This window comes from Parus major, chromosome 3, assembly GCF_001522545.3.
Source record: "Parus major isolate Abel chromosome 3, Parus_major1.1, whole genome shotgun sequence".
NCBI classification, from domain to species: domain Eukaryota; kingdom Metazoa; phylum Chordata; class Aves; order Passeriformes; family Paridae; genus Parus; species Parus major.
This window is the reverse complement of record NC_031770.1, coordinates 39392296-39536474: the sequence shown is the minus strand read 5'-3', so window position 1 is coordinate 39536474 and position 144179 is coordinate 39392296. Positions and strand designations below refer to the sequence as shown.

General features: G+C 39.1%; 3 protein-coding genes across 5 annotated transcripts; 2 read left to right on the top strand and 1 right to left on the bottom strand.

Moving 5' to 3' along the window:
* Window positions 1-3414: 3414 nt before the first annotated feature.
* CEP43 (centrosomal protein 43) lies at window positions 3415-27989 on the bottom strand. 2 transcript variants are annotated; one of them, XM_015621949.3, is made up of 12 exons: window positions 27682-27988; window positions 19128-19181; window positions 17224-17278; window positions 16510-16598; window positions 14389-14523; window positions 12748-12831; window positions 10917-11134; window positions 8434-8543; window positions 7778-7846; window positions 7003-7042; window positions 6212-6305; window positions 3415-5745 (listed from the first exon to the last, which is right to left on the bottom strand). In XM_015621949.3, exons 1-12 carry the CDS (start codon window positions 27769-27771, stop codon window positions 5671-5673), a joined length of 1113 nt encoding a protein of 370 aa, XP_015477435.1. In that variant the 5' UTR covers window positions 27772-27988; the 3' UTR covers window positions 3415-5670. The 2 variants fall into 2 exon arrangements, with proteins under 2 accessions (XP_015477435.1, XP_015477436.1); XM_015621950.3 differs by lacking the exon at window positions 16510-16598 and having other exon boundaries at window positions 17264-17278; window positions 27682-27989.
* A 3549-nt stretch (window positions 27990-31538) lies between these two features.
* On the top strand, window positions 31539-53854 carry RNASET2 (ribonuclease T2). Of its 2 annotated transcripts, none has more exons than XM_015621951.2 (10): window positions 31539-31608; window positions 35940-36044; window positions 38584-38650; window positions 44286-44341; window positions 45358-45415; window positions 46249-46319; window positions 48624-48737; window positions 50959-51004; window positions 51220-51294; window positions 53504-53854. In XM_015621951.2, exons 2-10 carry the CDS (start codon window positions 35956-35958, stop codon window positions 53681-53683), a joined length of 756 nt encoding a protein of 251 aa, XP_015477437.1. In that variant the 5' UTR covers window positions 31539-31608; window positions 35940-35955; the 3' UTR covers window positions 53684-53854. The 2 variants fall into 2 exon arrangements, with proteins under 2 accessions (XP_015477437.1, XP_015477438.1); XM_015621952.3 differs by lacking the exon at window positions 31539-31608 and adding an exon at window positions 31640-31881.
* A 19856-nt stretch (window positions 53855-73710) lies between these two features.
* Window positions 73711-143946, top strand: LOC117244070. Its single transcript, XM_033512916.1, has 5 exons — window positions 73711-73795; window positions 75269-75355; window positions 77567-78078; window positions 81225-81269; window positions 143808-143946. Exons 1-5 carry the CDS (start codon window positions 73711-73713, stop codon window positions 143823-143825), a joined length of 747 nt encoding a protein of 248 aa, XP_033368807.1. The 3' UTR covers window positions 143826-143946.
* The last annotated feature ends 233 nt before the right edge of the window (window positions 143947-144179 follow it).

The following is a 144179-nucleotide window of genomic DNA, read 5'->3' as shown; positions in this document are numbered from 1 at the left end:
GCAGTTCAAAGGAGATGAAGAAAACATCACTCAAGACGTCAGCCACTTAACACAATAAAGGTACTTTTCTTATAAAGGTTGCCAGAATTTTGTAAAACCCAATCTCTTTCAAACGTTTCTAAGTAGCCAAGTATCACATTGATTTCAAGGAAATGCATGCTTCTAGATTTTGCCTAAATTCTTCCCTAATTTATCCCCAAGCCAGTATTAGTTAGACAGTTTTAAGAATTTTAATTGTGTTTAGAATGAACTGGAAGGAATTTTCAGGGAGACCAGACAGCACCATGAGGGGTAGGCACAGCCAGACATGCTCCTGAGCAGCAGCCTCTTAGCCCAGAATTTCCCCCTTCCCTCTCTGCCCATGCTTGCTCCTCCAAACCACCATGATCCCTCCCTTTCTCCCCACTTGGTTCTGCCTCTAAATATCCCAGAACAGGATTTATACACACCCCAATCTTCTCCAACATCCCATCCCTCTGTAGGTTACTGATACTGTGAGATGAGCTCTCCTTGAGATGGCCCAGGAAAGACAGAGCGAGAGGTTTTTTGGCTTCAGGAGCTCCAGTTTAGTATTGGGCTTCCTCTTGCTCCTCTGTGCTTAAAAGAGCTGAGCTGTAATCCCAGACCCAACATTCACCAATGCAAAAAGCAGGTGGGCTGCACCATCACCTCTCCTCACACGGCCTTTCCCATCCATGTGTCGGTTCCTGGGTGGGCAGCGCTCTCTGCACAGCCAGCCCGTGGCCACTGCAGATTCTGAGGAAGTGCTGATGTGAGTGGCTCCAGTGTGCTGAGCCTCACAGCCCCACACCTCAGGACAGGAGCTGCTGGATCACAACAGTCCCCAGCAGTGGCACCTGCACAAGTTACCTCTTTCCTCTGGCCTGCTTTGCATTTGTGGAACTGAGCTTTTTATCACATAACCTAACACAGACCACCAGAACTACCTGTCTGAAACGTGATGGAGTTTAAAAGCAAATCTGCAACAACCACCTAAGCAAAAAATACATTTGGAAGCACTGCTCTGCCACGTGCCAGCCTTTTCCCAACAGCTCCCCTTGCAGCACAGCCTGAAGGACACCTGTCAGCCAAAACAGACCACGTTGTGAGTGCAATGTGGAAACTTTTCCAATTCTGAAAAAAAAAAAAGAGGTGAAGCAGTTTCTTGCTACAAAAGTGCATGCGATACTTTTACAGAGGGAGTGGCACAAAGGACCTGATTTTACTACTTTGTACCTATTGCGGTTTCCCCACAGCACAGAGCAATTGAAACAAAACACTTAAAGCTGTCAAGAAACTGAAAAACAACTTAGGCATTGTTTTTAAACTTAGATCCAAGTCTAGAGATCAGCTGCAGTTATTCAAGCAGCACACTGTTCAATTATGTTTCAAGTCCATGTTTCCTAAAAGATTTCTTCAAGGACATAAGATTTAAATCCTTACAGTAGAGTCAATGTTAAATTACTGTATTTGCAAATGTTGGTCTTTCTCTGTGGGACAGTTAGCATGGACATAAACACCTGCATTGATAAACTGTAGCAAAACTATTTCTACCTGCAAACAGGGTGGTTTGCATGCACAGAGGCAGCCAGAGGGTCTGTCTGTCCCCATAACTAGCTTTCCATACAGTGGTCTGTTTCCATAGAATCATGGAATAATGAACATTGAAAGGGCTTGGTGGAGATCCAGTCTGCTACTCAAAGCAGGCCTAACTTCAAAGCTAGATCAGGTGGCTCTGAGTCTGTCCATTAGAGTTCTGAAAATTTCCGGTGATGAAGACTTCACAATCTCTCTGGGTATCTGCTCAAAGTCCTGGACCACTTTCAAGGTGATTCTTTAGGTTTTATCTCATGTATGCAACTGGAATTTCTCTCACTGCAGATTACTGTCCTTCCCCTGGGCACCTGTAGGAAGAGTACAGGTCTTTCTTCCATGTGGTAAGCATGGATTAGTTTAGCCCCACATCTTTACCTTCTCTTCTACAGGCAGAACAGTCCAAGCGCTTCATAGACCACATATCCCAGCCCCACCACCATCCTATAAGCTGCTCTACCAGGCTCTATTTTGTTGGCAACTCTTGGGGGAGCCAAGCTGAGCACAACACTCCAAGTACTGCTCTCACAAGGAAGGGAAAATAACCACTTCCCTCAGCCTGCACACTGAGCCACACTTCTAGGCTTTCACAGCTGCTCCCAGGCCCTTTTCTGCAAAGCTGTTCTTTATCCAGCCTATCTGCTCACAATTTGGCAACAGATACTTTGGGAGATTTTGACATCTAGCCTGGAAAGGATTTAGCTTCAGCAAGAATGAGATTAATTACAAATCTACCAAAACTGTGCCTCTTATAATTCAGTTCAATTTGTCTCTGCCTTACAAGGACAAAACCAAAGGACATGGATCTGGCACCACAAAGTTCTACCCATGGATTAATTTTTTTTCCTGAAGGCTGGTCTTCGTTGATAGCATTTCATCAGTGAAAATGGCTGTACTAAAATGAAAACAAAGCAGTAAACACCATCTTTACCAGCATCACCTAATCAGGTGTTTCAGTTGTCTCAAGAGCTAGGTGTAGTTGTAACCATATGCGGTTAAAACAGTGTAGAGCTGATAGTGATTTTACTGTATTTGGGGAAAGCATCACTTAAAAGGAAATATTCTATGAGATGTCCTGTGGTTTCCCACTTAACTTAAAAAGAGATGGAATGTGGTAATTTCACAAAAAAAAAGATAGGTATCAGTTTTATAATCCATCCTTATTACAAGAGCCATGTTAATGCTATGAAACTGTCAGCCATAGTCTAGTTTTTACTTCTGAAAAAACACAGAATTTGTTAAAAACAGAGAGCATTTAAAAAAATAGAGTATTTCTAACCAGACCTAGCTGATACAGAACTGCACAGAGCAGTCATCAGTGTCCCCCTCCAGCACTTCTCTGCTCACACAAGTGTTCCCATCTTTTACTGACAGGGCTCTGGTTGTCAATTCTATCACCTGAGGTGGGGTACTCAACTACACTGGTCCTTCTGAGAGAAGCCTATGCAAAATACTTAACAATATGGTTTGAAATATACGGTGAAACAAACATTCAAGAGGGTTTAACTTGTCACTTATGTTTAAATACCTCAAACAATAGTAAACAAGATAAAATTTTGCCAGTCAAGATTGTTGTGTTTCTTTCCTTTGTTGAATCATAAACCATCTGACAACTTGGAGTGATATCACTAATGTAATTCTGTCAAGTCTTAACCAGATTCATAATTAGGAAATGCAAGATCCTTTGGGCTTGAAAGGATTCTCAGCTGCAGACTGGACTATATAAAAAGCATTTTTCATATAAAACTCCTCCAATCCCACAGAGCTTCCTTAATTTATCTAAATGTTAAGGTTTCTGGTTCAACAAGTCTCAAAACACGATTTAGCCAGCACAATAGCTTTATTTGACAATTTGAATTACACACAATTCAGTAAAAGCTCACAGAAGGAACAGCACGGAGACTTACCACTTTTTGGTATTTCCTTCAATTAGAGGCAAAGCCCAAGGTCTCCAGTTAACTCCCAAAGTAAGAGAACAATACTTGGTTGTTAACACAAGTCATGTTAACATGTAAAATATCTAATTAGTTAATGAAAAGGCCACATCTTCAACTGCAATTAGAAAATTTTTAATAAAATCTTGGTTTCTTTTGGTATGATAAATTGCCACATATCCTACAGCTAACAGGTAATGGAACATCATGTTTTCCCAAGGCATGTAAGAAAGCAAACAACACTGCCTCTGCATTCCACACACCTTAAAAATGAATGCCAGAAACTACTGTTCATGTGGAATTTTATTTCCTTCAGGCATGCTGATGCTCTTAGGGAAAAAAAAAAAAAGGAAAAAAGAAAGGAAAAAAGAAAGGAAAAAAGAAAGGAAAAAAAAGAAAGGAGAAAAAAAGTCCAATCCAAACTTTTCCATACACAGTATCTCGAGGCACAGGTTCCCCTACCCTTAAACAAATTTTTTACACAGGCTGTATCGCATATTACAACATTGTTCCTATTTGAAGTTATGGCACATTGACTTTTTGGGGTGAAAAATAGTCTCCTCTGTGTTCAGCTGCTACAATATGGCACAAAGTTAAAAGTTAACACCATGACTACTCTGATACTTTTTTGCTGGCTATTTTTGGGGTGCACATAAATAAAAGGCACACTTTTGCTGTCTCCTCTCAATTCGTTTATGTAATGTACAAGCCTAACTTCCCAGCACTGCTCCAGGCCTGCTGGCCCAGTGCAAAAAAAATATTTAAGTCAGCTCCAGTGCTAGTAGCAGCTTTATATGTTTAACCAATGGCTTTAGTTTAGCATGCTACTTCCACTGTGGTGATTACTGATGACAGGTCAACAGTGTTCCTGAAAAAGAAAATTACAAATCCTAAAAAAAGAAAAAAAGTTAAAATAAAATTATTTATATTCACTTACATGTCTATTTTCCAGATGTGTTCACAATGTTCAGAAAGTGCACATTTTGAAGTCCTTTCAGTACAAATGTCCATGACCTACACATTATAGCAGCGCCACTTGCAACAGTATCAGTGAAGAAGTGTCAACCCTGCCACCACTGATCCTGTTCTGCAAGAGCATCATGAAATTACAATAATTTGCTCTTAGCTAGAACTTAGTGTCCATAATGTCTTCAGTATGATATTTTAAATATTTGCATTAAACTTTGTACAGCAGTCAGAATCTGAAAAGCAGAAGTTTAGTAGTTTCACTTTTTGGCGCTCATTTTTACTTTAAATATTTTCAAGAATGAAAGTGATCTCACAGCACATGAAGAACCCTTAAAAATAAAAGCTCCACTAAACATTACACACTGTTAAAAACTTACCCCATAAGATTTAGTTACTGATTTGTGAATCCTTACAAAATTACTTTTCGTGATTTAACAACAGATAACATTGATGAAATTATCATATATAAAAACAGCTTGGGTCTTAACATCAATGGTCTGACAAACATATTTAAACAAGAATATTCTGAGTTAAGACTAGTGCTAAACTTAGCTCCTAAACATAGCTAAATTCAGGTTTAAGAGTTTAGATACTCTCAATTTAATATGCCTTTAAAAAAGGTAAAGTCCAACTTTCAGAAGAGTCTGTAAAAGAGCAGTTTCAAGTAAGTCTGAAGTAACTAGGTACTGTGGCTAGAGTTACCATAAATATGTACTACATGCTGACTTGACAAGATTGCGTTAAAAGAAGTGTGAGTTGAACCACCACCTTTGAAGGTTCTTGCTTTGGTTATCTTTAAAAAAATCTGACTGCTAAAATAACAGTGCAAGTTCACTATAAAGCCACATGCCTCCTTCTCGATGTTCTCTTACCAACTGGTTTTCATTATGTCCACTGCCAGCAATGGACATTCTGCTTGGAAAATCCACCTCCTGCTGTGAAAGGTCTGGCTGAACCAAAAGAAGAAAGTAATTCTGATACCAGACTCAAAAGGGAACACACTATTTCATTTAGTTCTTGTTAAGAATATTTAAAAACCTTCTTCACCTACAGTCTTTTTGAAACACAAGGCACAAATAGGGAGTGGACATTCCAGCAAAAGGTGATTGTCTGAAATTAACAGTCCACCGCAGTCTTCTAGTCCAGCACAATGAAGGATTTCTGCTGTCCAATTCTATGCCACATCTTCTAGATAATCTGCAACATCACTTAACTGAGAAATGGTAAGGTCTTGTGTGATGCTTTCGAGCTAGAAAATAAATGAAATTTATGAAATTTTATGAAACTCAGAAATCACAAAAACAGTATTACGTCATTTATTCCTTCATAAACCTTTCATATACCTTTTGACCTCAAGCTGTTTCAGTGAGATTACACAGTCGTTTAGGAGGTACTCAGATCTTGAGATACTGGGGTAGATCTTTGTATGTTGGGCACTGAACCAGCTTCAAATACATTTTACACAACTAGAAAGGCACAGTGAGTTGTGCTACTCAACAACTGTTGCAGGGTTTTTGTTTTGTTGGGATTTTGTTAATCAATATAGCATCTAACTTAGCAAGGATACTAGGTATAAAAACCAGAATGTAACAAATAAAAGAACCTTAACACACAACCTAAGAGCTAAGGATAACCGCATCTTACTTCACAGAAGGTTGGAAAGCCAAGACAAGATCAGAAGAATACAAAGAACAATAATTTAAAAATAATCATACTTTATCACTGGCATTTGACTCTTCTGTTCCCACAGAAATTTCATCTATTTCTTCACCAATACTGATGTCACTTTTTTCTGAGCGATGACTCGTACTAAAGAGAAAGAAAACCACAAGGACAGAAATAAGACTTCCTTATCAAACATCCAGGTATGACATTTACTTTATACCTGACATTTGATTGGAATTTCACTTCCTAGGAAGTTAGATGTGAAGTTACACAAAACTCCATAAGAACTAAAGGCTTTTCTACCTTAATGAAGCCATAATAAATACTGTGAATACTTAGGCCTTGATCATGCAATTAACAACACTGATACCTCCATATCATAAGCACAAGGTCGTTAAATATTTATGACTACTCATGATGTTTTATTTTCCAATTGAATACCTCAGCATTCAGCATGATTATTGATTATGATTAATGATAATTAATTGCATAAATTACTAAAACATTATTAAGTGCATGGTTCAGGAAAAAAAACAAACCTCAAACCCCTTCCACAAAAAGCTCAGCATAGTATCATGCTGAAGTTAGCAGTATGTTTTTAAGGAACTCATTATCTCTATACAAAAAGAGATATGGTTTGGTTGTTTTTTTTTAACTTGTAATTAAATCTATTAAAATAGCAAACTGAAGTTTTAAGGAGTTCAGAAGTACTGACAGATCCCAGTGATAGTGACTGTCTGCCATATTATGAAATAATTCAAATATGCTAGTGGATATGTTTATACTACATAAGCAGTTATAAAGCACTTTTACACCTATTGAGGTGTGATCCTTCTCTTACCTGTTGAAGTCATCAGCATATTCATCATCATCTCCATTTCCTAAATAATATTTAAAAGCTATTAATCAAACAAGTTTTCTCTTCAGGAAACACAAAAACCCCCAATCTATTCTTGTACCAAAATACATGGTTTGATGACCAGGCAAAGTGGGAGTAGATTAAATTATTTACACTGATTAGAAAGATGAGTTGTGTTTGTCATTATTTAATGTCAGTATTATTAAAATAAACTGTTTCAAAACTGAACATACATTTTCAGGAAGGTAGCTGCACTGCTGAATACAAACTTTAAATACTCGACAGCTCTGTTCTGATAGAATTCTTCCATTACACCTTCATATTGCAACAAAAGAAAGGCAACTTTCAAAGATGTGGAGGGCAACTAAATATGTCACTGAAAAGCAGTAATACTTACCAGGCTATCTTTTACCAAAAAACATAAACCTGCTCTTTTTGTAGAAACTTCAACAAAATTCATCACTTGGTATTAGTAAATGCTTGCACAGAATGAATCAAATTTTTGCTCCATGTGTAAAGTATTAACCCACAAGACACCAGTTTTCACTTTTCTGGATTTCTTTAGATCACATCTTGCTTTTAACTACATCAAGCTTCATAATCTATGTTAAATAGAATAATGTAAGTAAAAGCTGAAGATTTTTAGTTCAATATGTGTATTTGAGTTTCTCAGATTCCTTTAAGAAGCTGGGGGAGAATTTACCAGTTATGGGCAACCAGAAATGCCAGAGCTTCCTTATGTTTAGCAGTTACTTGCCTAATTCCAGGGATCCCAGCTTTGCATTCACCAGCCGCAGGTCTTTTAAAACCGAGTTTCTATCCAAATCTGCAAACAAAAGCACTTATATCAGAAATTGGACTTGTCACTCATCAGTAAGATCCCACTTACACAAACAAACCAACCATTTATAACAACTGTTCTTTTATATCAACCTTATGTACTTTTATAGTATACTACACCAATATCATATTTTATTTTCACAGTTGAATTCTGATAACATTTAAAACCTTGAGTAGTAAACACAAATAATTTCCCACTACTCAGGGATTTACAACATGAAAGCAAATACCTCTAAAGAACCAGTACAAATAATTTAAGATAATACAAAGGAATAAGCCAATTTCAGTTTAAAACTGAGCAGCAGAATTATATACTCCTTTATACAGACTGCTTCAGATGCACACAAAAAATGGGATGTGGTAAATATTTCATGCACCAAAGCATAAAATGCCCCAGTGGTAGCACAATATATCCAAACCAGCATGCCATCACTTGCTAAGAAAGCACAACTAAAAAACACATTACAACCAGCCACATACTCTATCATTCTTCCATCTGAATGTGTAGCTCATTCATTTCATTACAGAAATAACTTCTACAATCATCAAACACAAAAATATATGAAAACTTACTATCAGACTCCTTTAGCAAAGGTGCACCAGTCAGGGAGCTTAAACCACTTTTTAGAGCTGGTGCATCAGAAAGGGATGCTAGACCTCCTGTTTTATTAGTCTCTGTTTTCCTGTAAAAAAAAACAAACAAGTAAGTACTCCACAGAGCTGTAAAATATGCATCATTACCTTCTTTTCTGTTATTAAATTGTCAAAAAACTAGAACAGCAATACTACAGCAAAAAAAGAGCAAGAAAAAAGGACTATTCATTCTGCAACCCTAAAAGCAGTAGGCAGCTCATTAGCACATGTGTCAACCACAACACTGACCAAGAAAGCCACTTTCTCACCCATGCAAAGACTTCCACCTGCCTTCTCTCACAGACAGAGCACCTTCTTCAGCATCACTATTTATGTCTAAGGACCTTTCATCATCCCCATATGTAAATGCAGCCAAAAGAGAAGAGATTCAGATATAAATCAGTACTTCAGTTTGTTTTACATCTTAGAGAGATTACGTCTGATGAAGCTATTAATTCTAAGAGCGGTCAGTTCATAGAAAAAAAACCTCTTGGCTACACAAGATAGACCTCACATGTTAAAGTTCATTTGGCTACTACCTAGTTCAAATCCTACTTGCAAGTAAAGGATGAAGAAACAAAAATTAAAAGAGACCAAGATTTTCACATTTAGTATTTCCAGAACTGTTTGCTAGTTTGATTCCATTCCTATTAATAATGGGCATCATTCGAATCATTCATTATATTTAGCTCTAAGTACCACAAAGGGGATTACACCTGAAGAATATGGGGAGTTTTTTGCCCTCTGGAAGAGTTGCCAGGAAGGTAAAAATGGGCAATTCAGCACACACAGCTCAACTACAAATAGCTTCTTGCTCATTTGTCAGCAACACATTCAAGCAAACCTTATATGGGATGTTACAAGAATAGCTGCATCACAATAACATTATGTGCTACAAAATACTACTTGTGGACTGTGACTCTACTACAGACACACATAACCTGGAAGCAATTTCTTCTGCAGGGAGCTTCTCTACTAGGAAAAAAATCCTTACTTTACTAAATAATTAGTCTGTTTCTTGGATTGTCTTTTAGAAAAAATCTAGTTTATCCAGTTTCAAGGAAAATTTATCTTGCTGTCATATGAAAATGCTCAAAAAATAAGGACTTAGTAAATATTATTATGCAAAAGTTTTCACAGACTTCTAATTTACCCAATTTAACATTTAGACTATCTGCTAATATGGTTTCTTGGATCAAAGGCTAGTTGAATGAGCTCTCGAGTAAGGAGGAGTAAATGCACTCAGAATCAGTTTTAATCCTGACATTAACAATCATAAAAGGAGAAAAGAAATACTATAGTAGGGTAAGTTACAATATTTTCCAGAGTACAGCCAATGCTCTTTGAGGAAGAAAAAGTCTACTCCAACAAAAAACATCCAACAAAAGCTGTATTATAAAAAAATCTTTCACAAAGAGTCCATTCATTTACTAGCGAGAGACCTGGTTTACCTGTCATCATTACTTTGTGCTCTACCAGAAGATTCCTAATCTTAGACTAAGCATCTACTCTAACAGTAACACAAAAAAGCTTATGCTGCTCTGCCCACTATCAGCATAGCTGGGTAGAAAAGCCAACTGCCAAACCGACTTACAAATGATTCTGCAACTTCATCTTAATGTCTGCTAAGCTGGAGCAATTCTGATTACTTGAGCACAGCAAAAGAACATCATGACATAATCCTGAAGCATTGCTCAATATAGTGGTATCTAAGCCAAGCTTCAAGATAACTCAACATGATAACACAAATATATATTTTTCAGTTTTATAACAAAGCTAATGTATAGCTCAGTCACTAGTTCTTGTTTCAAATGGCATTTTTCAGTCATCAGACTCCACAGATAAACAACAAAAACGTGCTTCAGATCCATCTGCAAAACTGGCACATACAGAAGTAACAACACTTCATTGAAAACACAAAAGGTGTTGCAATGTTAAGAGAAAATCCTCAGCTGTAAGAAAACTTTCTTTGTTATTACAGTCTATGGAGTCAGTTTAGAATGTTTTTTGTATTCCTAACAAAGCCATACCAATATTCAATGCACTGTCACTGTCTACTTCCTTTAGTACCACTACAGCTCTTTTTCAAGAGGAAACACTGATGTCTGTGCCTCATACATGTTCATTCCACCAAAGAAACAGGCTGGGGACATTAGATACCCTAACTGATGCAGTTATGAAGTGATATAGGTTTTTCCACTCATAGTGCATCCAAGAGATCTCAGAGGACACTGCATAGAATAGAATAGAATCATGGAATAGAACAAAATCAGAGACATGAATATTTTGGATACAAAATGTTACAGATCTGAACACTTACAAAAGCAAATAATAATAGCTCTCAACTTATAGCTCTCAAAGGTGTGCAAGCATATAGAGGACTAAAGAAACTATGTATTAAGAAAAACATCCACGTTACCTACCAGCTGTAAGTTCTTTCTGGTTTGGGTACAGGGTCATCAAAGAAAGAATCTTCCTCTACATCATCTTCATCCACAACTGGATCACTTTTTTCTTTGGTATTCAAGTCTTTGTTTTCTAGTTGAGGATCTAGTTTTGATTCATTAGGCAGAAAATGAATACTTCTTTTGCTTGCTTCCCCTGATGAGACACTTGTATCACTCTGAGTGTTCTCAGTAGCCTTAAAAGATAAAGACTGGAATAAGTATTCATGTCACGTAATACTCTAAGTGTATATATAAAATGCACAACACATAACATACACCTAGCATCACTTTTTAAAGCATTACCTCAAATTCCTAAAAAGTACTAGTAAGTTCATTAGTATCATCAAGAATCACACCACAAAAAAAGTTGTTTTATCACTTTAGAAAGTGTTCTTTATTGTTGCTGCCATTAACATCTTTTGTTCCATCCTGTGCATTGCTATGCTATCTACATCACTTCTATTATAAAAGCAAACCATTTTAAAGTATCTTAGTTATCAAATAAAGAAATCTAGACAGATTCTTAAGCGTTTTTCATGTTATTTATATCTCTACAAACAAAGGTTCTTAGTTATAGCTGGTCTTCAAAATAAATCAATTTAAACCCATGAAAATGACTCTAAGTTCCATATTAAGTGGTAATCTCTGCAATACAGTATTAGGTTTTAAAATAATAAGCATAAGAAAACTGGAGTTACTGACACATTCTCTCAAGTACTAACCAAAAATGACAAAAGCGAGACTTTAAAAGTACATAACTTTCAGTCTTCTTCTCATGCTTATGGCTCAGACCTACAGTCTAGGATGTAAGGACAATTCCATGTGCAACCTTTAACATTAAGTCATACAACTCAGAGTGTGGTGAAGTGGGGACAGTCTCTCCTACCGTGCCTGCAGTGAGAGGTCTAGAGGAAATGGCCTTAAGATGAGATAGGGGGATTTAGATTACATACTAGAAAAAAATGTTTCACTGTTACGTTGGTCAGACATTGGAACAGGAACATTGGAACTCAAGCTGTAACTTAGCATGGCTTTGTGCACCAAAGAAATATATTCCAATTTACCTAGATAATCATGGTGCTGGGAAAGAAAAATGTTTTTATCCTATTATCTAGCAAGTAATACTGCTATTTTCACTTTCCCCTAGACTTATTAAAATTAAGCTAATAGAAGATTTATTACAGTAGCTTCCTTTCTACAAATTAACAGCAGCAGAGTTTTGAAACAAAACAAAAAGTATTATTTAATTCAGATAGCCAATATGTATGTAGGTTGTACTATCTGAAGTGGTTTTTTATCAGTCATTAACTTTCACTCAGATGGCTGAAGCCAAATTTTCAAACTAAAGGCCATGCAAGTGAAAATTACCTTGGTAGGTCTTTTTCATACCAAGGCTATTTTATCTCAGTCACAGAATCACATTCAATTGCTGTCAGTAGCTCAGTTTTTCTAGGGCAGGAAAAAGTACTTAAACCTACAAGTGGTAGTAATAAAAATTTTGATTTCCTATTCTAGATGAATAGAATTGTTTTTGAAAATTAAGAGCTTAACGATAGCCTGGCTACAATAAAACGGAAGCTACAGCTACTTTTCTGTTCTGGGCCCTGTACTATGCCATGACAGGAAAGTATAAGCACAACAGTTCATCTTTGATTGGAACCATATATGGAAGTTTTGCTGAGTGGAATAAATATTTTCAAGTTGCAGACCTTTTAAGTGAATACTGTCATATCTACAGTTTCATAGGAGTTCTCTCTTTTACTCATCTCACATATGTTATGAAGCTTTTCATTATATATCATCTTACCTTATTTGGTATAGAGTGTGCACTTGACCGTCCCTCAGATGATTTTGATGTGGGGCACTGGCTGTCACTTAGAACTGGAGGCACCTAGTAATCAAATAAGCACTTACTGAAACTCATATTTCATTTTGTAATAACTAGCACTGGGGAGGTTGCATCTCAACTATTGCATTCAGTTTTGGGCCCCTCACATTAGAAAAGATATTGAGGTGCTGGAGCACGTCCAGAGAAGGGCAATGAGACTTATGAAGGATGTAGAAAACATGTCCCAAGAGGAATGGTTGAGGCACCTGGTCTAGACAAGAAGAGGCTCAGGGAGGGGGTGTGGTGAAGTGGGGACAGTCTCTCCTACTGTGCCTGCAGTGAGAGGTCTAGAGGAAATGGCCTTAAGATCAGATAGGGGGATTTAGATTACATATTAGAAAAAAACGTTTCACTGTTACATAGGTCAGACATTGGAACAGGTTGCCCAGAGGGGTGGTGGAGTCACCATCCTTGGAGGTGCTCAAGAGGCTGGTTGGTGCTCTGGTGCTGGTTGGTGGGGGTGAGGGGTTACAGTGATGGTGCTTTGCTGATGCTTGAACTGGATGATCTTAAAGGTCTCTTTGAATTTCAGTGATTCTCTGATCCTATGATAATTGCATCCAAGAATAAACAAGACTACCCTTCTCACTTGGACAGTATGCAAACCTTGGCACCGGGAAGACAACTGAGGTTTGCACTAGAGAAAATTGGGAAGTTAAAGTCACACACAGTATGGAAATCACAGAGTGAGGAGAACCAGGAGGGCCTCTCCCTTTTAAATTGCACTACAGGATTTGACTCCAATGCACTGCCGGTATGTTTCGCTCAGCAAGTCAGTTAAACACCCTCCAATACAGTGGACTGCTCAGTGGAGTCCCCACAGGACAGGGACAGAATGGCCATGCACAAGGATCTTGGCTTTCCAGGGGCACTCCCAGAGTGATCAAATACAAGGAAATACAAGGGCTCAAGGAAACCCCCGTTTCATCTGACAGAAAATTGCTATGTTAAGTCTATTACAACTACTCCTCAATTTTAGCTTTATTTGGGACACTGCATCCTGGGTGTAGAGAACTTTCTTCCAAGTCATAGTCAAATGCTATTGGATTTAACTCAGTCAACATATTAATTATCTATTCCATTCAAATACTACTGTCATTGCCTTCAAGTAATTCAATCCTTTGATATATTTAATTTTAAGTACATATGTTTTCAGAAGAGCTTTAAAGCTTTTGACAAAACCCATTTGAGGCTTTTCAGGTCATATTAAAACTATAAATATGCCAGGGAAAACAGGTACAGATAGAAGTGATATCAAAACTACACCAGAAATTAGAAAACAAGTGGCACAGTGTTTTGTGTCAGTTATCTAGAATCATTCTGTGCTACTATGTTGCAGTAGAATATTAATAAAGACCTCTAGGGTGGTATTAAAAGTAATTGTCATAAAATTTATTTTTTTATCTCTCAAATAAGTTGAAGGCATAATATAATAAAGATCTGAAACAGTCTAATAGTACAACAATAGCCAAGTGTTCAAAATTTCAGTTTATTTTTCATCACTGAAAAAAAATGAATAAAGATTTATAAAGAAAGAAATTTCAAGTTAGTATTACTTACTTCCCTACTGCCTGAAGTCTTTTTCTGCTGACACTTCCTAACAACCTCCAACAACAGGGGACCACCCACAGTACCTTCTGCTTCCGTAATTCCCAAATCTCGAGCTAAGTTTTCTCGACCATCAAGGCCATTTAGCTGGGGGAGACAACAGAAAAAAAAAGATTCACAACATTGAAATAATTGCCAGAAAATTAAAGACAAATTTTGTAATATAAGAAAGTCTTATTTAACACAGCTCCACCTGGACTAAAGAGTGATTACTTATGATGTCTTGTTACTTGTGGACTGAAGTAATAAAACCATAGAATCATTCAGGTTGGAAAGGACCCTTAAGAGCATCAAGTCCACCACTACACCATGTCCCTAAGTGCCACATTGTCCTGGTTTAGGGCAAATTTAGGGAGAAAACCTCTGAAAATCAACACCTCTTTTAAATACCATCTATCGCATAATTTACTTCTGATCTGTACCTGAATTTATCACAGATCATGAAAAGTTATTTTAAATATGTACGAAGCACACGTTAGCATGCTTTGGGATTTAAGAATTTATATGGCCAAATTACTTTATCCTATCACATTTAAAAGTGGATCCAAGGACACCCAGAGAGTGGACCCAGCAAATTCATGGATGATGGGGAGCTGCCATTGCTGTGCATACTGAACTATGCTTGCATAGGTCTACACTTCCTTTCAGTCTCTGTTTCACATTAAAAAAAATGTATGGGTTTGGACAGGAAAGGTGATGAAAGCCATTCGGTATCATCCAAAAAACCCCACAAAAAAATCCCAACAACACTTTTTCAAACTCAACTTCACACTATAGGAGAAGCAGAATGCTACAGCAAACCCAGGTTGGCTAGCACAACCCCAGATTGCAATGCTACAAAGGGCACCAGTTCATCTTGATCTCTTATAAACATTTAGTTATACTTCCTATCAGAACACAGGTCAAGCAAATACTGAAGTAAGGCACCACTAGTCCAGCACACAGGATAGAGACAGTACAAGAAACTGCTCAGAGGCCAGTAGAGACAAAGTCAAATCTCTCAGCACCATACACAGCAGTCTTGGCCAGCTCATTTAACTTTGACCAAATTTCCTTTATGCTCTGCAATAGGTGAAATGGACACATTTACTGGAAACCAGAAGGGGTGTTTCAGAGAACATAAGATGCCTTTACAATGCAAAGGAAGCACTGCTCCCAAGAGTGAGTGGCAACACAACACAAAGTGTGGCTGTTTTCATTTGTTTGTATTTGGTAGCATGAACACGAATCTTTGTACAGATGTGTTTCAGTAATAAATTAGCAACTCATTTGGCTAAGGATATTTGGCAAAGAACAAAGTTGCATGGGATTTTCTTTGCATAAGCCCCTAAAAAGAAACATGAGGTTCTGAGAAACAGAAGTCAACTAATTGACTGATTTGAAAAAATTGGATTTTTCATATATTAACTATTTAAACTGACTTCAAGAAAAAAAAGTACTTGAGATATAATGAGAAATTCTGCAGTGAAATGAAGCTCCCTCAAACCGAAAATTATTATTAAAACCTTTATATCACAAAAAGAGACAAAGGCACAAAGATGATGAAAACCCTCTAATTTAGTACCTAAAGCCTTAAAGCAATCAGTTGGGCTACATAATCGCTGTAGATCCCTCCCAAATGAACTATTTTATTAAATCACTTCTTGTGCTATCTCCACAAAGTCCTTTTTGTCACTGAAATTTCTCTCAGAGTAGATGACTGACATTATTTTAATTTTCATGTAACAATGCTAACTTAATATTATGACATAGTAAAGTTAGTGGCAAAAAATGTTGTAAGGTTATGCAGGATTCATATACTATTATATGATTCCACAAAAATTATCAGCTTGTTAATTCAGAATCAAATTACTATCTAGCATTGATTTTGATATAGAGAAATATTCATATTAGCCCGCTATCCTGAAAAATGTATTTTCATGACACTAAGTACCTATTACAGGCAAAACATAAAAAAAATATTTTTAGTAAAAACAAGTAAGTGGTTTAAACAAATCAGCCATAGCTTCTGCATTCATTGCCATGCACTTCAAGCATTGAGCACTGCATACAAACTAAACCAGTATATCTTACGGTGCTTGATTCAGGCTGAAAAACAGCTAAAGTAAAATCAAGATTGAAAAACCGTAGAAATTCTGCGACAAGACCTGCTACCAAGCGACCTAGAAAGAAAATGAGAAGAGTTAAAATAGATCAGACAGAAACAGATCTTATTTCAAAGATTTAACATTAACACCAGCATGCATGGCTTCAGTATAGACATCGTTTAGACATTCAGCAAACTGCCATCTCATAGCAAGTTTGTACACCAACAGCCTAATTTTGAACTTGGCCATCATATCAAAATCATTAAAGCCAGCAATACTGCAAAAGCATTACAGACTGTGTAATAAATTCATGTGCAGCATTTTTTATAACTATTCACCTGTTTCAAAAACATCATTTTGAAATCTCTTGTCTATGGTGCATTCACTCCAGTACCTATGCCCTTAGTTTTCACTGGTTACTCTTTCTATTGGTCTAGAATGTCTCAGCACAACTGTAAGACATCGTGAAATATTAACTTCAATGCCTTAATCACCTTTATTAAAAACAGAACTTCAGCAATATTAACTTTAAAAATTATAGATTTCATTATATTCTGAATGAGTAGTAATTAGGACATCTGAAAGGAACAAAAGCATATTTAATGTAATAGAGACTGCACTGTTAATAAGATTCAAAGATTTAATCCTTTGTGACCTATTTTAATTATCTTGAGAAGTATATACTAAACAAAGAACTTACCATCCTTTGTACCTAAAAAACTTTTCAAGCTTTCATTTACCAGAGGTGCTTTGTTCTGTCAAAAAAGAAAAACCAAACGACAATTAATGTCATCTACATGCCAGCAAGAAATTGAAACCCACAGCAAGCTAGTGTGCAATACTCTGCTGCACAATGACGCCCTGCCCATGCAATTCACTTCTTAAAAATCTACCTTTGTATGAATTCTACAACTATAAGTAAAAGCTATGTAGCAATAAATTTATTAAGGCAAATTAAATTTGTCTCGGAGCTAAAGAAATTTCACCAAAATTCTTAATAGCATACTGATTTTTATTTATCTAATGACTGAAGAGGTAAACTAAGCAGGTAACTTCCCAAGTTGCTCCTCTAATAAAGTGGAAAGTTTAAGGTAATTCAGCCCAACATTTTAAAAAATGGAAATTTACAAATCTTCCAGACGAAGTGTGGACCATGCTAGCTATTAGAACACAAATCAATACTAATCTTATCAAAGATATTATAAAAAAGCCTTTTTCTCCCTTGTTAGATTTTCCCTCTTCAATTTTTAAACAGAAATAAATCAATGTGCTATGTATGGGGTTGTCAAAATCATTCTAAGATTTTTCAAAACCAATTCTAAATGCCATTCCTAAGAGGGAATGGATATCCTGGGTAAGAAAAGGATCAGTTATACATCTTTATCACTACAGTTGCAAATGTTAACACACAAGAAAGTGCTACCTGAAAAAAGGAACTCATGCTTAATTTTTAAGAATTCATAGTAGTGGTAAGTATTAATATGCCACCAGTATCAACAGTGTAAATTTAAAATATCATGATACATGTAACCTTTTTGAGAAATGGTGAGCTGAAATGTACTGTAGCAGATCTGTCTTCGCAATATTTGAACTACTGCTATTACTCTCCAGGTAGTGTGAAAGGCTGATCTCTGGGTGCTCTATAATATCCTGAAGCTTCCCATAAAGACATGGCACTGTTCTTTTCTATCAGTCTTCCACAACATCATCTTCAGCTATCTTATGTTAAAGTTCTGGAATAAAGAATTTCAGATCATAGAATAACTACTTCCCATCCTTACTAACATCCCAATATTGTCTGCTTCAGTTAAGCATTTTTCCAGAAAGAGCACAACCATCTAACCAGTAGAGGAATAGAAGTTTTCCATTCCTCTCCTTTTGAAGCAGAGAGGCTGGACATACATCACTCTCTACCCCCCCAATTCTAGAAAATGGAAAGACAGAGGAAATTAAGCAAAGCTAGCAGAAGAGGTCAAAAAACTGGTATCTCTATACCACAGCAGCACTGTTATGCAATCATGAATCAGTATCTCATTCCCCTTATATTAATATAATGCCAAAGTATCAGTACATAGTCCATCTCTTTATTAAGAATTCATCTCTAAGTGTTAAAGCAAATTATCCAGAAGCAAGCCTACAACAATCCTTATGGCAAATACCATAATCATTAGCATACTTGGCATCTTACTGGACTAAACTGCCTTTGAAATATACTTGTCAAAACACCTCAGTATAAAATTTTCAATTTCAAAAGACATTATTCCATTTTGATAAGATCTTGATCAGTCAAGTAGATATCTTTTTTTAAAATATGTATTTGTTGGAGAATATACTTAGCTATTTTGGTCAACTGGACAGAAGCCATATAAATCCAGCAGAGACAGACACTTAAAATTATAATTTCAAAAGACTATTTAACAATTCCCGTATTTTAACATCAGGAAACACCCTGATAGTCTTGTTTTGTGTTCTCTATGAATCTTATGCAGAAATACATCTTTTTATCTTGTTACATTTCACAAACAGAAAGTACTAAAGCTATGATATTTAATTCTACACAAAGGATGTTTTTCCTTTTTGATTTATTTTTTAAGGTTCTCTTACCTCTACTTTCTCTTGTTCTTCTAATGCCAAAAACACAGCTGCACGTAACTCTGCCTGTCAAATAAAAAACAAAACAAACAGCATTTCTAAAAGCACCTTTTTCCTAAGCAAATAGGATGCAAAGAGCTAGCAAGCAGCTTTACAGCTATTTGTTTCTCCTCAAGCAACTTGGCAGGGACTGTAATCTACATCAGTGCAATTAAAACACTTAAGATTTACAGGCAATGTTACTTGAGGCAGAGAAATAATAGTTTCCAGTCTGAGAACAAGACAGGGGGCAACATAATTTGATACAAGACTTCCTAAATTATTTCTTTGTACATAAAAAGATTCCAAAGTACCTAAATTATCTCCTATTAGTTTCTTCTGAGAGAAACATCCATCTCTTTCAGGCAGCTCCAAAACACCTACTCTTCATTTACAATTAACTCAGGAAATATGAACAAATAGGCCATAATAACGCATTAAAAACTAAACATTGCGATATACAAATTGCTGATTTCTTGTCAGAATACACTCAAACCCCCAGAATTTCTCAAGGAAAAGAGTATGATATCACAGTCATTCAAATACTCCTGGTAGTAATGGTTTACCTACTGATTTTAAATATATTATTATAAAGAATCAGAATTCTTCTAAGGACTACTTTGAATATTGAAGTTTAAGCCTTGCCTACTTTTAAAAAAATTTGTAAGCGTTACAGTTTTTCTGCTTTCAGTGAACATGTCAAATGGATAACATACATTTGATGAATTAGTTTGCCACTTTAATCAACTCTTAATCTGCATTTTGAAGTCAGTAGATAACACTGCAGTAATAAACTAGAAAAGACAGCACATTAAAGTTTTCTCAACAGCAAAAAAAGAGCAGAATTTAAAAGAAAAATCTATTTCCATAACTAAGACTAAGACCAATATGAAGAATGTCTGGACTTTCTCATATATATTCCCAAAGGTAACTATTTAGAGGTAACTAAACATGAAGTACCTGGTCACTCCCACTAAAAATATAAAACCAAAAGCAAATGCCCACCGATAAAAAAAACCCAACAAAGCAAAAAAACCCCAACAAACCAACAAAAAAACCCAAACATCAAAACCAAACCAACCAACCAAAAAACAACCTAACAAAAAAACTCAGATAACCCAAACCCATACCAAACCTTTCATGGGAAAAACAAGCACTTCCATTTTAAGGAAACTCCTCTTTGGACACATTATTGAAGAACAAAAAATATGCAAAAAAATTAAAAGGATTTCTCACCAAAAGAAGAGTGAAATGCTTACAACATTATAATTACATATAAACATATAATTATAATATTTAAACATACAATTACAATTATATGCAATGATCATACTGACACAGCAATCACATTTTTTCAGTTGCTGGGATACAGCACTCAATCAGAAAATCCTCTTATGAGCAATTAATTTATTTATTATTCTTACTTTTTCTTCATGTGTTGGGGTACAGTTGTCAATCGAGATCTTTTACACACCCCATTAACTTAAATATTATTCTTACAAAATCAGTTTTCATTTAACTTTGCAACCAACAACTAATAACTTGTTTATTTAGTTTTACCTCACTATGATAAACCTGAAACAGTTGCAAGGCTTTCTTTGTCACTTAGGCCACAGAAACCAAACATATTTACGTAAGAGGACAATAAAAATAACAAAGCATTCCTGACTGGCTGTTACAACTTTTCAAAATAAAACACACCCAGTCAATGCATGTGGGTAGGGGTAAACCCCCCTTAATGGTCTGGATCCTGGGACTGGAGAATAAAGTTGTCTGAAAGCAGTTGCCAGTACATCAGCTAATCCAGAGTCTGACCTGCTTTGAGATTCTGGTACAATATTAAACTGTCACTTTTTTTTTCACTTAAATGGGATTGTTTGCATGCTTCCCTCCTCTAGGTCCAATCCAATGGCTTTTAATTATTAACAGAGGTGCTTTTCTTCCTCTTCTTGTTTATTTAATGACACATGGTCAGTTTCTCTCAGATGTTGCCATTCCCCATGAATAGCTGGTTCACCTTTATTTACTTTAGTTCCCAATTAATAAATTTAAGGTCGGGAGCTGACCACCACAAGACAATGCCACTGGTACTTACACCTCCCTTTAGCTTACCTGCATCATCTAGATCTAGATCATCTAGACCACCCTAAAGCTCTTCCACATATAGACACCCCTGCAATCGACTCTCCAATCCTGTGAGCATCACAATGTTTGAAGTTACACATTCCTGTACTATCCCCACAAGAAAGGTTTACACTACTACAACACACCGAACTTCATCCTTTGACATGAGTACTGCTCAGATCATACACAATATTCTCAAAATATCACCTCAGTAAATTTGGACAAGGAACCATACACTAGAATTTGTGTGAGGTCAAAGCAGTAATTCTCATCTTCATGGAGAAGAAAGTAAAAAGCAACAATAACAAAGCTGATGCCAAAGGAATAATCACTCCACTACAAGATGAATCATACTACACCAGTAGGATGGACAATGTCATATAGGCTTTTCAAGACCTGAGGCCAGTTATAGAGAATTTGCACACCAGAGATAGAGATCACCATCATTGGGTAAGGCCACAGAAATTTACTCTCACCAGCAGATATGAAGGTTTAGATAACTACACAGATTAATTCACTTACAGTGCTCTTCTCACACTTCTTTTGTTTTTACTGGGTATGAACGGATTGCATTTCTCTTTGCCCTAGTACCCTTTGGCACCAGCCCAATGTGTGTTTCATACATAGTTACTTACAATCTGCTCTTGTCATTTTCCACATTTCCGTATTCCATACTGCCTTATTCTGCTAGCAGTATTCAGCACAATCCAAATACATTGTGAAGAATTTTATTCACTGTCTCGTAGTAAAGCAGATCAAAGCTTGATACTCTAATTCCCCACTCATATTCTTTCTAAGTCTTCATTAAAACACGGTTATATCAACAGATGTTGATGAGTAAGTGTCTATCACTTGTACTTCCATCAAGCCTACAGACTTCTTGCTCATACTGTGAAAGATACACATTCTCTTTTATCTCTAAGTAGTTGTATCAGGCAAGAGCTCATGCCAATGAAACAGTAATTTTGTTTTACTGAACTTGGCTAAAACAAGTAAGGCAATCATTGTATATGACAAATACTGTCTGTGTTACATAAATGTATGGGTCAGTGTTTTGAAATAAAATTAAATTTCTCCTTTTCCTCCCAGGCATTTACAGCTCATCAGACAACACTGGTTTTTACTGATTATTGTTGTACTAGAAATCCAAAATCTAAGTCCATGAAAAAAAGCATGTTTTCTGTATTGAACTACAGTATCCCTCTTTAGAACCTGGGCAAGTTTACCCTATTCCAAACAGAGACCCTTTTGCATATACCCTAAATACTGTCCACGAAAACAGCTCCCTCAATCTGCAGTTCCCTGGAAAAGAGGATAACATTTCTTACTATCTCAAGAGCTCCCCCAAACACACTTTTAGGTGGCATCTCAAAAAATACCTATCTAATTTGGAAATATGCTTTTAATAGGAAGACAACAAGTACCTACATTAACAGGTTATTGGTCTGATTTAGCAGTGTGTTTGCAAAGCCATCCACAGCACCTTACATAGCAGATACTGGATGAAAAGTGAAAGGATAAGACTTTATCTTATATAGAGACCTTCAGGACCCTCAGGACTGAAGGATGACCTGTAACCGGTATCTACCTCCCACTTGCAAACTCCAAAATGTATAATATTTAGCATATCCAAGGAATTTCTGGACAGTTTTTTGGTAGTATTTGTCTTTGATTGTGCTAGACTGGATTTGGCCAGGACTTAAACAAGAGATCTGATTTTCCTAAGACAAAACTTGAGACAGTGTTTTCCAACAGGAAAATACTTGTAAACTTCAAACACATTCCTACCCCTCAAAGCATCAAAGCAGGCACATCAGTGGCCAAGATTTCTTAGAATAAGTACAAACTCTGGATATGGCTTGCTTCTTGCATTCTGTCTCCTTTGTACAGCTACACAATTCACCTGCAATCCCAATATCCCAACACCTTCCAAAGAGATCTCATCAAAATAATTTTTTCCTATCGAATTTTATTCATACTTTTTACTCCTGGGGCAATATTTTATATAAATGAGCAATGGTTTTCCAACACTGATCTCCAAATACTGTGGAATACAAAGTAAAAAAGTAGGAACTTCAGCTTCATAAACAGCTTTGTACCTATAGCTGAGTATGACATTGTCTGCTAGTTAACAGAGCCTTGTTGTTGCTTCGTACATCTCTCAGTATTTCTACAAACCTTTTGAGTTCTGCAGGTTCTACAGAGGAAGTCCTGGGCTTCTTTTTTCATCCAAGACCCATTAGCAGAAACCATAATATAAATTTCAGCCTGCCAAGCACATATGCTACCACTCTTCGCAACCCACTTCAGCAGCTGAACACACAGTTTTTTGAAGCCATACAGGCAACATTGTGTATTCCTTAAGAAACAAGGGGGAGGCAAGTTCAGCAAGTGCCAATATGGGAGACACTTCAGAGATCTGCAATGGGCCAGCTGGAGGTGCAAAATCTCCTGCAAGCTAGCACACACAAGATGTTCATCAGATGATAGCATGGTTAAATGTGTGTGTTTAGGATTGTGGATTAAAGCAATGCATAAGATTTCACAGGGTAATGCTCAGAGACCTTCCAGCTAAAGCACAGGAATGTGTAGATGCCATCTGCTCCAGCATTGTGGAAGAGCCCTGTGCATGCCCAAGCATAAACACTCTCTTGCACCTGTAAAACTTAATGGCACACGGGCACCTTTCTGCACAACTCTCAGCATTTGTATTTCCTAACTCCTAAAGAACTGTCATACACCTCGGTAGATACAGAGCAGATGCATTGCTCTGGAAAGAGATGTGGCAGAACATTGAGCTGCTTAACTGCTGGTGATCAACCCAGGCTAAACTTCCGTGTGCACTGGGATAAAAACTTCTACCAGTCTATATGCATCACAAATCCAAGGCTGTTGCATCTCTACCAGCTTTACTCAGTAGTAGTCTCCCTGTCATCTCCATCTGCAAAACCTGTAAAGGTTGTCCTCCTTCAGCATGTGGTGGGTATGCTTTCCCCATTGCTTGCTAAACTTTAGAATCTTGGCTAAGTGACATAAAGGAGTGATTGTGCACACATAATCCTTTAGATATAAAACAAACAAAGGCCTGGACTAAGAGTGGAACCAGTCATACTTAGATTCCTCTCAGAAAATATGATGAGGACCATATTGACATTTAAATGTTGAATTTCAGTTAGATTATTAGAAAGAATTAAAAATTGTTATATTTTACTTGACTTATAAAACTAAAAAGAAACAGAAGCTATATAAAAAAAAAAATATTCCCCTTGAATCCAAGAGTTAAGTTGATTTTCTGGTATGAGCCACTTCAAAACAAACAAAGCATCACAACATGCAAAAAACAGTAGGTTACAGGGCAGTGCACAGCATGCTCATCATGACAGTAATTCTAAGACATTTAAAAGCACTGTTCATTATTGTACATGGATCAAAGATGAAAAAGCAAACAGGACAATTTTAACTGACTTGTGCACCTGCTCATATTAAAAAAATAGTACTTTTATCCTCTCCAACATCACACCCCTTGTCTGTACCTCAGCTGTCCAGGTTTTGAAGCAAATTAGTAAGAAATTAGCAGTACCACCTGGTCAAAAGCTTTACAAGGCATATGACATTAGTGATGCCAATCCCACCATGTAACTGTAACAACAGCAAGTTCCAGAGAAGATGCAAAATTCAGGTAATATAAACTTAAATTATTCCAAAGCAAGAGATTAAGATATAAACCAAAAGAAAATAACAAAGAAATACACAACAAGCATAATGGCTCCTCTTCCTCAGATGACGACAGCTTCCCTAAGAGAAAGGTCACATTCTCTTCAAGACAGAACACCCTTATTTGTACACTATCACACAGAAACAGTGATAATTTTCATTGAAATACAAATATCTGCATTTATACTGTGTGTTTACAGAATTCATTAGAAACTGTTTTATTCATCAGACTAATTCCAACGATTAACAAACTATATATAGTAAACATCTGTTCCATATACATATATTTAAGTGTGTGTATATATATACACACACATTGCAGTTTAGAGAATACAGATAATTCTCAACTACAGGCAGCAAATACATTTATGCAAATTCCAGTTTTCACAATATTAATTTATTAATTACTCCAATGCTCAAATTTTAAGACAAATACAAAATTCATGAACAAATTTTAAAATATCATATAAGTAACCCTTTTTTCAGTTAAATAATTTATATCAACACCAATACGCCCAAAAAATTAATCTCAAAATAAGAATAAATTAGCAAATTGCAAGCCATTATAAAATCATGTTTTAGTAGAGAACTAAGTTAGAAAAATAAATTTCTTTCTAAAAATTACTCATTATTACAAAACGTGTGACACTGATACATTCCATCCACTGAAATAATTCTAATCCTTCCAGTGCTTCATACCAATGCAGCTATACATTGACCACATACTTTTCTCCTGAATGTAGCTACTTCAATAAATCACAAATACTTTATTGTAGCTTTCTAGCCTCTAGCCTCATCCATCTTGAAAAATGGTTACTTCTCATTCTAAAGCAGGAAATAAACATCAGTTTTGATAACATGCAAATGCTCAGTTCTACCACATAATAAAAAAATATTGTCACATAATAGATAAACACTACTGAACAAAATTAAGTTTAATTCATTTTACTAAAAGGAAGACTGTAACATTTTTAATGGATGGTATAATCTAATTTCAATTAAAAGATGACAGCTTGTTAAAGCTTAATTCTTCCAGCAACAGGCTTTTTGTCAGGTAATAGAACAAAGTCTGTAAGTCAATCAGCACTCATCAAACTCACATGCCAATTAAGGTTTACAGCTAAGAAAAAATGCACCTTGAGTTCCTCCAGTCAAGAGCCTTAGCCATAAGCATACCAGTTATTAAACAGTAACACCTTGTGTTAAAGGAAGATAGTATCTGGCAAGGAGGCTGCATTTTGTATTTTCTAAGTCATTTGCTCATTTGCCATAATGGTACCTTACACAGTATTGGAAAACACACACTTTAAGCATTATAGAATAGTGAACTACAATAAACTTATTCACATAAAACTCAATGGGCGAGCAACCATAGTATGAAAATTTATATACTACACAAAGGTGGAAATTAAGAGACTACAGTTCATGATCTCAATGTGACCCAAATGCCTTGCCATGCTCTTTTTAATTACAATTTTACTATCACCATACTTGCATTATTTAACAGTATGTGAGTGGTTACCAGGTGGCCCAAAAGGCCTGTCTGACATCTATTAGAAAAGCCTCACTATTCAGAACACAGTTACTTGAGCTAGAATCTTCATTCACTTACAGAACTTAAATAAGGATCATCCATCTGAAAGGGATGAACAATATGGTTTTGAATATTATTTTGCTGAAAAGTATGACTACTTCAAAATACAGTAAGCTTGAAAATACATACACAAAGATGCTCTCACTTCCATAAACCACTTCAGTTGTTGAACTGTTCTTGAAATATCAGCAAAGACCATCCACCTCTGGAGACTTAAAACAGCACTGTGGATAAACTCCACCATCCCTGATGTGAAAGGTTCACTTCATTTCTCCTCCAGCCTTGAAGGAAACCCATTTATTTTGAGGTTTCCATGCCTGTGTTACTCTCTATTATACAAAATAATTATTGCTGGAAGCTTTTAATTTGAACAAGAATCCACGGAACCAATTTTCCTACCCTTTCTGACACAAGCTCAGGCTGCACCAGAGGCTCAGTAGTAGTGTACATGCCATTATCTTCCCTATGTTTTCTTTAAGTAGCGTTATTTGTTCCCTGCAAGTAGGCAGCATCCCCTGAGAGTTTCCAGACTCAGAAAGCCTTCAAGGCACAACTGAAGCAACCCACACTCAAGAAGATCAAGTGCTTATAACAGCGACCCACAACAACCCCCGCTTGAAATTTTCAGTAAGGGCTTTCCATATGGAAGCAGGGATTAATTCCACCCACCCCGTCCGGCACCACGCTGCTGCCCATTGCTTCCAGCCAGTTTGGCGGCAGCAAGGGAGCTCTTGCGGCCACACGGCACCGAGAGCGAAGGCACACAGCCGGGGCCGGGCTCCCTGCGCTCCCCTGGCTCTGCCCGCCCGGGGGATCCCGAATTCCCGCGGCCGCGGGGCAGCGCCGGGCGATGGTCAGGCCCCGGGCCCTCGCACCAGCTCCACCACGAGCGGCCGGGGAACACCACGGGGAAAGCAGGCGCCACCGCCAGGCCGCGACGCCGAGGGAGCGCTCCAGCCGGGAACACCGGCGGCAAGCGGGAGTGAGAGGGGACGAAGCCCGGGAAGCCTCGGTCCTCCCACACTCCGCAGGGCCGCGAAGCGCCGCCAGCGCCAGCCAACGCTCCCCGCCGGCGGGAGGCTCTCCTTCGCCCACCTTAATCTTATTGAGCACCCCGCTGCTCTCCAGCGTCTGCACCAGCAGGTCCCGCAGCTCCGTGTCCTCCTCCGTCGCCGCAGCCGCCATCTTGCTTCTCCCTGACAACCGCCCAAACCGCGCTAGCGGCGGGACCGGCCCGGCAGATTCGCCGCCGCCGGAGGCACCAGCCTAGGGCGGACCCGAGGAAACGGAGCGGACCGGGCCGGTGGCCACCCTCAGCACCGGCCCGAGAGGGGACGCAGAAAGGCCGCGGCCAGCCGGGGCTTTTGCCGCCCGCTGAGCCTGGAAAGTGCGGCGGCGAACGGGCAGCGCGGGCGGGAAGTTCAAAGCGGGGGCGGCGGTAACGGCTGAACTGCGCGCCCGCAAGCGGCCCCTCAGACCCGCCCCGGCTCCCTCCCTTTCTCCCGCCAAGCTCCAACCCAAGCAACCGTACCAGGAGCGGCTGAGCTCATTTGGTCTGTTCAGCCTGGAGAAGAGGAGACTGAGGGGAGACCTCATTGCACAACTTCCTCGTGAGGGGAAGCAGAGGGGCACGCAGCGATCTCTCTGTGGTGATCAGTGACAGAACCCAAAGGAATGGCATGAAGCTGAGTCGCGGGAGGTTTAGGTTAGTTATTAGGAAAATGTTTTCATCCAGGGAGTGGCTGGAGCTCCAGGGCTCCCCAGGGAAGTGGTCAGAGGACAGAGCCGGTGAAAGTTGAAGAAGCGCTTGGAGAACGCCAGCTCCCTCAGCTGCAGGTGCTCTGTGGTCGGCCTGAAGGGGTGAACATCGCAGGGCCGCGCTCGCTCCAGCAGCTTCTGAGGGCAAGGTCTCACCCGCCTGCTCTGCTGCCCATCTGGCAGTGCTGAACAGCACCAAGAGCGGCTTCTGCAGCCCCCGTTTTGTCACAAGCATATTCGCTGTTGCTCCTTAAAACAGAAAGTATAAAGCTTTGTAATCTGTAATGCTTTCTCTGCAGCACTACATGCGCCATTTTTTTTCCCCACGCTGAATTGCTTATGATTTTTCTTGAAGAGAAGTCCAATATATGATAAATAACTTCCTAAGTTAGGAATGATCCAAGGGAGCACGTACAGCTTCCCGGGCAAAGCAGGGCGCTGCAGGAGGCTGGTTTTAAAACACGTGCACCGACTCTTCAGGGATGCTCTATAGACTTGGCCAAGCCTGTGAGGACAGGTATCCATCACTCCACTTCTGCTGGAGCTCTAAGCCCATTCCCACAGCTGCCTAAAGAATATAGTGTTGCATTTTGAAACCCTCAAGTTCAGAAACATTAGCAGCCTTCCACTTCGGTACAAAATAGTGTTAAAGTAAACCCACAACACTGTACTTACGCATTTGAGACAACAATTCTTTCCACTTAATTTCAAAACCATGTCAGAAACAAATAGTAAATGGACAAACATAATGCCTGGTACTATAGTTATTGTATAGTTACTTGTTTACTAGATCTCTAAACTTAATGGAAGGACAAAATCCACTTGACAAAATAATTGATAAAGCAAAGAGAGCAGAGGAAGACAAATCAGTAGACTTAGAAGATAGTTTATAATTTGTAAGATTCATTTAGCATTTCATAAACAGTGCCAGCTTTCAAATACATGTAGAATATTTTTAATCCATTATACAGATAACGTTTTTTGAGCTCTGCAAAACATCAGACTATTTAATAGCTAAATATCCGTCAGCTTGAGGGCAGCAAAGCACAGTCCAGGGTCCTATTGCAATGCACCGCCTCAAACTGCCTCACGTTTGAAGGAAATGTTTCCATTTTGAATGTATCTAATTCCCAAGTCAGCTCTGTGGAAATCATAGAAACACATAGCTACAGGCTATTTACACAATTTAAATAAAATTTAAGGTTTCAAAATAATCCATGGACCAGCCTACTGACTTAAAATTAGGACATGAGAATATACATATATTCCAAAATGTGTACATCTGCTCAGAGTATTGTAAATGTTTCCTTACCCCACTTTTAGGAATAAAGTCTATCTGGATTTGTTTGTTCTATTTGTGCAATGGGAATAATCAAAGCAAAACAATACACTGTGTTGGGGAGAAAAAAAATTTGAAATCTTACCTTGGTTCTTAAATCCTAATGCAAATTGCTGAAAGCTAGAAAATGTATTCTTTTGAAGCATTTCAACTCATTTTGGGTTGGGTTTTTTTCAGACCACAAATTTCAGCATACAAACATAGAAATCTAGGGTACTACCACATTTGTTCTGAGTTTTTTTGAGGAGAATATAATTTTCATGAAATTTAAACGAAACTTCAAATATTCTGACATTTTCTCATTTATTCATAGCATCACAAGTCTTCATAGGCAACGATCAGGAGATAAAAGACAATAGATAAATCAACTATCACATTAGACAGATAAATATTAAATAGAAAGTCTTAAGGACATAGTTATCCAATGTAGCTTGTGTATTTCACAAAAAAATTCTTTTTAATAACAGCCTCCATTAACATGCAGCTTCTTTGTCCTAATATATTAAAGACCTGCACTATTTCTGAGTAGTTCTGGATCTCTCTTTGTAAACACCCTAATGGGAAACTTGTTGTTTGGCTTAGTTTTCACAAAGTGCAAAGCGCTAACTTGGCACCCTCAGAGAGCAAATCCCTGTTGCACCTCAAACAAGATTAGCACTGGAGCACATGACCCTGCAGGCTGGAGAGTATGTGCAGTACAGCCCAGTGTTTCCACCCGTAGTCTGCAAAGATAAAATCAGTCTGAGAGAACAACTCGCCGTGCTTATCTACTGATTTAATGGGCAGTGAAAAAAGACTTCAGTGCCACATGGAGCCCTGATGTCCTCAGCAGCAGGAGGAGCCACACTGCCTACAAGGATCTGGAGAGCTTCACTCTACTTTTAACTCTTAAGAGGAAATTTCTGAAACTTTTGAGACCTCTTAGACAACAACAGATGGATCATTCATTCCATCCAGCACATTTTCATGCTTCCACAGAAAGGTAGGCAAGGAGATTAGTTTTGCCTTATCCTCCTTCCTACCATGTAAATGCCTAAACATAATTAAAATTTTTTATACCAGTTAATAAAACTGAAACGTTGAACAAAGACCTTATTACAAAGACTGTAATTAATCTGTTTAAAACAAATGTTGTTTTGCTTGTAGAAGCAGATCTACCCACATATTTCTTAAATGCATTAATGTAGGATGGTTGTAACATACCCCCTGTAGTTCAAAACTATATAATAGTAATTAATAATCACACTTTGTATTTATGACTCATACATCGGCAGAGAAAGAGGGGTCAGAATATGTTTCATATGAATGTGTCCCAGATACCACTGAGAAAATACTGAACCAAGTCCTGACTCATCGCTTGGGGCTCCTTCCTCAGAAACTTCCTACTGCTTCCAAACAGGAGCTGTTACCATTTCAGACTTCTCTATTTGGAGAAGCACGCCACGGACGCCTATGTCAGCTCAGTAGTCTCCTACTTAGAGTCCCCATCGCACTCTGGAAGACCTCTATGCCGCGCAAATACTCAGTACGAAACCAACATAACTAAGTCCTTGAATATGCTAAAAAGAACTAAAACATCAGGACGAGCCAAACCATCCACATAAATTACTTCCTCCGCAGCGCGCCGCAACCAGGCGCTCCTTTCTTGCCCGCGCTCACAAGGGCCTGCTCCCGCGGTGCCCGGCTGGCCGCGGGGATACTCCAGGGATGCTCCAGGGATGCTCCGGGAGGCAGCGGGGCCGCAGCCCCCCGGGTCTGTGCGTCCCCAGCAGCCGGCAGTGGCCGGGCAGGCCTCCGACAGCCCCCGTGCTGAGCGGCGGTGCCGGCCCGGCCGCCCGCCCTCCGAGGCGGGGCCGCGCTGGGGCCCGGGAGCGGGGCGGGCACGGGGCAGCTCCTGCGGGCAGCGCCGGGGCGGCGGGAGGAAGGTAACGCGGGCCGGGGGGTACGTGCAGCGTGCCGAGGTGTGGTGAGGTCTGAACCCGAGGCCGCGGAGGTCGGATTTGAGAGTGTCCCTGCTCCGGCCTCCCTCGGCTCTCTCTTCCCGACCCCTGCCCGCCCCGGGGCTGCGCTCCCGCGGTGGCAGCCGGGCAGGAGGGAGCTGCGGTGCGGTCCGGCCCGCCCGAGGTGTTTCTGAGTAGGCTTTTCTGCCTGGGAGAGTGACTCTGTGCCAGAGATCCTCAGCTGCGCCAACTGCAAAGGTGGGACTTGCAGGCCTGGGACGGACTCTGTTAGCTTCCCTTCTTACGCTTTAAATTCCATACGTAGCAAATCGAAAGACAGCCGAGTAAATGGCAGCGTTTCCCAGAGGGGGAAACACTCTTAATAGTTTTTCGGGTTTTTTTACACTTTACATCAGCTTTGGCATCCTCCTTTCGCCTGGAGGCCTCCCGCTTCCGGATGCTTGGGTGAATCGCGTTCTCTAGTTCGTGCAGACGCCTCTGTAATGATTGTTTATCTGGAGAAAAGGCTTTCTGCTGCCGGAGTTCCGTCCGTGCTAGAGCAGAGCCGTGTGTTGGCTGCCGTGCGAGGAGAGCGAGCTGCCGCCGTGCTCGGCGCTTCCCAGGGGGCCGGCGGGGCTGAGCGCAGCCCCTGCTCCCGCCGGGCTCACCCCGGCACCGCTCAGCCTCGGCGGAGAGAGGGGTGCTGCTGAAATCCTGCCGTGGCGGTGGGAGTGAGTAGTGCCTCTAAAAAGGCTTCAGAGAGCTTTTTGCAGTTACTCGGGCCAGCACTATGCATGGCTTGCTGGGAATGGACAGTGGAGGTAAAAGCTGCCGGATCTAAGAGCGTTGTCATAATTTAAATTAATGCTTCTGGCATAGTGTTGTGACTTGGCTTGTCTAACTCGTTGTGACAGCTACAGTGCATGCTGACTTGTTTGGGATGCTACCAAAGCCTTGGGTGTTTATTTTTCTGCTTTAGATGCCAGGCTAACTGTCCTAAATCTTATCTTTGGACACTGTTGCAAACATTTAGCTGCGTGCATGCTATGTCATAACCATGGGTATCTCTTGCTGATCCTTGAGTGCTGTTCTGCAGCATCTTCTCTTCTGATTTTACATGCTGAACTAAAGCGTAGAACAGGAAATTTTATATTAATGAGGGGTTTGCTAGTCAAGCTAATTGTTAAAAGCAAAACAAAAAGAAAATAAAGGAGTAAAGTAAGAGGTGACTAACTGCTAGTGTCCAAAAGAAGCATGTGCTACATCAGCAGTCCCTTCCAGATGGTATATTAGAATTCAAACTATAATGAATGTATTAAGAGAAGATTTTCTCTTCCTCATTTATTACAGGTTTATTACAAGCTCTCCTTAGTCTTTGATAAGCCTGGGCAGATAATTTTGAAAGCAGCATGGAACAATGCTAACATAACTGAAAGTGACCTTGCCCTGACCAGGTTACTAACACACACACACACACAAATACACACGTGTTTAACATTCCTTTTCTCTATATAATAAACCAAGAGTCATTCCAAAGCTGTTTGTGCCCTTTGAAATTTTATCCATAATGAAAATGAGTGGATAGCCTAGTTTCAAGTAATAATTTTATGTATGTGTGCAGGTTTCATCATTTTGCAGTTTTAAGTTTTCTGTTATGAAATCTTTTGGAATATCATGACTTTTTTTTTTTTTTGTAACTAGCTTTCGTAGTGGGAAATCCTTGTTTCTTATTAGAGAAGAGTTGCTGTAATATTTACTAAACCTGTTCTTTCTTCTATTTGTGAAATTAGTAATCTAGTGTAAATTTAGTAAGCAGAAGCAATTGTTATTAAAAATTTATGTGCTTTATACATCTTAGTTGTTAACACTGTTTTCATTTGGATGCATGTATTTCCTCAAATGTGCATCAAAGGTGCCTTTAAGGTGAGATTGATGCACTTTTCACCCACCACCATCAATGTCACAGACAAATAAAAGGTCAGCTTGAATAAATCAGTCTGTCATGATAGTGGTGTGGTAGCTGCAAGGTTGTCTTCTGAGCTAAATCCTTAGAGTTTATGTATTGTTTGTCAGTGGGAAAAAGTGAAAGTTACAGATTGAGGGCTCTCAAACCTGTTCACTGTCTTTGTTGCCTTATGTTCTTGTTCCAGGGTTCAGAACAAAATGCAGAATAAATCAACACCTCTGCTGCTCTGATAGCAGCATTTTTTGAAGCCCTCTCTGTCCCTGGTCATTACTTGATCAAAGATAAGAGTCCAGTGAGAAAGGAGATAATTGCTTTTTTTTTCAACTTAGTCACTAGAAAAAAAAAATCTTCTTTCTGCCTACCAGCTTACATCAAAAGAAATTCTATAATGCTTGCTGAGTTATTTTCCTTTCATAATCGACTTCTTTAAGGTGTTTCTTCCACACCTTTGTAAAATGCAGCTTTTCTTTGGTGAGGTGTGATGTTACTATGTTTTAAATAGTACTTCCTGCTTTTTATAGGTAGGGCAGAATTTTCCATGAATCTTACACTCCTTACATCTCTCAGTGTTTTATCTTGGGTAGATAAGTTCTCATGCAGAAAAGTTGTCTTGCTTGGTTGGTTTTCAGTTGAAAAGAATAGAAGATGAAGTCATTAAGCAAGTCTGTAAGGCAGAATCTCACATCACTAATTCCTGTTGTTCAAATGATGAGACTAGAGATCACTTAAGGTGCAGAGCTCTTGGGGAAATTTGCTATCCAGCAGCTAATTACTTATTTGTGACTCTTAATACTCTGTATTACTATATAAATTTCTTTAATACAGCACATATGTCTTGCTTTAGCTAGCTTTTGCTAAAGATCCTGCATTAGTTTTAGTTCTACAGTTCTACATTATTGTTTGCTTTTTATACAAGTAGCACTCTCCAAATGATTTTTTAAAATGACTATTTTTTTCTTCTTTTACCTGGTGAGTGAAATTCCTTCTGATGTTTTTTGAAGAAACTAGATCAGGTAATCAACAGTTGGAAACTAATATTTATCTTTTTGTATCTTCTGTTAGGCCAAGTACCTTGGTAATGTGTGTGTTACAAATTAGAGAGGCATTAATGTGTGAAATAGAAGAATGTCTTAGAAGTGTTAGCTTCCTCACAATTTAGCAAGACCTTATGATAAATTTAGCTGGTTATTGTTGTTGCCTAAGCCCCTCCAAAGTTTGGAAATCCCCACACATTTTGCAAGCAGGGAGGCTCCCTAAATTGTACTTCAGCTCTGGCACAGCGTTTACAGAACTGTGGGGTCCAGAGCCATGTAACAACTGTGGGAAAATGGGTTCTTCTTTGTAATGAGCTGTGAATATGAATTACACTGAGTTTTCTCAGTGTAATGGCTGAATCAGTCTTCACTGGTGTCAAAACAGGCTTTACTTGACTGTTGTAAGGATGAATTATAAAAAACCTTCACAGAATTAAAGAATACGACTTGTATAGTGAGCGATCTTAGAAAGGTCACCTCGGTTACATGCAGTGTCTTGTGGTGTAGGGTTGTCATTTTAAGAAAGTTGGGAAGTAGGCTTGGTGAGGCTTTAATAACTTGAATGTAAATATGTTCACATACATCCCTTTCTAGAAGGTAGCATTTGAAATGCTGTGAAATGGCTGGTAGATTGGGGAGACAGTTGAGATTTTTGACCTGTGCCAAGTGAAAGTCCTGTTTGTGAAGGTTGATTTGTATATTTTTTCCCCTGACTTTTAAGGTCCATGAAGTATTAGGCAAATTGTGTGTGATTTCATAGAGGCTATCTCAGGTTTATCACAGGAACAGAAACTCATGTGGTTTTAGCAGCATTTTTTTAAAGTATTAGTTTAGTCGTCAACTGGCATTTAGACAGAATTTCATCTTTGGACATCATACTTGGCTTCCTGTGAGTTTCTAATATCAGCCTTGGCCAATCTAGCATGAATATTTAATATTAAGTTCAAAGTTTTTTTAATGAATCCCTTTTGCATTTGAGCTGACTACAAGTAGAGTCTTCAATTACATAAAATATAGTTGGGTAGAAGATTTATGGATTTCTGTTAATTGGAAGGTGGCTCTGTTGCAACCATGTACATGTAAAGAAAAAATAGGAAATGGTGATCTCATCCTTGATGGCATTAGTCTATGAAAATTACCATGCAAGCTGGGGAATTAGGCACAGCCCTAAAAGAGATCCTCATTTTACCCATGGTTGTAAAACTAATCTAGAGTTACCATTAGCCGTTATTTCTGACATAGTAGTGGGTTTTTTCATTTTAACTTTAAGTGTGTTGGATAGGTAACAGATTTCTTCTTTCAACACCTTTTTACAGCTATTTGGGTAACAAAATGAAACCTGCAGAGCTGCACTATTGGATTCTGGTTTGGTTTTCCATGGCACTATGTTGTTGGTGTACTTCAGATGCATTTACTCAAAGGTAAGATGTGCTTTAAAATGAAACATCTGACAACCCATTTGTAACTGCAGATGAGAATGGTTTAACTTCTAATGTAAATTTGTTATTATGTACGATTTTTGATGTGTTATTCTTCCCTTAGGTGATTTATAATAAGGCATCTATATTAACTACAGGAGCAAGGATCATGCCTGAGGAAACCTTTACATGTGTCAGCATGAAGAAAGAGAGGAAACTTAAATTCAATTTGTTACACTTAAATCTTTTCTAATTTTGCTGTAGATTAATCATTTAGAGTTGTAATATGGCAATGACAAAATCTGAAAATTATTTTGAAATTTATAGCAAAAAATCTGGAGTCATCTCTGTGGCATGAGATGCATTAACAGTTGCATTGTTTACTTTTTTATTTATCTTTTCTTCTTCCTTGCTATTTTCTCCGTTCTGACAATATAAAATTCTTTTTCATACGACATCTCAACTGAGGCTGTATCAGATTTCTTCACCACCTTTTGGTGGTTGTTGCACCTTGGCAATATCTGAGCTTCAGTACCAATGGGCAATGGGAGAAACCACACCCCAAATCACACCCTTCTGTGGTCAAAGCCGAAATTCCTCTTGCATTATATGAGCAAACTTTATTTATTTAAACTTTACTGCTTCCTTTCAGTGCTTTGGCAAGAGAATGGTTAGGAGTGCTCAGTTCAGTGCTGAACTTCTTTCAGTGTTTACCTTGCAGCTGGTGGGTAGCTTAGACCCTGTGCTGATGTTTCTTCAATCCCCAGGATTTAGGCTCTGCCTTGGCTATCTTGGCAAAGAGTCAGCTCTAGAGGCATTCCTGAGCTGCACAGAGCAGGATAACTCAGGTCCAGAGAAGGGGCAGTACCTCTGAAGCTGCATAGGTATTGAAAATGGCTTTCCTTGGATTCCAGTTCTGGGCTTAACTCACTCTGTGTTTTCTGACCTATCCTTAGCCAAAAAGTGTGTTCTAGGGGAACTTTATTTGGCATGACTGACATTGCAGAAGTTCAGCTGCTGTTTCAAATACAGATGAAAGATTTAACGGAAAGTCTAAAGAAAGATCATTTCTAAGCAAGGACTTTCTAAAACCAAGGAAATTAACTGCTTTGTAATATAGAGTAATTCCTCTATTCAGGTTTCTACAGCAACAGTAAAGATCCCTATAAAAGTGTTTATAGTTTTTATTGTGGCTATGCCTGGTCAGGTCCAGAGCTATTCTCCTAAATTATATAGAAAACCATGAATACATCTAAATGCTTAAGAGAAAATGCAGCCATTGCAAACTAGAAAACCTAGAGGAAATAACTGATGTGTGAGATAACACAGAAGCATCCCTAGGCTGTCTTGAGGTTGAGAAGAATTAGCTTTGTCTTTTATTCCTTTTTTCCCTCCCTTTTTCTTTTGGTAATATATTCTCTAGAAAGAACTAATGACTGACAAGTGGCTATTAGCTTCCAGAGAATCACAATTTATTTTGACAGTTCTGCAGGTAATGTTGTCAGTTTAAATAATTTACAATTCTACTTATTTTTCCCATTTGCTGTACTATTTAATTACTTTGTCTGGTTGCTTAATAACTAAATATATATGCAGTAGTGTCTGATGCAACAGGTTTTTTTATTTACTTCTACTTTAACCAGAGTAGATATGCTCCAAACTGTTGGAAAAGGCCTCTATAAAAATGATGTGACACAGGCTTCGAACACTTGTTGAACAAATTTTTGAGGGTTTTTTTTCCCCTCTGCATATGAGTAAGATAGTACTGATTGGTCTGTGAGTTATAAATCTCTTATTCTTAGAGGCTTAGAAACAGGCATGTTCTTGTAAAATATGGAATACCTCTTAAATTCTTCCATAGGTAACCTTAAGACTTTGTTATAGTTTGATCACTTTTTAAATGTTTAAAAGCTACTTCACTTTTAATAAGCATTTAAAAATGTACTGTTTGAATTAAATGCCTATAAACTTAGAAAGTCAGAATTTTTGAGATTTGTAATTTGTACTTTACTTTTTATTCTGAATTTTTTTTTTTAATCAAAAAGTTTGTGGAGACTTGCAAGATCCAGTTGCATGTCCTGCAGTGTAAACTACATAGTTTGTGAATAATTGTAGTCTTTCTTTTTTAGAAGAAAGTTTTTTACAGTTCCGAGAAGGTTGTATGCTTTTTTTTTTTTTTCTCAGATAATGTGCTTATCAAGAAGAATTAGAAAATTCTTAACATATTAAATAAAGACACCTATTTTAAAAAAAATAATTTTAAAAGCATGCCAATAAGTACTCTGTAAATATAAAACAGAACAATGTGTTTTTTCCATACTTAAGAAATGGAAAGCATATGGAGAGGGTGCCAAAAGGAGAATTTGTTTAACAATCAACATATTAGCAGGTTGCCAAAAGGAGAATTTGTTTAACAATCAAGATATTGGCAGGTTTCGTAATATGTTGTTTCTTTCCTAAGTGTTAGTTTGGAGTGTTTGCCTGAAGGTGTTCCTCTTTTTAAAATGCTTGAAGAAAAATAAATTTGTCTGTCTCTCTCCAGTGACATCCACTTTCATCCCTGGAAAAAGCTGTATTTTGCTCATCATTGGCCAGTGACTGTATGTAAGGTAAGAGTTTTGTGTTTCTCTTTTATCCTAAAAAAGGTAGCATTGGATATTTATTTGTGAAAACAGATTGAATAAAACCCATGAAATATTTAATCTTGGTTATGCCTTTATACAGGCTTTTCCTGATCCTGATGGAAGCTTTGCTACTTCCCCTGCAATGCAGAGCAGCAGGAAAGACTGTGGTGTGTTACAGATAGAGTCATCAGTATAGAATGTACTGTACCGTAAGCTTGTTACAGAATTTGTGACATCTTATTAGTGATAACTTAATCCTAGACTTTCATCAGACTCTGTAGGAAGACTTGCCTGCCTTGTTTGACTGATGACAGATCAGTATTTGAACTAATTGCTGCACAGTAAGTTTTTTAGCTTTGTAATATTTGCTCCAGTATTTCTGTGATTTCATCAAATAGTGATTCAGTCAGGCAAGAGAGCTATAAAGGTGTTGTGGCAGGTGTCTCTGAGTATTTCTGCATTTTTTGCTGTGTCTGAGGGGTAAGAACCCAAAACGAACCCAACCTTTCAACATAACATATGTCAAAGCACAGCTAAGAGGGGTACTATTGCTATTAAATATCTACTACCATCTGATAAGTAGAACACTTTTCCTATACTGGAAGTACTCAAAGGTCCCTTCCCATACAGTTAAGTTAAAAATATGATCAGATTTATTGATACAAGGTTGAAGAACCTTGTGGATAATAAAGTAGCTTCAGGTTCAGCCAAATATCTCTGCCATGAGAAAGATTTCTTAGGATTTTTTTACAACATTAGAATCTTATTTTTTGTGTTTTAGGTACTTTTTTATTTCTTATTCCTGTTTCTGGAAATAGATAGAAAAGCAGTAGCAACAAAAGTCATGTGCTGCCTAAATATCTGAGGAAAAGTAGATGTACTTTACTTAAAAGTGGAGGACTATATCAATAACAAAAGTCAGATATGTGTGACTAACTGAGACCAAGGACCAAAATCACTGTTCTATTTTTTGTTTGTTTGCCTGTTTTTGAGCAGAAATAAGGAAAGATTTGATGCAATATGTCTGATTTTCTGTTGATTAAACATCACTGTTAATGACTTGAAGCAGAGATGTTGGTGTTGAAGAGTTTGTAGTGCCTAGCATGAGTCAGTATTCAGAGTCAGTAGCAGTGCAAACCCTTGCTTACATGACTGAGATGAGAACAATTGGAAAAAAAATATAAAATGAAACAACGCAAAATTAATAAAACAAACCCCTTAGCAACCAGTTTTCCCACTTTGTATTTATGCCGGTTACTCCTCTGAATTCCAGGGTAGTGCAGTTTTTAAATTGACAGATAGTTTACATAACCTTCTAGTGAAGTTGTAGTGAATAATAGAAGGTATTGAAAATGTAAGCATTCTTGTACTTTGTTAATTTCTTGTGATATTCTGTAGTAAGAGGTGGACAGAAGCATTCAAAGAAGTACAGAAAAAGGGATATTAAAATCATATTAAGTGACTTTTTCTCCTAGTTTCCCATCATTGTGCCATATGAAGGAACAAGATATCAACTCTACTCCTAAAACATCCTTCTTGTTTTAGATAAGAGTAGTTCCTAAATTCAGGAATTAGTTTAAGTGTTTTTAAGTAGGTAGATTCTTCTGTATGTTTGGTGTATTTATATATAACTGGTGTTTTTCAGGGTGTAAATGTTTTTAATGTTACTATTCAGTTTAAAATTGTTGACATGATATTGAAAGGAAAAATCTGTGGAAGAAACAGCACAAGTCATTATATCAATTATGACAAAAAGCTGTGAGATGCTTTTTTTTCTGAAAGTACTTCTTAGTTTGTGCCTCCTATCTAAAGGAATCTGATAATAGACTCTTTCATACATAGTGTGTTCTTGAGGTGTGTGGATGAGCTGCATATTAACTCCTACCTGTTTTGCAAATCTGTACTTGAAACGTTTTTTAGGCTTTTGAAGGCCTGAAAGGCCTTCTTTAAACTTTAGAGGGCACAGATCAGCATGCCAGAAATTTGACAATACGTCTCTCCCAGCTCTTCCTGGGCTTTAAAAAGTAAGTATTCAGCTGGTGCCTTTTAATACTGAGTGTGATCAGCACAATTAAGTGTTTTGTAGTCATACCTTTCAAACTAGCCCATTAAAATACAGTGGTATCATAGAAGTAGTGATAACCTCAGGACCTAATTACTGAGTACTACAGTGAAAAGGGTGAAGGAGGAAGAGAGATTTTCTTCCTTGTAATGTGATTAGAAATTCCAGTACCATATAATTGACCTAAGGTGACTGTGTCTTATGCAAAGATATCTAAGCTAAATTCACAGACCTCAAGTGACTATGAATTTCATGTTCCCTTAAAAAATTGTGCCTGTGGCTAATTCACACCACGCTTTTCAGTAACAAATCAGTGACTTAAGAGCAGCTTAAGGCCAAGAAAAGGAACTTTCCAACTCCCCTTTTATGGAGTTGTGAAATAGCTTTTATTGCAGAACTTAAAAAGAGAACTATCATCTCAGCTTTTGCATCCTAGAGATTGCAAAAAGGTAAAATTTTCTGTGTGGTTGGTTTTGTGTTTGTATGTGTGAAATGTGGAAGATCCAGTGCAAGTTTGTAAGTTATTTAGTTCCTTCTCTGTTAGGAAGGGGAAGGACAACAAAGAAAGGGTACCCACTGTCATCTGCCTTTTATTGCACATATGTTCTGAGGAAGGAAAGAGTCAAAAAAAGGACAGTAGAATAGAGTAATGAACAGAACAGTCTGAATTCAAGTTTGAATGTTGGGTTAAGCAACAGATGATTTGTTTTTTAAAAAAAATATTTTTTCATATGAGCTAAAAAATTTTCTTAAGTTCAGGCTTTGACAATAATTTTATAGCAGAGGCTTAAATGAAGAATAGAAACACTGTTTTTCCTTCTTTTTTTTTTTTGTAAAAATAGAAGTAGTCACATAATAGAAAAAGAATTAAAGTGACTAAAGTGAGGGCAATACACTATTGTGATCTAGCATGAGATCAAAAGCTTCCTTAGATATATTTCTTTGCATTTTAAGCCAGGTGTGTCAAAGTCATTTCAGCTCTTGCCATACACTGTTCTGGAACAAAAGAAATGCTTTTCCCAATGTCCATGTAATTCATAAGATAACTCTTAATCTATGTCTACAACTTCTACAAGTTTTCTGAGAAAAAGGTTTGGTTTAGGTGGTTTTGTGGATCTTTATATGAAAGGTTTTAGACTAACAGCTCCTGTTAGAGAGGTGTTCAATAAGTATAAAATTTGTTTTATTTGCCACCCAATTTTTTTCAGCAACCCTATAAATTTGGTTCATTTATTCATTTGTTTTACCCCAGGGTGTGGGGAGAAGGAGGAAGGGGAGTAAATGCATGCTATATGAGGAGAAGTTGAAGAGGTGAATTCTCTCCACAGTTTGAAAAGCAAGAATTTTTCTTAGCAGTTGCCACATTTCATTACAAAGTAACTTATAATTTATCTTAATTAAAGAGATGGCCTACTTAAGCAAGGTGGTTGGAAAGGAGAACAGGATTAAATATTTCACTTCCCAGAAGCTGATTTTTCATTTCAGTTTGGTGTATCTGTATGTGATCCAGTAGCACAACTCTCACATTTACCTGCTGCTGTACCAAGGGATCTGTAACTTGGGCAGCTCAACAGGTAACACTTCTGTGACACGTTGATGGTATTTCACTTTTTGGCATTTCAGAGGTGATAAAAAGCTTCCATACTTCTGGCACATGCTGTTTATGCAATGACTTGCTGTTACAAATAGGCTAATCCCTCTGCTGTAGCGTTCCCTCCTAGCATGATGCGTGCTCTAGAGCCTCACCAGCACCTTGCTCAGTTTTACAGTGTATGGTTCCTTTGGATTGGTTTGATTATCAGATTGCTTTAAAACAGGAGAAAACAGTGCTTCTTTTTCAAATTTATCTAGGTATATAAGGCTTGAAAATAAATGTTTGTACCTCTGTTTCAAGTCTGTGCTTGCCTGAGGTTGAATTAATCCTCCAGCAATCAGTCTGTGATGAACAGGAAGGCTGACAAGAAGTGGGTTTGCCCAAGCAAACAGGGGTACCCAGCTTTGCAGACCAACATTTACATTTTTTATGATACTGCTTTAAAATGAACATTGTAAAGAAACTAAGGCAAGAATGAAAAAGGAGACTGAATGAAACTGGCCAAAGCATGCAGAGTGTGAGTTAATGTGTTGTAGGTTGCATTGACCTTGCAGTTCTGTCAGCACACGGGGTAACACCAAGAATCTGATGAAACAGGTAGAAGAAACTGCTAGGAAGGTTAGTACCATGGTTTCAGATCTAAAATGCTCTGGGTGTTCCATTAGCACATCTGAGACCTGCAGTTATATATTGAATAAGGAGCACAATTACACTTTTTCTGTTCCCACCTCAGTTGAGCAAGCTGTTGACCATTAATTTGCTGTACTTTGGGCTAGATAGCCAATCCCCTCCAGTTCCACAGAGCTTGTGTCATGACAGGAACAATATTGTTTAGGCATTTGCAGTGTGTGTTTGTTCAAAATACTCCTTTCAGGGAAAAAAGCTGTTTCTGGGTGTAATTGCTTGTATTGTTGGTGGTAAAAGAGGAGAGGAAGGAAATGGACAAAGGACAAGAAAGTCTCGCAGAGCTTGCAGGTTTGCTGCCACTGGCCTGTGGCATGTGGAAGGCAATTAGTGAGATTACAGGCTTGTGCCTGCTCTTCTCTACACTCTGCTCTTGCTCTGGCATCACATAAAAGACATTGTGGCATAATTAAGACAGAATGCAGAGCCAAAAAGGAAAGCTATTATTATGGGAAAGGAACGTCTGGGGAGGTTGTTAGTTAGTGGCAAAAAGTGTTTATTTGAAAGAGCTCTAATTGCTAAGAAGAATAACCAGGGAAAATACAGTAATGGTATTCTGTGATGTGTGACATGGATTTTTTTAGTTTGTTTTTTTTCAGGGATGTGTCTGCTCTAAACGGTAATTAAAGTGTAGGCTATTTCTCCTGTATTATCAACAGTTTTTATTGGAGGCTCTATTTTTCTGTTTTTGTAGAAAGGTATTTAGTCTTTCTTTTTTTCTCCATTCCCTTGTCCCTCAAGTCAAAATCCTTACAGCGTAAGTCCATTTTACTTAGAATAAGCAATATATTTAATCTCTTTTTTGTATTTTTCACTTTTAATACAGTGTAAAAAAAACAAGCCCTGAATGCTTAAAGAAGGTTTTGTGCTTGTCCAGTATTATAGTTTATTTTGCATGTTTTTATTTTAATGGCTCTGCACTCCTTGAAAAGATGTGGTAATGAGAAAATTAGAGAGCTGCCACCTGGAATATTATAAGTGCTGATAAAGCTCTGTTTGTGTGGATCAGGCTACTTCCTGTTACATCAGAACATGTCCTTTAATCTTCTCTTTATGCTCTGTTCAGATTTCACTGATCTGCTTCAAAATTTTAATGCCAGTGGGTCCCTAAGTGGTATAAATAATCCATGACAGCTTCAAGTAACTGGAGTTCACCAGTTCCTGATTTGGCAAGTTAGCATGTCACAGTAGAACTTTGGGCCATCCCTGAATTAATTTTGCCTTTAAACCTTTACTTCTGGATACATGCAGCAAATAATCTGTGTTTTTGTTCCCTACAGATGAATGCTAATGATTGTCATGACCCGCCAAAGTATTGGACAATCCATGGATTGTGGTATGATCACAGAGTGTTTTTATTTCAGCCTGGAAAGGAAAAATCAATTTTTAAAGTAAATCAGGATGTTTAGTGATTTGGTTTTATTGGATGGGAGTTTGTTTCTTTGGGGTGTTTTTTAGTTTGTTCTGTTGGGTATTTTTGTGGGGTTTTTTGTTGATTTTTTTTTAATTTTTTTGAGATCTTAATCTGTCCTTATGATTCCTTGAAAAAAAATTAAAACCCTATGGTTTGACATAAAACTGAAATACAGTTCTGTATCTCATGACTCGTTGAAATTCTCTGGCCTCACACAAATTTTATTTATACATCTCTTCATAAGATCAGAAATCATCTCAAGCACAAAGGGAACTTGTTTCCCTTCTTTTTTTTGTCTTTCTGAGTAAAAAGAATTTGTTAATATCTCATGACTGCTTGTGGCTTTGAGTATCTTATCTTCAGACAAATATTGCAAAAATATAGGAAAAACTAATTTGCTTCAAAGGAATCAACTCACTGGAATTGATGTCGGTGGCAGCAATTCAAAACTTTTCTGGACAAATACAGGTTAAAATCAGTACAGGAGTTTAAGCCATGCCTCCTGGAAAAGTGAGCAGCATTATGTATTGATTCTCTGAGAGTGTCTTGGTGATAATTGCAGAAACATCAGATGGGGCAGCAATTTAGGATGTCACTGCCATTAGTGACACCAGTGACATCATGTGCAAGACCCTCCCAAGTCATTGGCACACCCAAATGACTTTTACAAAGAATGAAAGGGACCAAAGGGCTAAACAAAGGAATCATGACAAAATCTTTTGGCCATCTTTTTGAATCTTCATGAGAAATCTTTTGGCCGTAATCAATGTCTTGAAGGTTTTACTTCTAAACCACTGGAGGTTCTGATGGCTTACTTGCATTTTAAAGTAAAATCTCCAGCTATAATCCTGCATATTTAAAATTCAGGCCAATGATATGTTAGTTCCCAGTAGTGAGTTAGGAGACATCTTTTTTTCAATTTTATTTTTCTTCCCTAGGCCTGACAGAGCTGAAGACTGTAATAGGACATGGCATTTCAATGTCACCGAGATCAAGGTATTTAAAACAAAAACAGACATATCAGGCAGAGCTAAGTGCAATTACTTTTGCACATCCTATATGAAAAATATGCAGTTTATAATATCACTCAGTGTTTACTGAGAGGTATGTTTTTTTAAGGACTCTAGGAATTCTTTGAGTGCTTCTGGTACTGTTTGAAGTTGCCATCCTTGTGATCATTAGCAGCTGCACCTATTTGATTATATGAACATGCCATGAACTGAAATGTGAACATGAGTTTTGCTCATTCAGCCACATCCTCCTTACTAAATCTAAAGGTCCAGCACCACGTTGGTGATGGATCTGCAGTGGCAAAAGGAAAAAGACTCAGTCACTTGGTGCTCTCTTCGCATTTTCTACTGCAAAATCAGAACAAAGAAATTATGAGTTCAGAGTACTGTTTCCTGTGTGTTTTCTCCTAGGCCATTAGTCCTTTTTTGTTCTTTTTCTACTTAAAAGAACTGTGATGTATTTAATTCAACAAAATTAATTTATGTGTTATAAACAGGGATAAAAGACTTGAGCCAACAAATGTGAAACCACTGCATGATTGAAAAACTTGTGCAGGGGCAGTTGAAGGAAAGTCTTAATTTTAGGCAGTATCAGTATTAGTATGTTCAGATATTTAGGTAGGTGTACCTGTTAATTCCAACAACAGCATTTTCAGAATATGGAGGAAAAAGACCTTTTATTTTTCTTCAACTAAATGTTTCAGTCATGGACATTGAAAGATGAGGCTTCAGTTGTAAAAAATGTATCAATATATGTAGATTGTATAATAAATATTGTTTCAGTGCTGTAGGTGCATTTATTAATTGTGATGTTTTTAGGATCTTATGTCAGACATGAGACACTACTGGCCTGATGTGCTTCATTCATCTCTGAATCGCACACAGTTCTGGTGAGTATTAAAAAGCCCTGAAAAGGATTTTGGATATTATTTTATAAAATTCCATCTGAGTAGCTCTTCAGGTGAGATGTTGTGCATGAGAAGAAGTGTCCAGGAGGCCACTGAAGCAGTGTGTCTTGCCAGTCTCATTTACAGTATAGATCTATTCTCTTGTAAAATACAGCTGTTGAAGAGAGGGCTGTAGCAGAAGTTTTAGAGAAATGAAACTTGGTGAGAGAATTTTGTTTGTCCCCAGGGAGGACAAACACCTGTTGTTGACACATTAAATCCGAGTAGCAGTAGCTGCCCTGGGGTGTCACAGCTAGCTGCAAGAGCAGCTTCCAGATCTCTTTCCCTAGCTAGTTTCACTGTGTTACTGGTCTTGAGAGTGCTTTCCTTTTGGGTTTCCTCATAGAAGAGGAAATAGAAAAATAGAATGCACTGTGTCATGGCAGCCACTTCTCTTTTCAGTAAAGTTACTGACAGCAGTTCTGTCCTACCACCAAGCTTGTGGGTGCACGAGGTGCAGAAGCTTCACAAGCACTGGCAGCTGTTTTTACTATCTTTTCTTTTGTTCTTTGGTGTGGCTGTGCTGCAAAATAAAGTAACACTGTGAAGAGTGTAATCTTAAAGTCTGGATAAATATTTTGTGGAGACTAAAGTCTCTGTCCATTCTGGAAGCTCACAGGACTGATTAAAACACTTGGGCCTGGTGCATTCTTGGCTTGCTGCAGATGATGGTGCACAGGTACTGTCAGTGCAGACTGCACCAAACCACTCCATGGGAACAGTAATCAGCTTCTTGAATGCCAACAGATCTTTGGCATTTCTATTTCTACCTTCTTTTTAGAAAGAGGAGGACACTTGAATACAAGTACTACTGAAATTCTTCAAAAGACAAGCACTTCACCATTGGTTTTACACACATGCATGTATACATTCTCTGAATTAAAATTGTTGTCCTACATGCAAAGCCTTGCCTCCAGCTTGCTGCTGTTTCAGTAGCCCTTTGGATCTGACTATTATCTGCTTCTGATCTAGCCTAACTATATCTCTTGCTAAGTTTACCCCTAAAAGAGCTTCTGGTTACTTTAAAACTGTGGTGTCTTTTCCCATTAGTAGTTTAAAATCCCTTGTGGAGAAATCTGCCCATGGAAACTCGTCTCTTCCAGACAATAAACAATTCATTTGACATGCAGTTGTGTTGAATGTTACAGATGAGAACTCTCTACAAGGCTAAATTTGGGAAGATACAGTGAAAATCTTACAGTAAAGCATCTTCTCCCCTGCCTCAAATCTCCTGACACCACAGTTGCTTTATTAATTATCTGTTGAGAAGTAGTGCACTATTTCTCTAGATCCAAACAGAATTTAAGATGTTTTAATTCTTTAAGAAAAATCTGAAGTTTTCAATATGAACAGACAACTCCAAGGTAGGCTTTCAAGTGAGTACTAGTTGTCCTTCTTCTCTCTTTTTGATGATGTACTTAAGGCATCATAAGGTCACAGGATGCTGTGGTGAGGGCAGAAGTTTGTGATTAGATAATCTTTTTGTATATCTACTGAACTGATACCAAATAGTACAAGTAGATCATGAAAATTTGAAAATAATTTTAAAAAAAGACAGGCAGTGTCGATAAAGACTATACTGCTTAATCTTCCAATGGACTTCAGAATTGATAAATTGATAATTGATTGATTTTTGTCTTTTTCCCAGTTTTTGTCCTGTTTGAGTTTGTGTGCTGTACATTGCAAGAATTTCTGTTGCTCTCTATTCCTTGCCCTTAGGAGAATGGATAGTGGACTAGAAGCAAGACTTGAGAGAAGGCCTGTGAAAATTCTGCCACAGGCCAGAATAAAAACTGATCCTAAAATCTTAGCAGCTTGTGCAATTATACTGTTTCAACCAAAAATAAGGCTTAATCCTTTGAGTTCAGAAAAAAAATTAGTGCTTTCAAAGTCTGTTCAACACAAAAGGTTCCACTAAAACTTATAAAAAGCTTAGGGATAGTAATTTTCTAGACAAATACTTTACATTCTGACCTCCAAACATCTTTGTATAAATACACTGAGAGGGCATTGTATCATAAGAGCATGATACATATTTACTTAATGAAAATATAGATGTTGCTGTTATTGAAATGGTGGGAGTGATCTTGCTTGGGTTTACTTTTTACATGTGTGATAAATTTGAATGCAGTGTTCTACTCCACATGTGTAGCCTTTTGGATACTTGATTAAAGTACAATGACTAGCTTGTACAGCACATGTGCAAATAATGTATTCTAAAATTTGCATTTTGCTTTTCTCCTGTAGGAAACACGAGTGGGACAAACATGGCACTTGTGCAGCCACACTTGAGATCCTTAATTCTCAGAAGAAGTACTTTGGTAAAGCCTTAGAACTCTACCAGCATGTTGATCTCAATGGGTACGTAAATGAACTTGATGAACTCTGGCTTTTATTTCAAACAGTTCCTAAAAGTTTCAATTCAAGCCTCAAATGAAAGTCTAAAAATCTGATGGTAGAGAGGAAATGAGAATTAGCAGAAATTATTTTTAGTACTGAAGTTCAGAGGAAGAGTTGTTACCCTGAGAAGCAGTCTCTGGTCACTTCAGTCAGATAAGCCAGCAGCATCCTTAGCAGCGTTGTTCTACACTGTGTGAGCCACTACATTTTTGAGAAGCTTTACAGGCTGTATCTTGATACCAAAAGCTATGGTACCTGTAAAGTTCTAAATCAAGTAACAAATCCCCCCTAAACTTCTGAGTCATGCTGAGCCCCAAACACTTGTTTTTAAGACAGTGCTTTGCTCAGGGGAAAGGACAAGCTGCAGGCAAAATCATGCAGGATGTCCTGGGAAAAGGCTGAGAGGCAGCAGCAAAAGAGGAGGTTATGAAGGCTTCAGTTGCTGCAGGCAGTCCTATGCTGGACTTTCTGTCAACCCCCATGTGGGACTTTTGCTTTGTCCTAGGGGCTGATTTCTCCTTACGGTCCCAAAGCTCTGGGCATTCCAGATTCAAAGTCTTGATGAGACTCTTGTGCCTTGTCCAAGTGCTGTATTCATGTGTTCTGGCTGCAAGTGAATGCCAGAAGGTTACAGTCCTTTCCTGATCAGTGCTTGGTATGAGTGAGAGGATGTTTGACTTCAATTTATTGACCATAAGAGGACAGTATCTGAGAGAGGAAATAGTTTCATACAAAGAAACATACCTTAAAAAAACTCAAAGCAACCCCCAAAAACTTAACCCCAAAGAAACCCCAAACCAGCTCATTCTGTTCATGCTCTGCCAGTATCCTGGCCAAGCAGTCTCCTAGACAAAGTCTCATTTATTTTGTATATGCACAAAGGAAATACATCTTCTCTCCCACCTCAGGTTTGTAGATGTCTTTTAAAACTGTAGCAGATTTTTCTATACACATTGTTTGAGCATGACATATGTAATGTTAAAATTAACGATGTCTAAGTCAATTGCCTAAGTGGCTGTGATGGTGTGACTAAAATGTTTACAGATGGCACAGTGACCGATGATGTGACTCTGTATCAGCATGTGCAGCACTGCAAAAGAATAGAGATTGAAGCATGTTGAAATTAATTGCTCAAAGCTTATTAGCTATTGTGAAAATTAGTATAATTAATTTTATCTTTACTGAAGAGTAAAAAGATTGAAAATGTTCTCATAGTATATAATTTCTCCTTGAATGAGAAAAAAATGTCAGTGATTAAAAAAATTGTTTCCAAAAAGTAAATTATTAAAAAGAGGACATCATGCAGCCTTCTGTAAGAATTAACAGAACATCATCTATTCTATTTGCCTCCTTATATGCAGTGTAAAATGACAAGTAAAAACAGCTTGTCCTTTAGTCAGCTGGGTAAAATCTTCCTTGTGCAAAAACTGACCTTGGAAGGGAATTAGCTTTTATGAATTATATCCTGCAAGGTACTGACCATTCCCACTTCTTACAGAAGAAGCTGGGACTCACAGACTCATTTTATGTTAGGTCCTGAGTCTTGCCAGCTTGGAAATGTGGACTCCTCTCAGGAGTGAGCCTAAAGGAGGAGGTACACAGGCTGCAGGTTCTTTAGCACTATCTCATTTCTCTTATGTGACCAACTTTTCCTCTGCAAAAACATATTTATTGGAACAGTGTCTGCCCTGACAGCAACACTGATCCTGATTGACACGATGTATCCCTCTCCCAGTGTGCTGTGTGTCTCCCAGTACAGGAAGCCCATCCTGTGGTTGTATTTGAGGGTGCCTGGAACACGCTCACAAGTCTTCCTCTGCAGTGGCAGGAGCACAGGGGGATGGCTCAAGGCAGGAGAAAGGAAGCAATTAAACTGCATGTCCTATCTGGCACTGAACAAAGCACTCTGAAGCTCTCTTTCCCCTAGCTGTGTATGAGGACTGAACTATCCTAGTTTCTCAGATTAAGGTGTGGGAAAGAGTTCTTCCTGACTGCCAAATTAGATGGGACATGTCCTTTCAGAAAATGGCCTTTCCTAGGCTGGCAAAGAATGAAAGACAAGTTGCCCTTGTTCCCATTACTGTAATGCTTGAAAGGTTCTTAAGATTTCTGTTTTACCTAATGATTATGAAGGCATGTTTTCATACAGGAAACCTGGAAAAATGTTTTATCTTTGTTTCAGTTGTCTCTTGAAAGCTGGGATAAAGCCGAGCAGTTCATATTACAAGGTAAGAGGCAATCTTTTATAAAACAAAATCATATGCATGGACTTCTTTTTCAGTAGGAGTCAGCTAATTTCTGGAGGACAAATGATCTTTTAAAAATTTTATAGTTCTTTAAGGTTGTGCTTTTTATATAGATTTTTGAGAGCTTCACCAGTGTAGTAGCTGTTGGAAAGTGTGCTTGTGACTTATTAATCTCTATAAGCTGTTTAATTTTTCAGATGACTGCTATAAAGGAAGCTCTTAGAAGATTTTATGGTGTAACACCAAAGATCCAATGCCTTCCTCCAGAAGAGGTAAAAACTCCCCTAATTTTCCAAAATGGAAAAAAAACCAAAAACCCAAACAAAAAATAACTTCCTTTTTTTAAGAAGAATTTTTTAATCAAAAGTACAGCAAAAATAGAGTGAAAAATCTTTGGTATGGTGAAACTTAGGTCTAAGTGTTCTTTGTGTATACAGCTGTTTGCATATAGGTGTTGTTTGATTCTTGGAATTGGGCTTTAGAGGTCTCTTTGTCTTAAAAGATTTACACCTGCATCTTTTGTATGAATCCTGTATCCATCCTACCAGAGGCGTTGCTGTAGCTGAGCACTTTACACCATGCCTGCTAAAGCTTAATTGCTGCATGGCAGATTACTAAAACCAGTAAGAGTGAGCTGAATGGAGCCAGTGACTGTCAGTCTTGGTGAGGGTGCTGCTGTCAGCAGCAGCAATCCCTCCACTGGGCATGGCTCTTGTGTTCTGCATGAAGTTACTCAGTGAACAGATTCCTTCTGAAATAAAGCAGCTCAGAAGCTTGTCTCTGAGATTGTTCCAGAAAGTCCATATCTAAAGAGGTACAGAAAGGCATTTTAAGCTTCACTGTAGTCTTTCCTTTTGAGCCAATCATGTCTCAAAATTCCATGTCTTTTTACTTTTCCTTGCCGTTGATTGTGCTGTGCATCATAATGCAGTAGAGAAGGTGGTACACAGAGACAGTGCTCTGTAAAGTACAGGTCACCATATCTGAACCAAAAGTGCCTCTGAAGGAACAAAATAAGTCTTCTGGACAACTACACGCTTAGGTTGTAGAGCTCTTCCCTTTTTTTCAACTAGGTTACTCTTTCAGAAAAATAATGAAAAAACAAAACCCACAAGGTTAGCTTTCACTCTTATAAGTGGTTCCTTCTTATCTCAGCTTGTGAAAGGTGATTTACTGCAGAACTCTTGGCGGAGTTACTGCCCATACACAGGCAACAATTTATGAAAACTTGCTGAGATACAGTTGCTGCTGGAGTGTGTTGTCAGCTCTTGCTTTAGTAATGCTCTGAGGTTTTTGTACTCATATGTTTTTTAACAAGAAAAAAATCTATAGGTTACAATATTTTTAATATGGGTTTATAAGTTACTTTAAGGAACTTAAAGGAATATTAGTTGAATGTGGGTTGTACACTCACCCACTTTTTGACATTAAAGTAGTACAGAGCTAACACAAGCCCCAGTTTCAAGCTCTGTGCGCTGTAGTTCTGCCATTGCTTTTAGGATACTTGGGATACTGCTTCAATTACATGAAAGTAGTGTACAGCTTGGGTCTCCTGTACTTAACAGCTGAAGGTATTGAGTAATAGAAATGAAAAAGTACATCTCAGTTATTTGAAGATAGGCCTTTTTCAGAGTTCTAGACTTGTCAATGCCTGCTGTGCATGATGGAGGTACTTTGATGTTTGGAATGGATTAGACACACTCTCTGTTCTGACGTTTCTTGAAAAAAAACCCAACAAAATAAGCAAACCCCCTAACAACACAAATTCCAAATAAACAAAAAAATCCTCACCACAGTTACTTTTGTCTTGTATGTATCTTTTTGTACTGCTTAATTGTTCCAAAACCATTTTTTCCCACATTTTGTTAGACCTGAGTATTTGGGGAGATTTTTCTGTAATCTTTTTGCCACATGAAAGGCCTCCATGCCTGCCTGCTTTATTCATGGTCGGTGGTTTTCCTCCTAGCCTGTCCTGTAGTCCAAAAATGATGCTTCTGCTCCTTCTGATAGCTTGGTTCTGTATTTTTTTCTGTAAAAGCTGTTACAAAATTTAGTTTGTGTTTTAATGGATGAAGAATTTTTTTTGCCTCAGTTCCTGTCCTACTATGAAGAGTTGGTGAAAAGTATCTTTCTGGTCACATGTACCCTTCAATATTCACAGAGTTCAGCCAGAGCTCATCATTGGGGTTGAACAGCTTCTGTGGCCTCTGCGGATGAGTGAAGGCCAGGACGATGTGTCACAGCATTTTATAACGAGGCTTACTAGTTAGACAAGTCTCAGATTGGTTCTGAGTAACAGTATTTACTATAAGCTGTTCAGAGTGGATGCCTCTTGTACTTCACATTTTTCATCTGGTAAATACGCAAATAATCACTACTGTGTTCTACAGAACAGTGTAGCTGTTCTACAGGGCAATGTAGCTGAATCACTGATTTATGTTCTCCTTCTCATGAGGCTGATCTTACCCTTCATCTTTCTAGGGTGAAAAAGCACAAACAATTGGCCAGATTGAATTCTGCTTCACCAAAGAACTGCAACTGGTAAACTGCACAGTGCCAGAGGATGAATCCACTCACTTGAAGCTTGGAACTTCAGAGTTGTCGGTCTGCCATGATGATCTCCCAACCTATTACCCTTCAGAGGTCCAAGATCACAAATGAAGCCATAAGAGTTTGAAAAACTGTTCAAACAGCAACAAAACCCAAATTCATGTAATATTACAAGCCCCTGTCCATATCATGGGCCTACAGTGAAGATTTCTGCTGGAAAACACAATTCTTTTGCTATTAAAGGAGAATGGTCCACATGATGGGATCAGCATTTGATCTAAAGTTTGGTCTGGATTTTTTGGCTTGCTTATGGTTTGAATCAATGTTCAGAAGTGAATGGTGACTTCTCAGTGTGACATGCAGCTAAGTCTGCCACTTCAGCTGCTTTTTGGTTTTTACCAGTGAGTCAGGGAAATTAAATAATTCTTTGTATTGAAAGGCTGATCATCTCTCTAAGATAAGGTGACAAGTTCTTGAGAGGGAAATGCTGTAAACAGAAGGAGCTCTTGAGACCTGTCTGGAGGTTCATTCCCAGATGCAATAGCCACTGCCTTGCATAATTGCTCTCCAGAAGTGCAGAACAGAGATCATGTCCTTTGAGGTGTTGAACGTTATCTCACTCAGGGATCACAATGGACCAAACAAAACTTTTGCATAACTTCTTAGTGACGTAAAAACATTCTCCAAGTTTGGGTTCTTATACCTAGAACATCTCAGGGAGACTGTATTTGTAGCCTTACCTATTTGATTATTTTTGTGGCAGTAGCTCCATACAGTCTTGAGGAACAATCAATGCTAGAACTTACACGTTAGTATAGAAGAATATTAGGCTCTAGAAATAGGTTGTTAATAATTTTTAGTTGTATTTGAACATTCAGCATTACTACTTGTGAGTGTCTGCACTTTTATATAAAAACAAGATTGTAATGTAATCACTGTGTTCCAAGAAACAGCTTTTTATAGATGAAGCAATAAATACTGCAGGATTTTTGGTAAAAAGTACAGATGTTGGCAATAGTGCATCTCTACCCCATAGTGATGAGTAACATGCCACGAAGGTGGATGCTTCCAGAGGGAACCAGATTTTGATGACATCTTCCCCACAGTGCTGTGTTGATTTAGGTGTCTCAAACTGTGTTTCAAAGAAAGACAATTATGGCTCAAGGAACCATCTGTTTGTTAGAGTAACGTTACTGTGAAAACATGAAATGCAGTATTAGAAACAAATTTGTTATTTTGAGTTAGAAACCATTTACCCTCATTTTTGACTGTCCCTATTTCTCTACCACCTACCTTCTCTACCTATTCTCTTTCATTTAATGTTCTGTTACCTTTGTATTCCAGAATGTGTGAGTTTTTAGGCCTTTCTTGAAACTCAGATATTTATTCATTTTAACAGCCAAGGAACTATTATGGTCTGACAAACGAGTGATTGTTGGGTTTGCCTGTTTTTCTGCAATTGCTTTAATTCCTCAGTCCTGTTTCTCAGTCAAAGGTAAAGCTGACTCTTGCCAAAAGGAGTCAGCAGATACACATATGAGTTGCAAATGACCAAACTCTGCAGCAGAGTAGATAGTATGGATTCCATGCATTTTTCAGCCTCATTTTCAAATGCAAGAAATGCGAAGGAGCTGATAAGTCTTAAAAGTCTTTGAGGAAAGAATAACATAATCCAAAATGAGTGAGGCAGACAAACATGCTGAGTAAAAATTTACATGAGTAAAAATTGATTGAGAAAAAGCTTGGTTAAAACAACCTCACATACTCTTAAGTCCCATTTAAAGGGACATACCTGAAGTACTGTGTTTGCTTTAAAAAACCCATACCCATGTACTTTTTATTACAGATTAAATATTTAGCTTCTCTATGGTGAACTTTTCAGTAGTAGCAATAGAACACTATGACAGCTGTTGCTTGGGTTTTGGCAAACCCACCTGCCCAACTTCTGGGAAGAGTACAAATGTCTTCTAAAAGCTACCTACTGATTTTTATACAGAGATGTCCCATGACATTATGAAGTTTGAAGTGATATATTTAAGGGATGCTTTAAGGTCTGTATCTGGGCAGCCAGGAGAGTAGATGGATGAATGCTATCACCACTTCAGACCAAGGATCATGTCCAGCCCTTTGTGTTCTCTCTAGCAATGGCTCACAGCCAGTCGTGAGCTTTCTCAGTTGCTTTCTGTCAGAATGTATATAATTCCAAGAGCTGGATTAAGGCAGTTTAACTAAAAGAAGTAAACAAAGGTATATTGGGAGCCATAAAATCCAGTTTTGAAAAGCATCGCTCACTTCCTTGTGCAATATAAATTCTGTCAGCCTTGAAAACTCAGCACAGCCTGGGGATGATGAGTCCTATATTCTTTTCTGCATCATTGAATAAATTAACTAAATTTCAGCAGAGATGTTTTGTGTGTAGTCTCGGTGGTTTAAAACACCACTCAACTCCACAAAGGGACTCAGCTTGTTTATACCCTTAGTCCATGCTATTCATGCAAAATGGTTAAGCATCCCTTGACATGTAGGTTACAGCGTGGGTGTGTGTCCCTTTTCCAAGGACAGCTCCTCTTCCTGGAGTATGGGCAGGTTCTTTTCTCTCTTGTTTTTTTCTCTCTCTTCATAGCCTGTGCTGAGCCTTTCTCAGCTGCGCAGGAGCCCAGCTTGAGCCAAGTTTGTGGTGGGGTGGAATGGGAGATTGGGAAATGCAGCTTCTGCTCAGTTTCATGAGGTGCAGATAATTTTGTGCTTAAGGGCACATCTGTCCCTCCCTACCAGCAGACAACTGATCTGCCACTGCCAACCTCAACAGGAGATGGGAGAAACAGAGAGAACCTGTCCCCATCACTCTTGTTCTTAGTGGGGGCAGTAGCTGGTTGCAGTTGCCCAAGGGATTTGGCAAAGCTGCCTCTGCAGGCTGGAATGGAGGTGGCACAGAGCTCTGGATGTGTCCCTGCTCTGCACTCTTCAGTGGCTGGAGAGTGCTGGGCTGTGCTACTGCCCTAACTGCTGCTGCCTGGATGGAGAAGAGTGGGGTCAGGACTGCAGTGTCCACACAGCATGTCAATGGTCTTCAAATACATCACACCAAGGGGGACAGGCTAGGTATGTACAGCTGCAAAGCTGCAGGTTGGGAAGGGGGATTTTGACCACAATGGATTCTGGAATTCGGGCACCTCAGTTCTGGTGTGGTTCTGCTTCAGTCTGCTGTGCTCTGGATCTGGCACTGACCACTGTTAAGCCAAGGCCACAGAAGGTTAATGGTGCTGCTAAGAGTGTTATTGATGCCTGATGATGCAAAGAGAAATTGTCAGGACTTTGCAAGTTGCTTTCCCAGGAATGGAGCAATCAATGATGAGGAATGTTGTATTTATTGTACATTCAGACTCATGCTGATATGGCAGCTTCCTTCAAAAGGGTCACTCTATGTCTCCTTTTCCTGTAAATATTCCCTGTTCCATGAAGTTGCCATAGATCACCCAGAGTTGGTACAAATAATTAATTTTAGAAAGGATTTGAATTTCTCATGCTTTGAAGAATAAGAGGCTTTGTATACAGGCTGAGTGAGACCTGATGTGGGAGATAGGCAGATTATTTTGTGCTTGTACTGTGATTTTCATTATTCCTTACCTCAAAGTACACTGGAACATCACAGACTGGATGAGGATTAAATAGACCTCAGGGGCAGCCAAACCCAACCATGCCTGCATATTGGTGGTGTAAATCAATACATCAATTCATTCAGCATGAAAATCAGAGTGCTTGCATTTGTTTGCAATACTCACTTCAAAGGACTGATGTTTCAGTAATCCTTTATAAAACAAAAGAAGTAAAAATGACCATATTTGATAAGAATTTTAAGGTGTTATAAAATTCTTAAGCAAGCTGGAGAATACCATAGTGCTCTTTTGCAAGAATTACTTTTCAAGAATTACAGCTCATTTACCAGAAAAGAGGCTGTTTGCTTAGTTTTTTTCCTATAACTCACACAATTGTTCATGTTGGAGACCTGTGCTCTGCATGCAAATTAGGAGAGATGAGCCAAAACAAAATTAGCAAGAATTAAAAGCACAGCAGTTACCTTGTAGCAATTACAATCTGTATAAACAAGCATGATGCATCCCAGCAGGTACCTGCCTTTACATCATTTACTTCTTGTAAGCTTAATATTGAATAGAACTTGCTGCTGTCAGCCTTGGAGGGACTTCTCTCTATCCAAAGTGCTCAGCTGAGGATGGAGAAGCTGTGTGTACTTCTAGCAGAGGTTGGAAGAGCTGTCATGTCACCTGACTGCTGTGATTTTAGCCCATCAGCCTTCCACAAATCCATGTCCCTCACCAAGATTTCACAGGTTGGGTTACGAAGGCTGCACGTACCCAGATGATTTGTGCTAACAATTCCCAGTGCCAGCTGTTGTGGGCTTGTGTTCCAAAGCACATTGTGAAGAGACTGCCCCTCCTCATAAACCCTAATTTGCAGATATTTGCTAAATGCCTGGAGTATGCATTTGTCAAGGATTTATTAGCCAGGAGGCTGGATGACTGATGTGTGAAGTGGGAACCACTTCATTGTCTCCCAGACCCTCAGATGTTTGAGGCTTAGAAGTCTCGTATCCTACTGAGGCAGTTGTTTTATACATAACAGCTGGCCCTGACTTATTTTTTATCCTTCAGCCCCTGGATACCTTCAGAGATTTCAGTCTCACACTTTCTGTGGGATTTAGTGAGCAGCTTGTCATTTCTGAAGCCTACTGCAGGATAATCACTGTAATAAAATAGCTCTGGGACACAAACTACCCTCTCATTTCTAATGCCTGGTGTTGATTTCTCTTTGATTCCCTTCATTATCCTCAGTGACCTGGGGGATGAATGGACCATGCTTTTGATCTCACAGAGTAACTGAAGCACAGATATTGTAGGAGAGAAAAATTTCTTAAGTCTCACAGACAAAATATTCTCAAACACCTATTTTCTCTCTCCATTTTTTCTCCCTCTGTGACTTTGAAGGATTCTGACTGCAAGGAGCCCTGCAGGTCTGAAATAAGGTAAGTGTATTGATGGAAAGCTTTTAGTCCTTTACTTGTTATGTGTTTGGCACCTGGATTTTGGCCAGCCTGGCTGATGAGCAGACTTGCTGTCACACTTACAGCTGACCAAGAACAGTATCTCAAAAATGGAATTTAAAAAGGTGGGGAAAATGGACATTTATTAAATCAGTTAACAGTCTGGGGCCTCCACGATTATTTAAACAGAAACATGGCATGACTAGCCTGGTCTGTCTGGGCAGGTGGGAGAACAGGGAAATCGGGGTACATTTTCTTACTTGGTTCTGCCACTATCTGCCCTGTAAGTGAAATTCAGCTTGAAATCTGATGACAGTTCTAAGTCTCGCAAATTAAGTAAGACTTCCTTGTACTTGCTGTTTGCAGAGGACCATTTCATCCTCCCCAGCTCTGGATAAGTAATTGAAGTCTAAATGCTTAAAAATGTAATGGCTTTTGGAGGTAATAGAACATGTGGTCCCTACAGTGGTCAAAACCTTGGTTTAAGCAGCTGAGCTCCTTTTGCTTATGTGGTGTGAAATAAGCAGCACTGCAGAGAGATGCTTCATGCAATAGTTGGGCTGAGTATTAAATCAAGCTTCTTCCCAGGGTGGCAAGGAGGAACATCCTGCTGCTCTGGTCCAGCCCTTCCTAAGCCTTTTGAGATAAAAGAGGTATGGCATTCCTGGCAGAAATGCAGACAGCACTGGTTAGTGTAAATAAGCACTGCTGAGTCATGTGGCACAGTCACACTCTTCCAGTCGCCCCAAAGAGGTTTCTGCTGCTACAAAAGGCCTCTGGAGAAATTGCTGAAGCAGGTTTTGTAGCAGAGATGAGAACCAAGGGCTTCTTCCCACTTCAGGCAATCCAGCCAGCTTTCTTCACAGCTTCACATGGAGAGACTTGGAGGAGGCCTGTGCAGAAAAAAGCCCTCAGTCTGGTGCTTCGGATGCTCAGAGGGGAGAAATAAGTCCTTGTCCCTGTTTGGGGGAGAGTGCAATGGGAGAGGGCAAGGGACCTCTCCTGTGACTGGGACCACTGCTTCACTTGCTGACTCCTGCAAACAGCTCCAGCACTTTCAGCTGCATGTTAAACACAATGGGTGTTGTCTTTTGCTATGACTTAATTTGGGATAAGTGACGCGGACTCTTAGGAAGCTGCCCCGAAAGCTGATAGGTGAAGGAATAACCTTCCTACCTGGTGAGGAAGGAGTGCATTGGGTGCTGAAACTCCTCCTCCTCTGATGAGGGATGATGGATGAGCCTCAGCAATACATATCCAAGTGTCTGGGGGATGTCAGAATGAAATGGTGAAAGGGAGGACCTTGGAGAACGAGGTGCCAGGTGAAGCAGAGTTTCATAAAAGGAGATTTTATGCTTTTCATGTCTAAATTCCCCCAAATTTCACAAGAAACACACCTGCTTTTTCTCATCCTTCTCTTGAAATTTGCTTAACTGTGTTCTGTGCATTTCCCCTTCTCCAGCTGAATTCTGCTGGAAGCTGCTAGTGGTCAGTGGTGAAAATTTTAATTACTGGCAGCTTATTTTATAAGCCACAGGGAGCCAGACAGAGTTGATTCTATAACCCTAAATTATAAATAATGTATCATCTAATAGAGATGCTGAAGTCCCTTTAGGCTTGCAAATCAGCCAGTTAATAACTTTTTGGTTTAGATGTACAGAACACTGTAATAACCTGATGCCATTTTGAACACAGCAATTAAGTATTCGGTTTGCAAGACAAATTGAGACTCATTACAGTCAATCAGGAAGAATTACACAAACTTAAATTGCAGATATTTATCACAGTTTCTCAGAAGAAAATTTTATTAGCTATTTTGAAAGAAAAAGCTGCTGCTTTGTTATTCTGTAAAAGTACTGCCTTCTTTATAAAGAGCTTCTAATGAGCTCCTGTTCCAATCATAATGTTTTTTGGTAATCTGACTGCACCATGTCATCATAGGTCATTGTGAAATCAGAAAGTGAGCGTGACAAGTATATCACACTCACTGGCAATTTCTTAGCAATGTATTTTAAGATTTTGCAGTTGTGATGGCTAGAAGGAGACAAAACTTTACTTTAGATAATGCAATAGCAACTGATTCAGAAGCCAGTAGCTTCCAGGACACCGGGCAGAACAAAGCCAAACAACCAAATAAACAAACCAAGAGCAACTCAGAAAAAGAAATAGTGAGGTTTCATATGCTTTGTTCATCATGTTTGCTTAACTTAGAAAATGTTGGGAATTTTTCAGTACTTTAGAGCTCAGTAGAATAAGTAATTCAAAGACCGCTTAGTAAAATACACAACACAGATACTCAATTATTTATGATTGCAATTTTTAATGATTTTAATACCACCCATCTTTGTAAACTTTGTACTATATTTATCTTTGTTACGAGATTGACTAATAAAGCTGCCAAAAGCCAATTACCAATATTAGGGTAATACTAATACTTTGTAGCAGAGGAATTGGAATAAAACTATTTCCATTTAGCCAAGGATTTCAGATGAAATATTAAGTAGCATCATGGCTAGATTTAGAGTGGAAACCAAACTGAGGCTGCTTTTCAGAAACGTGCTCAACATCTTTTTCCCCTTCAATTTCTTTACAACACAGAAGCCCAATGCTATTGCCTCTGCCTATAGCCCTTGGGGGTCCTATTGCATTGAGGCAAATTTTTATTGTCAGTTGGACAAATCACAGAAAGACTCCGTTAATCCCTAACCTCTGCATCATTACAAATGACTGACAATAAAGCTCGTGTTTTATCACCCTGCTTTCAGCAGCAGCGTGTTCCTCTTCTAGGTTATTTGGCATCATTCAAGTTTAGTCTGAGAGTTTGTGTTTTGTGGTCACTCCTTGTGAAGACATAATTTGCATGAACATTTCTTGAAATGTCACAGTCAACTTTGGTTTCATTGAAGGACAATGGTATTACAAGACAACTGGAATTTGCATTCAAGTAATAGAGCAGAAAGGTTTGTAGAGAAAACTGTCTTAATGAAGTAGTTTTGCCCTAGAAAAGTAGTTATGTTTCCAGAGGAAGTTTGTCTTCATTGTTTTTATTCCACACAGAGAATTAAATGTAAAGACTCTGAGATAGGGAGCATGCTATGATGCAGCCTGACTGCACCAGACAGTTCATTGCCAAATTTTATTTCAGACTTTGTATATTTTATGGAATTTGCTACCATGTGACTTACCCTCAGAAGCATTTCAGGGTAGTTTATAAAATAGAGAAAATTGTACAGTTGATATATATTATTTATATGTGACAAAAAGCAATTCCAGATTCTAGTAGTTGTGACTTTTTAGGAAACATTTTATTTTTGAGAAATCCTTTCCAATCTGTCAAGTGAAAAGTGGGATTTGATTAGAAGACAAGACTTATCAATCCAGCTGACATATTGGATGTGTCCAAGTTGGCCAAATAGCTGATTTGTTCCAGGATCTGTCCAGAACATTTCAGAATCTCAGTTGTCCACACTGTGGTCATTGGCTGCATTCCTGTCCTGGGAGAACCACTTTTCAAGCCAACCATTTTTACAGGTCTGAATTTTATTTCCCAGTGAGCCTTTTGTTGACTTCAGAAAAGAACTTTCAACCACCAGAAAATATCCCTAATGCAGCCAAGATATTTGTCGTTCCAAGAATATGACAGTGCAGAGCTGTGCATTATTCTGTTGTTGGATCAAAACATTAGCATTTCAGACAATTCAGTTCTGAAAGTCTGAGGCTACTTGTACTTCTAATCTGAACTTCTGCCTTGTTTACTTGAGCCTTCCTATTCTAGATTTTACAGAGGAAGGAAAGAAACCAAAGGACCAAGTGATTTGTTGCAGATTACAGAGAAGTAAAATCAGCCATGACCCGAAACTCATTTAGTGATGCCTCTATTAGCTTAGATGAGATTTGAAGCATTATTTGCTCTGTTTTGTTGCACAGTATTGTTAGGGATTTGGCAGAGGATTTGTTTATGTGACAGAGAGCAGAATTATAAATAACAGTGTTTTGATCCTACAGGTGCTGTTTCACAAGTGAAATGACTGCAGGAGAAACAGAGTCTGAAAATAATGTACCACATATCTGCTTTCAAAATATATTAATTTATAATAAGGCAAGTCAGCATGCATTTTGAAACACTTCTTATAAGACTTCCAATTCCCCCAGACAACTTGCCTTGCCCACGTGAAGATGAGTCATTGCTGTCCTTGAAAACCGTGCATGCTGGAGCTGGTGGAAAGCTGTATTGTCAGTGGTCCCAAAGGGCTTCTTGCTGTGAAGTATGCACCAACTAAGAACACTGACCCCTTAGAAAGTAGAAAGCTTTCCTACTTCACAAGTTTTCCTACTTAGCAAGCAAAATAAGCTCTTTTATCAAGTTCTCTCAAAGACAGAGATCCTCTCTGCAGCCTCTGTGCACGAAGCCTGATGCACGTGTGGGGCTTTTTCTCTAAAGCTTTGTTAGAGGTGTGAGATTTTCTTTGAAATAAATTCTGCAATTTGAGAGCTACAGTGAGGCAGTGCTTGGAGACTTGGAGGGACCGGTCTTCTTGGTGGATGTTTTACTCCTGATTCCAGGTCTCTCTCTTTCAAGTTAGAGACTTAAAAACAGGTGGCAGACTCACAGGGATTTATCCAGTCAATTACATCTGGAGAGAAAGAAAGAAGTAGATTATAGAGATTTTTAATAGCTATTTGCTTATTTTGTGAAATAGGCATGACTGCAATGAATAGGCTGGGCCAAACATAAAGTAGTTAATTGACTCCACTGGTGATCTATGGTGGAATTTGTATCTATTGATCAGGAGCAGAATTCTCTGGATGAAACCAAGCAGAACAGGAGACAAAGGAGGAAAATTGTCTCTGTTAAAACTGTGTGGAGAATGCTGTCTGAGAGAGGCCTATTAATTAGATAAACATCTAAGTCAGGGCAGCTGTTTTCCTGGGATTGTTGTTAGCCATGTGACTTAGCTACTTGGTCACATTATATGGCAAGATAATACACTCACAGAAATGGTTTAAATTGTTTTATGTAGGAAACTTCCAGTCAACCCTGTCACAGTAATGTCTCAAGGCAAAGTGCAGCAAAGCTTGGAAGAATGTTTTGCAAATTACTTAGGATGTCATAAATAACATTTTTCTAGTTTTAATTATACTGAGAAATCATAATTATTCAAGTAAGCCTTTGCCTCTCTGGTGGTAACAGACAGGTGATTAAGACATTGAAAATAATACTGTCTCATATACTACTCAACATGGATTATATATACATATATATATATTTTTTTTTCTTTCAGCAGTCTATTGTGGAGCTGTATTATTTTTCACAATGGAGTTTGTGATATTAGAGTGGAAATTGTACCAGTAATTACTCAGGTCAGAATATCCTGACATGAGAAAATGACATTTCTCAAACCCCAATTAACTGAACTGAATGATGATTCAGAGCTGTGTACAAGATATTATTGGTGACCTATAGAAATGATAAATGTATAATTACTTCTAGAACATTTAAGCTATCAAGTACTTAAGCAGTATGAACATATTTATGATTACTTCCAGTAGAAGCAGTAAAAGGCAGTATTTAAAACAACAGGTTTTAAATATGAGGTAGAACTTAGGGATTTCGAAAACAGCAAAATTCTTAGATAAAACTACTTTTTTGAACAATTTAAAAGCAGAGGTAATGCAAATTCACTATTGCAGTAGCTACAGCAAATTTTTCCACATTACACAACCCACAGCTCAGCAATTGTTACGATATTGAGATCAAAGAGTAAATTAGAGATATTTAATAACTCCATGTGTGTCTACTTCATTGAACAAGATGCCTAAGAATATGTGTTCTAATGCTGAGCATTGCAGAATTGTTGTAGAAACCATTGCAAAATGACATGCACAAATAGCTAACTGTCATAAAAAAACCCAAGCAAAACCCCTCAACAAAACCATTAAGTGGAATACTTTTTAATGAGCTCTGGGGAAATGACACAAACTCAATTTATGAAAATCTGGTTGTGCCCTTATTTGGAAAAGGGCTGGATTTAATTCTTCAGTGTATCGATGCAATTAACTAAACAAGGCAGAACAAAATATGTCCAGGAATTTTATAATTGGGTCTATGCCATCTGCAAAGTAATTCTGGTCCCTGTGAAACTGTCTTCTCCTACAGGTTTATGGGCTAGAAGTGGTATATGTAGCAGATACTGGTTGCTAGCAAGAAGTTTTTATCAGTGTAATTCCAAATCAGGTTTCATAGATGTGCACAAACTGCCAAAACATTTGTTTGACCGGCGTCTTCAGCTGCAAACTTATAAATCTTTACACAGAGGACTGGTGTACTAGTGAGCTTTGACTTCCATGTTTCCACTCCTGAGTGTGAGAACTGGAACCAGTTCAGGTTGTACAGCTGACTCCCGAGGTCGCCTCTTGACTACATTACATGCAGGAGGTTACCACAAGGGCTAGTGATTATCTTTGCAAAAGTATAATTCTTGAAGCATCTCACCAAGAACAAAGGTTTCCTGTTTTTATAATGGTTGGCACAGGATATCAGGTACGATAGGAAGGGAGTAGAACACGAGCTTCTCATTGCATTAGTAGAGCTTCTTTTTCAAGAAAGATCATTAAGACATTATGAACCTGTACCTAAATGGATTTCTAGAAGCAGTGATTCATACATCAGAACAGTCCCTCCAGCACATACATGAGTCTCTATTCCTATTCTGAAAACTTCAGAAGTGTAAAAAGATTTTTTTTAACAAATCTGATTTATGCTAATATATTGCAGCATTTGAGGAAATCTGTGCAAGATGTAGACTCATCTACATAGGAAAAAAAATAAAGTATTTCTGATTGCAGTGTGTTAGGGTCTGTATGAAGTTAAGAAAATCATGAAAACAAAATGCATTTTCCTTGCTGTATTTCTGTCTGACACTGAAAATGTAGATCATGTGATAAAGGTACTTCTGACCCTCAGTTTCAAGTCCTATTTGTAGAATCCTCAGGCAAGTAATTAAATTTAAAAACTTTTGAGGATCCCTAAGCATAATTTTTCTTTTTTCTATCTTTGTGATACTAGGAAATGTCTAGGAAAGCTTGAGCATGTGTAAAACCAGTCACAATCCTAATTTGACACCGAATTCAGACTGGATTAAGATGATTTACACAGCAGTTTCACTTGATTGGGATTGAACAGTGGATTGAAGAGTCCTTCTTTCCTTGACAGAAATTCCTGCTCTGATCCTAATGATCTTACTTGGACTTAAATCTTATTTTCAAAGCCGAGATATATGAGATCTAAACCAGCTTTTACTGTTATGTAATACTGTGTGATACTGTTCTGTGTGATTACTTAGGGATGTTAAACAGACACTTAAATTGTGACTTTGGTAGGAAGCCTGAAGATATGAGACAGAGCAACACCTTTGATGCAGAGAGGTGGAAAAATATTCCAGCTGATGCTGAGTAAAAGCATAGGATCCCAATGGCTTCCAAAAGTCCAATTACCCTTACAAAGTTGGATATAAGAAAATTTTGCAAAAAAAGTAACACAAATACTAAAGAAACCCCATGAGGTGAGACTTTGTTTCAGTCAAGAGGTTAAACACTCGCTTGGAATATAGGGATCCTTTATTTTGCTCCATTTTTTGCACAAGAGGGTTCACATTTCCCACCACTCATCAAAGTCCCTCACCTGGCAGAACAGCCTGGTTTGGATTGCATCAATTGTTTGTATTGCTTTCTCTTTGCACAAATCAGCACTCTGCTGACAGGACTAGGTCTTGAGGCTCCTATCCATCTGCTGAGCTTTTGAGACACTACACACAGTCATTAATTGCCTCTTCTCTTACTCCTGGTAAAATTTCAGATGTCTTATGAAAGACTAGGATGCTTTTCAGCAAGCCTGAGGTGATTCTCCATCCAGAAAATAACAATTAAGGACATGTGGTGTGGACAGTGGGAAGTATGGATTAAAGTGTCTCCAGGCCAAAAAGGTGTCAGTGAATCTTCAGCACTGAATAGGAAATGCAAATCCTGCAGTGCACTTCTGCCCTTTTGTTTGCTTCCTAGCAACCATTTTAATATAAAAGAATACAGTATGGGGTAGAAAAGTACTGGGGGTAAGCTCTGTAGATACAGTAAGAAATACATGTCAATTAATCTGGATGCTCATTGTTTTGTAATTATTTTTTATAGGTGAACACTATTTTTCTGCTTTCCTGTGTCCTTGTCTGTTTATTTGTTTGTTTTTTTAATCTTAAAAGGGATGTTCTGCAATGCAAATTATTTAGAATCCAGTTCCTCTTCACTGACCTTGATAATTGCCTCCAGAAAAAACTTTAAAATGCTTTCTAGTTGAGAGGATGGAAAGAATTTCAATGCATTTATTGAAAATTTCCACAGCAATGGCCTGGGCAGGGTGCACTTGTCACACGAGGTATCAGACAGCGCACACCTGGCAGCCAGCTGGGAAACACGAGGGTGACAGCAGGCTGATGTGGTGCTCTTTGAGGTGCCAGCTTGATATGCACAGCTCACAGAGGTGGGAAGTTGGAGCTCACTCCAGTCAAAGGCTGTATTCCAAAGAGATCAGCTCAGTCTGCTGTTGGAGAAGGCAAGGGGATATTCCCTGTGGAGAAGAGTTGATTGAATATGGAGTTCCTGCGAGGAGGTGCACTTTTGTCAGCATTATATATATCATTATAAAGGCCCTGAAGGTCCTTGCCAGTGGCACTCATGGGATGGTCCAGGTTAGCTGAAGAGATGAACATTCAGGGTTAATTCCCAACTTCAACCTCTGAAAATCAAATGAAGGCAATCATTCTGTGCAGGATTTAATTGAACCCTGAAGAGCTAGATAGGCATAACAAAGCTAGAGAGTGGGGAAATACTAGACCTCTGAGAGAACAAACTTGAGTATGAATATGTTAAGTGAAGTTGGGAAATGAGGGATTAATTATCCCTTCCATTTTGTTTTATTGCTTATTGAGTACAGATGAAAATGCAGTGAGGGACTTTTACCACCCTGTTCCAGATTTGAATTGACTTGAGAGACTGTGCAATCCAGCTAAACCTGAACGTGTTGCTGTGATTCTTTCTGCCGTTACCTCAGTTTTATACAAATCTGCTAAAGTTTGAAAAACAAATTGCAGGTCTGGTGGGTAACAGCAGCCAAGAGCCCCATATGTCTGTTTGAAAGGCTCTAATGAGGCCAAGGGAACGTTGTTTTGAAATCTAGCAGCATGACTGCTCTTGCAGAATTCTCTTTCCAAGGAGAATTGTGTCTCATTTGCACAATCTGAGACCGGTTTGCCTCTGGTCACCATTGCCCTGCACTCTCTGGTTGACTACTGCTGTGGAACAGCTGCAACCCTGGTCTGATTTTTGTCTCTTTTTAAGTCTTTGGCCAGCTGGTGGTCAGGCTCATTTGGCCACCTGTGTGCAAGGCCTCAAAACTTCTTTGGAAGCTGCTTTGAAAGTAACTCATGATAATAAATTCTGCTTTTCTTGCAGAACAACTGTTTCTTTTCTAATACAAATAAGCTGTTATTGATCAGTACTCACACACCAAGTTTGGCAAGCTTTTGCTTTTCATGCCTTGCTTCACAAATTGGACATTAAATTTTTTTGAGAAATACAAAAGCAAATTAGGGATATGTGATGGTTCTTGAAGCAGAACACAGAAATCATAATATATAAAGGATCATCAAATATAAGTGAAATGTAAAATTTTACTGCAGGCTTAATTTTATTTACAGACAAGAAAAACATGAATTTTGGAACAAATAACATAGTATACTTTTTCCAGAGCTTTTCAAACTCTCTTGATGGAAAGGTAGCAAGTGGATGATAAAAGAAGACCCAGGAAATCCATATCTTAAAAACATCAGGTTTTTTAACTAGCTGGGATCTATTCTGTTGTACCCTGTTCCTGTCAATCATTCTTGCTAGCAACAAAAAACCCACTCAAAGTAAGTTACTACACTTTGATACACATCTGAATCAAAGTATCAGTCAGCCAGTGCTCATCTGACTGACAGCCCAGAGGATGAGGTGTGAGACTACACAGCACTCTGCATTTCCTCCACTACAAACACTCCCTGCTCAGGGCAGGATGTGTGTCCAACCTGCAACAAGAGGTCAAAAGCAGCAACTGTTCCCTTCTTGCCAGAAAGGCATTCCTGGAAAGTGCTCCCAGCACTAACACCAGGAGTGCTGTTCTTTCCCTCTGGCACCTAGGAGCTGGTGGCTCTCTTCCAGATGATCCTGGTTACACGAAGGAGGGACTGTAAATTAGTGCAGGCAGTGCCATTGCCTTATTGCTTCTCAGGAGGGGGAAGAAGGGCACCTAGAGACAGACTGCTAGCACATACCTTCCTGATTTAGAAATCTTGAACAGCAGTAAATGGTAAGGAAAGTGTGTAGGCAGGCTTGCTTTCTGTCTGGTCCTTCCTGCTGCACCTCGTGTGGTGGGAGCCTGGCTGTGTGGCATAACAGGCTCACCTGTGGACACCCCATCCCAGCCTTGTGTGTTTCTACCCCACCAGTAGGTGCAAATTCTGGTTTGTGCATGTAATTCATCTCCATGATATTGCTGTGGAAAGCACTTGCTTGACCTCTAATTTTTTTTTGGAAAGAGTTGCTATGTTACAGCTGGTGTCTCTCTCTGCTAGCGGGCACTGGAAGAGTTAAATGGTTCGGTCCCTTCTGCAGCATGATTCTGATTTGCCCATCAAGCTGAGTTTTTTTGGCCTTTTAAAACTCTTTCTAAAAGGGATATGGGATGTGAGTTATGTGGGGGTGGTATACAGCTGTGCTGTGTAGCCTGGCTCTCTGTGCAGTCTCACAGCAGTAGAGGATTTTAGCTTTGGTCTGTCACCTTCTGTCCCCAGCTCTCCCCTCTGGCCCTGCCTTTGCAAATGGTGACTTCCACACTGAGGGGGAGTTTTTTTTAATTTTTCTGGAGTTGCACAATTGATAGGTGTTGGCTGGGCTACAAACCAAAAAAGCTTTAATCATCACTCATAATACACTTCATTTCTTGAACTCAGATGTTGAAGTCTGAATTTCAGTTATCTCATACTTGTCTATAAAAATAAGTAGTTACTGTGGTATTCATTTGGAAAAAGTAATGAAAAATACAGCATGTCACATGCTTAAAATAGCAAACCTAAGAAACTGTTACTTCTGTCTGCTTGAAATTCAAAACACTGGAGAAATTAACTCAGTTTGGGGTATGATTTGTTTTTTTACCAGAATTGGATATAAAGCACCTCCACAGTTAAGTAGCTCTGTTTTTCTTTCTCATCTTCAAGCTAAAATCATCCTTAAAAAGACAAATGTGAGATGGTTGAAGGGGTGGAAATACTGACTATTTGGTTTTGGGTTAGAAATTTTTGATTTCTGATTTCTGTATGCTTTCTGAGTTCTTTATTGATTTGAATGTTCAGTTTGAGAGGTAATAATTCCCTTTGATACTAAAGACACTTGATGTTGCATAGCTCCTGTAATAATGGAGGCTTGGTCCTGTTTATGCTGAATAGACTTTATTATTTTCCAGACTGTAGGTTGGATCCCTTAAAGCAGAATTTATGAAGCTGAAGTACGTCAGCTGCTCTCACTCCTGTTCTCAGTGTGTGAGATGACGGTTTACTGAGTGAAAACCTAGCAGCATGTATGAGCTTTCAAAATTAATTGTAAATATTCTGATGCTTTCCTCTGTTCAAGGTTGTAGCTTCCTCAGGCTCTGTGTGAATCTTATTAATGGAAACGTTTTGTTTCTCCATTGTTTCTTCAAGTATCTTTGCAGTTGCTGAAAATCTTATGTCTGTGTACAGGTTTGATGAGTCTTTTGTCTGAGTAGACATGCTGAAAGTAACAAAGTCCATTTTCTTGACACTTAGCTTTTTTTCTCTAACACTGAATAATAAATGAATCTTTTAGGAGGGCTATAACTCAGTTATTCCATGTGTTTAAGCAGATCTTTAGCAGGATCTAAACTGAAAGTCTGCCCCCAAAGGAATTAGTATCTTTGTCCTCAGTCACCTAAAGTATCTGTGTCACAGCTATTGGGTAGCTAACTGTGTATGACACGTAATCTTACATCACGTTAATGTTACTGAATTATGCTTGAAATATTGCTTTCTGTCCTCTCTCTGTATTTTTAAGCACCCTTAATGTCTTTGCTATCACAACGTTTCCTCATCTGTTACAGAAAGAAAATTAAGGTAGTAAGCTTTTGAATTCTAAATTATTTTAATTTAGAAAGTTTATACAAAAAAAATTAGTTCCTGAGCATTCTGTCACCAGAATGTTGTTCTAGATCTAAAATAATCATTTCATTATGTGCTTAAGTTGACAGTTTGCTTGGACTTCTAAATGTAGCTACTGACAGAAACAGTGACCTGTACAAAAGTAATCTGTTTTGTCAATGAAAGTTGAAGAAGACTTAAATTTATTTATTAAGGACAATTCCCCCTGTGTCGTCTGGAGTAGGACAGGTGCTCTTACCCTGTTTAGTGGAGCCACATCCACCCTAATGAGACTGTAGTAGCTGTGCAGCCCTGCTGCCTTTTCCTGTTAGTGCTTCTGTTACTTCTGTGTGCTCCAATTCTGGTACCAAAGCTGTTCTTGCTCCTTTTAGTGAGGAAGTGTTTAAGGAGCTGGAGAGACTAGGTTAAAGCTACCATCTCCTATGGCATTGAGGTGACAGGAAAGAGTTTTTCCTTGTTTTTTGGGGAGAGAAGAAGGGTACATTGGGGTGGTATTTTCTCTGGATGCAGTGAGGCAGATTGAGTATGTGAAGTGTCAAACATTCTCCCAGATCATCCTGAATTGGTTTATTGGCTCCAAATCAGTTTTCCTGGCCCTGAGTTGAGGGCAGTGTGACTGTCCTTTTCCCTTCCCATCCCCTTGTTTTGGCTGCAGTAAGTATTCAAGCTGTGCTGCAGCTGCAGAGAAGCCTTGATCCAGCCTGACTGGAGCTGTTTGTGTTCATCTCGCCAGCCTCTGGCAGAAGTGGCTGTGTGTAGCAGGAAAGTGGAAGCCTCTTTGTTCAGCCAAGGTACTGCTGCTGCAGTAGGAACTGGCAGAGATGGGAATGCGTCCTTGGAAATCTCTGCTCTAGGGCTGTGTCAGCTGCTCCTTGAAGAGCTATATACAGTGCATTTTGGGGAAAACAGTCTCTTCTGTGCCTGTAAGATGAAAACATGAAGTCACAGAATTTAGTCTAATCTTGTGTAGCAGGAAAGCTTTTTCTACAGCTTATCTTTGTTGAACATCTTTAACGGCTGCTTACCAGTGTATAATGGGGAATTACAGCTTTAATGAAGAATATCCCAGAATTTTGCACAGGGAATTGCTGCGTAGGACATTACCTCAGTAAATGTTTCTGAGGGTCAGCATGTTTGCCACAGGAGTCCTTTCAATTTATTTTTTAATTAGGTACAGGATGTAGCAGGTAAGGCTACCCTGTGTTTGGCAGCTAAGCTCTGAGAGTGGCTAATGCCTTGCGCGGCATTAAGGAGACTAACAGGCTTTGGCTTTTGGGTAAAGTGTCAGCAGATCAGCTCAGGCTTTCTAGCTGTGCAGGCTTCCAGTGCAAGCATGATGTAGTACCCAAATGGCTTGTGGAAAAATCAGTCACCACCTGGTTTAGTGGAGGTGGCACTCAAGTGGATTGTGGAGCTTGGCTGATGCCACTTGGTGCTGCCTGCAGTGTTCTGCACTGGCTCACCACGGTCCCAAGGCACTCAGACCCAGTAGTGTACCTCAACTAAACTGATGGGTCAGTGCAGGAGCAGAGTGGGGTCTCTGCTGTTCTAGCCAGTTATCCCAGCTGGGGACATCAGCTAAGCCATGTCTGTACTGAAGGAAGCTGGTCTACTGCAGATATCTGAACTAGGTTTTCTGTTTCCCAAGTTAATTCTTCCAGTATCTAACTATTCAATGATATTAAGAACTGATTAATGTAGGATGTGCTAAGTAGCTGCATCTTTAATGCAGATAACTAACAAATGTGAAAAGTGTTTGTTTTTATACAATTCCTAATAGCTCTCATCCCTGTTTTGCAGAGGTACCAGGCTGGCTTGTAATAGCTGTCTGTTGCCCCCTTTAAACTGAAGGAGTCTAATTACTCTTGTTGCTCTCTAAGCTTATTGATTTTAATGTTCAGTTCTCATTAAATACAAATGCTGAAGCCAGACCATTGCAAAGCTTAGGAATTAAGCTGACTTCCTCTCCAGTTGTGAGCACTTCCTATTTCAGGGGATTCAGCAGACATGATTTTAATTTGAAAATGTTAAATTATGAGCTTTGCAGGGGGCAGATGCACACTGCTTTGATACTGAATGCCTTGTCTGCCACTGTTTCCTCTTGTGTTTCTCAGGCATGTACTTCACAACTAAACTGTAAATTGTTTTAGTAGCACTAGAGATGCCTCTCCTTTTGTAGTAAACAGTATTTCCCCATGTCTGGCACAATTAGCAGTGTATAAATATTGTTTTGTTCTTCTCTCAAGTTTTGCACAAATGATGATAGGATATCCAAGTGCCGAGCTGGAACTGCTTAATGCTGAGACAATGAACAAACGAGCTGAGGATAAATGTATTCATCTTGTTTAGGAATGAGCTTAAAGCATTTCAACACCTGCTCTCATGGAGAAAAAGTAGTGTTAAGGATTTTGTTTATTTGCTTTCAACCAGGAAAAGTAGCTTTTGGTAATTTTGGTATAAAATCAAAAAAAGTATAGGTAACTTGGACTTCCCTCCATCAAAGAATGATGTATAGATCCTGTTTAAAACCTGCCCTACTTTTGCTAGTTACTTCTAGCATTTGACACATTTTTGCCACAGATTTCATCCATCTAACACAAGCTTGGCTGTACAGACTAGAGGAAACTAGTCATGCACAGCATGTTCCTTTCACATTTGGGATGGTGTAATGAAAGTCCCATATGAGCCCCAAAGCCCATGATTTCTACTTCCCTGCCATAAGGCTGCATTTCACTGTAAACTAGAGCAGCAGCTGATGGATGGATCATTGTGATGGATGGATCATTGTGATGGATGAATCATTGTGATGGAGACACATGATGACAGTGGTCTATGTGGATCTAACACCATCAATGGGATGTGCTCAGGCCTCTCCTCTTGCTGTTGAGATTCTACTTGTGCATGGTGTGTCTATGTCACCTTCTGCCACTGTGTGTGGCAAGCAGCATGTTCCTCATCATGGGGTGCCAAATCCTGTAGCTGAAGGGTATCTATCAGCAGGACTTCTAGAGTGATTTCCTCCAGTTTACGCCAACCATTCACTGTCAAGTGAGGAATTCTGAAGTGTTCTTTAAACTTTGCCTTGGTCTTTTTCTGTTTAACATTAGGAGGAATTTTTTCTGAGAATAGCAATTAAGCATCCTTCCCCCTGTGCTTATTCTATAGGTACCAATATGCAACAGAATAACGAGTTCTGTTTGTTACAAGATGACTGCTTGCTTGAAATGTGTTTATGCGCTGCATGATAGAGTTCTTTCTTACCCAGGTCTATCCTTTTTTGGCTACAGTACATAGTAAGAACCACTGGAAAGGACCAAAGAAATTACTTTTTTTGTGCCTTGGGAAACTGGATTAATATTCAGGAAATGTTGCACGAGCTCTGCTCTGATTTTGTTCTTAAGTGACCTTTGGGGAAACTTCAGCACACATTGTACAATCTGATGTCTTTGGAGGTTAGGGGTTGATCAGTGGTTGGGTCTTTTGTAGTTGAGCATTCAAGGCTTTCCAGGAGTCCTTTAGCAGCCAAAAATGGCATCAGAAAAGCAATGGACTCTACAGATGCTCTCTAATGCAGCACGTGAAAGGGACAGGAGAGAGTTACTACTTTGCTCCTGGCAATTGTTTTCCTCCCATTTTTACTAATGCTACTGACACTTCAGAGACCTGATCTCTTCTCAGGACCAGCATTTGGGGGATTCCATCCTTTAAGAACATGTTCCATGTAGCTCTTGTTTGCCTGGGAGTTACTGAAGGTCAAGTTTAAATTTTGCTACAGATGAACAGACACCTAAGTGGTCAGTCTTGTCACAGAAAGTTATGTGCAAGAAAGGAGTTTTCACTTGAGTGAAAACTTGATTGAAATTTAGAAGAAAAAAAAAAAAAAAAAAAGCTGTGCAGGTGATGCTGGTCTGTCAGTGTAGCCAGCCTAATGGTGGATGATGTTTGTACTGTGGCAACCAGGAAGAGGCATTTAAGTGCAGAGGGGAATAGATGGGAATGCCTTTGAGGGAGAGAGGATTTTCTTGCTGATTTCTATGTCAAGTAGTATCTCTTTTGGTTGCTGGACAGGCAGAAAGTAGTCTAACTCAAGCTTTGAGCAAGTTTTGAGCTCAAGCTGCGTGCAGATGAATGTGTGTGTTTTGGCATGAGGTAACTCCATTCAATTGAGCACTGAAGTCATGAACTTGGAAGTGTGTTGAGCTAGTGGCAGAGAATATTTCTCTGTGCTTCATCCCTTTGTTACATCAAATAGGGAAATAGTCCTTTTCTTTTCCACAAAGCAGTGGACATGTAAGTTATTAAAGTGTCTTAATGTGATTTGTACACAATGCTCTTAAGAAATTTTCTTCTGTACTTGCGTATCTCCTGCTCGTGTAGGAGTTACCATAGCCCAGTGGGATATTGATGTGTCTAATCCCCCACTCTGCATCTGGCAGCAACCATTAGCTACCACTCAGGAGACAGGTAAAAATAGATGACAAATCACCATGCAAGTAGTCCAGTGCTTCTTTACACAGGAGATAAAGATGCTTGTATTCTCTTGATGCAAGTTGAACTAATAGCCTTGCAACTCTCAGCCTAGCAAGCATACCTGCAAATATTACTTCTGCTAAATTGTGAGTGTGGTTAACCAATATTTTTCCTTAGGAAAAAAAATCTTTAACTACTTCTTGCTCTGACCAGATTTCTTGTGTGTCCTCAGAGACCAATTTCTTTGAATTTCTGTCTGCTATTTTGTGTGGTTTTTCCTCCTCTATGTTCCATCCCCCTCTTCCCTTCTTTTTGTTTATTCTGCTCCTAATGAGGTATTTTTGGAAGTGGAGTACCACTGATTTTGTGATGCTGCAAAATAAAGGGCAGGGGGAAAATTACCCAAACCCACATTTTCATTTGAGCTGAGGTTAAAAATTTCTGCACTTTTTAGGTAGGGATAAGAAATGGAGTATGGAATGCATGCTTTGGTTAGTCCAATTATTTTTGAATACATAATTTGAGTTCAAGTAATCTTGGTGCTGAAAGAGTTTAGTCTACTGCACAGCACATGTAGTGTGCTTATAACAGAAGTATATATGTCATAGCAATAACAAGATCTTATAATTTGTTTTTCCCTGCTTTTATTTTATGCATGTTTAGACTGACCAAACTGGTCTGGAAATAAACTTGTGAGTTTTGATGTCCCAGTTTGATAACAGATTTATACTTAAGGAAGCATGTAACTGTATGTCTCAAGAATTAAGTAAAGTTCATGGAAAAGTTGTAAGAAACATTAGATCTGTATGCACATGTTTTCCCATACTTTGGATTTGCCTCCCCTGGGATTACTTGGACCTCCCCAGTTCCCTGTTGTCACAGACACTTGGCTCTTGCTCTCAGCCTGTAGCATCCAAGATTTGTGTCCCAAAGGCTAAAATACAGTCCTGTAAATTGGAGTTAAACGCATTTTAAAAATCAAGATGGCATGTGATATAGTCATGTACAATCTTCTCGGGGATAATATATCTGGTTGATAAAGGTCCCTGGGTTTTGTAAAACAGGTGTGGTTTGTGCTCTGGATTGGTTGTGTTTGATTCTGGCTTTGGCCTCTCAGATGTTGGCACTGTGAGGTTGTTTGGGAGAGCCTCTATGACAAGTTAAAGGTAGGAACTCATCTCTCATGTGTTGCTGGGGAAGAAACAGGAACAGGACACAAGAGCCAGGGAGTGTGTTACAGCTGGGTACTGCAGCTTCTGACCTCAGTTACCTGTCTGTTATGTGACTAACATCACTCCCACTACACTTTTTTGGTGAGCAGTGAGTAAACGCACTAATCTAGCTATTTAATCGCTCAATCTGTAAAGCAGATGAAACTGCATAATTGGTGTTACAAGTTGTTACTTAATTGTTGTAACAGATGTCAAGAAAAGTGTTCGTATTCTAACACAATTAAAAGACTCAGTTCTCGCAGCAGTATCTGAATTCATGGCTCTGTAACAAACAGAGGACTCTGGGTGAGGACTAATTTGTTTTTTTTCTTTATTATGGTTTGTGAGTTTGATTTTCCTAACCATGTTTAGCATTTGGACTCACAGGGGAGCTTTTTCATGTTAAATAGAGTTTGGGGAAGCTGAGATGGGACTGGAGGAGGATCGCTTCTCAAGTGTTCCTTAGTAGACTGGCAGAAGAATTTTTGTTGTTAATGCAAACTTGTGCTGAATGTGTACAGCACTGCTTATATGGAAGCAAACTGTGGCATTTGGAGCATGGAACAGAAGAAAAATGCACTTTGCACATTGATTCTTCGTTCCAAAATGGCTCTTTGAAGAGTAGTGATTTATTGAACACTAAACCCTTTTGGCCTCTGATGAAGTTGCCTGGACAAGTTAAAATGCATGTTTTGTCCTAAATTTGAGGAGAATTCAAATCAATATCTGCATAAACCACGGTCGTGCTTGCTATAGTAAGGTTGCAATAGCTTTTGAGATGTGAAGGAGGAGGGAAGGGCACGTGAATAAACAGACTACAGGCTTTGTAGTACAGAGATAAAATAGTGAAGGAAGTGATAGTTCTTTTTAAGACTGGAATAATACTGGGCTTTGTAAACCTTAGATATCCTTCTGCTAGCCGCACGCTCTACCGCGCTTCCCCCGTCCTACACATTGGCTACAGACTGACTAACCCCTCCTGTTGCCTCTCCAGCCCCAGTTCGGCCTTGGCGCCGTTCTGGCCCCGGGGGCTGCTCGGGCGGGGCCGGCGGGGCGGGGGGGCCGCGCTGCCGTTGCCATAGCAGCGCCCGCCGCCGCCGCAGCATCCTCCGCAGCAACTTTCCCCAGCTCCAAAGCGAGCCGAGGCGGCGGCGGCGGCGGCCGGGAGGGACGGGACGGGGAGGCGAGGGTCCGTCGGTGGCTGCGGAGCGGCGGTCGCTGCCAAGTCCTGCCCGCCGCGCCTGGGAGCGCCCGAGCCCCGCCTGCGGCTCCCCGGGGGCAGCGCGGAGCCATTTTGCCGAGCGGGTGGGCGGAGGGTCCCGGTCCCGGTCCCGCTCGGAGCCGGGTCCCGTCCTCCCCCGGCACCTTCTCTTGTCCGCTGCCGCCAGCGGCCGAGGCGCGCTGCTTCTGCTTGATCTCGTCCTCGGGCAAGAATCGCCCAGCATGCCGATCGCCCACTTGCTGGAGCTATGGAAAGGGATAGAGGTGGAACCCATGGAGACGGAGGTGAGCGGCGGCGGGCCCCCCTTTCCCGCAGGGGAAGCGCTCGGTGGTGCCCCAAACCTCAGCAGATGGGGTGTGAGCAGAGCCCGCTCTGCCGGCTGCTGGGCGCGGGAGGCAGGCGAGGCTCGGGAACCTGTTGGCTCCCCGGCGGAGAGGTTTGGAGCTCCCGCGGAGCCCGGGCAGTCCGGGATGTCCCGTCCCGCCCTGTCCGCCCGGCTCCGGGCTCGGGTCGGAACCGTGTCCCGGGAGACTGGGCTGGATGGAAAGGAAAGAGCGTATACAACAGATGGAAACCCATAGAGCGGGCTGAGTCGGACTCGGGCTCATATTTAAACGTGGAGTACATGATCTGTAATTTGAGGCTCGAATAGGTCCGTGGACCTCCCTTGGGTTCTGATTAGCCATTTGCCCATTACCTCTTAGCGTAAGACACTGCTTTCCGGATGATACTGGAAACCCGATGCCGTGATAATTAGTCGGCTGCTGTGTTGCGTGTGCTCACAATTTGTCTCGCAGTGTTTTCGTGAACTGCAATCTAAGGTTATCTTGTGTCAAGAAAGGCATCATTCAAGTTCAATAAGTGTTTGGACAGTGCTCTCAGTCACATGGTGTGGTTCTTGGGGATGTCCCGGGCAGGAGCTGAGCTCTGTGATCCTTGTGGGTACCTTCCAGCTTAGGTTATTCTATGACTTCATGGTTTTCGTACTGTAATGGGACAAGGTAGATTCCTGAGTATTTCTGGGACTGTTGAGCTGTGCAAAAACCCCAAAGTATTTCATGTCAATTGTTTGTAGCACAGGATGCACATTTGTAACAGACAGGTGGTAGAAATAGATGAATGAAATGTGTGAGGTGGAGTGGGATGGTATTTATTTTTTAGCCCCTCATCCCCTTGTTTGATTGAAGTGCTATAAGAGGGTTTTGGAGAGAGGGAAAGATGGGAGTGTAACTGAGCCATACAGGTTATGGAGAACAAAACACTTGACTCAAAAGGAGCTGCTGAACTGCAGGAAAACTGCAGGAATGGTTTCATGCAAGATGTTAATTTGTACTTGTAAACAGTACAGCAGAAGTGATAATGTGATATATTATACCAGCACAGATCATTCTGGAGTCCCTGGGTTAAAAACAAGCTATGAGGGGCTTGCAAAGGTTTAAATCATGTAATTCACTTCTGAATACTGCCACTTTGTGGGATGAAAGGAACCTGAGGGCTAATAAACAGGTTATAGCTGGGAAACTGTGTATCATTCCTGATTTTGTTTTAGAAGTTAGCTGACACCTTGTAAAATCACTTTCACAATGAGAAGACTTCTATAATTTGTATGGTGAAGTTTTCTGCTGAACATCATAGAAATGGTGCCCCCTCCCAGGTCTACCTTTCTGTTGACTGATATTCGAAGTCCATATATGTGCCTGTTTTTTATCTTCCTCCTCCCCTTCTTTCTAAAATCAGTTAAGTTTTTGTGTGCCCAGTGTATTTTTTTCTGGCCCAGACAGAAAGCACTTCAGTCATTTTCTGTTTATTTCTGGGAAAAACTCCCCTGTATCACAGAGTAAATCCTGCACTAATGCCTAATGTACCTTGCCTGGGTCGATGTCTTTGTATTATCACCTCTTTAGCTGGTAGAGGACTACTTAGACCTTTCTTTCAGTAGAAACTGTGTGGATCTCTTTACCAAGGGTAATTGATCCATTGCAGTGATAGTTAATCAGGTATGTTGGTTTGGAGGTTTTGGTGGTAGCTTTTTTTTAAATTTCCTGCTTGAAAGAACAACATAGATAGATGTTCTATCACTTGCTGAGATTTCACTTATGAAAAGTTTAGGGAGCTAAAGAATTGCAGGCATAAACTCCTGCAATTTAGATAGGAACAACAGATAAAGCACCATTTATTGGCACTATTTATTGCTGTCTCTAAGCACAATAAAGATATGCTATAACTAAAGACCATTTTAGATCATGCTATAGATAGAATTGCTAAAGTATTGTTTCCTCAAATCTAGTAAAAGCACTTAGAAATTAATTTCATCTCTTGTGGGCTCTTGTCCATGAAGACATTTTCAATCAGCAGAAACATTTACTCTTTAATGAGCTGAATGCAGCTTAAACACTAGTGGTTGTACTGATTCAAAAGAACTGTCATGGTCTCTGAATCTGTGTGGGATAAAATGTTTTCATGATTGTCTGCAAGTTGTTCTTTTTCACAGAAGCTTTTCACAGTTAGTAGACAAGGAGGGAGACAGTTTAATTCTTTGATGCATATGGACCTGTTTCTCCTTCCCTTCCTTAATGCCAAAAACCCTTTTAAAACAGACATTTATGAGTGCCTGTGCATGACTCAGGTGAATGACTTGCAAATATTAAAGACAGCTTTTATAGTAAATCAATCACTTGATAAGGAAGAGTGCATCAAGGGCATGTTCTATATTATGTTTGTGTAAAGGAAGATTAGAGTGAAATACTGCTGCTTTCACCTGTTGACTCAGGAGGTCATTAATTTTGTTTGACAAGTAAGCAAGAAAATTGGAATATTTGCTATTCTAGAACTTCTTTGAGAGTAGGCAAAATTATTGATCCCACTCAAGCTGGGTGGGTGAGATAGTGAATTACAACATTGGGAATATTTTTCCTGAGAAAGGGTTGTGTGATCAAGTTCTGTGTAATCTTTCCACCTGTTTTCCAAAGGGTTTACCACTTAATGGATTTTAGGTGAGCACAACATTTAAATGGAACTGGGTGTTTAGAAAATTTCCTTCTTTATATACACATATATTCTCTCTTGCTATCAAAATACGATGATCCATTTCTCAGTTTTTTCAGTAATAATATTTTTTTCTTTATCCATTCTATAATAAATTTGGCTTCAACTATTCATCAGCAATTTTAATTGCTCTTTTGTTGTGCTTTCTTCTTGTAACCTTTTATATATCTAGGAGAAAGCAGGGCCCTATGGATTCAAAGGTTAATTTACCTGTGCAAAGTGTGAAGAATTGAATGAACCTATTATAGTAGGATAAACTGAAAGCAGCTTAACTGCCCAAAACTAAATTGACTGTGTTTTGTGCTAGATCTTGGCTTAAAATTGTCTTTCTTGGTAGTGTGTATTTACAGGATTTTTCTTCTCTTTTCTCCTCTCTGTTTACTAGACTGTGGTGGAAGATTCTGTCCTGGATGAAGAACCTGTAAAAGAGGTAGATCAGCTGATTCATGGATCACACAAATGTTAACAAATTATTCTAATATCACCTTCTGTCTTCATGAAACAAAATGTGTCTGGTACATATTCTCTGCATGGTTGTAGCTGTCAAGATACAAAGTCAACCCATTTTTGATCTCTTATTACAAGGTCAAGTAAGGAATAAAAAGATTATTAGGGGATTTATTTTACAGATGTTGGCTGTGCATTTTTCCCACAAAAGTGCACACAGCTTCTTGAGGTATATAGTTTTCCTGCAGAGATTTTGTAATGACCTTAAAAAGAGTAACTGTCATGTTAACAAGGTTTGTGTATTGTAAATTGTGCACAAGTTAATTCCACAGACAAATTGAAGTCATTACCACTTGTTCCCCTGGCTGGCTCTTCACCACAGCAAGACTGAGCTAACCCTTCACTTCAAGTTAATCTGTTGTTTATATTATTGTAGCACTGTACTATTGTGCTAATTAAAACACAAAAAAAACCCCAAACAAATCTAAACCTACAGGAAAGGTAAGTCTTGCCTAAAAGTGTTTAAATGCCAAAAAAGTAATATGAAGATATAAAGCAGGCAAGGTCAAATCATCCTTCACTACTATGATGAGTTGAGGGCAAAGCTTGACACTGGTCCCATGTGTCAGGGCAAAGTGCTGCTGGTTTGTGTAGTGAGCCAGGGTGTGCTTGATAGATCATCAGCCATTTGCTGATGTCAAAAAGCAAAGTAGACTGAATCCCTCCAGGACTGAAGGGAGGCTGCAAAGATGCATGACTAAGTAGCCACCTTTTGAAGATTAACTTCCTGGTATCTCTTACTCCTTGAAATAGAAAACTTACCTTTGATGTTTGATTTTCTGTGCAGAAATTTGTTAATTTTTACTATGTTAAAGGCATAGCTTAACCCCCTAATGATAGGAAGGAGGAAGGAATCTTAGCTTTGATCTCTGAAATGACTGCAACTTCCAAATGGATTTTTTTCCCCTTCCATTACCATTTCTTAAAAAGAGCAATAAATTACTCTTTAAAAAGCTTGGGGAAGAAGTGCAGGTAGCTTGGCTCATCACTTTCTTTGAGGATATGACTGAAGATAAAAGTTCTGGTTTGTGGGTTTTAGGAGGACTTTTTTGTGAATATAGCCTTCATATTTCCCAAATTAATTTAAGCCTAGGTAATTTTCATTCAGGATGCTCCTTATAATTTTTAAGTTTGAAATTTAGCGGAAAAAAAGAAGGTGTGTAATGTCTTCCTATCTAGAAACCTTGATCCTGTGTTCTCATTTTCTGATGTCAACATTGCAGTGTGCAATTTAATATCTGTAGTGGTGTTTCTTTCTGATTTTTTTTTCTCCTTTTCTCTGCTTCTCCTTTTCTCTTCATGCTATTTCAGCCCTTTGCTGGCTCAGCCTGTAAGCCTCTTCCATTTCCATGAAACTTGTGTCCTGCTGTGTAGTGGCATTGTAAGAAGGAACAGTCTACTCTTCAGGTGACTGATAGCTGTACTGTGCCCAACCCCAAAGAATATTTTTTATTTTGTTTTGAGACATTGAAACATGACTTAAGGAGTGAATTAAAATCATGTAATGCAATGGTTCATACCTGCTTAAAGGATGTTTTTGTAAATAACCTGCCTTAGGCTATGCTGGCCTCCTGCTGTTTCTCCCATGCTGTGTATAATGTGGACAAATGAGAGGGAGGTAAAATGCATTATGAAAACTTCATGTCTCATTTTTTCCTGAGGTCTGCTTTCCCTGTTGATGGATAAGTTCTTTAAATGTCTTGGGGGCATAAATTAATGGGATTGTTGCATAGAACAAGTGTTCCTGAGACATATCTTGGCCCTAGAGCACTGTGTCAGCTCTGCTGTAGGATTGTCACCCAGATTACTGAGGGTTGCTATCGGGACTTTTTCCTAGGAGGATGAACATCCCACAGACTCTGTTTTATGTGCCACAAAAGCAAGCAGATTAGTGGATGGAAATTTCCTTAAGAGGATTTTATACTCCTGCAGCAGTTATTGCTTAGATTTGTGGGATGCAGTTTTTTTGTTAAGAGGTTCTTTTTGACAAAATGGCCTTTTCCTGGGAGAAAAGGATAAGTGTGACCACCACTGTTGGTTAAAGGCTCCAGCATACTTAAGGGTGATATGTCCTGTGGTCAAGTTTAGGTCAAAGTGTTGGCATTCTACCTAAACTTCCTTGAAGTTGTAGCTGGCAGCAAAATTCTTTGTCACATTTTTCTAAAATAGTGAGTATATGTGCAAAACAGCTCCCAGTACTTTGAAAATACAGCATTCAGAAGCTATCTTGTAACATTGCTCGGAGCTGTTTTACCCTTTCAAGGGAATTTGTATGCCCTAGTTCAAACATTGCATGGGACTCTCAGGGAAAGTAGAGCAGATATGCAGTAGAAATGCTGATGCACAAACAGAACTGGTTGGCAAAACTGAAAATGGAAGTACCCAGGCTTACTCTTAACTCCAGTGCAGCTCCCAAAGACATGTAACTTCTGCTGATGGTGTGTGTGCTGGTGAAAATGCGAGTAATGAAATTGTGTAGCTTGTGGCAAGCACACGTTGCAGGCTCTGCCACTGTCTATAGTGAGGATGTGAATTTATTGGATCATCGAGAAAAGATCAAGTTTCTGTAACTAATGGCAGTAACAGCTTGTGTGATACTTTTTAGAAACTTAAGGAAAACTGCATTGAATGATCACAATGAGGAAAGCATGAAACCTGTGCACCAGTGGAGATTTTATATTTGTGGGTCTAGTGCTACAGTTATCAAGGCAATAAATGTTTGTGGCAGCACAGAAAACTGATGTTGGAAGGTGCCTCTGGAGATTATCTAGCCCAACCTTCCCTGCCTTGCTGAAAGAAGTGTCAGTGGTGGGAAAGTGCTTGTCACAGCATCCAATTGTGCCTTGAATGGACTCTACAAGGTCTCTGGGACACGGTTCTAGCATTTGATCACCCTAAGAAGAAAAGAAAACATTCATGTGTAAAATTTCCTGTGATTTGGTTTGTGCTCACTGCTTCCTGTCACTTCACTGGAGATACCACTGCAATGAATCTCATTCTGTCAATTTTATTTTCTCTCATTGGGGATTTATACATGTGAATAAGACACATTCTCTATTCTTTCCTTGTCTCTTGCATTGTCTTCTTCAGGGGGTACAATTCCATTTTTCCCAGAATCATTTTTGTAGGTCAGATCTGCTCCTCCATGGTTTATTTTTGTGGTGATTCACCTTCATTTGCTTCAGCAGGTTCACATTTTGTTTTGAACTGTGTAAGCCCAGAAGAAGGCATCACTCCAGATGTCTCAGCAGTGCTGAGTGGAAGAGAAGGATCCCTCCACCAGACCTGCTGGCAACACCTTTTCTAAAACAGCCCAGAGTGTTGTCAACTTCCTTTGCCAGCTGGCTCAATTCAGCTTGTCCACCAGGATTCCCAGGTCCTTCTCTGCAAAGATGAATTCCAGCTGTGTGGCCCCCAGCCTTTAGGGTTGTCTTTCTTGAGGTACAGAAACTTGCAGGTTCCTTTGCCAAACTTCAGGATAATACTGTTGTCCAATTTCTCCAGTCAGCAGAAGTCCCTCTGGACACAGCACAACTCTCTGGTGTTAGCAGCTGTTACTGCATTTTGTAACATTTACAAACTTGTAGAGTGTGCACCCTGCCCAATCATCCAAATCATTAATGAAGATGTTAAATAATCCAGTACCCAGTCTTGATCTCTGGGGTATGCTAGTAGGTGATGCCAACTGAACTTTGTGCAGATCACAGCCCTCTGGGTATTGATCAATTTTTGATCCATTTCACTGTTCACTTACCTGAGTCAATCAATCCCTCATCTGTTTGTCAGAGATGATGTGGGAGACAGTGTCAAAAGTTTTACTTGAAGCCTGTACCTTCATTCTTTAAAATGGTGAAGGCTGTCAGGTTGTTGAAGCACAATTTTCTTCTTCACAAATCTATGGTGACTACGGAAAACAATTTTCTTGCCATTCATATGCTTGTGAATTCTTTCCAGAGAGATTTGATTCATCGCCCTTTCAGGTTCTGAGGTGAAGCTGACTGGCTTGCAATTTGCTGGATCTTCCTTCTTGAAGAAAGGAACTACATAATTTCTCACACCTCTCAAGAAGCTTTTCCAATTTCCATGTGTCTTCAGAGTACTGAGACTGGCCACACAATGATATTGGCCAGTTTCCTCAGCATTAATGGATATATCTCATCGAGTCCCACATTCTTTTTGCAGGGTATGTTGTATTTGTTTAAGCACCCCCTAATCTGACTCCCCTCCACCAAAGCCAAATCCTTCTTTATCACCTTTTTCCAGGGGCCTGCAAGTCCTAAAGGCTCACAATTACCAGTAAAGACCAAGGCAATGAAAGCACTGGGTACCTTGGCTCTCTTGTCTCCTTTGTCACCATCTCCCCTTCCCTCTTCTGTAGCAGGACCAAAGGTATTTTGCTGCTGCTACAACTGCAGCAGTGCTTGTTACTCTCTATCTCAGATTCAATTGCACATGGGCCTTGGCTTTCCTGACACCACCACTGCATTCTTAATAGTCTTCATGCTTCTTCTGGACACTTCTGTTTCCTTCATTTAGATAGATTTCTCTGGCATGTCTGAGGTCTTTCAGATGCTCCTTGTCCATTCATGCAGGCCTTTGGCTGCCTTTGCATGATTTTTTTGCTGGTCAGGGTGGCCAAATCATGAGCTAGGAGGAGGTGATCCTTGAAAATTATCCTGCCATACTGTCCCCCTCTTTCTTCCAGGGCCATCTTCTGTGGGATTCATCCGAGCAGGCGCCTGAAGGGAACAAAATCTGTTCTGATGAAGTCTGCAATCATGATCTTGACTTTTGCTTTGCTCTGTTATCTTGGGATCTTGATGATAACTGCAAGGAAAGCTGCTCTTGAACATCAGTCTTGGCCAGTTCTTTCTTGTTTGTAGGGATCAGGTGCAGCAGAACAACTTCCCTTATTGGCTTGTTGATCACCTGTATCAAGGATTCATCAATGCAACAATCTCTAGGATTGCTTTTGATTTTCAGAAGATGCCAGAGTGGGTAAAGTGGATTCTTTGAGGATTAGGGTCTGTGCATATGAGTCTTCTTCCTGTTGTCTGAAGAAGGCCTCTGCTTCTTCCTGGACAGGTTGTCTGTAGTAGTCACCTTCCAGAGTGCTGAGGCACATCTGTGCTAGCATAATGTTGAACCACCAGCAGCAGTCTCTCTTTCGAAGGGGCTGGAATCATATTCAGCTACAGAGACAATAGGGAATGCTTCTAGGCTGTTGTGGTTTTCACAAGGATTATGTCAAAACAGCTTAACCAGTGCACACCAACACTAGAGTTGGTGGTGTATCTGTTTCATGAAAAAAAACCAGCAGTGAACTTAAAGCAGGTCAGAACATTCTAGTTTGCCATTAAAAGAGTTGTTTTTCTTTTAAAGTTGGAGGGGTGGTTGTTGCTCTTTTCCAGTAGTAGCTGGTGAACTCTCACTTGTCTCCCATCTCAATTAATTAAAGGTCTCAATACACCTGGTATGGAGTCTTCCATCCATTGTAAAATTAAATATGTTGGTGATGATTTTTAATAGTAATTATAAATGACTGCACAGCCAAGGAAAAAAACATCTACATCTCTGTGCTTGAGCTTGTAGGTCACAGGTTGTCATGTGCATTGAGGTCCTTCGAACAGAATAATTTCAGTTTTCTGCTGCTTTGTGAGTAGTGTTTTAGTTGTCAGGATCAATCACAGAACACAAGACATTTCTTGGTATATATGTTTACACACAAGATGTCTGTACCTCATTAAAAAACTTGGCCTGCAAGAGGAGCTTTTCCTTTCAGGGAAAACAAATAGGAAGCTTATCATCAAATGAGTGGTATGCCATAAAGTGTACAGAAGGACAATTTTGTAATACGATGTAAAAAGCTTTTGAGGAGGGAAGCCTGGTTTGGGTTGCTAGATGACAGCAATGTGTTTACTGAACATACTGAATTTTTTCTTTCTCCAGAAAGCCAACCAACCAAACCCAACAACAATCAAACACTCAGAATTAAGGAACATCATTTAAGAAAAAGGTCTGAAATAATGTTGGGGTTTTTTTTGGTTTTGGTGGTTTTTTTGTTTTTTTTTTTTTTGTTTTGTTTTTTTAATCAAGTTATGGTTATAATCACGGAATGTAAGTAATTGTAAATCCAGATATTGTGCTGCACACCTTTGTAAAAGAAAGATTTGTGGGCATCAATCTGGGATGACTTTTTTCTCTCTATAGAAATAGATGTTGAGTGAACTCAAATGTAGGCCCTGACTGGAAAATTATGACCTTGCATAGTTTCTTACAAGATTAAACTACTGATGTATTTATGAAAAAAAAAAATTTCTTCTTTCCACAGCTCTTTGGGCATGTGGTGTAGGCAGTGTAAGGTGTTTTACTTAAAACTTTTATTTTAAAAAAATAACCCTTAATATTTAGCTCTTACAGAGGACTTGGTAAGCAGTAACTTTGTAAATTGATTTTTAGAAATTGTTTTAATTCCCAAAATATATTAATCTACTGTGCCTATTGTCTAACATTTGAAAAAGAGTAAATAACTGCAATTTGTTTTGGAATTAAGTTGATCAGTCAACCAACAGAATATTGTGAAATTGAAAAATACACTATACACTATTGGAAAAATAGTGTATAAAAGTGTGTGTTGTTGATAAAGGTTTTTTTGTCACTGACTTTGTGTGGCTAAAATGTGAGAGGGGACAGCTGGGGTCATGGAGTGAATGAAATATCTCCTCCTTCTCTTGCACCCCAGAGCCTGTGTTCAGAATCCCAGCAATGAAGGAGAAGCTGACAGGGCAACAGCTGTGCTACTCTTACTGAAATAGAATTTTGTTACTTCTGATACTTTGTAAATTGGTTTCTTCTTGTCACTGTCTCATCAGCTGAATTAAAGCAAAGGTGGGGAGATATCAATACAGGAGGAAAGCCTATTGTTTTTTCACTTTTATTTTTTCTTTTTCTGCTCCCTTGTATGTTTCATAAAGCAAATAGAGACATAGAAAATTTCAAATTTTTGGAGGTAATCAGTGTGTAGAAAAACTTATTGCATAAACTGAAAGACTTGTGACATTTGAATTTACACATGTAAGTTTAGCAACATATTTATATATGATAGCCTATTCACAGTACATTTTTTGGTTCTAGCTGTTATTGCACAGTCACTTTTTTGAGTTACTGCTTTCAGTCAGCGTGCTGTTGTGGCTCTGGTGCATTAGAGAGAAGATAACAATGCTCTAAAAAAACTTCATCAAAAGTCTGTGGACCCTTTTCAGGATTTTTCAGCCCCTCTGGCTCTCTGCAGCCTTTGCTAAATGCTGCTCTCTGTGGTGAATGACAACCTTCATTGGAACTATTCTTTCCGTGGCCAAAAGGGGATAGATTCTGTTCCTCAGAAACTGGTTTTTCAGGACCAAAAATGGACTCTTGTCTCCATATCTCTTGGGACCTTAAGTGGGGTTTTTAGCCAGTAGAGAAAGTCACTGGTGATTATATATCAAGCTTCTCTTGAGATAATAGATGATGCTCCCTCCTATTGAAGTGCAACTTTTACATGTGTATTTCTTGTACTATTTATTGGATCAGGACCTCGGTGTGGTGGTGATTTCATCTCTGTTCCTGACACTGCAGGAAGCACTGACACAGTGGGGTGGTGCAGCCTGCAGAGTTCAGGGACAATGCTTGGGGGGTGTGGGTTTTGTTGTGTTTTCTGTTGTGTGCTGGATTTTCAAGTTTGCAATGTTTAGCAATAGAACAAAGAGCTAACCAACCAAACATTTTTTTGCTAAGTGGACACTAAAATGACCAGTTCTGATTTAATCAATCAGACAGGCACGTGGATGCACAGAGTATATACTGTGTTTGGAAGCTTTTAGAATAAATGTTGCAGACTGCACTGCAGCTGTCACAACTGAGCAAATGTCATGCTGAACCGGGAAAAGAGGTTCTGAGAGTATTTTCAAGATGTGAAACGCTTCAAGGAATTATGCTGCTTGATTTTGAACAAGGGTTATTACCTAAGACAAATGAAAGTTCATCTGGGGAAAACCATTCCCTCATGAAAATCATCTTATACCGTCATGGCCTTTGGTGCCCAAGACTGTGCTGGCTGTGAGTGAATTGTGTCATCAGGAGAGATGACTCACTTGGCAGTCCCTAGAGTGGAGGATAACTTGTTTCTGTGATGAGTATGGTGCCTCCTAGAGAGATTTGTTATTTAAAATGGAAACAAACTACAATTTACAGGCAGATGGTTACAACTCTAGGGTGAGAAAATCCATTTTCTTCGTCACAATGAAGTGAAAGTCAACTGTTTTGCTATTTTGTCCTACTAGGTTGCTCTAATTTTCTTGCTCACTCTGTGGTTTGCTCCTTAGAACATAGAGTTTTGTGTTGAAATGAGAGCTTTTTCTTTGAGTCTTCTATTCTTCTTTCCTGCTACTTGTAAGGTTAATAACTTTCAGCATAGGAAAAGTAATGTGACAAAGGGGCAAGATGGGCACAGTTACTTTGGAAGAAAGTCTTTCTCTGACTGCTTTTTTTGCAAAGATTTGGCAGGAAAAATCAGAAGGTATCTCTAAATATAAAAAATAAAAATAATAATAAAAAAAATGTTCTCAAATGGACATGGTTAGACACAGAAGAGTTAAGTTGTTACTGGAGATGTTAAGTATTAAGCTTCTGCCTCTAGGTAGTCATGTGCTTCATGGTACAATTTATTTTTTTCAAGACTTGGTAAGTTCTGCCTGCTGACTAGAAAGGGAGCTTTTGGTAATAAATTAGTCTGGCTGCATTTTGAACAAATGAATTACACTTGCAGAAGTTTTGTGTTTATAGAATGTGTGATCAGTACTCAGGCATGCTTATTACACTCAGGGTTTCACAAAGATTATACTGACATTTACAAGTGGCATGTGAAGTATTCAGAGCAGCAACAAAAACAACACTACATAAGTTTTGGAAGTCAAGAAGGAAGGCAAATTACCTCTTCTTGAGCACCTGGATGCTAAAGACTACCAGATGCTTTGTCTCATTCAGCCAGTTATTTCTGAGAGGTGGCCCCAAAAGTCACGTTGCCTATCACCTCTGTGAAAGAGGGTTGCTTTAACATCAGGAAAGTGTGTGGCTGAAAATAAAGACCTGATGGTCCAGGGTTGCAGGTGGGTGTTTTTACAATATTGTGTCTGTGAGGTTAACTGCAAGTTCCCAGCTGTTGAAAATGTTAATTTAGCATCTGTGAAGAATCTATGTAGAATATACTTAGGTATATTTAAGTTTCTTGAAGTGTAGGTATCATGATCGAATGACCTCTTTGTAACTGTACATGGTAGAAACCTGGAGTCTTCTAAACATTTCAGTTTTGGATGTGAGGATTTCTGTAAATGACAAATTGTGCCCCTGCTCAGATTTGTCTCATCAAAAGTGGATGTAGATTTCCTGATTGCTGTTTTAGTCCTTATTTTGTATCTGGTTTCTCGCCTTTTTAATCATGTGAGGTCAGTAATTGCAGTGGTTACTAGGTTTGTTTATTCTGGTCTAGAAGTATTCTTTCTGATAACAAACATCAAACAAAAGAGAAAAAAGAAGGAAAGCATAGTGGATTCTAGCTGGCACTCACTTATATGATGGATGATTGAAGTGCAGTCTATCCCTTTCATAGGTGTCTTTTGTTATTTGGGGCGGTCTGGGTTTTAAGTGTGCAGACTAGGCATATTCATTCGTATTTAGCACTTGAACAAGTAGTCTGATCCTTTTGTACAGCAGCAACCACAGTTCTCACCTCCAGTAATCAGTAACTGAGGAGTCCTGGGTACTTACTAATCAAAAACTTTATTTTTTCAGTCCAGTTCTCAATTTTCAAAAGGTAACACCTATATTTAACAATACCTCTTATGGAAGCAAACATTGCAAACAGGACAATGAGCAGTATGGTACTGTTAAAGCGGATATACTCTTGTACACCTTTGTTCTTTGAGTGGATTGCCTCCTGGTTTGTGCTAATAATCATGCATGTTTAGTTGGTATAACCTCCTTCATTTTCCTGTAAAAAGTCTTCTATTATGATGAACGGTCTTGAGAGATTTTTTGGTACAATATATATTACAGCAGCTTTTAACATGTTCTGCTTTATTTCTTTTTTAAGAAAGCTAAGGGTTGTGAGTCACCCTGCCTATAAAGGAAGCTGTTACAACAGAATTAAGCTGCATAAGTAGTGTTTTGGTTATGTTAGTGAGCCTCCTCTAAGTGCCTGTCATCTGAACACTGCTTCTGAAATCCTGCTTGAAATGCTGCAGCAGTGGTCTTGAAGGCTACTCTGAGCACTGTGCACAGCTGAGTAGGGAGGGCATGGTGAGGGGGGTGTTATTTATTTATTCATTATTTCAGTTAAAGTCTTTGAAATGCTTGGTCTCTTCATCTCTTTTCAAGTCATTTTGGGAAGCTCCTTAGAAAGGGGAGTGTAGCAGTAGAAGGAGGGCTGACTTCTGTTCCTAAAACGAGAGCTAGAGCAAGAGGATGCTTAGTGCATCCCAGCTTCCTAACTGCAGTATTCCTGACTGCACCTGACACAACAGGCCTCTGAGGTGAGGTCTGCTTGGAGCCTGTTCTGCAGCAGCAAGCACTGCAGAGAAGCTGTTTGCAGAGGTGGAGATTGATGGGTTTTCTCCAGAGGGAAGATTTCCTAGGACAGCATCCCTTGGGCTGTCCTGCTAGTTAGAAGGAGCCTTGGTCCCTTGGCCCTGTGGGTGCCAAGCAAGGGGAGGGACCTGTCCCAGCAGGGCTATGTGCTAGGTAGCTTGATGCACACAGGTGTTCTTGAGAGTTCCTTCTCAACTCTCTAGGCTCTCCACAGATGCCTAAAGTGGTCCCTTGTACTGATAGCAGCCAAATGCTTGAAGAAAATGACAAATCTGAATGCCTAAGCCTGGTATGTATAATGCTCTTAACTTTTAGGAGAAAACTGAAGGATTACTTATTGCTTTGAAATTTGTTAGGCTCTTGATTAGATGCACAGGGCATATCTGACCCAAAGAATAGAATCAGAAGATCTGTCAAGGTAGGAGATTTGTGGTGTGTGTCTGAATTTATTTCTATACCTGATTGGTTTATTCCCTTGAATTTCCTGCTGTTGGTTTTTCCTAGCCTGGCACAAAGTTTTATCACACTACAGGGAGGGGAAGGTAGCCCTGAAGCTCCAGAGTATGCATTTGGTTTCACAGAGAGATTTCTTCTAGAAATGGTGTATGAGAAGCAATCTTATTGCAGGTATTAATGTGCTTCTGTGGGTGACAATCTTGTTGAGTGAAAGGGAGATGAACATAGCTCAGATCTGAATGGTATTTGTCAGTTTGCAGTCTGTAGCTTTGAATGGTAATTGTCAGTTTGCAGTGTGCAGTTTGTTCACTTCTGTAGACAGACGAGTGATAAAATCCTATAAACATCCGATTCCAGTATTCAACAAATATTTAAACAGTAAAGCACAATTCTAAATAAATATGACTTGATATCCAGGCTTGATGCATATCTTGAACAAGATATGTTGTGGTGAAGGAAAAGGTCTCTTTGCCTGGTTACTTAATGGTTTGAATCAGGCTTGGTTTAGGGCTGCATGAAGAGTTCTTCTGATTGCTCATTGTCGGTAGCTATGGTGAGGAGCTCAGCATTGTTCAGATTGATAGTGTGGGAATGGTTTAAGAATTAATCTTTCCTTCTACAGGGGAGGTGTGGCCACCTGAAGTCTCAAGTGCATTAGTGGCACACATCTTGAATGTCAGTACAACCTCTGCCACAATTATCTCTCTTCTGAGCTAAATCCACTGCCCTTTGACTCGGGGAGGGCAGTAACTGCATCTGGCAGGATGTTTCTTAGTGGTTTCAACTTGACCAAGGAAGCAAATCCAAGCAAGCCTGTGAAAAACCTAATCTACTGCTCTAATGGGGACCTCTGATCTCTGTTGTGCAGAACATATGCCCTCAGCTGTACAACTTTGTGTTGGCTGAAATGATAACAGTGAGATCCTGACTGTGTGAAGGTTGCTTGTTTGTGTCCCCTTGTCTAACATAGTAAGTTAGTCATCCTGCAGGTCGGGTTGCTGACTATGGAGAGGGATACACTAGCAGCACTGTGGGTGTGTGGGAATTTAATTATAAGCTACTTTACATATTTCATATTGTAGGAGTGCAAAGGACAATGACTGCACTTGTTTCATTGCAGCCAACTAGTGGTGTGTGTATATGTTTGGTTTTTTCATGTGCTATTGCTCTACTTTTTTATTAAGGGCATGATGGAGGCTGATTTATAGAACATCTAATGGATGTTCTGTGGATTCTTCTAAACTAAATGTCTTTTGTATGTTTTTCTGTGGTCTTGTGGGACCTCAGAGCTTCTCTTCTGTGTTCTTATTTACTTTAGCTCATTGCTGTTAGCAGTGGGAGTGGGCAACCCGTGGACAACAGGATAATGCATGTTTGTGCGTAATGGTTTTTATTTTAGCATCAGGACTATTTTGTGCAAGTTTGATCTCTTTTACTAGTAGTCTATCTCAGTAAAGAAGCTCAGGATACTGCAGTGCCTAATATGTCAAGCATGGTAACCACTGAGTAGATGCAGTGGTGTGCACAATGGTCACGCAAAAATGGTGCTAATGACACCATTACCACTGCCTCTTCGTCCTCGATGTCCCATCCTTTGTTGGAAGAAGACATCTTTCTCTGCAGAAGACACTGAACGGGGAGAGCAGTAGATGAGTGTTGCAGTGTGCACAGAGAGGATTAACAGGGGGCTTTGGATGTCCGTGCCTCAGCAGTGACTGCTTGGTGCAGCCTTTGGGCTTTAAGTCATGGTAGTTTTCTTCTGCTTCCCCCTTGCTTCCTATCTGTGCTACACTGGCCTGTGAAGTGCGGAGTGTCCTCCTGGATCCCTGCTTCAGTAAGGCATTGCTCAGCTCCAGAAGTAAGCAGTTAAGTTTTCGTGTTGCCTTGAGCTTGCTCCTGTGATCTAGCTTCTGTGATTCATACTCCTGCTTGCCAACTGGAGCTAGCGTAAGGCTTAATTAAATGTGTAAAACATTTTGAACTTAGTGAGTCATTTTCCTGAAATATGCTGCATGTAGTTGGCAGACTTGCCCACCTTTTTGGTTCTCAGAGCCAGCTTTGAATAAATAATTGACTTTGGGCAGGAGGTAAAGTATTTGGTGTGCGTACTGTCAGCCTTGAAGCATCTGTGTGAAAAATATTTAATAATTTAAAAATGCTCAAGATGAACAGATGTATACTTAGTGTGCAAATGAAGAACATTTTTTTTTGTTTTGTTTGCTTTGTGTTTGTTATTAAATTTGAAAACCCCAGGGGCTTTGATGTCTAGGTGAGGCTTATACAATCCTGTTGATGAAGAAGCTAGGCTGAAGCCAGTTCTTGTCCCTGGAGCCCTCCAGGTTTCTGGATTTGAAACAGGAATTGAAAAACTGATCTTCTTTCCAGACAGATAAGCAGGAGTTCGCATGTGTGTTAGAAGATCAGCCAGGAGTCTCTGACATGTTATACCTGGATCCTCATTTTGACTTCTCTAACTCTTTGGTTTGCAGTAAACTCATTTTTAAATAAAGCTTTAAGAATATGAATATTTTCACATGCAACTGGCAGGGAATAAAGAATTTTCTTCAATGTCTGAGTTGAGACAAAATCGATTATAAGCTCAGCATCTGCATGGAATAACTGTTCATCTCTTAACTTAGTGAATCATTCTTGTGACTGATTAGGTCAGTACAAAATTATCCTTCTTTAGTCTTGTTCTTACAGTTTTTGCCCAGTCCTATTTTTTTTTTTCTTTTTTTTCTTTTTAACTGTTCTCCTAAGTTGCTCTGTCAGCTTTGGGATCAAATTTGACCAACCTTCTTTGAAAAACCTGAAATATGCATTTAGTTCCAAATCCTGTAGATTGGCAACATACTGGGGGAACCCAAGTTTTTAATATTTAACTTTTCTAATAGTATAGATGCTAATTATCAGCACACTGGGCTCTGATTGCAGGTACAGAGTGGTTTGGTACGGCAACTCATTGCCTCTCTTGCCTTTGAAATGCTTTATCTTTAAACCAGAGTTCACATTCTGGAATATCTAGAGCTATGGGCAGTTCTTGCTGCAGGTTTGAAGTGATGACTTTATCGGTTTGCCAGGTTTGGAGCTGTGACTGTGGTGCTTCTTGGAAGGTGGTGTAAGGGCATCAGCACAGCATCTTTTAAACTGTCTGACTCTTAACTCCCACCCACCCACTGTGCCTGGAGTTGAAGGTCTCCTGGCTGTTGTAGAGTGGGTTGAAGCAGGCTTAAAAAACAGAATTGCCTTCCATGTTGCTTTTATGCTATTTTATGTGGGACTGTGTAGGTTTTTGTTTTGTTTTTGGGGTGTGTGCATTTACTTTTGGTTTTTTGTGGGGGAACGGGTTTGGCATTTTGTGTTTTTTAAAGTAGTCTGTATCCCGTACCTGTTGTAATAATTGGTAGTAATATTTAGACCTGTTGTCTAAATATTACTACTAATCTTTGCCTTCAAAGCCTTACAACTCTTTCATTGTATTTCTTAGTGTCTTGGTAGCCTTTAAAAGCGCATTGCAAGCATAATTGCAGGCAACAAGTGGCCAAAACAACTGTTACCATCTGCTTGGTAAACAACTTAAACAACTATGACTATCAGAGAACACTTTGTGAGCCCTCTTTTCCACTGGCTTTTCTTATGACTTGGTTATAAATGTTGGGTAGAGGTGCTTCTGGCAACTTCTTCTGTTATCTAGCTGTAGATATTAAAGGAGAAAGCTTGTCAATCTACAGGGCCTCCTCTTAAATTTGATAGTTTGTGTCTGGCACAGCATTCCTCACACTTGCTGAAGGTTCCTGGACTTCAGTTTGACTGCTAGAAAGCCAGCAATACACTTAGATGTCACTGACCAGCAAGAAAAGCATGCATGCAGACCAAATGCTTCTACTGTACTTGTGAGGCTGATTTTAGCAGAGAATTGTCCCCTTGAGAAGACATACAGATTCTCAGCTGTACAGCTTGAATGAGATGGAGCCCTGGGAGATAAGTGAATCATTAAAATACTGCTTTGCCTAGCTTGTTCCTTCTGCCTGTCTTTTATTCTTTAACTAATGTGGATGGACCCAGCATGAAGAGTTGGAAGAGCTGTTTTTTATGACATGAAGCAGTTCTGGGTTCCAGGCTGACAGCTGGGGGAAGCATTTAATGGCACAGTAAGTGCTGTATGCGGCAGATGCTGACAGCATGAGAAGCAGAATAAGTCTCTAGCTGTCTGGAAATAATGGTGTGTGCAGTTCTGAAATAACTTGGATTAGGGTGTTTCTTTCATAATAATAAAAAAACCTGGAGGATGGGGGAGCACCTGAAAATCCTCTTTAGCAAAGAATACAAGTGTTGGGTGCTTTCCCTGTGTTATCTGCAGGGTGATTACAGCCTGAACCGCTATCTGCAGCTGACAAGGAAATTGGACGTTTTATCACAGGGGATGGAGAAACCCTCTGAGATTTGTGATTTTGACTTTTTTTTTTGTCAAAGTATCTGGAGATGGCTTGGAAAAATTGGAGGGAGTGCTTCCTGCACTATTTCTTTTAGCTGTTATTTCTTTGGGAGGTATAATTAGGCATCATGCAATGTCCAGATATACTGGTGATCACTTGAATTTAGGGCCACTAACTTGCATTGTTGAAACTGTCTTTCACCTCTCTGTAAAAATGAAGGAAATTTAATATTTTGGAGTAGAATACTGATCTTTTTTTCTGTTAGGCCTTCTTCTGTTCATCTGTTACAGATGAACAAGATAAATGTTTTCAGAAATTATAATGAAAACTGGAGTTTGACCTGATCTCATGCCTGTATAATTTAAAGATAAGAAATACTGGAAGACTAGCTTATTGGGGTTGGAAATGTAAAGTGTTTTGTTCACAAGCCTCCTTGCTTATTTGTCATCAACAACAAACCCCCCTTTAGCCCTTAAGTATCTGGCATAGGGTCTGTTTCTGGTCTGAACAGCAGAATTTTCTGATGAAACTCATCTCTGAAGACTGCATACCACAAGTTTTTAAGGGAGAGATAGTTGTTCTCTCTATGAGGAGACATACCTTGGGGCCCAAAGTTTGAGATAGAAACTTCAAGAATAGTTTGGGGTTTTTCCCTCCTGTTACTGTCATTATGAGGTTAGGAAAAAGTAAAGAGCTTGGTGTGCTGTTTATGGGAGTCAGGTAACTGCTGATCTGGGCACCCAAATCTATCAGCACATTGTGTATGGCAAGTTATTGTGATCAAATATCTATTCAAGACTGAATGAGTAACCTAGTGGTTTCTTCTTTCTGAAACATTCTTGCTTCCTATAAAGCAGTATGAATACTAGACTAAATCTGAGAAATAGAAGCAAAAGATCTTCTATTTCTCAGATTGCTCAGATTGCTTTTATTTCTCAGATGCTGTGTGACTACTCCAATTCTTACAACAAAGCCAAAGTGTGAGATCAGAATCAACTTTCTTCATGACTTGGAGACATGGTTATGCTTGAACGTAACTCCATCCCCAGATGAGTATCTTGACGAGGCTGACTAACCTTTGCTGCTTCAGTCTGTGTGAATTAGCAGAAATATCCAGTGACTGAAGATGGTACCAGCGCTATACAAGGGATTAAATAATTTTCATCATGTGTTGCTGTGGCACAACATATTTCACAGGCTTACTGGATCTTAGTGTTGTGATGGGTAGATGTGAATTTTGTTTAAGGAAAGCAGAGATTTGAGGTTTCTGAATATTACCCTGGTGACATGAATTCAGACATACTTAGATCAATGATTTTTTTAACATAATGTGGTACTTGGAACCATTCATAGGCAAAAGGGCCAAATGAAGCCAGGTGCCTGCTGGGGACCTCTTGTCTGTGGTATAGGAAGTGTTACCTCTCCTGTCCTGTGCCTATATGAGTCACAAAAATCTTAAGTAACTGGATTGTGGGCTTGGTGGTTTGGTGTTTTTTCTTGTGGGGGTGAGGTGGAAATGACACAGGTACACTGTGTGCACTTTGTGTCTTTTATCTGAACACATCGTGTTCTTGTAAAGTGCACGCTGAAATAATTCCAGATAACGTGATGTGCACTTCCTACCAGGTGCTGCTCTGCAGCTGGTTGTGATATTTCTGCAGCTGTGGGACAGAAAGGTTCAGTCTCAGGAGCAGATATGTGATGACAGCATGAGCTTTAGCTAATGAGTGTGTACTCTGTGTGAAGACCCCAACACACACTACTTAGGATGTATTGTAGCATTTCCTTGAACTAGCCAGACTGAAGCTGGCAAATAAGCTGCAATCCCATCTCCTAAGTGGGGTGTGGACATGACTGCAGTCTGTTGCCATGGGGACAACGATAGGTCTCAGTTAAAGAATTTTGCTGAAAACTGCTGTACCCTGGGAGTGCACGATCTGTAAGCAAGCAGTTATGCAGCAGTCTTGTTGAAGGGTGTCAGAGTTGATTGACTCGATTTAGGGTGTTCCTAGGGAAGCAGTGTGCATAATCACACTGATTAGATGTCCCAACAGTATGAGTACCATGACTTGCTGCAGTCAAGCTGGAAAGAGGAGTAGAAACTCAAAGATTTTGTGAATGTTCACAAATGAGCAGAGAGATTCAAAGCAGTACCCTACCAAGGGATGGAAAACCAGAACTGTACCTGGCCACAAGTCAACATGCACTATTCAATACAATAAGCATGCCAGGAAATCTGTCCAAAAGGGTAGAAGGAGGAAAGACATCCAAGAAACAAAAACCATAGGTCTGTTGAGAAACAGGCTCCATTAGTTCTGCTTCTTGCAGAACTTACGTTTTCCTCTGGGAAATTTCATTTTCCTAAAAACAAGTACAAAAGTCTGTTAGCCTCTTTATTTCCCTAGAGAAACCAGATTGCACTTCTTGTGGCTACATGTTGACCTGTTCCTAGGTTTAGTTACAAGACCATCCCAGCTTTGCAGGAACACGTTTTAAAGACAAAACATGTCGTTTCTTAATATTTGTCCATGAGAACAGAAAGCTGTTTTATTTTCTTGTTCTTTGGCCCCGATGCAAGCTTGACCCTTGGTAACCTAGAGGGGAAACGCAGTGCTTTGGGAATCCCCGTTCCCTGTATCACTGCACGGCTGTGTGTGTGGCTGCCTGGCCATGCTGGGGCAGGACTGACACCTAGTGTGGGCTGCCTAGAACTGAACATCCCCACCATGAAGCTGCCGCGGAGATAAATGAAATTTACTCTAAGCTTTGGTTGTCACAAAGCTTTCGATATGTAAGTTTTCAGTTTGGACATCTGACAGCTCACTTTGCCCCTTGCTCATCTTTCCAGCAGCTAGCAGAGATGCTGCTGTAGTGAGCGAGCATGGCAGCTGGAAGGTGTGGTCCCTTTTTTACCCGACTTCCTTTCCCAGCTGGCTGATTTTAGGCCATCAGGCACATTTCTGCATGATGTAAGACAGTCATTCACTGTATTTTCTACGGATGGAACTGCCTCAGTCATGTTACTGTCATGACATTGGAAATGGTGCTTCTACTGCTGGCACTAATGCAATACTCTGCCTTTTGTGGTGACTCTTACCCTCTTGAAGAAAAAAGAACAGGTCTTGGAAGGTTGAAACAAATCCAAAAAGCAGGGTAAAACTTAACCATGGCAGTTATGTGTTTACAGACTTGAATTTCAGCTACTCCAAAGCTTCCAGGTAAATTTATTTCATATATCTGTGTTTTAAGCTGCTGCGATGTGTCTTGTATCACTACACGGTAATAAACTGGATGTAGTGTTACTCTGTTGCAGATGGTAATGCTGAGTTTTGTCGTAGAGAACAACTATCATAGCTGTAATTATTTACTTTTTTTGTAGCAAACTTTATTTCTCTGGGTAGACATACCTCATCCAAGTACTCAAAGAAGCAGATCCCTTCCTCCAGATCCTGCCTCTGAATCATGCCCCAGCTTATAATTGTCTCATTTCTGCCACTGAGTGGAGAAAATTGTATATGAGGAGATGGGAAGAATATTAAACCTCTTTTAAATAAATGTGAAACAGAGGGGAGATGATTCTTTTGGTTTGTGTGGTTCTGCTTTTGTGTGGGGAAGGGAAGATCAACTAATGTGAGAAATTAAAACCTTTTTCTTCCTTGTATGTCTAAAATGTACAAGAATCACAAAATTCTGAGTCAAATGTGACTTTGGACTGACTTCTTTGAGTATGTAGTTCATCTCTGTTGCCTTGTTAGTGGTTGCTTCCAACCCAAATGATTTTATCAGTGGGGATTTTAGCCTTTTCCCCCTGCTGCTCTTGCTTTGAACAATGAGGGAGGATAATTCTGTTCCTTAAACCATAGCCTGCTATTTCAATGGGAGGCACAAGGGGGATTGCTGGTTGTTTCTTAACCAAAGAAGAAATCACTTTTCCAGCTCCAATATTTGGAACACCATCACAGCAAAGTTGCAGTCCACAGTAACTGTGGTGCAGCACAGGGATCTGACAGAGGGAGACTGGCACTGGGTAGCACGAGTACAGCTGTGGTTTAACTTTGACAGGGTTGGCATGCAATTTGGGATGCTGTGACTGGCAGACACATGTTAGTCCCAGTGTCATAGACCTCAGTTCAGGTCAATGGAAAGCTGACCTGTAAGCAGGCATTTTGATATTTGTGGAATATGCATTCATTTTAAATCTTTAAATGTCTTAGTCTCGGCAATTGCATATTTTAATTCTGTTTGTGAGAGCTGTAGCACCTTATTTTAAGGAGCAACAGCAGTGCCATGAAGGGTAGCTTTTTATGGGATTCTGAGTATGTTTGTCTCCATTAGACGAAATGGAAGTTTCTGTTTTCTAGAAAGGAATTCAATTCCCTTTTGAAAATTACAAGACAAGGACAAGCTCACTTCCCAACCTCTAAAACATCACTTCCCACACTCCTAAAAATCTGCCAGCAGTTTCTTAGGAACTTAGGAAGAAATGCACTAGGAAGGAGGGACCGACCACCTCATCTTGTGCTTGGCTACCTCTGCCAACAAGCAGATGACAGTGCCACATGGTGCAGCAAGGGCCCTGCTTTGCACTGCAACCTATAACCTATAACCAGCCCAATGGAATTATTCTGGGGTAATGAAGAAGCTTGTGAAGCTTGCAGTAACTTCATCCAACAGCAGAGGTCTGTCTTGTTTGGCAAAAGGTTTTTTATCACTTCAGAATGAATCGTTGTATGAGAATTTGGGTATTTTTTCAGTCGTTTTAAGGTGGAGTTTTCTTTTTTGTTTCTTTGAACACCAATTTAAAGTTTTTTAATGCTAAAAACTGACTCGAAACTGCAGCTTGCACTTAAATGAATAATATATGGCAGAAGCTGGGGAAGTCAGGCAGTCACTGAGCTGGTGTGAGAAGCTGTAACTGGAATCTGAAGCCTGTGCCCCCCTTCCAACACTGAGAACACAGATGGAAACTGCTGGCAGATTTTTGAGAGTATGGGAAGTAATGTTTTAGAGGCTGAGAAGCAAGCTTGTCCTTATCTTGTAATTTTCAAATCAGAATTGAATTCCTTTCTAGAAAACTAGCTTTAGCCAAACCCCAGATATTTGGCTTCAGATAGGCACAAGTGGATGAAAGTTCATGTTAGACAGGAACTGATAGAGCAGATGAATGTAGTTTTTTTTCTTCTAATGTTAACTCACAAAAACACAAAGCTTCTGCCAGAATTTTTCTTTCAAACCGAATCACCTCCAAATAGTCTCCATATCTAATTATCTGTTACATCTGTGAGTGGAGGGATCCTGCCCAGTCTAGAAATGGTTTCACAAGCTCCTAAAAGCCCAGGTCTCTAGTGTGGATTTTCCATTACTTAAACCATCTCTAGTTCATCATTATCTATTAAGGCATGCAACACTTTCTACAGCCATTTGCTTGTGCTCTTCTGGAATGATATTTTCCTTTAGGTTTTGATGCTGTTTCCGTTGAGCTATTGGGAGCTTATGTTTGATTTTGCTAAAGTTGAATGACTTCAGCCCAAACACATAATTTGCCATTTATGAGTCAGAACCATGATAATTTCTGCGAATCATCCTGTAAAGCATCCTACATCTTGGCTAACTACACAACATACAGATGGTCCTCTTGTTCCCTCTGTCCAAACTTAATGCAAGTTTGCTGTTAATCAATATACATTTCAAAATCCTCTTTCCATAAGCCTTTGTAAATTTTTAGATAAGAATTTGAGAGGCAATTGAACTGCGCTCTTGCATCACAGACCAAATTTTTAAAGGCTTAATAGTAGTTCTTTGGGTACTTCTTCATACGGAAATTTTGAAAGGTAACCAGAGTATAAAATTCTTCATAAATTCAGTTAGAAAATTCATCAAACTTAGTGGAAGTGAAAATTATTCAGTGAAAATACAGTCCTGCATTAGCTAATCCTTAATTAAATAGATCTTGCAGCTGCCTACATCAAGCTGCAGCTGTAGTTGCTGTTTTCCTGGCTTTTTTGGTTTAACTGAATGTTGGAAATATAACTTTAGAATCATGCCTGTATTGACAGTGGTTTTGCTGCCTTATTGCTTTTAAAGTTCTGGATCCTCTGTCTCACCTGAGAGATAAAACTCCTGTGAGAAGATCTACATTTTCCAAGGATTAATCCCCTAGCACATTGTTTTGAGGGGACTTTGTTTAGCAGTTCGCTTTACAGTAGTTAAGATCAATGCAGAAATTACTGAAATTATGACAAAGAGTATTACTGTGCTACTGTACATGAAACAAGATAATAAAGTCAGTGAGAAGATGGATTTTTTTTAAAATCCATGAGCAAAGAACTTCTATGTTGCCATTGTGATATTATATTCTACATTCACAGTTTTGGTACATCCACATAATGTCTCAATAGAAGAATAATATCATCTTTAGTCAGGTGAAAAAGGTCTGAAGGTGAAGAGAAAAAGGTTTTGTTTTTTATAAAGTCAGCAGTGTAGCTATTTCTAGAAATCTCTTTCAAAATGCTAACAGTATGCAGGGATGGCATTGTTGTGCCAAGCATTGTGCCACTGTGGGAGATGTGGAACACAGGCCTTGGAGCATCAATTCTCTTTCTGTTTGTGAAGCACTGGGGGGCACGTACAGTAAGGCAGGAGGAGGTGAATATGCAGTACCAACAGAGCTATGCCACTGTGCTGCTTTTTCTCAGTTGGAACCCTCTTTTCAGTTCCAGTCATTTCACCTTTGAAAAAGTATAAAGAAACACTGTTATTGAGACCAAAGAGTTGGTGGAAAATTATTAGAGCAGTGGAGAGAAATGTATATGAGGAGATGGGAAGAATATTAAACCTCTTAAATAAATGTGGAACAGATAGGAGATGGTTCTTTCAGTTTGTGTGGTTCTGCTTTTGTGTGGGGAAGATCAACCAATGTAAGAAATTAAAACTTTTTTCTTTCTTATGTGTCTAAAGTGTACAAGAATCACAAATGAAATTAAAATGCGGGTAGATTCAAGTGTACAAGACTCACAAATGAAATTAAAATGTGGGTAGATTCAATTGGATGCTAATAAATGAAGAGAATAGGATTAAGTTTGTATTTTATCCTAAAGAAAAGATATGATGTATTTCTAGTCGTGGACTTTCTGTTTTTCTCCAAGGTCTCTGGTTTAAGTAATGTATTACTACTGTTTTTATATCCTTTGCAGCTATGAGCAAGGCATAAGGGTCACCAATACAATAAATATTTCTGCAACTCTGGAAGTGTATGCTTTTTGGATAATCTATGAACTTGGAATATTTAAAATGTCAAAAAAAAAAGGCAGTCACTTTGGGCAATAGGTTTTCCTGGTTAACTGTGCTAAGGAATTGCCCTCAAAGTGGATTAATCTTTGCAGTGATTATTGTAATAAGAACAGTTTATGATATGAAAGATTTTCCATTTTCACATCAACTTAACTACACAGGTTATTCACTTGTATTTACTCTATCTATGGGAAAGGTCAGGTGAAGATATGAATCTGTTCAAAATAACTTACTAGCATGCCATATTTCCAGTACATATCTAAATTACTGATCTACCATAAGGATATGAAAAACCAATAGAAACCCTAGGCAATTTCATGTTGAAGCCATAGATGAATCATAAGTTACTTCTCCTGCAGCAGTCTTGCTATTTTTTTTGTCCACTGTCTTTGTGTTTATGAAGACATTTTGAGTGCTTCTTCTTTTATTTTTTTCCTTTCCACTTTGCTCTGCTTGTCCCCTTGGGATGCTGTAAAATATCTGCCTAAAACTTGAATCTGGAAATAGAATGTGTCTACTTCCCAAGGAGCACTGTGTCTCCCTAGAATCCAGTGGATCCATGTACATATATCTGCATGTAAGAGGTCAGAATCACCATACTGGTGGGAAGGTAATGATTTTGCCTGGTACTTCTTGAGTTTTTTTGTCCAGGTGCTTCTGACTAAAGTTCTCACTTTAAATTTTGGAATTATTGTATTTTTATAAAAATTAGGTTAAAAAAAAAAAAAAAAGCTGAATCCTGTACCCAGAAATACCCAAAATCCAACTTATTTTGCAAATTAGGTACTTTTTTCCCAGGCAATCCCAGCAGTGGGCAGCCACAATGAAAGCAGTGGCTCAGAAGCAAAGTATATGGTGCTGCAAGTGCAAGTCCAAAAAATTCAGTCATTGCTCACAAATGTTGTCAGAGAAAATTTCTATCTCTGATCAGAGCTTGAGCATACAGTGTTATATCTCCTTTGACACATTACCTGTTGGCATATTTTTCTGTTCATTATGATAGTGGTGTCTCCTTTTTGTCCAGTTAAAATGCCAGATTTAACCTTTTTTGTTGCTGGAAAGTTAGTTCTGCATGGAAGATTATGATGGAAATGAACTATTAATTATTATTATTTTTATTAATTATTTATTATTATTAGTTAACTATTAGGGTTCCCCAAAATGTAATTTAAGTGTCATCTGTAGACAAAAATAATGCTTTAAATTGTTCTTGAGGTAGCTGAATTACAGTCTCCATTGTCTGTCAAAGAAACCTCTACCTAGAGGGAGATTATATTGTATTGAATAGTGATCTTGAACTTTAAAAAAAAAAAAAAAAGAAAGAGAAATAAAAGACAAAGGTAGGAATCAAAATAAAACCCCAACCACCTCCCACCAAACCTACCAAAAACCTGCTTGTGAAGAGACCATTGTGTCCTTTGCGTGTTGTCAGTGCTCAGAGCTATTCTGCTAACTGGGGTGTGGTACTTAGCTGGCAGACATGGTGCATCACAGGCTTGATAAAACAGTAATTGCAGAACCACAGGGTGTGTGGTACTTCAGAGCTGGGTCATCAGGAGAGCAGAGCTCATCAAGGGTACATCTGAGCTTTGGATCTGGCAGAGCTCAGCAATCTGCATGCAGCCTCCTCTGGAATGTACAGCTGTTCATGTCTGTGTGGCAACTGGACCTTTGCTATGGACTCCTCATTGTGGGTGAGCAGTGAAACTCCTCTAAAATGTCATCTGCTTCCTGAATGCTCTTCCTATTTGTGAAAAGAAGTAACTTGTTTCTGAGGCAATTCTTTAAATGTCAGGGTCCTAAGTGCAAGTGTTTGCAAGGTTTGTACTTCTCAGAAATTAAATTGCTTTGAAAGCATGATAGGCATGTAACCTTGTACATGAGTAACTTCTCTGAGAGTTCTTCTCTGAAATGTTGTCCCATGACTCACACTGGACCTTTACAAAGAAGCCCTGGTTTCAATTTCAGGCTGAAAATTTAGGGTGCTGTCAAAACTGAGCTCTCACAGCATGGCTGTTGGTGTTGTGCTGCACAAATCATGCTAGGGCTTCATGAGCTGTGATATGATCACACATTTTGATGTATTTCCTTGGCTTGGGCACATTTGAAAATGTATACCTTCATTTAGAGGAACAAGTCTCTGACAATTCCACTAAAGGGCTCTCTAATGAGAGCAGCATTTATTTGGGGCACGGGATTAGGTTTCCAAATGTAAGTAATTTCAACTCTATACAGTGTTGCAAACTTTACCTCATCAGTAGAGGTGTTTGATCACTACAGAACACTTAGTGGCATTTATGAAATGAGAGCAAATTGCTACATTAGAAAATATTGAAAATACAGTCAGAACTTGGAATTTCCTTTCTCTTTGAAGAGTTTCCTCTTCATGGTAGAAACTGAAGAGTAAAATGTGACTGGGAATCACGATCATCTTTGAACATGTGTGACTTTTGGCAATCAGATTAAATGGAGTAGAGAAGCAAGGTGTCAAGGACTTATTTGCAGCTTACAGCCTTTTGTTGTCCTGTTGCTGTTCGTAACTTCCATCCCTTTCTTCTGCCTCCAGCAAGAGGTGTTTGTAGCAGTGTATATATGAAGTTATTATAGGGAGACTGTGAGTACTGGCCAGAGAGCTGCATGTTTATGGACATAGGTATTTTTCCCTGCTAGGTTCCTTAACCCTGTCATCTACCTTCTTAACAATGCAGAGGTGCTCCCTCTCTTCTACCAAGCTTGAGCATAGGCCTTGGTCATAGAAGAAATATGGGAGGATTATCTCACGTTTTAACTAATGTGAGTTCTTTGTACCCAGATGCAGTGTAGAGTCCAAAATAACTTGAACTTGGTTCAAAGCAGATCAAAATCTCAGCAGGACCATGAGTTGTAATGCAACTTGTAAGGATAACCTGATTTTTGTCTGATGAAGAGGGGAAAAAAAGAGTATGGATTATTGTGAGTTTGTGTGAAATCTCCCTCCCCCCACCAAAGAAAATCTCTTCACTCTTGGAAAGATTTACAAAAGACTAGGCAGTGTAGCAGCTATTTAATAGCATATTTAATAGCAACTGTTGCTGCTTAAAAAGGCTTCTGAATAGAAATCAACTTGAAGGTGGCTTGCATTTATGACAAAGATTTAGAGAAAATACATGGAGCTGTTTTACCCCCATAGAAGTTTAATAAAGAAAGGAAAATATTGATTGAACCTTGATCACAGCATCCGAATTCACAGAAGAACTTGAAATGAATCCCTTAAAACCTTGGCCATAAATCCCCTTGAGCTTTGTGATATAGTAAGTTCCAGGAAAAAGAATATGCCTCTCTTTTCTTAGAAGCTGTTCTCTTTTCCCATTTAGTTACTTCTACATCTAGATGTCTCCCAACTGTGATGTAGTCATGTTTCTTTTTTCTGTTCTTAATTGCAGAGAATTGTGTTGTTTGTATGTTTCTGGTATAAAGGGGATGCAGTCATTTTTTCATTGAGAGCATCTCAAAGGGTAACTCAAGGATTCTTGGGGCAGCAAGGAGACAAAGTGGGTCCTGTGGAGAATCAAATTCCTTGCTTTTATGGCAGCGGTCCTTGGTACCAGTCCCCCTGGAAAGTGCCTTTGTGTTGGGTGTTTGGGAAGGTGTGAGGGGAGAGGAGTTTTTGTGAGCTGTTCTAAAGGCTTGAGCAGGATCTGCCAGGCAGTGATGATTGCTAACTGGAACAGGAGGGGAAAATCAGGTGCTCTTGCTGCTGCCTGAAGTGGGCACTTGCAAGCCTCAACTGCTGGGGGTTTTGGCACCAGTTATTTTCAAAAGGGAGTAGTTCTGTTTTCCAAGGTCAGAGGTTTTGACTTGCTCTCGTGTATTCTGCACTAGCCAGGCCACAGGCACTGTGCTCTGTGGTCTGCTAACTTGTTTGTCCCTCAGGGTGGCTCTTGAGGAGATGGGCTTGGTCTATCAGGTATATCAGGACAGAAAAGAGGATGATACAATCATACCTTTAGGCTTTTGAGGGGTGGGAAGGGAAAGAAAAAAATTCTTCTGTAATCCAAACTTCTTGATCAAATAGACTTAGTGATTTTTAAGTAAGTTTGGAGGAAAAAGAAAAAAAGTTAAAACAGACCATCATATTGGAATCTTTCTTGATCTGAGTTACCAATGATCTGTAAGAGAGTTGGATCAGTCATTTCCTGTGCAGTCCCAGGAAGCTTAAACAGATTTGCATTAGATAGTTGTCTGGAGAAATTCTTTCAATATCAAAAAGGAAAAAGTATGCTTCTCTATGTAATGACTTCAGAAAATTGAAGAGGAAAAGCTGAAAATATCAGTTTTGATTCTTGAGTATGCAGAAACTTTCTAGTATTAAACAATTCTCCTAATGTTTTGTAAGTCTGAATTTATATATCAGAACAGGAGGTGAAAGGGAAAACTGTGAGCTACAGGACTAACATTTGGTTAGAATTGCTAATAAAATCACTTATTTTTTCAAATTGTGTTTCTTATTCATTTTATCCATATGAGTTAAAGCAGGAGGTATTTTATCTTTTCAGATTTGAGTTACTAAAGAAAGGTAACATCAGTGGGTGTAGAAAAGAGTATCTAATACCACCTACATTTGTATGGAACTCTTTAATATTGTTTCCAGTCAAGAGTAACACTATTGAAAGAAAAATCGGAGCTACGTTTTTCTTTAACAGAAAATACTGTATATATGCTCTCTGTGAAGGTCTAAATATAGCCACAGGCTGCTTTATACCTTTAGTCTTGCAGAATTTGCTTATGGCTAGCTTCTCTTGGGATGCCAAGGCCATCTTTGTAATATTAATGAGAATTAGTATTAGATGGGAGCAGGCTTGCTAAGAACTGTGTAGTTCATAAACAAAAATAAATAAACAGCAACCAAAACTTTTAAAAAAATGGTGTTCCTTCTCTAGGTTAGGTCAGAAAGATGAAGTAAGCATTCATTAATTAATGAAGAATATTCCATTTAAATTGCCCAAGCAAAGCCTGTATAACACATAACAGTGCACTGACTTGAAAAGGGCAGATAGCTGTGTCTGGAAGGAAAGGTGTTTATGCACATGGAGTTTGGAGGACTTGTTTATATGTGAAATGTTGCTTTTAGCTGAAAGGATTGTGAATAAGCAGGGACTGTATGTGTTACATCTGTTCACTGTCAGATTTAACAAAAAGCAATTATCTACCATAGTAACCGTGACAGAATTCAGAATGTATTCTGACAGACAGACATAGATAAATACCTAAAAATAATGTTAAAGGTGTGTCTTCAGTCCTCAATGTTTTTCTTGAATTTAAAGAAACACTAAACAATGCAAACAACTGGAATTAATAAAGAGCTGAAAGTCTACCTTTGACCTTTGTTGTAATACAGCTTTTTCCAAAAGCTGGTTATTTATTAGAAGGTATAGATGTGTCTTTATGGTATTTTCAGCTTAAATCTAAATGTTTAGCTTGAGCTGAACTTTAAAGAACTAGATGAATATAGAGTCTGGAATGATTATGTTTTATCTCAAAGGAAGGAAGGCTAGAATTTAAGATCTCTTCAAAGTATCTTTATTTGCTCTTAGAGAGGAAAACCTTGCAACTTTTGTGAATAAGAGTACAGAAATGAAAATGCAGCCAAATAATTACAATAGGAAAAATGAAATTCTAATTCAATGCTGTTTGGCTCTGAAGAATCTCCTAGACAGAAGTTCAAATCCTGAGAAATTAAGGAGATCCTGGTTATCTGGAGTAAGAATTAAAAGTAAGTATGCTTTTTGGTAATGCATACCCCAAAATCACAGGGTTTTTTTAACTTGAAAAGCTTCAGGTTTAAAAACCAAACTTTCCTATTTGTAGCAGAAACTGTTGAGGTAGATACTATAGCTGCAATTAATGTTTCTGCTACATGCATCCAGGTGGGTTTTATGGTGTGTTCACCATCCCTTTTTAACCAGTATCTTGGATTCTCTTCCACCTTACACAGTACACAGTGAGAATTTCCTAAGAAATGTTTTTCTAACTTTTATTAAAATTGAACCCAAAAGCTTCTAACATATAAGACACAGAGAATTACCCCATCTTGCTTTTTGTGATACCCAGTTGTCAGTTTTAGAACAATTTCTTGAAACTGGACTCAGAATTATCTTCTCTGTGTTGTTTTGATAGATATCCTCATGGTACAGGATGCTTGTGGAGAGCTAGTCTGGAATTTTACATCAGTTTAAGTGCCTGATGATCAGAATAATCTAAATACCAGGTCTACTGCTTATTTTCAGCTGCTGGTTTATCACAGTAATTGTCCTGGGTCTGTCTTTCTCCTGACTGATATTTTGACATATGTTGCACTTCTGTTCTGTGGCATTTTCAGAGTGCTGCCTCTCCAGCTGAACTTGGGGTGCATAGTGGCACCAGCTCTCAGGGTTTGGTTCTGCATTTTACTGCAGTTCTGGCCTGTTGTATTTGGCCTTAAACCTCTGCAGCTAAGAGTGTGCTGAACTCTCTTAACTTCCTTTTCCTTGGCTTGCCTCAGATCTTGCCACTTGTTGGAGGTTAAGCACGTGTGCCTTTGTAGGAGTGGAAATTTGCAGTGACATTTAGTAGGGCTTTTGTGGTACTTAAGCTCCTGAGGAACGGGCAGCAAGAGGGCAGAGGAACAAACATAGTCCCTGTGGTAAGAAAATTATGCAAATAGCAGAAAAATGGTGCAGGTGTAGATGGATTGTTAGATATTTGCAGCTTGTGTGAAATAATATTTATAGTATAAAAACAGGAGACGGAGATTTGGGAGTAACTGGTAATGTTTGGAAGAAATTCATCTCATAATACATTTCTGTGTATTCTTACATGGACTTATTCTTCAAAGGCTAATCAGGGAAATAGCTTGACCATGGAATGATTTTTTAAAACTGATTAAACTAGCTTCTTCAGAATGCTTCATTCTTAAGCACATGGATTATCCAACTGGCATAACTGGGAATGAACACAGTGTTTGAGATCAGATCACCCTACAGCACTTGCTGTTTTAGGACAGCAGTGGCCCAGGAGATGCAGCATTGCTGGTGTGCTGCTGAGCCCTGTCCTTCCAAATCTGAAGCTGAGCTTTAGCTGTGAATTCCCAAAGGGAAGGCAGCGATGCCCATCATGACTGGTTCCTATGGTATTGAATCAAACTCAGCATTGGTGTGCTCTATAAATACCTCCATATGTATCTGTATATAACATCTTTGCGTGCAATCTCTCTGTGTAGAGTTTTTTCTAAAAACTATTCAGAGGAAATAAGTCTTCCGATGATTTGAAGAGAACATAAATGACAGGCTCTTTCCCGTGCTTGGCTGAATCACATACAATGTGCTTAATTAACAGGTGCACAGTGACAAGCTGCACTCAGCAGGCAGTGCTGGGTCGTGTTCAGAGTCCTGGCCATGGAGTTTCTTCTGTAGCATGGGATTGGAAAGGATCAGTGAGATACTGAGCATCTCTATGCCTCTTTCATCCTTTTGTAAATTCTTGCCCCTGTATAAGCACCTTTTTAACTTTGCAGGGTTTTTTTAGGGAGCAGTGCAGCCCACATACTTGCTCTCTTCCTCCTTGTGCTGTCAACACAGCCAAAGCATTCAGCTGGAGCTGGAGTGTCTGTATTAGAGCTTCCTTGTTTGAGTCAAAAATGAGATCCAGGCTAGCTCTTGCCTTTTAATCTGTTGCGGGGCTGGGCTGGTGTTTGGTGACGCACTGGGCTAAGCTGACTGCAGCGAGTTAATAGAGAAGGGAAAAGGTGTCAAGCCCCTGCAGAATGGCTCAAGTACTTGCAATACCTGACCTGTATCCTGGATGGTGAAAAAAAGATGATAAAGCTGCCTCACAGGAAATTGCAGAATTTTTTCCTTAAAAAGGTAAAGTGCATCTTTTTTTCCTTGTCTACTTGCTTTCGTCAGGTTGGTGACAAAGTTTGATAATTGCATTGTTTTTGTGCTGTCAGCCCTGTGATTTCTTTGTACTGAAATGCCTCAAACTGTTCTCTCAATGTAATGTTATTCTTGGCTTGGGGTCTGGGACACAATTAATATCCATCAGAAGCGGACTTTAGCAGCATGCTAAAAACAGGGGTTAATTTGATTACAGATACAGTTTACAGCATTTCTGTTGTATTATGCTGGATTTTTGCAGTGCTCCTTGACTCGGTGGCACTGTATAGTCTGAATCCGCCAAGCAATTTAATGTTAAGTTTTTGTATGAGACAGAATGGTGCTCATTGACTGGTTTTCATTAAAAAAAAAAAAAGAGTTGGTATTAGAAGATGTATGTATATGTTATTTGTAGGCTGTATATTTGCACTCTGTTTTCAAATATATTCACAGAAATCACTAGAGATTTGCATACATCTAACAGAAAACTGTATGATTTCAGGTAGAACTCTATTTAAATTGAGTTTAAACAGGGTTTAAAACTATCTGTAGATGTTTCTGTAAAGTACTTTATCTAGCTAGGTATTGAATGCTGTGGTAGTTAGCTATCCAAAATACCATTCTTTAATTTTAATGTCTGCACTATCGATCCTGTGTTGGCAACATATAAGGATTTATCCCATAGGTTTTGAAAACATACTGGGTTTTTTCCCTTCTCCCTCCTTCTCATCTTGGCTACTCATGCCCAGGGTTTATTGGTGGTTGGTTAGAAGAGCGGTCTCTTTATTCCATAGAGCATCTGAATTTTCATGAAGGGCATTTGCAGTTGTAGTCAACTGGAATTTTGTATTTACACCATGCTGTATAATTTAATATCTCTGCAATTTCATACTGATATCTGCAATATGCTTCTTCAAAATGAAATACTCAGCTTGGTTGTATACTAATTAAAACAGTTTTAAAAGGGCACAAGAGAAGACAGTTGCATTTCAATGCGATTTAGATCCGGCACACGGTTCATTGATTTTTGGCACATTCACAGATGCAGATGGTTGGCTGTATCTTTTTCTCTGGAGTAAATTTTCAGTATTTAAATGTTGATATCACCATTGTGCTGTTGAACTGTCCTGTTTGGGTTTCTTATGTTGATTGAGAAGAATTTCCTGTCTACTAGTTTATAAATTCCTTAATGCTGGCATATCTGATCAAATGGTCATAATTTCACTGGGATGTATTAACAATGATGGATTTTTTTTTTATACACTTGAATACAGGACTGAAAACACCCAGTCAACTAAAGTGGAATAAAATGCAAGAGAGAAGACTTATGCTGGATTTTATTTTAATGTAGTTAGATATTTATTTAACTGAGCTACTAGTCTGAAGTGACAAAGTGGAGGTGGTGACGAGCATAAGTTAACATTAAATTAGCAGTAGGTTATTGATAGGCTCGGGAGTCCCGTAGCATCTTGTTCTCTCACAAAAATGTCTGTATGGTGGCACACAGCAGAAATCATGCATCATTCACGTACTCATCTGTGTTGATGGTTCTTGGTATTTCTCTGGAGGTGGATGGAGTATTTTAAACAAGCTGATTTTGTTTGTGTTAATGTGAAAAAGAAAATTGTGGAAAACATCCATAACCCTTCCAAGAGTTATGTGCGAGTTCATTTTGGAGAGGCCTTTTTCTAGATGCTATGAAAGGGAGGCACCACAGAACAAGTGGCCAGATCTGCCCTAAATTACGTGTGCATACTTCGTGCTCAAGTGAGTGCATGAACTTATTATGACTGTGTCAAGTTTCTGTCTTATGCTGTTATTTGAATAGCAGGAATCAATAACCTTTATCATCTTAGATTGCCTGAATATACCATAGATAGTTAATATGGAGAATTTTGTTTCCCTTTCTCTTTAATGAGGCTGTGGGGTTGTGGTTAAAAAAAGTAATCTTCAATAACTGGAAGGTGACTTTGGTGAACTAAGTCTTTGTGTGGTGGCTGGGAAGAACTTATGGAAATTTTTTCAGGGGTCGCTGTGACAAATACAGAGTTCAGCTAATGATATCTTTATTTAATGTGGCCACTCTCACTGCAATATTTTTTTGAAACAAGTTTTGAGAAGGACCCATAGCTCCCTTATTTCATTTTGAGTATAACATCTACCTGATGGCTAGCCTACATGAATATTGTTTAGATGTTGGTGCAATTAAGTAGCTAAAAGAACATGCTTTTAATTTTGTGTATGAAAGAATGACCCAAATTGATAAGTTTCTTAATATAAGTAGATTGGACCTAAGCACAGTCCTCACTCTACTATCTGGGAAAAAATGTATCTAGTGAAGAATGACATATTATTGCAGTGAACATCTTCAGTTTACTCTTCAATATTATACTGAAGTAGCCATTGAACACCTTATCCGATATTACTCAGCTTGCTGTTTGTGTAGGCACCAGCAGCTCTTAGACAAGTGAATGATTCTTCTTGAATACACGAGGGGTGGTTTCAGAGTTGGGTCTTCCATGGCTGTGTTGAAAATATGACACTGCCCTGGAGAGTGACTAAAAAAGGACATGTTTCAAGCTTCCAAAATCACACAGTGGCTCCTAAAATAATTTATTTCAGGACCAGAAAAAATAATTAAGAAAGAATTTGACAGCTTAGTTGCCTACCGAACCTTGAAAGAATGGTTGTCCTTCCAAAGGAAGGGCTGCTGCTTAACATGTGAGAGTAAATTGTACATTACATTTCCATGTAAACTTATCTGTGCTGCTCAGTTTCTTCTGAAAGCTTTGTCTGAAACAATCATGTAAAGACAGAGAGGTGTTCCTCCTGTACTGCTTTAACTTTGAATTATATGCCTTACAAAATCGGTATGCATTGAAAACACAGTATAACCTAAACTGTTTGATTTAAGGAACTGATCTGGAAACAGTTGTTTGTAATAAACTATAATTCAGTAACTGAGTCAGCATGAAAATAAAAAGCTAGTGAAAAACATTTTGAACAGCATTCTGACAGAGAAAAATAGGTTTTATTAAAAATGGGTAAATTAGAGTTTCACTGTTTAAAAACAAGGTGTAATGTCACCTAGTAAGAGAGAAGCACTTAAGGAAAACAAATTAAGATTTCAGCTGATGCATTCTTTTACAGTGATCTGGTGTTGTGAATGCTGATTACATGATTTACGGAAATGCATATGTTCTTTGTAGCATTAAAAAGGAGGATCTTAATTTTTTTTTAGCTTTGTGAAAAACAATTTGGTAATGACTGCAGTATTGGCAGAATATTGCTCTGTTGTAGTTTGTGATAAATGCCTCTGCCTTTTCCCCATTGCCACCAATAGAAGTTTCTGTCCTTAAGGAATATGTGACTGAGTCACTGATGCACACAGCAGAATGAAAAGATACCTAGCACCAAAAGAATCTGACAGCACGGACCTGTTAAATGTCTTCTGTACATTCTCACATGGGAGAATCATACACATGGGAAAGGTATTTTGTGATTTTTGTTTCTGGTATTTGTTCATATTTTATGTAAAACAATATTTTTGTGTAAAATTAGCTGTTTGTCATATGCATGCTTATCTGTTGCATTCTCAAGGACCTAGTCAGCTTGAGGGAACTGCTCTGTCTTGGTGATGATGCCTGTAGGGCTCGGGTGGAGGGCTTGAACCCTTCGTAATGCATGGGTTTTCAAGGACTCTCTCCCATCCTGCACCGGCACCACCTGTAATATTCAGTGTCACAGTTCCTGTCCTCAGTGATGACATTGTTTGGTACAGCGTGAACTCTTGGGAATGTTGGGAATTCTCCTGGTGTTTAGCTGATTCATGTATTACTGTGTGGCTGTTGCAGGACCTGTGTGTTGAGGTAGCGAAATGTGCCTGATCTGGCAAATAGTCTGCTTCTGTCATGACTGGGACAATGTTAAGAGAAAAAGAGGGAGATAGTACTTGCCAAATATGTTGGAGAGCATAGAAGACGCGAGAATTAACTTGGGGATCAGTTTCAGATGAGTGTGTGGGGTTTCTCTTATGTTTTGTTTTGTAATTAACCCACTAATAGGGGAGAGAGAGTGTGTTTGTAGGGGGTTTCCTGTATCTGGTCCAGAGAAAGCACAAGTTGCCTCAGCTGGAGGCAGCGTCCTTGGCTCGGGCTGCAAGGACCTAGGTTTGATTCATGAGGGCTTTGATTTGTCTGTGAGGTTGGCACATCGTGACCACTGCTGATATTGCTTTGTCTTATGAGTACATGCTAATGAATCTTCATTTTACTGCTGTTTGGACAAAGAGAGCCAAGCAAAATTACTTCTGGCAGTTGTAGGGATGCTTTTGAAGCCAGATACAGGCGAGAACTCTGTTTGTCACACTCAGCTTACAATGCCTCAGACTTTTAAGAGGCCAGGGGCTGTTGCAGTCTGGGGCCAGCGAGGCTGCTGGGTGGGTTTTGAGGATGACTGTTGTTCTTGAGTATGAAGATCTGAGGCTAGTCAAGCCAGGCACTCTTCCCCATGTGGTAAAGGGAGAAGAACAGGTTGGAGCTGGGACACCAGGTCAGGGACAGAGCTCTGGAGAAGCAGCCTTGTTGTTGCCACAGCTGCTGGAGGACTTGAGGGATGGGACGGGTTGGAGAGTGTCACTTCTGCAAATATGAAGCAAACTGTGATCCTTATCCTGCATTTTGCAGGAATATCTATCTGTCTCTCTCTGAGACCATAGTATAGGCAGGATTAGGCAGGAGGGAAGACTGTTTTGCCCCATATGTTAGTCTGTTTCTCTAGACAATTGCATGCCTTGATTATGCCTAGAGCTGGCTCCAATGCTGTATTGTCTTCCAGCTATAAACTGGTGTTAAGGAATAACTGTAATCTTTTGAACACGCAGTATTACCTGTAAGTCCATAGATGTTTTTATGAGGAACCTTATTGGAAGCTGTGCTCTAGGAAATACGTAATTATTTAAAATAATCTAGGTCCTTGATTCCCAGAACAGGTAATGGATAGGCATGACCACTTTGAGCAAGAAATCACAGTATACACAGGAATCACTGTCAAACTAACTCTTGAAGCATCTGTTTTATGAGGAAAGAAGGAAAAACTGGATATTATTTCTGGTTGGGCTTTTAAAATAAAAGTTGCAAGTATGACCAGTTCTCTTAACTGTTGGCATGAGCCATTAATGGTAATTTAAAAAGACTTGCCCCCTTCACCATCAGAATAAAAGTCTTGGACTTGTCCCTGTGGCACTGGCAGGTTTTAAGGCTCTGTGAGTTTTTTGGTTCACATGTTCTTGTAGCACTGAGTGGCAGAAAATGCAACTGTGTTTTGTTGGTCATTTATTTTGAAAAGTTGCAGTAGAAGCTCTCTGAAGTGTACAAGTCTCCTAAACTTCACAAGCCACGCATACAAGACAAGTATGCTTTTGAATGTGTAGTTCTTGTAGCTGAAGTACTTGTTCAGTTCCTGGTGTCAACAAAGAATGAAGCAGGCTGTTCACAAAAGAAGAGGGAATTTCTATTCAAGTCAAGGTAGAGAGTTTTAAAAGGAAAGCAATAAAATTCTGAGTTTAGCATGGCTGCAGTTATGAATTGTGATATATATATATAACACATACATTGAACTAATATAAAGATATACGATATGTTAATATGACCTTCAATCATGTATAAACACTACACATGCTTTTGCATGTTACAGACAAAAAGCTGTATCCCTATATAAAAGGAACATTAAGATTTAATATAGAAGACTCCTGAATTTAAATAGTTTGATCACTTTCAAAATTACAGCGGGATCTTTATACTTCTGTCCTTTCCTCAAGGAGCAGGACTTGTACATATTTCTGCCCTTTGTACTCACCTCAGTGTTCCAAAGGAGTGTTTTATTTGGGGGAAGCGAGGAATGGTTTGTTTTTGACCTAAGCAACACGGGTATTTTTCTTGTCACCTTTTTTTTTCAGAAATAGCTGAACACGTTAAGCTTGAAAGTTTGCAAAAGAATTGAGCCTGAGGCAATCCTCTGGCAAATAGGCAAACCTCAGTCTAAATAGATTTGAGTTGGTAGAAATAGAAGCAACTGAAGCATAATTCTTTGATAGAGGTGCGTCAGTAAATTTGAGAGGAGGTGGTGCTTGTGGAGGTGTGCTGGGAGCCACAACACTGAGGGAATGCACAATCCAGCTCTTTCTGTCTCCACTCTTTCCTCCTCCCCCAACTGCGTGTCTTGAGCAACGCCATGCCCAAATCTGTGCGCGCAGCTCAGAAATATCTACTCACACATACCACTAATATGCCAGTGAGGCAGCTCCTGCTGCCCATGGGTTATGTAACTGGACTGAAAATGAAAATCAAGCCCAGCTGATAATTTGTTTGTGGGGAATGTGCGTCTTGTGCAACCTGGGTGGAGTTGGGTTGGCATGCCATTTGCTACACGTGATATAGCAATTATTTTCAGGGCCTAGTAACAGTAGGGGTCATGGACAAGAATAGCATGTGGACAAGAAACTCTTTATCCTTGGACTTGATGTGGAGGAAAAATAGGTTGCTTTTAAACTGGCACACTGGCCCTAAGGAGGGGTTTGGATGGAATAGCACTAGTTATGTTCAACAGATTGATAAATAATGAGATGAAAAACTCCCTGGATTTCTGATATGAATCAAGGAAGTAAAATATTAGCTGTATTTTCCAAGTCCAAAGGCTGGATGGGGCGGATATATGGTTCTTTAATAATAATTTATTGCAGGCATCATTCTTCCTCCTTTTTTAAAAAAAACAAACAGAGAAACAACTGAAACAAACAAACAAAAAACCCAACAAAACCAACCCTAAAAATGATAGTGATACAGGAGGACCTGTGGAAATGCCAGCAAATTTCCATCTCCTAGCTGTACCTGTTAACCTCCTATAAAATTGCTTATGTGGAGCCTAGCACTCTTAATGCCTCAATAAGCTTGTGCTCTAGTGAGACAGACCTTGGCAGTGCTTTGAGAAGTGTACTCTTTTGGCAAAGGGAAAAGCCTGGAGATGCTAAATGCTCCAAGGTGATCTTGTCATTCAGCCTGCCCCAACTGCTGTGTGCTCCTTGCTTGCAGCATGACCTGGGCTGTGCTGCCAGCCTGTTTCCTGCCTTTCCTGCTCCACTGGGCACCTCTCCTGGCCATGACACACTGTTGCCTCCCCTGGGAGTGCTGGGAGAGATTCTGGGGAGAGCAGGACCTCGATGCATGTGGGTGTGGGAGTGCTCTCCGTGGGCAGTGCTTCTGCCTCCCTGGCTCAGGATGAAGAACTTCATCTGTCTCCTGAAGCTAACATTTTACCAATAGATTCTCATTTTGGTAGGACTGGGAAGACTGTGGAAAAGGGTCTGACTGAGGAATTTGGATGGCCTCTAAGATTCAGCACTGGAGGGCTCAAGAGCAGAATGGGGATTGTGACATTGACCTTTGTAAAACTGATGTGAATTTCCTGGCAATTGCTAGCCTAATGTGTCTATTAATTATGTTTTGTAATTTAACTTGTTTAGAGAATTGGTAGGTAAAGAGACACTACTGGAAACACCATTGTAAGATTAAATGCAAGAAAATAAAAAAAAAAAAAATTATGTGTAGTGTCACACATTTACATACACTAAAGTTTGCCTCACATAGATGTGTATCTATGTGTGTGTGTATCAATAATATGATATGTTTCCCCTCAAGTCCTTCCTGCACAGAAGTGACATTCTCCCCTGGAGCACAGAATTGTAGTAATATCCTTAAAGACTGTTTTCTAGAACTACTGCCTGAGGGCTTGCTGCTGAGTATGCAGAAAATATAAGGCTTTTCTTACATGAAGCCTTCTAGCATTGTGCAGATTTTTGCAGTGTACAGCAACTTCTCGAAACATGCAGTCAAAAATTAAAATTTGGGTAGAGATGTATGGTATATTGCAGCTTCCTCTCGCCCTTGTTTTCTTTCTCTCCTTTATCAATGTATCACTTGTCATTGTGCATTAAGAGACTTAAAGAGATTGTATGACTAATTCATTGTTAGTTCAGGAAAGTTTTCTCTGAAATACCTTTTCCATTTGGCTGGAGGCAAGCAAAGGTGCTTCAAGCTCCAAGTTCTTCCCACTGGGGTTTGGGAAATACCTCAGGGCTTCAATATATCCCTGTACCTTGTATGTTGGGGCAAATGCTAGAGCAGTATAAACACTTTAAATAACATTTCTGAGTTTCAGAAAGAAGCTCCTTGTTTGGTGACTCCTGGTTGCACTCTGCTGCCTGCTGCCCATCCCCAGGGACACTGACTAGTTAACTTTTACTGCAAAGATGCACAAAGTTGGATGTGTATTTGTTTTTTAAAGTGAACTCAATACCGTTTTAACTACTATGAACATGCCTTGAATCTCAAGTAAGAGAAACGTTCAGGAGATGAGGAATTGGCACTCTGAAAAGTGCTACTGCCTCTGTCTGCTCAGCTACCCAGCAGGATGAAATACCTCTGAATCTGTGGTGGGCTGTAATTGCCTTCTGAAAGGCTCTTCCACATACCTGTGTGTAATATCAGATGAAAGAACAGAATTTAGGAAAGTATTGCATAAGAACTGTTCTCCCCAGTACACTCGATTTTGGTGTGTTAGAAAAATGGGAAAATGTGATTTCTTGGTGCACATGATATGGTGCCATTATTGAGTGCACTGGTACTGTAGTCTTTGGATAACACCTGACATAATTTCATATGAAGTTGAACTTCTCCATATCTTTCATTATTTTTGAAGGGTTCTGTGAGTATATATATGGCTTTCTGTGAAGAGAAACCCTTTTTGGTTTGCTTCTGTTAATGACTCTTAATGGTGGTTATGCTCAGGTCAGTTACTGCAGCTTGTTGCAGAAGATTGTGAGACCCAGTTCATAGCAGAAGAGCTGAGCAGAATTCAGCATAGCTGGTGTCTTATGCCTGAAGTGCATTTGGCCTAATTCTGCACCTCTCATAGCACTTTTAAAATAGCCCTATGCCCTAAAGGGCTGTTCCCCTCTGTAGCTTCCATGGATACCAAGGCCAGAAGTAAGAGCATTCATGTTTTTAAGAACTGCTCTTCTGTGGCTTGGCTGAGCGCTGTACATGCCATAATTTCTGATGTACCCCTAAATTCTCCTGTTGCTGAGTAGTCCTATGCTGTCCTCTTCCAAATCATTTCACTGAAAATTCATGAGGACTTGTGATGAAGAGGCATTTGAAAGGAGCATGGTGAAGCAGTAGAGCCTGACATCAGGACATGCACAGGCTTGGTGTTGAAGAACCTGACTCAGACTAGAGTAACCACCTTATTCCATGGGGCTTCTGTATTTGCCATAAATATATGACATAGGAGTGGAACTTGCCTGCAAAGAATAGCCTAGCAGCTCTTCTGGGGACAAAGTCAGTATGAAATAATTGATTCTTTCCCCCCTCTTATTCTGCACTTTTTTTTACCCTGTAGCCTGTTATTGGCACTTAATGTGCACACTGCATTTGTATCACCCTTCTGAACAGCAAAATGTGTCGTGGCTTGGAAACTCTTAGTGGAAAAGTCATGTTCAAATGACTGAGAAATCTACAGCCCTGGAGAAGTCTGAGGCAAAAAGTAATGATTTTGTGAAAGATACTTGAAATAGAGGAACTCTTCTCCAAAGGTGTAAGTTTTAAGGAATTAGAGATTTTTTTGGTTCAGGGGAGTGCACACTTCTGCATAAGTTCTGGCAGCACTGTTTACAGTGTTGGCATTAGTCAGTTCTTATTTTCTGCACAGGTCATATGCTAGATTCTTTGTTTGAGCTAGGCCATGTGATGATAAATATCAGTTTCTTGTTCTGAACATCAGAGCATCCCTCAAATGACTTTATGATCAGTGGCTCCAAACAGGTACTTTTCCCTGCATGGAAATTTGTTTGTCAGGGAATGTACCTGTAAGTCCTTTGTATGCTGTTGTCATTCAAGTTATTTACCCTTTGTTAACCTGCAAAGCTCATTGTGTGTTTTAGAGAAGAAATTAGCAGCTCCAGAAACAATTAACGATTACCTTGTGTGAGCAAGTTTTTTCCTTTGCAGAACTGCAGTTTCTTTTGTAGGTATCCTCAAGAGCAATTAGTAATGTGATTTTGATTGTGTTTTTAATCCTCTTTAATTTATTGCTCTATTTCTTGGCTGAATTTTTAACATACTTTTTTCAAAGCCTTGGTCTATTATACTTCCTATGTTTATTTAGCTTGATTTAGCAGATGTGACTACTGCAATACTTTACCCTTCGTACATTGCACCTGAGTAGACTTTTCAAGCTACAGAACTATGCTAATGGAGACTTCATTCTTAATGATAGCATTTCTTTAGCTATCTCTTTGATTATACCTGGTCCTGTACACACATTAGGAAGGAACCAGAATTTGTACCTTGATCTATACTGATATTTGCAGGTCTTGTTGAATAAAATGGGACAGCCTGGGGAAGGAAGAAGAAAAGTAACCTCAACGACTGCATGATGTTCAAACAAAATCATTCTGCACACCTGCACTTAAATTTTAAGTATTCATAGAACTAGATGTAAGCTAAATAAAGTGTGGAGGAAAACAATGTCAACATAAAGAAATTCAATCCTGAAGACATTTTTAATCTATTGTATGCAAAATAATTTAAACACTGCTTGTAGTTGTCTTGCAGCTGGATGGCTACTTGTGCAAAACTGCTCATCCATTATAACTCCTGTTGAAATTTTTAACAGTAACTATGTCTGGTCATGATAGTTTGCAGCATGCCTGAAGGCTCAGGGCCTTAAATATCATTGGTGCCTTTGGTCTTACTCACAAACTTTGAAATGTACAAAGAGTAGAGTAATTGCTGGTCTTGAAATAAAGCAATGCTAAGTTGACAATTTATTTGTTTGTTTGCTTTTTTAATAATTGTGGGAACCCAAAAGAGAGGCAAGAATCAGAACAGTGGCTGCAAGTGAGAGTATTTCAGTGTCATTGCTAGCTTTGTGCTGTTATATTTTGCTTTAATGTTTTTGCATCCTGGGCCTCCTTAACTTTTAGCTAGTGGTGGTTGTGCTTTCATGAGATTAAATCTATTTAACTTACATTTAAGAATAGTTCTTGCTATTTTGAAGTGTTTCCCTTCTTCTAAACTTACTTTTCAGATATCTTCCCTAGCTAAAATTTGGGAATGCAATGTAAGCAGCACCCTCCAACATGCATTCAATGTCAGGTCCTCTGAATGTTTTAGGTTCAGTCTTGCATGTGTTGTGGTTGCTGAAGAGTTACTCTTTTGATGTGCAGCAAACACAGATTTTGTGGGATTCTTGTTTTACCAAAATGCTTCTGAGTCCAAGCGACTTTCTCCCTCAGTCATTCGGTACTGAACCCTTCCTACAGAGACAGGTAAAACTTGACTCCTTTTTGCTTAAAACATAGTCTATTTTGTAAACCTTTTTTCTCTGACTTTAAGGGACATCACTCCCAGAATGAGTCTAAGGCATCTCAAACTACCAATGTTTTCATTTATTTCTTCTTAAGGAAAAACTAGTGGCTGAGCATGGAGATTTTGGTGTCAACTCTATTGTACCTTCTCCTTGGATGACACCCAAGGGATGCTGTTCGGAAAGATGGAACCCCCTTTTCTGCTCCTAAATGGGGCTTTAGCTTCTTCCTTTGTGGAATATCCAAGTTGTTTCTTGTTCTCTGGCATAATCCCTGAATTCTTTGCATTGATTTCCCATTTGTTTTGTCTGTATCCAGGATTCAGTACTGTTGCTAACAGCAAAGCACACATGCTGTGCACCTTCTGCTGCAAGCACAAGTCATCCTTCCTGCTATTAGCTGTTTCAGTATTCTGAAGGCCATTCAGACCAAGTTAATTTTTCTTACTCTTTTGCCAGTATGATCTGCCTTTGCCTTTTTGCTTTAATTAAGGTGGTTTTTCAGTTAATTAATGCATCCCCTTGAACATGGATATCAAGTGTCTGCAGCAAGTATAATCCATATATATTTTTACACAGGCAGCTGCATTTTTTTCCTTGCCATACTGGGACCAGTAGGTATCAGCACTGACGTGTTTCATGTTTTTTGTAGTTTTCCAGAGTGATGCAGTGTTGTCTTTCGGCAGTCACTGCTGACCTTCAGAAAGTATATTTAAAAGGGTGAAACATGCACGCATTCAGTCTCTAAACTCTCAGGAAGTAAAAGCAGCAATCTTGGCAGAAATCTCTTCTCAATGACTTCTGGTGCTACTATATAAAGGAAGGTATGAGTCATGCGATGAAGGTAGGCTCCTGTACATTTCCATGCTGGCATAACTTGGGCTTTTTCTCACCTGTTTCAAGCTTGGTGCAGGCTACCCAGCTGGGTGAGTCTTAGAGGAAATGTAAGCATATAAACCATGTTTTCTAGAGAGTAATAGATCTACACTTTAGTTGTATAGGTGTAGAGATAACTTACCGATTTCTAACTAGCAGTTGTGTCAGCTCAGCACTGCCTAATTAAACCTAAAAAGTGAGTCTGAGCTGTATCTTCATTTACAGCTCCCTGATGGGTATTATCTGCATGTAATCTCTAACTGGTCTCCTGCACCAAGCAGAGTAATGTTCTGCCAAAAATAGTAAAAATTATTGACATTTCATTTGAAACTTTAGATATAAGCTAGGATTTAGTATTTTCTAACCTTTTCTGGCTTTTTCATACTGTATGTTGTATTTGCAAGACTGTATTAGTTTCCAAAAGACACTGGTAGAAGTGGGGAATGGTAAGAATTGGCTGTGAGATCAACATTAGATCTCCAGTGATGCTCTGTACAGAAGCTGTGGGATTGGTTTTTGGCACAAGCGCCCACAGTAGCTACCTTGGGAAGACCTGTCAGAGGCCAAAGCTGGGGTGGATGGTGTCAAAGAAATATAAGATTGTTATTTTACTAGCTCTAATCCAGGATGCACCATTTCTGAATTGAATTGTGAAGATGGTCAACTAAGATTTGAAGTGCAGACTTCAAATATATTTTGTTTAATGTGAATTCCCCTCCCCATTTTGATAAATTTGGGGGTTAATTACAATGTTTCAGCCTTTGACTAGAGTGAAGTCAGTGCACCATGACATGCCCTTTAGTGAAAAATAGCTTTCTGGCCAAATGGAAATGGAATTATTTTCCAAAAGAGATGATGTCCCTTCAGTTCTGCCTGCAGGCTGGTGAAAGGTGTGCCATTCCCAAAGCAAACAGTGAAGCCCTTTTCAAGTAGGCACCAGGTTGTGCTCAAAATGAACTCTGAAAAGTCTGTGGGCTAGGGAGCTCATTAAGATGAGGAGTTGGAAGTTTACAAGTATGTTTTCTCCTTTATTTTTCTGATTGTGTTGAAATCAGGGATGTTTATTTAATCTTTAAAACATAAAGGGAAATAGGCAGTGTTGAAGAAAAAGCAAATCTTAGTATGTCTTTAATAGTCATCTAATAAGACAGTAAGTCTTAAAATGGATTGGCAATACTTTACTTCATTACACTACTAGAATCCAATAGATGTATAAAGATACCAGTTACAATGCATGTCTCTAGATTGAACTGTAGTTAGCTTTCTCTTCTTTTACCATAAGGTTTTATGTTGCAGTCTCTCGGCTCACTCACAGATCTTGGAATTCAGGTATTCCTCAGCTCTGCTTTCAGAGAACTAAACTAGCAGAAGCCATACAATTGTACATCATTTTTCCTTCCCCCTTTTCTGATTGTTGCAGTTAAGTAACAAAGGAAATGTGAATGTGCTTTACTATGGCTTTTTACTTACATCTTTGTTTAGAATTTGGACTTACTTTGTCTGTTTTTTCTCTGCTAGATTATTTCTTCTCCATTATGCTGCACTTCTGAAAAACTGCCACACAAAAAACACTTACAGATGTCTAAACATGTGTTTCCTAAGTGGAAGTTTCTCTGCTGCTCTTAGTCTGTTGCTTGGTGTTGTTTGAAATGACATTCTACAAACCAGGTGATAGACTTGTATAAAAAGTCTTCTGTATGGAAGCTTTCTCATCCCAAATTGGTTTAAAATTCTGTTTCATGTCCTCTGTATCGTAGATACAGAAACATGTTTGTGGTTCACTCAAGCAACCAAAGTAAGAAATGAATCTAGATTTTCAAAACAAAGCTCTTGCATGAGGTTACTCATTCAAAAGAGCTCTTAGGCATTGGCTGCAAGGTGTTGGTATTGTATTAGCATGGAAGACTGATGAAGCAAGCAAATAGCTCTGCTTCTATATGACTGGATGTTTATAGGATCTTGTTCTCTTTTATTCTCCCTTCCCTTTCTCCCTTCTTAATATTCATATTTTTTTTCCACTTCCTCAAGGGTAAAAAAAAGCCCTGTTGAAAAAAACCCCCAAAAATAGTCTTTGTAGCTGCTTGCTCAAATATAAACACTCTATGTCTGGAAAACAAAGGTACATTTACATATGTCATGGAATGACCAAGGCAACTGCTACAGACACTGGCATTTCTTTAAACATTTTATTAAAAAAGAAAATGAATGCATGTTTAAATTTCATCTCAAGGGGATTATTTCTGGAATCTTTAGCAGAACGTGTTGTTGAGTTCTGAACATCAAGGAGATCTTGCAGCCATGTGTGCATTTTTCTTTTGTTGCCTTCTCCTCAAAGAACAACTCCTTAACATGGGAAGGCATCCACTATATCTCATTTCAGACTCTGGTGGTAGGTAAAGTCAAATACAGGACAAGTAACTATTGTAAGCAGAAAGGAACCTGACTAGAAAGTCTTAAAAATTATTTTTTGCCACTTCTCGATGAGGGAATAGCAGTTGTTTTTGTTTAACACAAAACAGTTGAAGGTACAGGGCTGTGTAGGGTAAAATCAGCTATTCATGAGGGCACTAAAAAAGTACAAGTGCATATCTGTTTGAAGAGCTGTGAAATGCCATAGCCTTGTGTACCTGTTGTACCATTTATGTATTCATAAGCAATACTGTGAGTATGTTTATTGTATGCTGAGGATTTAACCTCTAGTATTGATTTGCCTGAATTATCTTGCAGGATGGAATTGTAAACATTTGTTTGTGAAAGAGCAAGCAACTCAGGTGCACTGCAGGGATAACAGTTATGAAAACAACTTTCACAGATATGAACATATGTAGCGGTGGTGGAGGGGGACAACAGAACAAAAACAACATCCCCTCTTTTTCTTGCAAATACCCTATGAAACAAAAACAACAAAAAAACCACCCCCCCCCCAACCAATACAATAAAAAAACACCTCAAAGCCAACAAAATCACTTAATGAACTTCAGAAACTCCTTAATTTTCCCTTGAAGTCAAATGATTTTCTCATGCCTCAGATAGTGTCAGAAGGTATCACTTCAATATTTCAGCTTTTGGAGTAATAATAAGATTGCCCTATTCATTGAATGACACAAAACATCTGTAAAATAACTGAAGATAGCTGTTAGAGACCTGTTGATTAAAAGAAATTGCAGAAGAAACAGTGATAAACCCAAGCAAGATGTTTCTCAGTTTTGGTCTTGGCCTTTCTTCTTGATGTTGGGAAGAGAAGGTTCAACTTTCTTCATCTTCAATACTTTCTGGTTTATCACATTTAACTTTGTCAAAGAATTTTCAAAAATAACATTTTTCTACTAAAAGCTGCAGCTATATGCTCCCTCTTAGTATCAGACTGTAGTGAGAAAGACAAATTCAAGTGCAGAAAACAATCTGTTTAATTTAAAGAGAGTCCTTCAGAGGGTTGTGCAGTTGTAGCTGCTCACTTAAGTAATTCCTGTGATTTTTCCTTAGCTCTGAAGCAGAGTACTTGTCCTCCTGCTATTGAATGCTTCTGAGGAGACAAATAGTCAACTCTTCCAGGTGGTAAAGTTGGTTACCCAAGGCTGGTGTGTGTCTTGATCCTCATGTATAAATGTTCCACTAAAAACTCAATGACAAATACTGGTCTGCAGCTGATGTTTGTCAAGTCTCTGTGTTGAAAATCTTGCAATTTAATCTTTGACAAGTAGCAGTGGAAGAGGTGACAATATGGGCACAAATAAAGAATGGATATTCCATCTGAATATGTGGAAAACCTTTACTGTGAGGGTAACAGAGCACTGGAACAGGCTTCCTGGAGAAGCTGTGGTCTCCTTCTCTGGAAAGAGTAAAACCTGCCTGGATGCCATTCTCTGAAACCTGCTTTAGCAGAAGGGTTGGAATAGATGGTCTCCAGAGGTCCCTTCCAACCCCAACCATTCTGGAATTCTGTAATATAGGACAGACAGGTTAAGGCAAGGGGAAGCAAACCTACATTATTAAGGCTATGTAGTTACTTAATATGAAAGAAAGTAAAAAAAAAAGATATTAGGACTCTTTTACCAATTTTTCTCCTCCTGCCTGAGAAGTTGGTTTCTAAATTGAATAACGCTGGTCTATATTGAGGGACCTAGAACAAAAAAACCCAGTTAAATTAGTAGAACATTTCCAGATTTTCTTTTTCAATCTGCTACGTACACAAATTTGTATGGAAGAAATAAGAAGTGAAGTCCTTCCATTATTTCATGCTCAGAATTCAAAATTTAAAGTTTTCTCTTAATATTGGGCAAAATTTTGCATGATCATGATGATAGGGAAATAAAATGGGAAAACATATCAGGAAGCCATTGAACATTGGTGTTTTCAGATAAGCTCTTTTTACAGTAGAATAGATTCAGTGTTGTAACAAAATCTCAACTTATAGCTACCATGGAGAAAATTAGGAAGCAAATATACAGTCATGGTCTCTGATGGAAACTTTATTCAGGCTCCTTTTGTGACTTGGCAGCAGCAGCCTGTCGTGAGCATTTTACGAGCTCTCCTGTTCGTCTCTAGCATTTTGTTTCCAGCTTCTGATCAAGGTTAGATGGGGTTCTTAGGTCTGAATGGTGTGCTGTTTCTGGTATGCTGGGGGAAAAGTAATCTCTTGTTAATTTTCATGTTAACATCTGATCCAACTGCCTATTCAATATCAGCAGCAATGAAGAGTAGTTGTTTGTTATGCTGTGTGTGTGTGTATGGGAATATCAAAGCTGCTCTGCGCTGTGGTGCTGATCTTTAGGAGAAAAGTTAAAAGAGCATAACAGATGTTCCCCTCAAACAGCTCCAAAGCTAGCAAGGCTGCATTAGCAAACAGTCTCGTGGACAGAAAAGGTGCAAAATGCAAACAGCCTGCTGAATAAAATGTGCTCAACTCCTGGTTATTTCCATTGCTTCCATGACAGCATGGGGCACCACGGATTGATGCAGCTGAGCAAAGTGGTCTCCTCAAACCTGGCTAATGACTCTCTTTCACACTTGCCAGGAGCTAAAAGGAGAGGCCTCCCCTTTTGGGCTTGTTGGCATCAGTGCTTCTCCCAGAAACAGCTTCAGTTTACAGAAAGTTTATGGGCTGTTAGAGAGGAGGAGTGGGAGCAGACAGTGGAAACAAGGCAGAAGAGCCATCAGAGACACAGGTGGATGACACTAAATATCCATTCAAAAAGACGAAGAATGGGAAGGAAAGGTGCAAAGGAAAGACCACAGCAACTGTCTTCAGAGGACTGAGCTGGGAGAAGAAAACAGGGGGATTTAAAGTGGGGATGGATGTCTGTTTTGGGGAAAATAAAAAGGAAGGTATGAGGGAGGATCTGTAAGCTGTTGTGAGGCTCTGGCTCAGGTGGTGGCCATTTTTGTAGCCTTCTGGGAGCTCTCCTTTCTCAGGGACATAGACAGGATGTTAATGGGGAAGGGAAGCCAATGCTTTTCCTTGCTATTGCTTTACAAGCTCCCAACCTGCGTCACTGTGTAAGGATCTATATAAGCATATCTTTAATTAAGAACTTTGGTTTGGAATCCCATAAGCCAATTTGAGAACCCAGTACTTAGAGATGAGTGACTTTAATTTTGCTCTTACATTCTCAATGAATGGCATATGAAGGCAGAAAGAAAAAAAGATGCTCTGTCCTGTAACTCAAAGTAATGTTATAGATCTGTGAAGAATGCTTGTGATGAAATTTCTAGGCTTCAAAGTGTCATTAGGCTGAGGCTAATAAAATTAGAAATACCACATAATTTTGGCAAGAAATACATTTGGTATTATTATTGTAACTTACCGTGTGATAAGATAAAATAACTAAGTCTGCATGTTTGAGAAGTCTCTCCAAATAAAGCAGATTTTGACCTTTTATTATTAGTGAAGGTTGATTCACCTTTGCAAATATGTAAATGAAATATAAACTGAAAGTGACCCATAGTGGTAGAGAGTTACTTGGAGGTCAGCAATGAGATAATGTTTCACATTAACTGAATTGAATGAAGGATGAGTACAAAAACATACAAAATTTGCTAATTCCTTTTAAGCCCCCACTAATCTATGTGACTGTGGATAATCCTTCAGGATGGCATCAAAATCAGTATGTGGAGTGCAGTCATCAACATGATGTTCAGCCTTGCAGCATTGTTTGTAGCCCACTAAAGCTTTTAGGACACTGCATTGCATATAACTTTTTTCTATTTGCCCAAAATAGGAGTGTTCTCAAATTTAGAAGTGTCCCCAATATCCTCTTGTCCTCTAGGTTTCTTCAAGATTAGATAGGATTGGGCAAAGAAGACAAACGTGTTTTTGCAAATCTAAAGACACAGGTTTGTTTAGGTCATAGAGACATTGAAAGCAGGGAAGTTCCTGACTTGCTGGGCAAAAAAAGCAAATTATTACTTCCATATTCATCATATCTCTTTGCAAGTTACGTTCTGGGGCTATTTTACTTCGGGCTTAATGTTCTTTACCAAAGCTACCAAATATTAAGAATGCTCTCTCTAGTCAAAGGACCACTTGATCTAACATGGTTTCTTCTCACTCTTTCTGTTTTCTTTTCCATCCCCGCCGCTTGGAAGTCTTTCTCAAGACAAGCAAGCTGAAAAAATGCAAGTCCTCAGCTTAGCAAGGAATTAAAAGATGCCTCAGTTATGCCTAGAGAAGCTGTTCTTGTTACATGCATGACATTATTCCTTCACCAGTCTCTAGGTTTAATAGTTTGTTTTGAAACGATGGAAATTTACTTCAGAGTGGTCTTGAATGTGTCACACAGGAAAATGAAGGGGGTGTAGAAATGGGGAAAGTGTCCTTACAGTTAAAATATCACATGCTTCATTAGATATATGACTGAATTGAAAGTCAGGGGTTTTTGCAGTTTTGATTCAGGAGCTTTTATTTACTCTGTGCAGCACTGATTTCTGAGCAAACTTCTTCTAAGCTTTAGCAGCACTGCAACAGCAACTTGTTCAGACAGACAGATGGTGTGCTATTAAATCCACCTGACTGCCTCATCAACAGGGACAGCAGGCATTGGATGGTTTAGCTGCTTTTAGGGAAGAAAAATCCAGCATTGATACTAAAACAAATTGATGCAGTATTGTTTATGACAACCCTGAAAGTGATAAGGGGAACTTCTAAAGGATTTGACTAGATTTTCTTGTTTTTTTCATAAAGATGATGCTTTATCTTCACCATTGTACTCTTGGTTTTGTTCTGGACCTTTGACTGTTTAACCTTGAATATATTACACTAGAATATTAACATTGTGCTTAAAGAAAAAAGCTTTTATTCAAATGAACGCAATTGCTATCTAAATATTATATCAAACTCAGTAAGATATCTTAAAAAATTTAAAAGCAGCACTTACAAAAAAAAAGGATTGTTCTTGTATGTATGAATAATTTGCAATGACTCATGCAGGTTACCAAATAACCTGATTCAAGGACTTTGTTTCTGGCAAAAACTGATCTATCAGAAAAGGCCTTTAATTTGGCTGTTAATCACTGCCCATTCTAGACTTGTCAAGAGACCTTAAGGCAAATGTACAAATGAAGAACGAAAAACCAACCCCCAAATTATCAGCCTATTTATCCTTCTAAAAAATGAAATATTAACTTGGTGAATCTTGATTAGTTCCTGATTTTCCCCTTCTGTAAGTGGTGGTTGACATTTGCCTGGCAAGAAACTAGTCCTGTTGCAAGTTTGATTAGCAAGGATGAAGGGCTTTTGTTTTGGTTCCATTTTGTTTGCTGTACTGGAGTTCAATAATATGGGGAAGAATGTTTGCACAGCACACATTTCTTATGGTCTGGGAGCTTGGTCACGTGTTTATGTGAAACTAATGATGCAGGTTCCTCTTTCTAATCAACAATCACTGAGTTCTACAGCAGTGGAATGTAGAGCAAGAAATGACATGTCTTTTTATGGGATTTATGGGATTGTTTTGTCTTTCAAAAAAACCTAAGAACGAATGTGGTTCTTGTATCTACGTGTATTGGTTATTTCTGTCTGGTAGCTCTCAAAACTGTTTTTTCTTTTATTTATGTTGGAGATGATCCATATTTTATCATTCACAAAAGGTTTAAGTTTCATGATTCATTCTGAGATAAGACATTTTTGAAGACCAATGGATGGATGGCAATGTGTGAAAATAAAGATCAAAAGAAAGTGTCATGACATGGAAGAAACACAGTGGGAAGTGCTTAGATTTTCTTTATTAAATGACTAAACCTCTGTTTTAGTGGAAGAATTCCCTCCACTTTCCCATGATCCTAAATACCTTTAATGGTGAGGTGTGCTGGAGGACTTAAAAAACTGGATGGTAAAATGCATTGCATATGAAAAATCCACAATAGCCTATACAGATATTGTTGAAGAATATGAGCCCCAGAAGCACCAAAACTATTCCTGTTAATTATTCCTATGAATTTAGATATTCATGTTCAGAGTAATAGCTGGTGGTAAAACACAAGGTCAGAATATGACTCCAAACACATAGGATTGCAGCATTTTCAGTCTACTCCAGAGATCACCTCTCTACCCACCTCCTCATATCTCCAACTTGCCTATTTTGTTTTGCTGCTGAGGTTCATATACATAAAATGCTTTACAGATCTTAGTAGTGATAGTTCTGACACTGTGTGGTATCTTGGATTTGTGCTGAGCACAGGGTTGATAATATAGAAATGTTTTTGTAATTGCTGAGCAGGGCTTACATACAGCCAAGGCCTTTTCTGCTCTTCATGTTGCCACACTGGTGAGGAAGTTGGGGCTGCATGGGAGGTTGGGAGGAGACACAGCCAGGACAGCTGGTGACCCAAACTGATCAAAGTGATGCTTTTACTCTTCCACTCGTGGGGGAGCGAGTGAGTGTCTGTGTGGGGCTTGGCTGGTGGCTGGGGTTAAACCATGACACAACCTTAAATGGCTTCTATGCTTCTCCCATAGTCTGCTTCACCTTTGATTTCACTTATTGGAACACTGTCTTGCTCTATTGCTCTCCATTACCCTAGTTCTCTCCCAGTTGTATCGCTGAGAATGTGGATAATACATGTCATTAACTCTCTGACCCTGGGCTTGTGATGTATAGAGATGTTATTAAGGGTTTGAGGTGCTAACAATCAGAGATGATGACAAACTTTCCAAGTAAGTGCTGACCTGATGTACAAGGTTAATGTAACTGTTTGATCTGCTTAATGATGACTGATAACATTAAATATTTGCTGAGTAAACTTCCAGGAATCTAAATGGCTATTACAGATAGAAGGTAAAATGTGTGCAAGGAAGCTTAATTCATATTAGTTTAAGAGGATGTCCATGATAAATGGTCTTTTACTTGTTGCACTATTTACCAGCCCCTGGTCTTGGGCTTAATATCAGATACCATTGTAAAGGACATCTCCTTATTACCTGATTCATTGCTAGACACTTTCTCAGACAGTGTTAATAATAGATATTACAGTTAAATCTTTGAAAGAAACTGTGTTCAGATCTTGCAGCAGTGGCTCTTTTGGTTTTATATCCCTCTTTATGTAGTTTGATGCAAGTATTTAAAGAAATCAGCATCTCTTCAGTGTGGTCCAAATGGCCAAACACTTAGTCAAATACTTAGTCTACCCCTTTGGGATAGATTCATGTTTTGTTTCCAGCTGGAGAACAGATTACAGTTCATTTTCCCCTGAAGGAATATGCTGTACATGTACCCAAATTGCTAGGTGGTCTAAACCAGCATGAGTTTTTGTGGCTGGTGGCAGGATTTGCTTCATGGCCTCATTGTTGCTCTTAAATAGAACAGTAGTGCAGGCACAGCGATGGGAGCACTGATGAATGGGTGTTTTCTAATCTCAGGGAATTAGTATTATGTTGTCATTAGTGCCTCCCTGCCTTTAGTAGCAATGAGATGGGAGTTTGTTTTCTATGTACTAATATGGGCAGAACTATCCCATCATAACTTCTGTATCTTGGTCTCTTTCTCTTTGCAGCTAATTTGTATTGTGCAAAACGGAGCGTGTGGATTGATGCCTAGATTGTTCATGCGCATAATGATGTGAATTGACTTGTTTATTCTCTGAATTCTCTTTATGGACTCCTCTTAAAATAACTTCCTTAGTTACTGATCTGAGTAGTTTGTGAGGTGGTTGAAAATGTTATAATTGTCCATTTCACAAATGGCAGTGCAGCAGCTGGAGTGAGAATGCTCACTCCAAGAACAAGGTCCAGTTTGCCTGAACCAAAAGCATGACACTGATGCTGGGGATCCTTAGCCATTAGAGAGAGAATGTACAGTGAGTGAAATTTGATTGCAATGTGCTATGAGATTGACTTGTGAAAAAGGTGTTATTTACATAATACTACAATACTTCAAACTTGCAGAGATGAAAGTGTTACTTAGGTAGACTGTTTTCTAAGCAGATTTATTAGCCATCAAGTGCAAAGTGTAAGTGGCAGGGTTTTGTTTTTTTATTTTTAACAAAAGAAAATAAAAATCTTGTTGGCATCAGTGCTTCTCCCAGAAACAGCTTCAGTTTACAGAAAGTTTATGGGCTGTTAGAGAGGTGGAGTGGGAGCAGACAGTGGAAACAAGGCAGAAGAGCCATCAGAGACACAGGTGGATGACACTAAATATCCATTCAAAAAGACGAAGAATGGGAAGGAAAGGTGCAAAGGAAAGACCACAGCAACTGTCTTCAGAGGACTGAGCCTCTCAAGAGCCTCTTTTAATTTTTTTTTTTTTTTGTTATTAATTTTGTTCTTGTTCATATTTTTTTCCCAAGCTTCATGGATGTGACCTCACTTCCCATAACAGTGAAGAGAGGAAAGAGAGGAGTTCCAGAACTGCTCCTTTTGCCAGTTTTATAGGACTGAGTACTAGCTAAGAGTTTTGCATGGTTTTCTCCTACCCCCCATAATTTTCTTCATCTGTAGAGGAAATTATCATTTCTGGAATTGTTGTACTCTTCCTTTGCAAGGAAAAATTTCTTTGGAGCCTGGTGCATTGCTTTTGGGAAATTACAGCCTCTGTGTCTGACTTCGATATTTGCTTTCCATGCTCTTTCAATTCTTTTTCTCAATTTCTGACAGCAGAGTATTGTGTGGGACATTAACTTTTATGTTCCGACTTACTTCAGATGCACCTAGAAGAACTTAGTGCTGCTTTTGTTGTTTCAATTGCACTGAAAAACTTTATGCTATCAGAGTGCTATGTAAATGGTGAGGAATATGATGCTTGGCTAACGTTGGCATTTCAGCTCTCAAGAGAAAAAGTAGATTTGTGGTGCCAACAGTAGAGAGCTTTTAGGAAGAGGTAGATATTTCATGTGTTTCTGAGTTGTGCTGTTGGAATGAGTACACATGATAATGAATATCCATATACTTATTTAAATAACCCGAACACCTCTATATAGAGATCTTTTCTGCATTTACTCTTTTACCTTGTACATTTCAGCATAGTGCTCTGTGCTAAGTAAGCCTTTTAAGCATGTCTGAAGAGATAATGCCACTGAGGTGAGCTCAGAGCATGGTGCTAATAACACCAAGGAGGTTTGATCTCTCTATGAGGCATTCACTTAAGAGCTGGACTTGGGAGTCTTTGTGGCTCCTTTCCAAGTCAGAATATTCTGTGACTGTGTTAATATAAATATTCTCTTCTAAGTCATGCTTTTCACATGTGCTTCATTGGCTCACTTAACTCTTCAGCCACCAGAAGGAACAGCTTTTCCCTGGTGAGTGGAAAAAGTTCTATACTGACAAGTGCTGAGATGTTGTTGACTCATTCGTGGATTCATTGCTTGATTTGAACTAACTGTTTTCTATTACTATAGATGCTGAGAATATAGTAATTTATCATCTATCATCACTAATTTTGAAGCTTTTCTCAAAAAAAAAGCAAATAAGAATTGCCATTTTGTTATTCTAGAATAATATTTTGATACAAATGCTAAAATAGTGACTGCATAAGGTTACAGAACTACATTATATTTTGGGTTCATTAAAAAGCAAATCATAAGGAAGACTACAGAAAATTGCAGTCTGGCTGTGTTTGTATCCCCCTCTTTTCTTCTCGGAAATTTGCCCCAGTTTGAAAGTCTCAGTATCTTTGTAAGACTACATCTTAGATCATTTTCTTAAATGCTTTTCCTAACTGTGTGAGTATTCTCATAGGGTTTTATCTATATTTGCTTGAAAAAATGTAGTATTTGTTTTGGTGTAAGTGTATTTTAAGCCTCCATCAGAATGCATACTGTATCAACATTGTTGAGATACCAACTGTGTGTCTAATATATTTTACAGGTTCTTTGGGCTTCAGTGTTTCACAATTAATTTTCTTTCTTCAATTACACTGCATTAGTTTTATTGCTGCCTCATAAATAGACTGGAATTTTTCTCTCATTTTTTGAAATTAATTTTGCCTACAGATTTTCTTGATCATGACCATTCATCCAATCTTTATTTTCTATAAGCTGAAATAATTTTTCATAACAGTTGCCTATATCATGTGCTTTACAGCTAATAAACATCTATTGAACACATCAGCAATTTTTTAAGAGGAGAACTCAGTACAGAGTACTGTAATGTTAACTGGATAGATGACTTTTGTGGCAATGTTTTTTTAATGATTTCATGGAGTACTTTAACTACTATGCAACTACTTCAAGATTTTTTTAGTAAAACACTCTTGAGCAAAGCTAATGTCTTACTCTTTGAAGGCTATTGCTATTTGAATTTGAATGGCAGGCCATTAAAGTGCCACTTTTGCGTGTTTCACCCATTGAAGTAATTAGTGTTTTCAGAACTTTGTAATAGTGTCTTTTTGTCAGGAAAAAAAAGTATATAAACAGTACAGTAATTTGTATATTGTCAGAGAGCTTTTCCTCAGCATTATCCACAAACAGGAGACTCTCCTGGGAAACCTAAAAACAACCTATCAAGAAACCATAACTTGCACCCACTACATTAATTTTGTATCAGCTGATGTACCTGACTAGAGGTTGTCTATGTTAAGTTGAGAATAATGATGTCTCTCTTTTCTTGTTCTTTAAAAGTTTTGGTATGTTTTTTTTTATTTTAATGTAATATGTATTTCTCACTTGCAGTTTTTGTTTGAAGTTTATGAACTGCAAATCTGAGAGATCTGAACTCTTGGATCCATTTTCTTATTGGTGTTGATAGATATTTTTAAACTGAGTGCCAGTAGGGATGCACACCTATGATGACAACTGGTCTTTTATGAAAGTGGGGATGTCAAAGGTAGGGATGCAGCAATCACCAAACACCTCCTGAAGTCTGTGCCACAACAGCTCTTGAACATTGCTGTATCTTGTCTCACTGTTGCTTTTTACAGCTTTCCTCTTTTCAGGCCTCTTAATTTTGACATCACACACACCTGCTGTTCGAAGAATGCAGTTTTTCCTAACTTCCCCAACAGGAGAGCTACATGTACATTTTGTGATATGTTCTGTCCCTAAAATGCAAGTACTTCTCTAAGAATGCTTAGCAGTACTCTAAAATCAGTAGATTTTAGCGGTACTCAGTAAATCAGTGTATGCCATAGCTTCTGCTGCTTTGGGCAGTCAACTGAACACTTGTTGTTAGAAGCTGGGAAGTTCTGGAGAGGATGGGGGCAGAAAGGGGGAGACAGAGAAATCTTTGCACATTTTTCCTGTTTCTTACTACTTCTCCCAACAGGCTGTACGATCCTCTCTGAGCCAGATGTTGGACTAATAGTTTCGACCTAATATATCCTCTTGCTTTTACGCCTGCGTCATATTTGCTAATCACATGTGGCTGCTTCACTGTGATAGTTTTAAACACAAGCCTGAGGGAGACTTAGCCAATACAGACTTTTTGAATAGCTTTTCATTAAGGTTGCTGCTGTTACAATTTAAGTTCATTGCTGTTAGGCATGGCTTCTGTGCAGTATGTGCTGCAGCGATCTGCTGCTTCGGAGTTGGCTCTGCCCTAAAGGGCTGCAAAGTTCTTTCTCTCCCTGCTTACCCTGCCCCCAGCTTTTCTTTAGGCTGATGTGGATTTTTCCTGATTCAAAATGGCATCAGACTTCTGTTTCTGTGACAGAAATACACCCACACAAGGAGTCTGCATCCCCTAATTTCAACAGTAACCATTACACAGGCTTGTTTGTTTGTTTGCTGTAGCAGCTGTGTTTGAAAACTCAGATATCTGTACCCTACAGTCCTTAAGGAGCAATTTCTATTAGTTGTAAAATCATATTCATTATTAATTTTGTTTAGTATTATCTGCTGTAAGGTAACTAGAAACTAATCCCTTCCCACTACCAGTGTAATCCTTCCATTTCCTCTGTAATAGATGCCTTTCAGACTAGTATTGCATGTAATTAGAATGGCACCATTTGTGAGTTTGAATCAGAAGTAATTGACGTTTACACCATATGTTGTTTGGTACTCTATTTTGGGCAAGTGGTTTAAAAAAGCATTTCTGTCTGAGGAGGCTATAGAAAGAAAGAAAAAAGTCTGCTTTCATCACCTGTTCTTCTTACCCATTGTCACTCTGCGCTGTTGGTCAGCAGGCTATTCTGTACCAGAAATTTTTCAAATTGTGTGTCCCCATGTGAATTGTTTAGGCAAACTTAAGCAATCTATCAACATGTGCAAGAAGTTTCCTTCAGAAAACAAACCATAAATCTTTCGGCCCTATTCCCACTACAGTTTCACACAGTGTTTGGCAGTAGAAGCCGCGTTCCTATTTCTTTGTTCTGGCTTAAAACCTGAGTTCAAGCTCCACGTTCAGCAGCAGCAGCAGCAAGTTCTTGCTCCGAGAGGCCTCTTGGCTGTGTTCACACTGCACCCACTGAAGTGCTTGTGGGACAGCTGACATATCCCAGACCATCACCTGTAAGCCCATGATCCAGGCAGGCAGCGTTCCCTCAGTGATCCCTGTCCTCACAGCGCTGCCTTGGTCCTCCTGGAAAGCCTCCTGCCCATGGCCTGCTCGGGTCCCTGGGAAATCAAAATGTGAGCTGATGTTTCCAGCCATCTGCAGGATGACATGCAGCTGACAGATATTGCAATTCCTGCATTTCCAGCTGAGTGGCTGTGTGCAGCAGGAGCAGGATCCCTGCTCTGTCAGCATGTGACAGTGTGAGGAGTGGGGTGGAATGCTGGGAGTTCATAATATGTGACCAAACAGGCATCCCTTGTTTATTAATTATATTTTAGGTAGACATACCCCAGTACTTGACTGCTTGTGAAGTGGAAAGAGCACTCTATAAAAAACTTAATAGATTTGAAGTGTGATCCGGCAAGAATTTACCATTAAAATAAAACAACCTGAAACCGGTAGTACCATATTTTAGGTATTTAAATACACTGATTACAGCTTCAAGTGCTAATTTGGCACTCAAAACAATTGAAACAAGTGGAGAAGAATGGTTCATAAATTCTGGGAACAAATGGAAATTACTGCCTGCCAGCATCCCTGGGCCTATAGAGTATCTATTTTGTCTAATGGTTACACTGAAGCCAGTGTGATTCCAGACAGGTGTATCTGGGTTTGTGAAATCCCTCAGCAGACTTTAAATCAAAACCAAACCACCTTGTTCCTGTTATCTGTCATGTCAATCCGTGTTTTTTCTCCCCATATTTCTTCTTCCCTCTCTCAAACCTTTTCTGTGTGACTTTTTATTACAAGCAAAGGAATGAGTTAATATCTTTATTTTGTTGAAGTGGTGTTCCTGTCAGATATGTGTGTAACAGTAATGGTGTTAGTAAAGTGGTGATTTTAACAGGAAGGATGTTTGCTTATTAGTGGTAGGAGCTATTGTTCTGCATCTTACCTTACCCAGGGTTACTCAGCAAACTAATTTTTTACTATTTGGCTTCCAAAGATGATGGGTGAAAAACATTCACAGTTTTGAGTCAGAAACAGAGGAATTTATCTCTTTACCTCAGTACTTATTGCTAATTATTGAGCTTCATATTGCTATCTTTAAAACGCCAGCAGCTAGAATTGTGCTAATGCATTAGAAATGTGGCTTTATCTTTTTAAACTAAGATATTTATTTGCCCTTCTAGAAGAAGCTTTGAAAGTGGGAATTGGATGTGGTATAGCCTGAAAAGCTTCAAGACACATGGAAAGAGTGCAATGTTAATTTCAGAGGGCTTGGTTGTTTTTTGAGTGGGTCGTGTGTTTTATGGGAGACAAATCTCCCATTCTGAATTTCTGTGTTGAGCAGCTGAGCAGGCTGAAGGCACAGGAAGGGGATGATGGGGTGGGGGAGCTGGACAGGGCTTTCCCATGCCCCTTGGAGGTGCAGGGATTCCATCACTTTCTCCTTCCAGCCCTGTTACATGTCCAAGCCCAGTGCTAGGAAGAAATAGTTATAGAACAGAGACTTCTTTTTCTGATTGATTCAGTAATATGAAATGGCATTATTGCAGATAAGGTAGCTGTGATCATCAGTAAAATCTTGGCACAACAGAGTATTGGGCCAGGACTGGGGCTTGCAAATAATGCTGGCAGTGTATGTTCCAAAGCAACTGATAACCAATTCTAATTTTGAAACAGTTCAATAAATGCATATCTTTATTTGTGGGAAAGATACTACTCTTTTCTAAACAAAATATTGTGTTAGAGAAGGGAGATAATTATTTTTTTAATCCTTTCTTCATGCCATGTTTATGCTTCACAGCTTGCACTATGCTAGGAAGTATCTGACATGATTCCATTCTCAGTTTTTAAAGAACATTGAGTTGCAGTATATTATTTGACCACTAAAGGTCTCTGAAAACCATGTAAAGTGCCAGGAGCAAGCAGTAAGTATATCACAAGTAAGGAGAAGAAAACCCACACAATTCTATTGAATTCCACAATTGTCACTAGTGACAGGCACACAGCAAATTCTCACAAATTTTATTTCCTGTAACTTAGCATATCCTGATAATTGGCCCATTTCTTTAAGTTCTTCTGCTTCTTCCTACTTCACGTATTTGCAGAGTGTAAGCCTGGAATCACCTGCTACACTGTATCTGGTTCTCCCTGGCTTATCCTGGATATCGCTTGCAATTGTACTTAAAAGAAAATGTCCAGAATGCAGCCAGACCTCGCTGAAAGACTTCAGGGGACAAACACGTTCTTTGCATCTCTTAGCAGTTTGTTTCTCTGTCTTGAAACTCTGGCTCAAAAGTTTTTTTTGCCTTTCTGGTGGGCTTTGGCTTCTGCTATTGTTTCTTTATGTATGTTCCTCATTTCAGGTATATTGGAGGATCAAACTTGTCCTTACAGTTATGATACCTTCTTGAAAGAGCTCATTCTAATGAACTTATCAAAAAGGGAAAAAAGTAGTTCTTGGGGTTCTTCCTCACACTCTTTTGGAGATATGGAGACCAGACCTGGATTAAACCTATCTGCGGAAGTAAAATTCTCACTGCAGAGTAGTGGCAGGAGCGAGAATATGGTGTCTTGAACCTGCTATTCAAATCTCCTTCTGAGTCACATGATTTTTTCTATGCAGTGGTGACTATTCTTTTTGTAATCTGCTGTCCATAGTACTACTCTATCCACTTGATTTTTGTGCTTCCCATTCTGTAAATTTTCTCCTAAACTTTTCCAGAGATGATCCAAAATGTCTTGTTTCCTGAGATGTATTTGTAGTAACCTGAATCTATTATTTTTGATCTAGCAATTGTTCAGGACCTTGAAAGGCTTTTCACTAGCATTTAGCCCTAACCACCCCCGGGTTTCCTTTAAATACCTAAGCAAGTGTAATCTTCTTGTTTCAAGTGTGAAAGTCTTCATCAATACTTTGGTTTGGTGAGTAATATTGTTTGATATATGAACCTGGGCTGTCTGTCTCAAGTCTTCAGCTTTACAAGCACATGCATATGCCTTCAGAAGGGTATTGAGATTTTTATACAAAAAAAAAAAAATTGTAGGTTTTAAAGGTCTTTGAAATCCTGTGATAATGGGTTTTGTATTTGTTTATTTCTGACAATAACAGATTAGAAATTACTTTTTTCTTCATTTGAACTTTGGACATTATTGAGCTGTTTTGTGTGAATTATTTAATTGCTAAAGAATGATCTATAAAGTAATGAATAAAGAAGGGAAAAAATATCCTCAATGACAAAAAGGGATAAAAAAGATCTAAAAAAAATTGTTAAACATTGATAAAAGGCATGACTCATTGTGCTTAAAAACATAGCTGACATTTATTATTGAATTTTATAATAACAAGTTTTAGTGGAGCTGAGTTTGTTACCAAATTTCCAACTCTGTTTTGTTGCGAGGGAAATATGTCTGCTTTGGTTGTTTCCCCTGAACAATCTCCTGGGAACCAAAGCTTTTCACACAAACATTTTGTGAAGAAAGTTTCCCTTGGGTGAAGATAAGGAAGGAGTTTCTAGGGGGTGTGGATGGCAGTGCCTATGGCACGACCCAAAGCAGGGGCCCTGGCACAGGGGCACAGGCTGGGCTGTACAGGCAGCGGTATCAGGGCTGAGTCAGATAGCACTAGGGCAGGAGAAGTTGCTTGGCCAAGTGTTAGAGGTGTTAATGGTCTTTCAGTCATCTGAAAAAATTTTTGGGAAAATTTTATATGCCTAATAATATATAACTTCTATCCAAAGACTGTTGAGTTGCCTCTGATGCATGTTGCTTAGAAGTGTATGCTTAAAGGCTTCAGGACACCGTGGTGTTCCTGACTGTATTTCACAAAAGACTAACTGCAGTGTATATCCTACTCTGTGTTGCCCTGAAAATGAAGCCTTCTGATAACGTTTTCATAGTTTTAGTTACTTTCCCATGAAAGTTCTATAAACATAAAGTTGTTTATCACATTCCTTCTAAGAAACATCTTTTGATGGGCGTTTCACATGACCAGTGTGCTTGGGAAGGTGGTAGCTTAGTTATCCAGTCCCTGGTCATTGTTGAGAATCTATAAATACTGGAGTCAGAGAACAAAAGAAGGTTTTTTGTTCTGACATTGACAGTGTTTGTGTGCATCATTTTGTGTCCTTTAGCGACAACCCTGTTTTTCATATGTGTAGAGTTCTTTCAATAAAAGATCTGAATTGCTGGTTTCATCAGCAACAGTAATTCCTAATGCTAGAATAACATCCTTAAATAAAGTTATTCCCTTATAAATAAACCATAACTGCATTTGACCCCAGTCCTTGGGTGGCAGTGGTAGAATTTCTGTGGCCATGTAAGTGGAAAATATGTGGAAGTGATCCACGTGTGTAAGTTCATAGAAGGGTATGTGAGCAGACACAGCTACTGGGTAGGATCCTCTGTGACTACAGTTTTAAAGGCTATCATTTTTCTAATCTATGTGTGTTATAAACACTGAAATACAGATTGAAGAGTAACTGCCACAGCATTAATGATTTACAGTGCTTGATATACAGAATTTGGCCTAGGATGGGAGTGTTTATCATCAATAAAAGGGTAATATTTCTCTAAAGGCTAACTTTTTGTATTTACAGGTTATGTTAACAAGATGACAACCTTCTTGCTCTCTGCTTCTGCAAGAACACTGGCAGTGGGTGCTTCCTGGGGCAAGAACGTGCTTCAGGGAAGCAAGGACCATGTTGAAATCATTAACATTAAATAAATTAAACTTGCAAAGCACTGTTTGTACTGTAGTGGTGTGTTGCAGCGTGGGGTCGATGGTAGGGTGCCACAACCTTCCCAGAAGCGTCTCTGGGAAAGCCGCTTTGGTCAGCGCCACACAGACCTACACAGACACTCACATAGCTGGACAGATATTGTTGGAGCCAGCAGCAAGGTATGGGTTCCACCAGGAGAGTTTTTTTCCTCCTAGCTCGTGAAGGGTCCAGGAACAAAGTGCTGAGAGC

What these genes read in the sequence shown, in the direction of transcription:
- CEP43 (XM_015621949.3), bottom strand. Translation starts at nt 27,771, where the DNA reads ATGGCGGCTGCGGCGACGGAGGAGGACACGGAGCTGCGGGACCTGCTG. An exon ending in TTTGCTAAAGGAGTCTGATA is followed by an intron (nt 7,847 to 8,433) that starts GTAAGTTTTCAT and finishes TTTTGTTTGCAG; the next exon opens with ATTTGGATAGAAACTCGGTT. An exon ending in AGTCAAATGCCAGTGATAAA is followed by an intron (nt 5,746 to 6,211) that starts GTATGATTATTT and finishes TTTATTTTCTAG; the next exon opens with CTCGAAAGCATCACACAAGA.
- LOC117244070 (XM_033512916.1), top strand. Translation starts at nt 73,711, where the DNA reads ATGACAGTGGTCTATGTGGATCTAACACCATCAATGGGATGTGCTCAG. An exon ending in TGAGATTCTACTTGTGCATG is followed by an intron (nt 73,796 to 75,268) that starts GTGTGTCTATGT and finishes CTGCTCGTGTAG; the next exon opens with GAGTTACCATAGCCCAGTGG. An exon ending in AGCTACCACTCAGGAGACAG is followed by an intron (nt 75,356 to 77,566) that starts GTAAAAATAGAT and finishes TTGCCTCTCCAG; the next exon opens with CCCCAGTTCGGCCTTGGCGC.
- RNASET2 (XM_015621951.2), top strand. Translation starts at nt 35,956, where the DNA reads ATGAAACCTGCAGAGCTGCACTATTGGATTCTGGTTTGGTTTTCCATG. An exon ending in CAGCATGTTGATCTCAATGG is followed by an intron (nt 48,738 to 50,958) that starts GTACGTAAATGA and finishes TCTTTGTTTCAG; the next exon opens with TTGTCTCTTGAAAGCTGGGA. An exon ending in CGAGCAGTTCATATTACAAG is followed by an intron (nt 51,005 to 51,219) that starts GTAAGAGGCAAT and finishes TTAATTTTTCAG; the next exon opens with ATGACTGCTATAAAGGAAGC.